The sequence below is a fragment of the Eulemur rufifrons genome, chromosome 3 (assembly GCF_041146395.1).
Source record: "Eulemur rufifrons isolate Redbay chromosome 3, OSU_ERuf_1, whole genome shotgun sequence".
NCBI lineage: Eukaryota > Metazoa > Chordata > Mammalia > Primates > Lemuridae > Eulemur > Eulemur rufifrons.
The window spans coordinates 76,497,356-76,641,534 of record NC_090985.1 but is presented as its reverse complement, the minus strand read 5'-3'; the positions used below and the strand labels follow the sequence as shown (position 1 = coordinate 76,641,534).

General features: G+C 38.7%; 1 protein-coding gene and 1 pseudogene across 1 annotated transcript; one reads left to right on the top strand and one right to left on the bottom strand.

Annotated features, from left to right (window-relative positions):
* The first annotated feature begins 44,889 nt into the window (after nucleotides 1-44,889).
* On the top strand, nucleotides 44,890-97,462 carry STMN2 (stathmin 2). The gene is made up of 5 exons (XM_069466325.1): nucleotides 44,890-44,987; nucleotides 74,140-74,235; nucleotides 77,439-77,611; nucleotides 89,581-89,772; nucleotides 96,107-97,462. The coding sequence occupies exons 1-5, from the start codon at nucleotides 44,969-44,971 to the stop codon at nucleotides 96,164-96,166; spliced, it is 540 nt and encodes a 179-aa protein (XP_069322426.1). The 5' UTR covers nucleotides 44,890-44,968; the 3' UTR covers nucleotides 96,167-97,462.
* A 25,316-nt stretch (nucleotides 97,463-122,778) lies between these two features.
* Nucleotides 122,779-123,504, bottom strand: LOC138381798 (stromal cell-derived factor 2 pseudogene; annotated as a pseudogene).
* Between the last annotated feature and the right edge of the window lie 20,675 nt (nucleotides 123,505-144,179).

Sequence of the window (144,179 nt, the reverse complement as noted above, 5' to 3'; positions counted from 1 at the left end):
TTTCTCTGAAGACTCCTATCATGTGACACTGCTACTAGAATATTTGATTTATTTAATATTTAATCAATATTTGATTTATTTAACATTTTAAAAATATATTTCTGTGATGCATAACTTGAATTATGCTTAGTTGTTTCATTTTTACTATTATTTTGTTAGTTTAAACTAGTTGTGCTTTCTTCCTATTCCCTGTGTGAAAAATCGAAATTAGCATAATTCTTTTTCGTCACTGTAACATTTAACATGTTAGTTTCTAAAATTTTTACTTCTTGCATGTAGCCTTACTCTACTAACCCAAAATGAGGGCTCTCCCCTCTTCTTCCCCTTTCCAGCTTCCTCATCCCCCATTCCAGTATTTTTTTAGCATATACATTTAGTAATACAGCGTCAATTTTGATCAGTCATCTTAAAAAGTACAGTGAAAACTCAACCCTTGTTTTATTCTAATAGCCTATAATTTTTTAAAGAAAGTGCAGCTATCTTCCCTGCCCTGAGGATCTATTAATAAGCCAAAAGATTTTATATACCAGTTAGTGTAAGTATACTAGCTGTCACCTTGTTACAATTATTCTTATTCAACAATAGTTTCTTTATTAAAAATAATTTTAGTAAGTTCTATCTTGGGTCTTCCCATTTGATTTATATGATAGATTTTATGATAGCATCTTTACGAAACCTCAATTTTCAAAATCTCTAGAATGTGATACAGTGTAATAAAATGTCAACTTGAGATATTAATTAGGTGATAAAAGTGCTATAAAACATTCATTTGTAATATGTAAACTGCTAATTCCAGCTTCATGCTCTGTAATTACAGAAAAATATAAGATACATGCTTACCCCTTGAAGGAAAAAAAAAAGGTAGAAGAACAAAGAAATTTGCCATTTTATTATTCCAGCAGCCCAAATATAATGACAATCTTTGAAGTACAAAGCAACACAAAATTATCATTCCTCCTGGGGAACAGATGCTCTGTAAGGCACCAGCAATCCTAGGCAATTACAAAAGATCCCAACAACTCTACATCGGATCTGGATCTCACAAAAAATTGCTATAAATTTTCCAGCTGATAACAAGAATCTATTTAGAACTCAGGAAAATCAGTAAGAAAAAATCGAACAACCCTATGAAAAAGTGGGCAAAGGACATGAATAGAAATTTTTCAAAAGAAGATATAAAAATGGCTAACAAACATATGAAAAAGTGTTCAACATCTCTAATCATCAGGGAAATGCAAATCAAAACCACAATGAGATATCACTTAACTCCAGTGAGAACGGCCTTTATCAAAAAGTCCCAAAACTATACATGTTGGCGTGGGTGTGGAGAGACAGGTACTCTCATACACTGCTGGTGGGACTGTAAACTAGTGCAGCCCCTGTGGAAAGCAATGTGGAGGTACCTTAAACAGATTCAAGTAGACCTACCATTCGATCCAGCAATCCCATTACTGGGCATCTACCCAGAAGAACAAAAGTCATTCTATAAAAAAGACACCTGCACCCGAATGTTTATAGCAGCACAATTCACAATCGCAAAAATGTGGAAACAACCCAAATGCCCATCGATTCATGAATGGATTAGCAAAATGTGGTATATGTATACCATGGAATATTACTCAGCTATTAGAAATGATGGCGATATGGCATCTCTTTGGTTCTCCTGGAGTGAGCTGGAACCCATTCTATTAAGTGAAGTATCCCAAGAATGGAAAAACAAGCACCACATGTACTCACCAGCAAACTGGTTTCCCTGAGAGCACATTTGGGATTCTCACCAATTGGGTATTGGACAGAGGTCGGGGCTGGGTGGAAGGGATGGGTGTATACCTACTTGATGAGTGCGATGCGCACTGCCTGGGGAATGGACATGTTTGAAGTTCTCTCTGGGGGGGATGGGGTGGGGGGAGGGGAGGAGTGCACACCTACATGATGAGAGTGATGTGCACTGTCTAGGAAATGGACACAACTAAAGCTCAGACTCGGGGGGATGGGGAGGCATGGGCAATGTATATAGCCTGATCTTTTGTACCCCCTTGATGAGCTGAATAACAAACAAAAAATAAAATAAAAAAAAATAAAAAAAAAAAATTGCTATAAATTTTCCAGCTGTAACTGTTTTTTTCCCTGCCATCTCTCCTTTGGCATCCCTTTGCTGTTACTTTGTAAATGATTTTTGTTTCTTTGGCCACTGACCTGACCTCTTCTCTTAAATACTCGCATCAGCAGCAGTTTCATTTTAAGAAAGAGACTCCAGAGAGACTGTTACCTGGCTCCAAGAGAAGTGGAAGGATGCAAATTTTATGTCATTCTATTTTTTTTCTTACAATGGATGAAGCTGTCTTGGGGAGAATATTTCCTTTCTCCTTAAGCAAACTTGTAGTTGAACTCCAGTATTTATTTTACTAGCCTGGAAAATCTTCTTTTCCAATTTCATCACTGTCTGTGCTATAGAAATAACGTATATAGTAAACATAAGTAATACTCGAAAAGAAGACCTAGACTCCAAGTTATATTTTTCCATGTTTGGATTTATCTTGAAATGAGTCATTCACCAATGTAATACAGAGTATTTGATAACTTGAGTTCATTGAAAAAATGTCAAGATGTTCTCTTGATATTGACAGCTGGACTGAATCTTTCATTTATTGCTTCTAAAGTAGGTGAATAAAGTTCACTAAACTGAATTCTAATGCTGTTCCTCATTAAAAACCCTCCACTCAAAGGAAAAACTGTACTTCTAAAGAACTGAGGCTCTGTGCTTTTATTTCACTGTCTATGAACGGTCATTAGGACCCCAGTCTATTTTCCACAGGTACCAAAATGAATGGATGATTATAAATTAGGGAGTGGGGAGGTAAGAAGACAGAAACACTAATACGCATGCAAGAACACAAAAATCTGTCCATCTCAAACCAAACTCTGTAAGATCACCTCTTTCAGGATCAGCCTAATTCAAAGTATAACTAGGATTTTTCTATTCTATGGAATCAAATGTCCTACACATTTTTAAGAGGAAACATGCAAAAAATTATCATATACAAAGTCGAAAGACATGAGACTGATGAAAAACAAATACACAATATATGTGATTGAGAAAGCCTTGATATTCCGTACTATATAAAGAGTATCTAGATATCATTCATCAAAAGGTGAACACTTTCAGATTAAAATAGGCAATATATATAAACAGAAAATTAACCCAGAAAGACAAATGATCAAAATAGAAATTTGACCACAATAATAATCAAAGAACTGATCATCAAAATAATATGATATACTTTTCTCACTTGTCAAAGTGGAAAATAACTTTCCAATATGTTTTTCAAAAATAATAGTGTTGGAAAGGGTTTAGAAAGCAAGGCATTTTCATATGTTCTAATGCAGAGTATTCTTGGAAAGCAATTTATATTTATATTCAAAATATATTTAACATGTATTTAACATAGTTTATTGTATATTTATATTGAACTTACAATTATAAATACATGTTTATAAATTTTAAAGGTATATAATATACATATTTGTATGATATGCATATTAATTTATGTATTATATATTTATTTGCAAATGCATACATATTTTAAAGGCCTATATTATAACACGTATTTAAAGAAATGTATTTACATCTTGTATATTAATCTACATATACAGTTTATATATGTATGTATTTCAAAAGCATATGCGTGAAAAGCATTATTTATGCTATATACATTATATAGTATGTATGTATATGAATTTATATATTACATGGTTAATTTTAAAGGCATATTTCTATTCTGCTACCATTTCTTGACAAACTAATCGAAGATATGTTGATTCAAGTTTCTGGAATTCTTTAAAGTGGATGACTTCCATGGCACATAGACAAAATCTTTGGGATTCCTCTCAGAATCTTTTATGCCACATGCACTAGTGGAAAACACAATGAACATCATTCTTCAACAAATCAACAAAACCAGCACTTTTGCCAAGTACTACAGGTGCTCCCTCTATAGGCAGAGTAGATGAAATTTTCTTCCAATTGAATTTTTTCTTAGCAAAGTAACTTTTAATTATTTTGAAGGTGTCAGCTCCACAATTTCCAAAAGAAGCCCCCAAAATGAAGATTCTTTTCTAACATCAGCACATGCATAATTAGAATAAATGTCAGCAATTATGGAATATATGACATCATTTAACAGAAACTAATTCTATTCTCACTCTGCTCCAAGCAAATAGGCTCCACCATTTCCAGGGCAAATGGATTCACCAGAGTGACTCACGACATGAGTCTTACATTCCATGACATTGCAAAAAGCAATTTTATATGATAGATTAAAAAGGCTATATTCTGGGGGGAACCTAAGTCTTGGTAAAATTCCAGACTTCAAATTGATCCTTTTTCAAAAACTATGTTTTATCTGTTTTTGATTGACCAATGTAATGGGCTCATTGGTTCCAAGGGCTTTATGTTTCCATTACACGTCTTTCCATAAAAGAAATACTTAAGCTTTTATGTCTCATCACACTCATGGTAAAAGTAAAACCAATGAATGCAACAGCTAAATTATACTTTCTTTGCTTTGACATTTTAAACTTCATCTTAACACCAATGCAAATACAGATAGGTCTCCATAAGGTAATCTCCAAATTACATTTTTAAAATAATATCAGTGAGGAGCAATTATAGACATTATAACTCTGCAAAGTTGGTGACTGATAGTTCTTGATCATGTACTGAAGCATTCAAAAGCATGTTTGTTTAGAGTAAAACTATAATTTAACACAATATAACCTTAAGTAATTTTAACAAAGAAAATACTCAAAAGTCCAGATGGGGAATGGGAAAATTTTTTTCACCCAGCTTATTGTGTATCTAAACTTATCCTGGGAACCAATAGGAATCCATAAAACCTATAAACTAAAGTCCAAACTCTTCACTACTTTATAATGATCCAATCATCAAACATTTATTTAATACCTACTAAATGCTTTTGCCATATTTTTGGTTACAAAATTGAATAAGACACCACTTTTACCCTTAGAAACTGTATAGTCCAGTAGGAGACACAAGTACCTAAAGTGATCAATTTAATAAAATACGATAAACAGTAAGATAAAGATAAGTAAAGTGATCATTTTTATAAAAGTGATCATTTTAATAAAATATGGTAAACAGTAAGATAAAGATAAGTAAAAATTAGGCTATAGAAGCGCAGAAGAAGCTTCTATAAAGAAGCCCAAAGAGTATTTACCCCTCAGAGAAGACCTTCTGGAGCAGATGATGCTTCAGCCAAGTCTTAGAAATGAAAAGAACTTAGGAGAAAAAAAATGTGAAGAAGGAATTCCAGCTAGAGCAAACATCAAGAATATACAGGCATAGAAATATACAAATATATACAAGAAATAATTAGCACCTCAAATAAAAAGAGTAGAGAGAATGTTACAAATAAGAAATATTTGAAATCTAAAATATTTCAAACCTGACCATTGATTAGATGTGAGATTGAGAGAGAGGAAATAGTCTAAGGTTGCAGTCCCCAACCCCTGGCAGCAGACTGGTGCCAGTCCATGGCCTGTTAGGGACCTGGCCACAGAGCTCCCCCGCAGCCCTCCTATTCGTCCCCCCATCCCCATCCCATCCAGGGAAAAATTTTCTTTCATGAAACTTAGGAACCAGGGAGCTGTACAGCGGGAGGTGAGCAGGGTCGGGGGTTCTAGTTTCATCTGTATTTACAGCCGCTCCCCATCGCTCCCACCACCACCTGAGCTCCTCCTACACCACCCGCCCCACCTGTCTGTGGAAAATTTGTCTTCCATGAAACCAGTCCCCTATGCCAAAAAGTTGGGGACTGCTGGTCTAAGGTGACTTTCCGATTTCTGTCTTATCTAAAGCTAAACCATTAAGTGAGATTAGGATTAATCATATATACTTTTTTATTTTCCCTTCCTTCTCACCCTCAGAAAACTTAATGAGTAGTGAAGAGTATGTTTGCAGACAGAGTGTTCCTACCCTGGAAGACCAAACCCACTACTTTCCATCTATGCAAATGCTACCCTTTTTTCAGGGCTCTGCTTAAGTCCTGACTTCCTCATTGAAGGCTTTCCTATCCATCACCCCCTCCAAGACTTCTTTGACCTTTCCTTACTCTGACCAAGCAAATTACCTGATGTCTAAAAAACACACACTTGGGAGTTGGTAATAAATTATTCTCTCATTATGTTATGCCATTTTCTAGAATAAAAATAGCTTTATCACTGGTTACTTAGATTTTAAAAATAATATCTTTTCATGAATTAAATTCTTCAGGTGTAAATCATAGAACTGAAATAATAAAAATAACCCATAATACCATCATGAGAGGCAATCATTATTTGGAGTTTGATATATGTACTTCCAAACATATCCTAATGGATAATTAATTTTATGTAAATAGAATGAAACACTATATGCTATTTTACAAAACCTTTTTTTCTTTCCATAACATGGCATGTCAATTACTTTATTTTTAATTTTTTTTTTTTTGAGATGTGGGCATGCTATGTTGCCCAGGCTGGTCTTGAACTCCTGGGTTCAAGCACATTGGCCTCCCAAGTAGCTGGGATTACAGACCACCATGGCCAGATAAGTTGGTAATTTTAGGTACAGTCCATTTTATCTAAAAGCTGAAGAGTGTCCCGTTTTATAGATGTACCATAATTTGTTCTTTGCATTTATTTTGCTATTCTTTCTCTAATGTCTAAAGCTTAGGTAATTAACATTTAATATTTATTTTATAATATATGCATTTAAGTCTTTAAATTTCTGTTTAAGCACTGCTTATGCTGCATCACAAATTTTGATATGTTGTGTTTTAATATTATTCATTCAAAATATTTTATAAGATTCATTTGGATTTCTTTTTGATCCATAATTTATTTAGAAGTGTATTGGTTAAATTCCAAACACAAGAAAATTTTCTAAATTATCTTTTTGCTATTAATTTTCAGTTAATTCCACTGAGGTCCAAAAACACATTCTGTACAATTTTAAATTCTTGAAATTTGTTAAAACTTTCTGTATGGCTGAAATGTTAAATTTTGGTAAATATTTTATATGCACTGAGAAGAATGTGTATTCTTCAGTTAATGAATGCAATGTTCAACAAATGTGAATTAGGGCAACTAGGTTTATAACTTATGTTGTTAAAATCTTCCATACTCTGATAGATATTTACCTACTTGTTCTATCAGTTTTTAAGACAGTTGTTTAAAATCTCCTGCAATGATTGTGAATTTGTCTATTTCTCTTTTAAATTCTGCCAATTTTTGTGTTCTATATTTCAAAGTAATGTTTTTATGTGCACACATATTTAGAATAGCGTTAACTTTCTGGTAAGTTAAAACTTTTATCATTATGAAATGTCTCTTATGTCTCTAATAGTCCTTTTTGCATTGCTATCTAATTTGTCTGATAATAATGTAGGCACAGCCACTTTCTTTTACTTAGTGTTTGCGTGGTATATGTTTTTTCATCCTCATACTTTCAATCTTTTTTATAGCCTCATATTTTATTTCTTTTAAACAGTATGTAATAGGGGTTGAGATTTATCTAGTATGTCAACTTTAGTCTTTTGATTACATTAGTTAGTCCACATTTAATATAATATCAATATATTTGACTTTAAATCTACCATGCTCTTGTTCTTTCTATGTTTTCTTCTCTACTTTTCTTCCTTCTTTTAGGTTGATCATATATATTTATAATTATATTATTCTCCTTTATTTTTAGTAATCATCTTAGAAATTACAGCCTGAATCCTTGATGCATCAAAGTCTAATATAAATTAGTACTTTCACCACTTCACAGACTGCAAGACTTTAGAATTCTTTTGTTTATCGGCTGGCATTGGGGAAAAAACAACAACTTTAGAACATTTTAATTCCATCTACCTCCTCCCATATTTTATGTTATGTTATCATGTCTTTTAACTTTTAAACTTTATAATCCATTATTGTTGTTGCTATATGCAGTCAAAATTCTTTTATATTTATACCCACATTTACACTTTTTATTTACTTTTCTGCATCTCTGGTTTTCTATCTGAGATAATTTACTTTTTTTCTGAAGAACATCTTCCTTTAGTGTATATTTGGTTTTCTCCAGCTTGGGTTTAGCTGAAAATGTATTTTTCCATGACTACGGAATTTTAAGTTGAAAGTTGTATTCTTTCAGCAGTTTGAAGATTACATTCCATTATCTTCTGGGTTCCATTGTTTCTGTTAAGAATTCAGTTCTCCTTGTTGCTTCCTTGAACGTAACTGCCTTTAAACTTTTAACTGCAGAGTTAAAATATTTTCTCTTTATTATTGCCTTTGGTTTTTAGTATTTCTATTGTGAAACATCCTTCATCAGTTTTGAAAATTTGTTAGCATTATATCTCTAAATATTGCTTCTGTGCTGTTCTCTTTCTCATTATACCTATGATAGACCATTTAATTATATCCTATAGGTTTATAGAATATATTAACAAGATAGATATATATAGAGATATGCATGATATATATCCGATATATCTTATGTCTTTACTCTTGTGGTTTTTTAAAATATTCATCTTTATTAATTTTATTTTGAATACACTCACAAGGTGTTATCTTTACTAAAAGACAGTTTAACTTTTCTTCTGGGTACTGAGGTACAATAGAGGCATGAGCCATTCAAAGTTATTTTAGTCCAATTAGCAATTAAGCTTGTTGAAGCTGGGCTTTAATCACCCTGAGGAATATCTATTGACTTTCCCCCTCACTCCTAAGGGGTAGCCCTTCCAGTTATCCAAAGACCTAGAGTGTTCACTAGAACACAGTCTTCCTTGTTAGGTACTGAGCTCCAATTTTTGCCCCTTCAACTGCAAAAGAATTAAATTGTACCCTTATCTTATACTATCAACAAAAATCAACTCAAAATGAATTAACAGTTTAAACATAAGATCTGGATCTGTAAAACTCCTAGAAAAAAACATAAAGGAAGACCTTCATGACACTGGTCTAGGCAATGATTTCTTAATATGACAAGCACAGGCAACAAAAGTATAAATAGACAAATGGGACTACATAAAACTTAAAAATTTCTACACAACACAGAAGAGAACAGAGTGAAAGATAATCTAAAGAATGAGAGAATATATTTGCAAACTATATATCTTACAAGAGGAGAATTAATATCCAGAATATATAAACAACTCCTGCAACTAGAAGACAATAAAATAAGCAGTCAAATTTAAAAATGGGCAAAGGACTTGAACAGACATTTATCAAATGAAGATATGCAAATGGCCAACAAGCATATGAAAAGATGCTCAATATCACTAATCAACAAGCAAATGTGAGTCAAAACCATCATGAGATATCACCTCACATCTGCGAGGATGGATGTTAAGATACACAGATTTTCCAGCACCATTTCTTGAAGAGACTACACTTTCTTTATTGTGTATTCTTGGTAACCTTGTCAGAGATCAATTGGCCATATATGAATGGGTTTACTCCTGAACTCTATATTCTGTTCCATTGGTCTATATATTTGGTTTTATGCCTGTATCTTGTTATTTTGATGAATGTAACATTGTAACATATTTTAAATTGGAAAATTTGATTCTTCAAACTTTGTTCTCCTATCCGAAGGTTGCTTTGGCTATTTAGATCTTCATTCTATGAATTTTAAGACTTTTTTTTTTTCTATTTCTGTTTAAAATACCAGTGGGACTTTAATAGGGATTTCATTGAATCTGTATATTGCTTTAGGTAGTATGGACATTTTAACAATGTTAATTCCTCCAATTCGTGAACATGGGATGTCTTCCTATTTCTTTGTGTCTTTTTCAATTTCTTTTATTAATGTTTTATACTTTCCAGTATGCAGGTTTTTCACCTCCTTGGTTTATTTTTAAGTATTTTATTTTTTCTGATGCTATTATAACTAGAGTTGTTTTCTTTATTTCTTTTTCAAAATGGTTATTAGTGTATAGAAATGCAACTGACTTTTTATATTGATTTTGCATCCTGCGACTTTACTGAATTTGTTCATTAATTCTAACAGTTTTTCAGTGGAGTCTTTGGGGCTTTTATATATAAGATCATGGCATCTGCAAACAGAGATAATTTTACTTCATCCTTTCTACTTGGATGCATTTTACTTCTTTTTATTGCCTAATTGCTCTGGCTAGGACTTCTGGTACTATGTTATAGAAGTGGCAGCATCCTTGCCTGATTCTCAATGTTAGAAATAAAAGTTTTTAGTCTTTTACCACTGAGTATGATGTTACCTGTGGGCTTGTCACATATGGCCTCTATTATATCAAGGTACACTGCCTCTATACCTAATTTGTTGAGAGTTTTTACCATGAAAGGATGTTGAATTTTATCAAATGCTTTCCTGTATCTATTGAGGTCATTATGTGATTTCATCCTTCACTCTGTTAATGTAATACTCACAACAACCAATTTGTGTATGCTGACCCATCCTTGAATCCCATGGGTAAATCCTACTTTGTCATAGTTTATAATCTTTTTAATGTGCTGTTGAATTTGATTTGCTAGAATTGTGTTGAGGAAATTTGCATTTATCTTCATTAGGGATATTAGTCTGTAGTTTTCTTTTCTAGTGGCGTTATTGTCTGCCTTTGGAATCAGGGTAATTCTAGCCTCATAAAATGACTTTGGAAGTGTTTCCACTTCTATTTTTTAGAAGAGGTTAAGGGTTGGTGTTAATTCTTCTTTCAATGTTTGGTAGAATTGATCAGTGAAGTTATCTAGTCCTGAGCTTTTCTTTTTGGGAAGCTTTTGATTACTGATTCACTGTCCCTCTTCAATATTGGTCTGTTCAGATTTCCTGTTTCTTCCTAAGTCAGTCTTGGTAGATCTTTTGTTTCTAGAAATGTACCTATCTTTTTTAAGTTATCCAAATTTTTAATATATAATTGTTGACGGTAGTCTTCCATGATCATTTTTATTTCTAAAGCATCAGTCGTAATATCTTCTGTTGCACTTCTGATTTCATTTGAGTCTTCTCTTTCTTTTTCTTACTCTACCTAAGAGTTTGTCAATTTTATCTTTTAAAAAAAACAACTGTTAGTTTTGTTTATTTTTCTACTGTTTTTCTGTTTTCTATTTTGTTTATTTGTGCACCACTTATTATTTCCTTCCTTCTATCAGCTTTGAACTTACTTTGTTCTTCTTTTTCTAGTGTCTTAAAGTGTAAACTTAGGTTTTTTAGTTGAGATCTTTTTTAATTTAGGTATTTGTGGCTATAAACTTCCTTCGTAGTACTGTTTTTGCCACATCCTATAAGTTTTGGTGTGCTGTGTTTTGTTTTCATTTGTCTCAAGATATATTCTAATTTTCCTTTTTATTTCTTCTTTGACCTACTGGTTGTTAAAGAACATGTGGTTTAATTTTCACATATTTGTGCACTTTCAAGTTTTCTTTGTGGTATTGCTTTCTACTGTTATTCCTCTGTGGTTAGAAAAAAATACTTGATATGATTTAAATCTTCTTAAATATGTTAAGACTTATTTTGTGACTTCCATGTGATCTATCCTGGAGAATGTTCTGAGTGTGCTTGAGAAGTATGTGTATTCTGCTGCTGTTGAATGGAAAGTTTTGTATATGTCTATTGGGTTCATTTAGTCTACAGTGTTGTTCCAATCTACCATTTGCTTACTGGTTTTGTGAGTACTTTAACTATTATTGAAAGTGGGATATTAAATTATCCTACGATTAATGTATTACTCTCTATTTCCCCCTTCAGATCTGCAATATTGGCTTTATGTATTTAGTACTTCAGTACTGAGTGCATATGAATGTATAACTGCTGTATCTTCCTAATGAATTGACTCTTTTAAACTTATATAATGACCTTCCTTATCTCTTATGACATTATTTTACTTAAAGTCTGTTTTGCTAGATATAAGTATAGCAACTTCCGTCCTCTTTTGGTTACTTTTTTCAATCTCTTCACTTTCAGCTTATGTGTGTCCTTAAATATAAACTAAGTCTCATAAACGTCGTATAGTTGGATCTTCTTTTTTATCCTTTCAGACACTTTGTCTTTTACTTAGGGAGTTTAATGCATTTACACTTAAAGTGACATTGATGGATAGGGCTTAATATTCCCACTTTGTTGATTGTTTTTATTCATTTTTTATATTTATTATGGGTACATAATAATTGTAAATCTTTATAGGGTATGTTTGATGTTCTGATATAGCTATACAATGTGAATTAATCAAATCAGGGTAATTAGGGTATCTATCACCTTAGGCATTTATCATTTCATTGTGTTAGGAACATTCCAATTCTATTCTTTTAGTTATTGTAAAGTATACCCTAGCTTAATGTTGATTATAGTCACTTTGTTGTGTTGTTAAATATTGTTCATTCTATCCAACTATGTAACTATATTTTTGCAACCCATTAACCATCCCTACCTTATCTCCTTCTCCCTAGTACCCTTCCCAGTCTCTGGCAACTGTCATTCTAACCTCTGTCTCTCTGAGATCAATTGTTTTTGATAGCTCCCACTTATGAGGGAGAACATGTGAGATTTGTGTTTCTGTACTTGACTTATTTCATTTAATGTAATGTTCTCCAGTTCCATCCATGTTGTTGCAAATGGAAGGAGTTCATTCTTTTGTGTGACTATATAATATTCCATTGTGTATATGCACCACAATTTCTTTATCCATTCATGGACTCATAGGTTGATTCTAAATACTGGCTATAGTGAACAGTGCTGCAGTAAACATGGGAGTGCAGGTATCTTTTCAATATACTGAATTTTTCTTCTTTGGATATATACCCAGCAGTGGGATTGCTAGGTCACATGGTAGTTCTATTTTTAGTTTTTTGAGGAGCCCCCATATGCTTCTCCATAGTGGTACTAATTTACATTCTCATGAACAGTGTACAAGGGTTCTCCTTTCTCCACATCCATGAAAGCATTCATTATTGCCTGTCTTTTTGATAAAAGCCATTTTAACTGGGGTGAGATAATATGTCATTGTAGTTTTGATTTGCATTTCTCTGATGACTAATGATGTTGAGTATTTTTTCATATACTTTCTGGCCATTTGTATGTCTTCTTTTGAGAAATGTCTATTCAGATCCTTGGCCCATTTTTTAATTGGATTGTTTGATGTTTTCCTATCAAGTTGTTTGAACTCCTTATATAGGCTAGTTATTAATCCCTTGTCAGATGGGTAGTGTGCAAATATTTTCCCCCATTATATGGGTGGTCTCTTCACTTCATTGATTGTTTCTTTGCCCTGAGGAAGTCTTATAGCTTGATGTGATCCCATTTGTCCAATTTTGCTTTGCTTGCCTGTGCTTTGTGTGTATTATTTATATTCAGTAAAGTCTCAGGATACAAAATCAATGCACACAAATCAGTGGTATTCATATATGCCAATAACAGTCAAGCTGAAAATAAAATCAAAGGCGCAACACCTTTCACAATAGCACCAAAGAAAATTAAATATTTAGGAATATTTTTCATGAAGGAGGTGAGAGACCTATATGGGAAGAACTACAAAACATTCAGAAAAGAAACTGTAGAAGATGTAAACAGATGGAAAAGCCTACCACGCTCATGGATGGCAGAATTAATATTGTCAAAATGCCCATACTACCTAAAGTGATCTACAGAATTAATGCATTCCTTATCAAAATATCATCATTGTTCTTTACAGATCTAGGAAAAAGAATTCTATGCTTCATATGGAACCAGAAAAGACCTCGTATAGCCAAAGCAATCTTAAGCATATATATAGCCTTTCCTTGTGGTTAAATAAATTCCTCACACTAAATATCAATTAGTAGCATAAATATTTTTGATAGTTTTCAATGTAAGAATTAAAAAATACTGGTCTATCATTTTTATTTGCTTTGCTATTTATTTGCTAGATTGAAAATCTTTATATATGTTTATATTCCACTTTTATTTTGTCTACATTGCTTAATCATATGGTTATATTTTTACTGGTTTTTTCTTTTTATTGATAAGACCTTTCTGTTTATTAAAAATATTAAAGTTTTTTCATATATGTTGCAAATATTTTTTTTCTATTTTTTATGTCAATTTTAATGGGTTTTGGTGTGTGTGTCTGTATGTATCTCTATTCAGGGTTTCCTAACATACTCTACAATCCTTTTTTAAAATTCTATATTTTCTTTGAATATTTTATTATTTCATTATTCTAATTTTATATCTTAGATCACATAGGATTTATTTTTGTATAGTGAGCCTGGAGAACCAGTGTCTCTTTTTTAAGAGGTTAGTCAGTACCCCAACATAATTTAATAATATAGAAAAGTCTATTTTTTCCTACTGATTGAAATTCCACCTTTATTCTATACTAAGTCCTTAACATTCCTTAAGTCATCCTGTGAAATACAAAAGAAAACATTTCTAGATCTAACATATAAATTTGCGAACTAGATTGTTCTGTATCTCTTGCTCTTTGTAAGACATGCCTTTGCTCTTTATTTACTCAAAGTCAGTTGTTTACTCAGGAAAATTTACACAATATGTCTAATATTTTATGAAAACTTCAGTTATTTTTCTATAGTTTCATGAGACAATGAGGGATAAGCTGTGCCTTTGGGAGGGTGTGTAGCCAAAAGACCTGAATCAGGAAAAAAGTCCAGGTTGAGAGAAACGTACAGAACAGACTGATAGGAAGCACCTAGAAATCATTACGGACACCCATGTAGAGTGAAATTATGATAACTTGGCCTAGGTGACCTAAGGCAAAGCATAAAAAATTTAAATGAGAAGAAAAATATGAGCGAAAATAGAGTTTAATGAGTAATTTGATATACAAGGAGGTTTTTTTAAAAACAAAAATAAAGAGCCGGGCGTGGTGGCTCACGCCTGTAATCCTGGCACTCTGGGAGGCCGAGGAGGGTGGATCGCCCAAGGTCAGGAGTTCGAGACCAGCCTGAGCAAGAGCGAGACCCCATCTCTACTAAAAATAGAAAGAAATTATATGGACAACTAAAAATATATATAGAAAAAAAAAATTAGCCGGGCATGGTGACGCATGCCTGTAGTCCCAGCTACTCGGGAGGCTGAGGCAGGAGGATAGCTTAAGCCCAGGAGTTTGAGGTTGCTGTGAGCGAGGCTGATGCCACGGCACTCACTATAGCCAGGGCAACAAAGTGACACTCTGTCTCAAAAAAAAAAAAAATAAAATAAAGGAACTCTAAAGAAGACATACAAATGCCAAAAGCACATCAAAATATTTATAGCATTGCTAATCATTAGGGAAATACAACTCAGAACCACAATAAGATACCACCCTACACCCATTAGGATAGCTACTATTAAAAAAAAAAAAAAAAAAAAAAAAACAGAAAATAACAAGTGTTGCTGAGGATGTAGAGAAGTTGGAACACTTGTGCACTGTTAGTGGAAATATAAAATGGTATAGCTACTGTGGACACAGTATGGAAGTTCCTCAAAAACTTAAAACAAGAATTACTACTGTATGATTGAGTAATTCTACTTTTGGACATATTTCCAAAATAATTGAAAGTAGGATCTCAAAGAGATTTATATACACATATGTTCGTGGCAATGTTATTCATAATAGCAAGTAAGTAGAAGAAACCCAGGTATTCATCAACGAATGAACAGATAAACAAAACAGTATTCAGCCTTAAAAAGGAAGGAAACTCTGATGCATGCTACAACATGGATGAACCTTGAGGACGTTATGCTAAATGGAATAAGCCAGGCATGAAAAGAAATATACCATATGAATCTACCTTTATGAGGTAACTGGAGTAGTCAAATATATAGAGACAGAAAGTAGAATGGTGGTTGTCAGGAGCTTGAGGGAGAGAAAGGGGAGTTTTTGTTTAATGAGTACAGAGTTTCAGTTTTACAAGATGAAATGAGTTCTGGAGATAAATGATGGTAATGGTTGCACAACGATATGAATATACTTAATAACACTGAAATATGTACTTAAACATGATGAACATAGTAAATTTTAAGTGTACTTTATCACCATTAAAATTTTTAAAAAAGCAAAGAACTTTGTGTCTATAATTTACTTGGCAAGAGGTAGTGGTGATACACTGTTAATTAAAAACAGAGTTCCATGATAGAAAGGTAGCTATCTTTGGGAAAAGCTGCCGAATCCAGTTAATACACAAGTCTATTTTGTTAGATCAGTTGGTTTGAATGAAAAGGGGGAGGAAAGGCTGGATAGTTGAGGAGAAAGAGATGACAGCTCAGGGAGAATGGGCTACGAAACAAACAAGTGAAAGAAGTAGGGATTACCCAGTACTGGTGAAAGCCCAATTGAAATTAAGGATTATTGCTGTATACTGGAATAAATCACTTCACTGTTCAATTACTTTTCTTAGCAACACCCTGTGACCCAGAAATAAAACCAGAGAAAATAGATGCTAGTGGGAGATCCTGCTCCAAGAATTGTTATCACAGAAAGGCAATGAGGTAAAGAAATCCATGTGCCCAAGTATCTTCCAAATAGGAATTCATTTGCTACTCACCAAAGTTTGCATAGTACACACAGGGCAAGCCTGCATTGGTCAGACCTCCTAGAACTTTCCACATGCCCACAAACTTGTCACCATTTTACAGTTGCAATATGACTGGGTGTGTATGATGACTATTCATTATGATACTTTGTTTAAAATGTTTGTTTTCTTCCTATAGCAGCAAAGTATAACTTCAGTAATATTATGTGCAATAATCTTCACCAGGACTTCAACTTAGTCCTTTGGGAATTTATTACACCTTTGAAATAGTGGGGTTTTTGTTGTTGTTGTTGTTGTTTCCAGAATATTATGGGGGTACAAACGCTTTGGTCACACAAATTGCCTTGTACCTCCCAAGTCAAAGCTACAAGTGTGCCCATCCCCTAGACAGCACACATCACACCCATTAGGTGTGAATGTACCCATCCTCTCTTCCCCCCCTCACCTGCCCAAGCCCCGATGAATGTTACTTCCATATGTGCACATAAGTGTTGATCAATTAATACCAATCTAATGGTGAGTACATGTGGTGTTTGTTTTTCCATTCTTGTGATACTTCACTTAAAAGAATGGGCTCCAGCTCTTTCCAGGATAATACAAGAGGTGCTTTATCACCATTGTTTCTTATAGCTGAGTAGTACTCCATGGTATACATATACCACATTTTATTAATCCACTCATGTATTGATGGGCACTTGGGTTGTTTCCACATCTTTACAATTGTGAATTATGCTGCTCTAAACATTTGAGTGCAGATGTCTTTTTTATAGAATGTCTTTTTTTCCTTCGGGTAAATACCCAGTAGTGGGATTGCTGGATCAAATGGTAGTTCTACTGTTAGGTAGAACACCTTTGAGGTATCTCCATACTACTTTCCATAGAGGTTGTACTAGTTTGCAGTCCCACCAGCAGTGTATGAGTGTTCCTTTCTCTCTGCATCCACACCAACATTTGTTGTTTTGGGACATTTTGAAAAAAGCCATTCTCACTGGAGTTAAGTGATATGTCATCGTCATTTTGATTTGCACTTCCCTGATGATTAGAGACGTTGAGCACTTTTTCATACATTTTTTTGGCCATTAGTCTATGTTCTTTTGAAAAGTTTCTGTTCATGTTCTTTGCCCACTTTTTAATGGGGTTGTTTGATTTTTCTCTTGCTGATTTTCCTGAGTTCTTTATATTTCTAGTTATCAGCCCTTTATTGGATGTATAGCATGCAAATATTTTCTTCCATTCTATAGGTTGTCTATTCACTCTAATGATTGTTTCCTTGGCTGTGCAAACTTCAAGCTATACTACAAGGCTATAAGAACCAAAACAGCATGGTACTGGCATGAGAAAAGAAGCATAGACTAATGGAACAGAACAGAGAACCCAGATATAAAACCATCCACATATTGCCATCTGATTTTTGACAAAACAGACAAAAACATACACTGGGGAAAAGAATCCCTATTCAATAAATGGTGCTGGGAAAAGGCATCGGCAGGGTCTAAGCTCCAAGAGGCTTGGAGACTAGTGATAAGGGTAGGTGGAGGGGTCCCCTCCCTTGCATCTCAGACTGCTGGTGGGCTCCCAAGCTGCTAGAGAGACCTGCTCATACCAGCCCAGAGACTGCTGCCACCAGTGAGCAAAGAGCCTCTTGCAGACAGGGCACCAGGTTCCCAGTTCCCTTGGGGCACCTCCCACCCCACAGACCCAGACCCGAGCCCATCAGCAGGCACTGTATTGCTTCATTCTCCCCTTCCCCTTCCCCTACCTGCAACTGCCAAGAGAAACAATTTAGCCATCACCTAGAGGCATCCACAGGGAATGGGATCTTTCCTTTTGGGGCCCTGCAGCGGACTGAGGGATACTTAGACTGTGAGCTCCCTAAACACCGGCCCTCCCTGGTGCCGCTTGCCTAGAAGAAACTGCAGAATAGGGGAGGGTGGAAAGGAGAGAGGCCTGCTCCAAACTGCCAGACTGCGGTTCTCAGACAGACGCACCTCCATTTTCTGGCCCCTCCCTGGCAGCTTTGCCCAGAGGCAAAGAACAGACTTTTGACCCCTGCTAAATGCATTTGTGGAGCTTGAGGGCAGGCTCACCCAACCCAGCCCCCATGGGCCCCTGCTGAGGTGGAGAATAAGGACACACCTGGAAGTCCCAGGGCTCCACCCACCACCTGAGGCATAAGAGTCCCTCTCCAGAGGAAGAAGAGCTGGTTACAGGACTCAAAAACAACACTGCAGCTTGCTCCTCCAGGCAAGCACCACTTACTAACAGGGGGTCAATTTATTTGCCCTTTTACTGCATTTACTGACTCATCACACAAGGTGTGATCGAAAAGCACCCAGAAGCACCTCCTTCTGGCTCAGAGACTAAACTGGGTGTGTCACTATCTAAATGAAAATCCAAAGGTAAGAAGTAACAGCTGCTCCAGATGGGAAGGAATCAGCGAAAGAACTCTGGAAGTATGAAGAATCAAACTGAATGGACACCCCCAAAGGGGAACACCAGCTCTCTCTAGCCATGGATACCAACCAAATTCAGCACACTGAAATGACAGAAAAAGAATTTCAAACATGGATTGTAAGCAAAGTAAATGATATGCAAGAGAAAATGGATACCCAACACAAAGAGATTCAGATCTTCTGACTCTTGCCCTTCCTGCTGAACCAAGCTCCCCAAAGTAGGCAAGAAGAGAGAAAAATGCCCATTCATGAAGAAGATTGGAACAAGATTTAGCAGATGTAAAGAAATCACAGGAAAGTGTCAGATAAAAATAAGTTAGCAATCTTTGAGATGGAGCTGGGTTTTTAGTGGCAAAATCCAAGATATGAGGGTGATAATGGGCTGCCTTAGGAAGTAGGCCACTGGCAGTGGGTGGAGTGAGGAACTTTGATTCAGCATCTCATGCTTGCTCCTCATGGATATGAAAGTAGCTAATGATTTAGTGGAAGATAAAAAGAAACAAGAACAGTATAATGTAAGCAGTAGCAGACATAATGTCCAAGTAATGGCAGGAAATAATTGAAATGCAAAAAGCATTGAGATGCTGAGCCTTTCTGAGTTCACATGAATCACAAAAAAGACAGAGAGACAGAGAGAGTGGTTATTTAAGGAAGCCACATTTCCATTGAAGGAGTAAAGAAAATTCTGAAGACAAAGGAAAGTTTCTAGTCATGAACTAAAGGTTACATAAAAACCAGGGAAGAGTTAAAGGGCACATATGGGTGCCCATGGGTGGAATTAATGGATTAGCTGAACTGGAATGGGTTTTGAGGTATGGAGGAAGCAGCAGAGGGGGCACAAACCAGAGAAACAGAAGTGGATTACATGAGAGTTTGAGACGTATAAGGGAAGAAAGGAGAATTTTTTGCAGTATTTTAATTCTAAAGTGTGTAGACTATCAGAAGAGTAGAGTTAAGCAGAGACTCCCATAAAATTTCGCAAAAGGTGTTTTCTGACGCTAATGAGCTCTTCGGTCATGTACTTTGTACTTTAGAGCAAGATCAAGCATTTTCCTTGTCTGTTTTGTTCTTAAATATACCTTAAATTAGAAGCAAGGTGTGTGCTTACCAGAAACATGGGATACATCAAACCCTTCTCCATGAATATTTTATAAGCAGAGGAGAATTAAAATATCTGATTAAATTCAGAGCAATAACTGAAACCTGCTCAGAATTAATGTGCCTCATTACTTGAGTGAAGTTTTCGAGAGTAAATACTGCTCATTTCACAGTCAGAGCACTGGCCTGGTGACATGTTTCTAGTCCACTTAAGCAATCCACTTATAATTTAATGTGATATTTTATAGTTGTGACCAAATATTCTAGGATGGAAATTATGTCTGGCCGTTTATATAAACCTTCATTTTGTGCAAATTAATACAATTCATGGCCTGGTATGCCTCAAAGCTTAAATGTTTAAATGATGTTTAATGTAATGTTCCCCAATGAATAAAACTATTTTGGAAAAAAGCAAGATTTTAATGTAGCAGTGTACAATATTAAGAAAATGTTTACTGAAATTTATATTTGCTCGATGCTTACAATAAATGCTTCAAATGATTTTTAGAATATTCTACTCTTGTTCCTCTGTGCTATTTCTTATTCTTAGGATATTTGTCACTTGAATTTTTGAGTTTTAAATAACCATCAGACATTGATTTTTACTATCTGTGGTAGGTTGTTTGCAAAGATGACCTCAGTAATCTCACCCATTCCTATACACACACCCCTTTGCTCTCACTCCATCAAGAGGTAAAGGGTTTTTTCTCTATTCTTTGAATTTAGGTTTAGCCATTTAATTGCCTCTAGCCAACAGAATATTAGCAGCATGAGATGAGCAAAGACGTATCAGGGCTTGCTCTCTTTGACTCCAAATGGAACCTTGGGACCACAATGTGAATGAGCCTAAATTAACCTATTGGACAGACCATTTGGAGTAAAACCAAGTATCTCAGCTTGACAGTCTGCTATCCACCTCACTTGAGGCCATCTTAGACAATCCAGTCCCTGTTAAGTCACAGAAGGGTGCAGCAAAGTGAATGACCTGGGAAAGACCACCGGAAGAACTTCCCAGCTGAGCTCAGCCCAAGTTGCTGACTCATAGAATCATAAGCAAATAAAATTTCTGTTGTTTAAAGTTAATGCATATTTTTATAATTTGTTACACAGCAATAGGTAACTGATGCACCAGTACACCATTATCCTCTGAAATGAATAGCATTCATCCATTTCAAGAGGACTGGTAAAGAGGAGTGATAAACAAAGCAATTCTTTGATTGAGGGAACAAATAGGAAATAAAAGTATATGTTATATTAATTCTCAGTCTCATCCAATCACAATTTATACCACCACAGACCCTCTCTAACAAATCCTGAGTCTTGTAAATTAGCTCAGTGTTCTAAAACTGTAAAAGTAAGTAACTTGCAAACTGTTTCATCCAAGCTATTCAACTGTCCCTTCATAAACCCCTTTTCCTAATGTGTTAATAGTGGAATGCTGGGAAGTAGCCTCAGTGTTGGATTGGCACATTACTACATGCCTAAATTGATCACAAGACAGCTGTCCCACCATCATTTGTATTATACCATGCATGGGAAAGGTTGCCATGGGGGGAGAGGGCAGGATTCAACTACAAAGTAGACTGAGGTTAAGATTGTAGCGTAGTCTTGGGCCACAAGATGACGCAAAAATTAATTGCTATTCAGTATCTGTGCAAATGATTTTTAACCGGGGATAAGCATCATAATTACCAGCAGATTTTTTGCACTACCACTTTTTTCCCCATATACTAGAAATATTGATTCATTCAGTCTGAGATGGGTGCCAGCATCTGTTTTGTTGAACATCATAGGTGATCATCATGCACAGTGCTAAATAAGAATAACCAGTAAAGGAATAGTAGAACATTAACAATGTGATAGGATTTGAGGGTAACAAAAGGATTTTCTGATAACACAAGCCCCACTGGGCTAATACAGGTCCTGAAATTATATTAGTCTCTTATTTGGCTGAAAATATGTGTCCAGAGAAGACATAGTATAAGAGAAAGGCATAGAATCAAAAGACTAGGATTCCTTCCTATTACTTATGTAACCTTGGTAAAGTCATTTAACTTCCCAATTTCTTCCTCTGATAAATTGGGAATGAAATATCTGCTTAGTGGTGTGCATGGGAAAGTATCCCCAAAACTCTAAAATGCCATTTCAAATGAAGAATTATTACCCTTCAGTATGAAAAATACATTAACGTTTCAGAAAAAACATACTTATTTTAATTGCTAGCCTACCACATAATAAAATACTGAGGACACAAAACACAGGTAACTTTGGATTGAGAGGAAGGAAAGCTCTAAAGTGGAATAATATCTAAGACGGAACCAGGTGTTTCATCCCAGTGGGGGACCCCCCTTCCCAAGTGGGATGCAGACAATAAAAGCTAATGGAACAAAATAACGCGGCTGAAAAGGATGCTGGATGCAAGCATTGTCTACTTCTCAATTTAGCCTCAGATCACCTCAACAAATGGTCCCAAATCAAAATGGCTTACAACTCCCAATAGGCTCATTTTATTCTTAGATTATGAGACAGGTTAGGAAGAAAAAGAGCAAAATACGATGTACCTTGGGATAATGCATTTGATTAGTGATATTTGACTTTTGTAGGCTGCCCTTCTCTTATCATTTTCCATTTGAAATTTAGGTTATTTCTATTTCTCATATTTGGAAGCATAGAGCTGTAATAGCAGAGTCAGAGGAGGAATTTTGCACATACAGGAAAAATAAAAGTGAATTGCTCTTCTAATTGCCTTGCAGACTTAGCTTATGTGAATAATTATTCATAACCCTTTTTGATTCGGTAGTATAATAAGTCATTTTTCTTTTGATGGCAATGAAGTAGATTCATTTATTGAGGCTATAACAATCATGGGAACTTGAAAAAAGTGGGGTTCATGCATTAGAGGAAAAGCATTTGAATATTTAAAACACTAAACAGTAGAAGTAAAGTTTTTCTCATTTTAAGCTTTTAAAAAATGTTATGTGAGCGTGAATCCTGTGCATTTGGATTCAAGAGAAAGAATGAAGATGTTGATTTGGTGGAAATTTGACAATTCTTTCATATTTTCTAATATATAAAGCCAAAAATTATATGTGCTCTTACTAAAAGAACTTCATGGCAATGCTAAACATTTTCAAATAAGTAAGAAATTATTTACCAATCCTGTGAAGTTATATTTTCTCTATATATATTTCTTTACCCTATAAACTACTAAAATATGTCTTTTTACCCTTTCTCTCATTTCCTACAATGAACAAAATGGCATATATTCCTTTCTTATGTTATACACTTAAGAACAATGATAAAGAGACACCGGGTAGTATTGACCAGCTATTCTGAGTTGGACAAAGACAGAGGCTTGGAGCTTTCCTCTGGCGAAGTGGTTTTCCTACTTTCTGGGGATGTTCTGCAAATATGCATTGTTCTACTTGCCTTGATTCTCCACTTAGATGTTTGTAAACAACCTTGGAGCATTAAACCAGGCACAATAAACACATAAGTTAACAAATTGATAACAATAGTGTGATAGATATTGTAATAAAAATGTTATAAGATTAAACAATATTATAATACACCATGAGGGCAGTCAAAGACGTGTTTGTGTACTATGTCCAATGACGGAGGTACATATTAGTTTCCTGTTGCTGTGTAACAATTTGCCACAAACTTAGCAGCTTAAAACAATGCCCCTTTATTATCTCACAGTTTCCTTGGGTCATGCATCCAGGCTTGACTTAACTGGGTCCTCGGCTCAGGGTCTTAACCCAGATGTTTGCTGGGCTGTATTCTCATCTGGAGCTTGGGGTGCATTTCCAAGCTCATGCAGGCAGAATTACTTTCTTTCAGCTGTAAAACTGAGGTCCCTTGTCAGCTAGGAGGTGCTCTAAGTTTCTAGGGGCTGCCCACAGTTCTTTGTCACATAACCTTCTCAAAAAGCCATCTCATAATGTGGCAGTTTACTTCTTCAAGGCCATCAGGAGAATCTCTCTTCCCAGTCTGCTAGGACAGAGTTTTATAAAACTTTGAATGTAACCATAGGAGTTACTCCCCCATTATCTCAGCCATATCTTATTGTCTACAAGCAAATCACAAGTTCTGCCTGCCCTTAAGGGGAGAGAATTATACAAGGGCATGACTCATTTTAGGGTCACCTTCATTGTGTCTGCCAAAGATGACACAAAAATTTTATAAAGAGGATGTCTGAGATAGGCTTTTCAGGTTGAGTTTAACTGGACAGCAGAGATGGAGAAGAGATAAAGGAGAGACATTCTGAGCAAAGCAAGAGCATGAGCAACAGAGTAGAAGAAAAGTGCAAGGCACATTCTGAAGTAGCAATTAGTTCATAAAATGGGGTAAAAAGACCTCCATCCTTCCCACTTTGTGTAAATTTTTAGGAATTCCCAAAAAGGAAGCAGAGTTTTGGCCAACCTAAGTGTCCTAGTCCACTTGGGCTGCCATAACAAAATACCATAAGGTGGGTGGCTTATAAACAACAGAAATTTATTTCTCACAATTCTGGAGTCTGGGAACTCCAACACCAAGGTACCAGCAGATTCGGTGTCTGGTGAGGGCCCATTTCCTGGTTCATAGACAGGGCTATTTTTGCTATGTCCTCACATGGCGAAGGGGTGAGGAAGCTCTCTCACATCTCTTCTTATAAGAGTACTACTCCTACTCATAAAAGCTCCACTGTCATGACCTAATAACTTCCCAAAGGCCCACTTCCTAATCCCATAACCCTGGGGATTAGGATTTCAACATATGAATTTTAGGGGGACATAAACATTCAGTCCATTGCCCTAGATGATATCTTTGTGTGAATTAGATAAAGATGTCCCTTCCTCCCCTCACACCATAGGGCATAGCTCTGCGGGTGGTGTGCAGACTAGATTTTATTCCCAGTTCCCTCTCCCACCAGTGCCCTCTCCAGTGAACAAGCCTCACGGTTGCGTGCAGTGGCCTTGGAGGAAGGACTGTGGAAGTATCTGGGAAGCATGGTGCTAGGTCTCTCTTGTATAATCTGCCCCAGCTGCGGCCACAGCCCCCTCTGGAACTGTGATACGGCTCCTTCCAAGGCTCCTGCAGTCACCCTTGTGATGGCCTTGGTCTGACCTGAGCCTGGGCTGACCTGGGGCACATTTCACAACTGGCATATCTAAGCCAGGGACGAGAAAGCAATGGGGAAGCAGAGAATGAACACAAAAAGAAAGAAAGTGAAATGAAAATTAAAGTGTGGAAGATGGTAATAGTGGTACTAGGAAAAAGTACAGAAGTAAAGAGAAGAGATCAAGTTAAAAGACAGTGGAATTTTAACAGAGAAAGGAGTTTTGCATTACAAACATCCAAAATAGAATAAAGAAAGCTAATCTATACATCAACAGAGTGAGAGATTCCTGTGAAGAAGACTTCTAAAGGCCTGGAGAAGAAAACAATAATGAGAACTGTGGAAAAAGTCCTTTATCTGAAGATTATTTTGCATTTTTTATAAAGTTAAGTTTTATCCAGACCTTCATAGCTGTAAACACTATGATTTTATTTCAAAACCAAGTCAGGAATTATAAATTTCAATATTCATTAACTAAAAGTGACTTTAGATCTAACTCTACACATGATATTAAACATTACATACATTTCTAGTTTCCCTGAATAATAAATGATAACTGCTTATTGAGAACCTACCATATTCTAGGCATTGGGCTTTGTAAACATTGCCTCAATTAATTCTTCCAGCCCTGAAAAGTAATTTCATTTATACACATACACACACGCGCGCACACACACCACACACACACACACACACACAACAAGTAAATTGAGATGCCGGAATATGAGATTGAACTCCAGGGGGCTCCATCCCCACTGTGGTTCCAGGGAACCACATCTCCTGGGAGTTGTACAAACTTGTCACATGAAGTGACTTGCCCACATCCACCCATCTAATAAAAAGAGGAAACTCAGGTCCTTTGGCTCCAAAGCCTTCCCACTATTCATAGTGCACCAAAAAGTAAATTTCTATTGCTTCAAAATTCTAGGAAATTGTACATTTCTAATTTGAGCCACAGTTTTATGGAGTTACATAGTTATTAGATATTTATTAGAGCCTTTACTGTGTGGCAAACACAGCATTTGGTGTTCTACATGTTATTTCATTTAATCTTCACAGCTTTCTGATGTAGTTACTCTCATCACCTCCATTTCTCCTACAAGGAAATTGAGGTGATTTAGGTTAATAAACCTGCTCAAGATACTCAGGCAATAATTGGTGGATTCAAGATTGAACCCAGGTGTCCCTGACTCATTGTGCAAAGCTAATCTGGGGAGCTGTGGGGAACAACACACACTGCTCAGGCTGACTTTCCTACAACAGTTAATCTGAAATTATCTTCACATTTATCTCTTTCCTGTTCAAAACTATCATGCTACTTTGCAATGATTTATCATCACTCATCAGATTTTATAGTCACCTCCACACAAATCTGTGGTTGATTAATTAACTAAAATTGGAAGACATTTTGATGATGAAAAGTGCTAAGTATTTCTATGAATAATAATTAGTGTGGTACTTCAACTAAATTATGTATGTCAGTATTGGGAATCAATCAGGAGAGGGAGGGTAAGATTTTGATGACCGGAACCAGATAAGATGGATTACACAGGGCAGCATGGATTACTAGAACAGACATGGGCAGAAAAAACAAAAAAGAAAAGAAAAAGAAAAAAACGTATGGAGCACCTAGTGTGTGCCAGGCACCATGCAGGATCCTGGAGACACGATGCTGAATAAGACAGAAACAGTTCCTGCCCTCATGGATCTTACAGTCTCAATAGCAATATCAGAGGTTCCCCCAGCTCAACGGAGCACGGTGCCCAGGAAGTCTTGCAGTCAGCAAGCAGACCAGTAGAAAGCAAATACATGGCCAGAAAGACCGTGATCCACTCCCTGGGAGGGTAAGACAGGTTTGCGCTTTCAGATGAGAACCAAGACAAAGGCAGATGGGGATGTAACAGGGATTCAGCCACCAAACTAAGGCAGCGACCTGCCCACAAGAAGTAGGCAAGAGCTTGGTACCGGAAATAAACCGGGGCCTGACCATCAGGAAAGTTAAGGTAGGTTTGGTCTTCAGGTCTAGGTTTCTCAAAGCCCCCTGCAGCCTACTAGAAACAGAAATGACCCCAGGGCCAGAAGTATGCATGAACCTATGTTCTTCTGTCCAGAAGCTGTTGCCATGGGAACTACAGAGCTGTGAAGAAGGGCAGCCTGATCAGCCATCCCACTTTCCCAGGCTGTTTTCTCTCTAAAATGGTTCACTGCATCTGCGCAGCTATGTTGAGAGATCATGCCACCAACTTATGTCTCAAATCAGAAGTTATCCAAATGACTGTCTCATGTAGGGCTTTCCCCTGTCCATACCAAAAAGAGATTATTTTTCTAAGCACAAATTAGATCGGTATCTCTCAAGTTCTCTTGCCCAATAATTCCATTTGGGACCAATTGATGTCTTCTTTCCTGGAAGCTGAACATCCAGTCTTTGCTCTAAGTGGTGAACTTGTTTTAAAAAGCAAAGCAATCCAGACAAAGGTGCACACTCAGCTGTGTGTCGCTTTGGATTACAGGGGGCCTCCATGATCCCCTCAGTTCTCTGACTCACCTTCTTACCAGGCAATTCCTTCAAAGGTCCAAAGGTTTCCTTCTATTAATGATTCTATGATTAATCCCCTTTCATACTGCAGAAGGCAATGGCTTTTTTTTTTTTCTTTTAACTTACTCTCATTAGTTTTTCAAGACATAATCAGGGAGTCATTTTCCTTCAGTGATGCTATGCATTTGCCTGTAGGCTATAATCCCCTATGGTGAAAGGCACAAATTACATGTATTTGATCAAACAAATTAGAACGACTGTCTTTTGCAGAGAGATGCAGTATTTTTCCAAAGGATACGATTTTAAAACAGATGTCTCTGGTGTCATTTGCCCCAATTTCTTTAAAGACATTTTTTTCTCAAGAGAGTAATTATAAACTATAAGTTCATTTGCATCTGAGCTTGCACCTATACATTGTCAAAGCTGCCATTTTACAATAAGTATTTGTAAATATTTCCAGTTAAGACATGTATAAAAAGGCCAAGTGACTTCTCTGTGAGCATATGGTAAATACTTAAGAATCAAAATAATCTACACAACTCCTAATGACTCCACCAATAGCTTATAAAGTTCTTTCAGATATTTCACATTATTTTATCCTCAGAACAGAGTAGAGTTATGATGCCTATTTGGCAGTGACAGGCTCATTTTTATGCATATGGACCCTGACTACAGCCCCAAATTTTCTGACCCCAAGTTCAATTTTCCTCCTGCCAGTGTCCCATGCTCAAAAGCTGTCATCTATTTTATTTTTCAATATGCTTCTGTCCTAGAAGGAAGTTGTGTTATGTTCTGAACTTTTAAATATCTTTTTCTTTGGAAGCTTTACTCATAAAAGAAAAGCTGACTTCTAAGTGGCAAATTAGTTATCATTTGTAATGACATGCTTACCAATGAAGACACAATCTATAGTCCTTTGCAATCTTCTTGCTAGGCTGCTGAACATTTTTTCTCTGTGGACCTCCTTATGACCATAAAAAAATTTCAGAGAAATCCAGACTTGTAGACATGGATAAGAATGCAGATTAGAATGAGACGTTACCTACATGAAAAGTGAAATAGAGCATGGCAGTGTGGTAAATTGCTGTCATCCCTAAGGTGGCTGAGAAAGTTAAGGTAATTTGGGGACAAGATCCTGACCCAACAGACCCTGAAAATATTAGGTCTTGTCCAAAAACACTCACATGGTTACTTCTTTCTTAAGTTGGAAATCGGAAAGTTTTCTATCAAAATAGACCCCTAACTAAGGACACCCCAAAGCAGGCTGAAACTACTGTGATTTTTCTCCCTCGCCCACCTAGTCTTCCTGAGGTCCTTCAAGCTGGGGAGAACTCTTAGCCAGGGGCTCCCTGCCACAGAAGATGAGCAAAGGAGCACACAGCTGTTCAGACCCCTCATCCAGAGCTGGCAAAGAATCAGAGCGTGTGTGTGTGTGTGTGTGTGTGTGAGAGAGAGAGAGAGAGAGAGCGAAGGGGGGATGGAAGAATATCATAGGAGAAACAACTGCCCATTTTTTGCTTCCTGTGTTACATCACAAGGGATGGAGGAGGATAACCTGTTAAATGATAATAATGCCTAATATCTACTGGGCACTTACAACATGCCAGGTACTACCATTGTATGAATTTTACTCTGAATTATTCTATTTAATCCTCATGACATCCTTTAAAATAGGTACTATTATCCCCATGGTATACATGAGGAAACTAAGACACAGAGTGGTTAAGAAGGTTGTTAAAAGTCACACAGTTAATAAGTGATGTTGCTGGACTTGAATCAGGGCAGGGTAGCTCCCAAGGCCAGGCTCTTCACCTTTCACTGTCCTGCTTCTCATTGTATTAGTAAACACACACACACACACACACACACACACACTCACACACACACACAAAGACATCCACATGCAATGCGCCTTCTACGTGCCAATTACCGCAATAAGAATTTTTACGTAATATAACGGCATCACCATTACCAGTGAAGTACACTTTCATGATTTCCTCTTTTCTATTTCTATATCTAAATTTCCTAATTTTAGATATAAAAGTCTGAGATGTAATTAAAACACCTATGGGCTAACAGATGAGATAGGTTATATAGTCAAGTAAATAATTAGGCATTTTTAAAGATTTAAAAGTGAAATTTCCCAAAAGAATAAAAACAGATGATAATAGAAATTTCAAAGCTAAGAAACTTTTTTACAACTAAAGCCAATACCTGAATGAGAGAAATTTGAGACACTAGAAGGATGAAGCTATTTTTAACAGGCAGCTTCTAACAGGAGATTAAAGAATAGGGAGATGACACTGCAAATGGCTTTGCCATAAACTACAGAGAAAATAAGTCTATGAATACTGTCATTTTTCATTCTCTAAGGTCTGAATATTTGGGAGAACAAAATTGCTGAATTTCTATTAAAAATTAGGTACAGACAACCTCAGGTGAGGATGAGTGATATAAATGGAAGCCTCAGCTTTGCAATTCTGAGCAGTGATTGCATAATAAAAATCTCATCATCCTCCCCTTTCTGCTGCCCTTCGCCTCCTTACCCCCAGCCTCTGGTAACCACTTGCTTGATGGAACCTTTCTACAATATATATAAATAAATCAAAATAACACATTGTGCTTCATAAATATACACAATTATTATTTGTCATTATAAATAAATAAATAATAAAACAGTCTGGGTGTGGTGGCTCACACATGTAATCCCGGCAATCTGGGAGGCCAAGGAGGGAGGATTGATTGAGGCCAGGAGTTTAGGACCAGCCTGAGCAACATAGCAAGACCCCATCTTTACAAAAAAAATTTTTTTTTTAATTAGCCAGATGTGGTGGCACATGCCTGTAGTCCCAGTTACTTGGGAGGCTGAGGATCGCTTGAGCCTAGAGTTTGAGGTTGCTGTGAGCTATGATTAAACAACTGCACTCCATCCTGGATGACAGAGTGAGACCTTGTCTCTTAAAAAATAATAATAAAGCAGAAATTCCAAAAAACTTCATTATTCTCTCTCTCACACACACACTCAATGCAGTTTGCATTTTTATTCTAATTGCCAATATTCATAAGTTGATCAGTGGTCAAATGCTGTCCCTCTACATCTCCTGCTTTCTTTCTATTCTCTCCTCTATTCACATCAGCATGAAGCCTTGCAGCCATGAAAGTCAGGTAAGTTATCAACGTTAATATGTTTCAGCATAAATATGTCAAAAATTTTCCTTCAAGAGATGCCAATATGTTACACTCACATAAACAAAAAGTAAATATGTAGTGAAAAATATTATCATGTGCAATTTACTGAAGGCCTACTAGGGGCTGGGCATGTTATAAACAATACTTCTAATCCTGCATGTAATATGCATATTTCCACATTCTAACTTGAAGAAACCAAGAATTAAAGAAATTAAAAGACTTGACCATCGTCCCAGAGCTACAGGCTACAAAGCTAGGATTTAAACCCTCTTCTGACTGACCCCAAATACCTTATTTGTTCAGTAGTACCATTCCATCCTGCCAGTACCTAAGATTCAGCAAAGGGGAGCCCACCATCTCTAGGAATTTTTATGACTATGGAAAAAAGTCACATAGAAATGATTAAGTATTCCAAGACAAACCTAGAGCTGGAGAGAGAATAAAGATACAATCACAGGTTACCCAAGATGTATTAATCTACGAGAGAATTTTTTTCCTTTAAACATAGGTCACAAACAAGTTACATTAGGATATTATTTGAAAACACATAGAAACAATGGCTAAAATGGCAGCCCAGACCCTAAGAAGTGTTAAATTGCTGCGAACATCTTTTATGAGGGACCAACCCGTGCCTTCCTGCTATATGAGATGATATATGTAAAGTACTTAGAATAAAGAATGGCTTATAGCAAATGCTATATAAGTGTTTGTTGTTGTTTAATCATTTCTGAAAATTGACTCACTGCAGCCTTCAGCAACGGACTCTTGCAGCCATTACCCTCTCTCCTCCTTGGCCACAGAGGGTTGATCCAGGAGTGGAAACCTGACTCAAACTAGGCCAATGAGATTTTCTCTACCAGGGGTTTATCTGGTGCTTCCACCTTGTCTCTGTTAGCATCAAACTCGGTGGACAATTAGGGGTCTGGGAAGGCCAATTTCTATTACATGCAAGAGTAAGTCAAACTGCTGGGATAGAGGAAAATGAAGGAGCCAGGAGAGAGGTGGGTAGAAAGAATGTGAGAGAGCATGCAAGAGCATAGACACTGCATGGGCAGAGAGTGAGGCTGCAGTAGCTCAGAATTACTTCCCATTTCTGATTCCAGCCCTCTCCGAGGTCTAACTTTACTTCCCTCATTGGATGGTTGCACCTTTCAACATATTTTTATTTTTGCTTAAATCATTTGAGTAAGTTTTGGTAATTGGCAATCAAATGATTGCTGATTAAATCAGAAATATATTTTTAAAGAAAGGGAATACGAAAAAAAAAAAAAAAAAAAACTTGTGAGAAACTCAAAGACCCATGTTCTAATCCATTTACTTCAGAAGAACCCACAAGGGCAACTTTAGATTGAATTTGTTCTTATAATACTCCAGGTAAGAAAGACTCGATTTTGAGGGCCAGTGAGTATACTTCAGTAGTTTGAGATTTAGACCCATGCAATTTCTGAAAGGCTGTCTGGAACATTTTTCTGCAAGCAGTGCTACTATAATGCACAAGAGTGTTATCTTGGTAGACTGGAAGGATTAAAGAACTTCCTTTATTAACAAGCATTCTACTAAGAAATGCATTGGGTATTGGTCAAAAGAGAGAATTCTGTAATACCTGAATGCAAAGACTGAAATGACTGGGTATTGTGGATGTAACAGCAGAGGAATATTAATACAAATTTTAGAGAATTCAGGTCTTGGGGGAAGCATATAAATAAAATATTTTCCATTTCTTCCAAAGATTCTAATATTTTTTAGTGTCGATACCGATAATGCAAAAAGAAATGTGAGTCTACCTCCAAGCACTCCCATGCAAGTATTCTGTTTCTTGGGTTTTATGTGTCTCAAAAGTCATTATTTTCCTGCACAGAGCTCTTCTCAAGAAATATGCATGAATCAAAATTAGACTAAGAGCTATATTTTCCTTAGTTTTATTTTAAATGAAATTTCCTAACTCACAAATCCTATTAGTCAAATATAGATGAATCTCCTGTTTCTTTTGAGTATTGCATCTAATGAATGGCTTGGGATGTGACATTTGAATATACGTGCTTGTGCCATGGCTATAAAATGATGAGACAGTAGAAAGTCCATTATCTACAATAAAAATCAGTCTTTGTTCATTATGCATGCCTGCACACACACACACAAACGCGCACACACACACACACACACACCCCACCCCATCTTGATTTACACACAATGTTTATGTGCTGAAGGCCACCACAGCCAGGCTTCAGGAGAAGTTTTTCTAGATTTCTACCTCACCATCAATGAAGATTTTCCTCCCACCCTTCCTCCCATGCACTAACCTGTTCTATGCTTCCCCTACACCTTTCCAAGGTCCTCTTCCCAGAGCCTCCACTCCCAGCCCCCAAGATTCCCTCTCAGCCCCTCACCCTAATGCAGTGATACTAGGCCTGCTGGACACCTCTTCCCAAATTAAGGGGAATAAACTGGTAGCCTGATGAAGCGTCTCCACTCATACTTTTGTGTATTCAGGAAAGCAGGGAGGAGCAATAAGTTACTGACATTTCAAGTTAGAATTCTGAATACATTCTTTTCAATGGAGGCCATCATATAAGTAACAATTAGATCTTTAATGTGATTAGTATTATTTTTCAGTTTCTTTCACTCATTTATTAATTTATTTATTTAACAAAATATTTTTGATCATCTACTACATTCCGGGCACCACACATGAGTCTGGGGATATGACCATAAACAAACAGATAAAATTATGACTGCTTTATGCATTGGTTTTAGTACATAAGCCTGATGTATAACATTGATCCTATAGGAAATTGTGTATTGAGTTCCTAATAACCAACTTACAGTATGCAACAATCCAATCAACTAGTTGAGGAATTTCTAGATATGTCTATACCTACTGATGTCTCAGTCAAAAACTTAATAGTCCATTTATTCATTCATAGACACATAGCTAAATATACATCCTTAGTATCCACATATGATACCATAGGAATTGGTGTCCAGACTTCAAATCGTTGGTCATGACCTCTCCTCATTTTTCTCTAAGATATCACATCACATTTCTAACATATATTTTAAGGATAAAATAAAATTCCAAACCCAAACACTTTTTTAGGTTTTTATACAAATAATGTATGATTATTAAAGACATGTGCTTTGGAATAAGATGGACCTTCGTTCGAATATTAGTAATTTTGTTACTTTGCACAAGTTATTAAACTCTCCTAGCCCTAAGATTTGGCATCTATAAAATAGGGACAGTAGTATTTATCTCATAGGTTAACAGAATAATTAAACCAAATCAAATATAATCATTGTAAATATGTAATGTATATATTAAGCCACTAGTATAAGGTAAGTATTCAAAAAATTATACTTACTTATATGAAATGGTTATACGTCCTCTATTTGTGGGCCAAACATCAAAAAGCATCCATTGACTTGGAAACCTGTGAGGAACAATGGGTCTCTGTGCCCTCTTCTGATGAAAGTACGGTGGAAGGTGAAAGAAGTCCTATTTTGCAGTTAGGTGGTCAATTTCATTTTTCTTTACATCTTTGATTCTTATGATTTTTATGATGATCCATGATCTGTGTTTAAATATTCCCTTTTGCTAGATTTTAAGGAGGCAAGTACAGTAATTCCATGAATACAAATACAACCCAGACCTGAAAGGTCATGTGAACACTCCAACCAAACTCCAAAAAAGCAACTGAAAGTGATATCTTTTTAAAATTAAATTTCTAAATCCATCTGACCAACCCTAGGGGGCAGATGTGGATCAGAATGATACATGAATTGTCAGATAACCACTCCCCACAAATAATTTTCTTGCAGGACTTGGAAATGACATTGATTGAAAAATGACACGCTATTTCTCACAAAAGGCTGTTAGCTAAGACATCTCTTTAACTGCTTTTTATCACCTCTCTCCCCAGGGTAGCATTTCAATATCCAGTGCTAGGCCGGGATTGAGGTTTCTTCTGAAGGAAAAACACATTTCCCTGGCTGCTCTTCCTGAAAAGTTTCCTGTGGGAAGGCAGGCTCACATGTCTTTGTCCCCAGAACCCGTCCTCCAGTTAGTTTCCTCAACATCTGACGGCCGAGGAAAAGGTCTTCTGATCAGTCAAACACCTAGCAGGAAAAGAATGAAAATTGATCTTTAATTAACCTTCTAGTGGAAAATTAAAACTACTCTTTTCCCAATAATAAAAGTCCTTTTGAACCCTGAGAAAGGGGGCAGGGAAGTCAATTAAAATTAAAACCTCGGGCAGAAAGCAAGTACACCACGTCACGGGGTTGAAAAGTGTTCCATCTAATCTGGTATCGTCAACCCTGGGGGTGACAATTCAAGGGTGGAAACCTCTCCCTCAGTGATTAAACCTTTCAGATACTAAATATAAAAAGAATTCAAAGTTTCTTTGATTTCTCAAAGGACTCTGGCCTATGAAATACAGAGTTTCTTCCTCACCAGAACCAAAAAAAATCCATCAGCCTTGTGCTCTGCCTTTCACACAAGGAATTATTTTCTCTTTTTATTTGTGTATTGTTTTGAATTACTCAGCTTGATTTGCTAGTCTGTTAGGTCTACCTTGAAAATAAGAATTGGGACAAACAACATTAAAATATAAAAGACTACACATAAAATGAATGTGATTGCTTTGCTTTGCCTTTATAGTTTCTTTACATCTTGCTTTTGAAAAATCCACGTCCACATATATATCTTTGCAGATACTGTGCTTAGGTCAATAATAACCATTATATTGAAGAAATCTCATTATGTGTCTGTCTCTCCCATTAAATTATAAGCTGATTACAGTCTATGCCTTGTAGATCTTTGTCGTATAGCATATGATATTATCTTGGAAATTTTATTTCTATTTTTAATTTATTTGCATTTAAAGAAGGCCTAGCATGAAATATTTATAGCCAAATTCAAAGATGAGTTTGAGTTGACATTATTTAAAATGAAAGCAGTTTGTGTCTGTCAAGTATTGAAAATAACATCTAGCTCTGATATTGCTGATACTGCAAATGTTTGTACGAACTTTTGAACTTTAAAAGTATTATTTTTCTATGACAAAGGTGGCATTGTAAATCAGTGAGGAAAAAGCCAGGTGCAGTGGCATGTACCGGTAGTCCCAGCTACTCAGGCAGTTGAGGCAGGAGGAACACTTGAGCCCAGGAGTTCAAAGCCAGCCTGGGCAACATAGCAAGACCCCCATATCAAAAAAAAAAAAAAAAATCAGTACGGAAAGGATGGATGTTTTAAAATGGTATTGGAACAAAGGAAAAATATAAAAGTAGATCTTTATTTCACAGTGACAACAAATAGATCGGAAATCTAAAATATAAAATTCAATTAAAGAAATTATGCAATAGAAAAATAAAATGAATGCAATAGAAAAATAAAAATAAAATTCCCCTGGGTATGGGGAAAATATCCTGAACTCAAAATTGAGGAGCCATAAAAGAAGTAAAGTTTGACAGCACTAATATAAGAAATAAAAAAACTTCTATAGGAAGAAATACCATCAACAAAGACAAAGGACAAATAAGAAAAAATGCACGTAATTTATATCATAGACAAAAGGATAATATTTTTATCCTACAAAGATATCCTAAAAATTGAGACCAAAAAAACATAGAAACTTGAACAAAAGATGTGAACAAACAACAGAAATAGAAATAGAAATGGAACATATGAGAAAATAATCAATTAAACAAATTTAATTAAGATATCGCTTCTCACCCATAAGACCGTCAAAAATTCAAGAATATATTATTTTGTTATGATGGAGCAACCACATAGGAGGTGAGTTTGCAAAAAGGTATGATGGTAATATCTAGTAAAATTACTTATGCATTTTCCTTTTGACTCAGTAAACCCACTTCTAGAAATCTGTCAAAAATGACAAAATTATGAAGTACTTTATGTACAAGGTACATTAAAACTCTGTAATTTCATTGCAAAGTTATTTTTCATACTAAAAATGAGAAACGCCTCGAATGTCCATCAATAGGGACTGGTTAAATAAATTATGGTAAATTAAATATTATATTAAGCCTTAAAAAGGAATATAGGCATAAAAAGAATGAAGAAGATTGCTATATATGGATATAAAATATTCTCCAGGATATATTAATTAGTGAAAGAATAAGTTTGCAAACTAACATATATCATGTTCTATTTCTTACATAAGAAAAAGAATTTGCATTTATTTAGCAAATTAAATTTGGAAAAGAAATTTTTTGTACTAACGAACAACTGATTATTAAAAATGGGTAGTGATGAAAGAAGAGAGGAAAGAGGATAAAAGGTATTGGAATTGAAACAAAAGCCCTAAAGTATAAAACCAAGTGAAAAAGTTAATCTAATTTTATGTCAAATTATAGACATAAACACACACAAAAAAATCATGTCTCTACACAGTATTTTTGACTTTTCATACTCAGTGAAATATAATATATTTTGTGGACAAATAGAGTTTGAAAGGAATCTTAACAGCAGTCTAGTCATTAGCAATAATACTGTTAATTTTATTTTGAAATTATATACACATAGTAGAATCATGCAAATATGTAATTAAATTTAATATTAATAAGTAGTAAAATTTAAATTTAATAATATGAAGTAAAATATAACTTTGCCTAAAATTTAATAATTATATTAAATAATTTTATACTTTAACATTATTAAATAATTTAATATTATAAGTAAAATTCAATTGTATTAAGTATTAAAGTACTCTATGTAAGTGAAGAGCAATACAAGTTTAAATTTTTTTAAAAATTAAGTTAATCATTTTACCAGGCTGGCATTATTCTGATATCAAAGACAGAAAAGGACACTATGAGAAAAGAAAATTACAGGGGGTGGGAGTCAAGATGGTTGACCAAAGACGTTAGCTGCCAGATCATTTCAGGAAGAAGGAAAAGTTTTAGATGAAAAAGAAAAAAAACAAACAATCATAGACTGGGTATAATTCCAAGGGAAAAGTGCCATAATGTACCAGAGATTCCATGGGAAGAAGTTGCAGAGCAGAATGAGAAGAGGCAAGATATTGACAGAGATCAACCTGCGGGAGGCTTGGAGCCCAGCGTAAAGGGTAGGTGGGATGGTTCTTTCTCCCTCTCACAATTCTGGAAGCTGAAAACTCCAAGATAAAGACACTGGTAGATTTGATGTCTGGTGACAGCCTGCTTTTTGGTTCATAGATGGCACTTCTACCTGTGTCCTCACATGTGAAAGTGGAACGGGAGCTTTCTCGGGCTTTTCTTATAAGGGCACTAATCTCATTCATGAGGGAATCCACCTTCATGACCTAATCACCTCCCAAAGGTGCCACCTCCTAGTACTATTACCTTGGGGTTCAAGATTTCAACATATTAATTGGGGGTGGAGGGACATAAATATTCAGTCCATTTCAATACTGCATCAAAAAGACTGAAGCCCTCACAGCTCACTCAGCAGATTTTGACCAAAAATGGGACAAAGGTATTAATTATAACAGAGAAATGGTGCGGACTTAACTAGAACAAAGAGTTCAGCAGAAGTCCAGCAGAGTTCAACAGTAGCCACACCCAGAAACAAAACATACCACTTGCTGTCACCTTCTGTCACAGTATTTCTCAGAAGATTCATAAGTAATGTTGCCTTCCCTGATAATACCAGTCTTCTTTGGGGGAAATGCTCTCCCTGTTAAGTTTTAACTAATACCCATGGACAAAAAATATCTCACTGGTCCTCAGGCTGCTGTGGGTTTTGCTTTTTTATAAACCCTCCCTTGCCTTGGTTCCCCAACTGATCTCCAGCACATGTCAATAAATATCAGCTGTGCTTTTAATTAAACTGACTATATCAGAGTTATTCTTTGAGGAGATGATTTTGAATCTAATCAAGCCTCAAAAGTTGATTTGCATTTGCAGGGAGACAGGAACAAGTTAACTGATTATATTGGAAGCGAATAGTCACATCTAGAATGTAAAAAAGTTCATAGGATAAATGACCTAGTTTCTATACTAAGTCAATGACAGGAATTTGAAAAATGAAGGGAGGACTGCTCCACATTTAAAGAGATTTAAAAAACATAAAAGGGAATAGAATGAGTGGCCCATATTTGGGTCGTAATTTAAACAAAACAGCTGTTTTTTAAAAAAAACATTCTTTAGATAATCATGAAAATGTGATTTATGAACCAGATACTAGATGATACCAATAAAGTATTGTTAAAATTAAGTGTAATAATAGAATTGTATTTGTGTAAGAAAAGGTTCATATTTTTAAAAGAATCTTAAGTATGCAAGAGTGGATTTAAATGATGTCTGAGACTTCCTTTTAAAGAATTCAGCAAAGATGAAAAGAAAAGAAAAAGAAATAGAAGCAATAAAATCTTTGTAAATTTTTAACTTAATTGATACAAGTTCATTATTTGCTCTCTCTTGTCCATTTGAAATAGTTTATGACAAAAAGTTAAATACAGTATTTTTATATTTTGATGTAAATATTTAATATAAAAGATTTAGGGATGTACATATAACCCACAGTAATTAAAAATCTATTAGAATCTTCTTTCCAAAAGAGGACATTTCCTGTACATTCTAAATAAACTCAAATAATGCATCTGCAAATCTATGGGCAATTTCTTTTCTGCCACAATAGGCAGCATTTGCTGTCTAACTGTACGTTGCTTCATTTTTGCTGAACTAACTAAAAATTTAGGTGTAGTTTCTTAGCCTGTGATTCAGGAAGCAATCAAAAAAAGGAAGAGTCATTATATATGTGAAGAGATTTTTTTAAAAAGTGGAATGAGATTCTGTTGTATATAGTTGAGTTCAAGGCTAATGTTACTGTCAAATTGAATTTTTGGTAAAATGGATTTTTAAAAATATGACCTACATCTATTAATTCAATTCCATTTGATAATACAGCAGGATGAGAGTGGAGAAAGTTCAGAGGGTCAGAGAATGAGTTAATAAATGACTAATGGGAAATCTCCCTGGAAGGCAGTATAATAAAATGCTTTTTCTTTTCTTCTTCTGTAAACCCTTCCCCTTCCAGCTTGATTTAGAAAAACAAAGTTCCTAAGCAAACTAATGGTACTGTATGTATACTGCAATGCCCATAGTAGGGCTTCTGTTTAAAAGAATAAAATAAATTATCGCACTCTATTTATTAAAAATAAATAGAAGTGAATCACACTTCTCCTAGATTTCTCTTCCAGGCACTTTAGTGTTGTCTCCACTGTGTTCTCACTCAGTGGTTGTAAACTAAGATGGTAAGTGAAATCCCAAAGGAAAGCAACTTCCCAGCTTCAATGGTGTCCAACTAATGTTCTCCCTGGACTCAAGCTGTAAATCAACTCATGGAGAGAAGGAAAAAGTTACAGTAATTACTGCCAACATAGCAAATAGTTTTTCAACACCACCAATTTAATGTAAAGATTTGGCTTATTAAGTTTATATCAATCCCTTCTTATGATTAGAGCAAGTTCATTTCCAGAAAAGTTCAATTATAAAATCATCAATAGGATTTACTAATTTCAATAAGTAGTTTTGCTTCAGGGGTGAATTATACTAATTACTAATATATATAAGTCCCATTTGGACATGAAGAAAATCATAGGTACAGAAAAGAACATAATAATTAACTAGGCATTTTTCATTTTAAATAACTAATTTAAGAGGAAAACAATAAAACATGTTCATTCTCTGTTTTATAAATAATTCTACCACATTGGCAAATCCCTGAACAATATAGATTTCATTGTTAATAAAGAATACTAGCTCTCCCTCCTTGGAATGACTTTCCTTTTGAATAAACCATACTGAACAGTAGAACTGTTAAAGGACATATGATCCTTTTATTTTATGTTTCATTAATCTTTAAGGATTTAAATATGGCAAAATAATCAAAACGTTAGTCAATTATTTTTTCATGTGTGTATTTTAGATGCATCTCTATATATCTTTGGCTATAACTGCATTATATATTCTAAATTTCTAACTACCTAAAAAAATTCTGTGGCTTTTATATCTCAAACTTCCCTTGTAATCAACTAAGGTCAAATTAAAACGGTTAACTCTAACAATGTTTTCCATATCTCACTAACTTTTAATAATTGTTTTAGGATTTCTCTGAGACACTTGATTATTAATAGCAGAAAATCATATGACTATATTAGATGACATCAGCTAATCCTCCAAAGCCACTGTTCCTCTTCCAGTTTGGAAAGAAATCAACATCTCAGGCCTCCTTGCTGAGACAATACACAATAGGCTATAACCCCATAGTAATTAAAATTTCTGTTAGCAAGTCTTTGATTTCTATAGCTTCAGCTTAGTGCTATTAAAGATAACAAAAATTTACAAGGGCCTTCTGATGTGAGCTCTACTCACTTATGTTCTTTTGGGAATGGGGCAGGATATAAGTAAATAAACACTAGTAAACACCCTAATATCTGCTCCCAACTTGAGCTAAGCCAAGAAGCGTGATTGAAAGCAACGATATGGCTTCACTGGATTCAATCATCTTGAATCATTTTCAACAGTGTATTATTTATTGTTATTATTATTTCACAAGCATTTATTGACTATCTACTATGTGATCGTGAAGCCAACTACCAGAAAAGATATAAAGATATACACTACTAAGTCTCTACCCTTAAAAAGTTTAAATGTATTGGAAGCCATACCCATAGTAATTGTATTTTAAAATTGATTAAATATCCATGGTGATTTAGGCAGTTATACATGATAACCCTTTAATCTATCCAAATCCGTGTAACATAGGTACTATTGTCCTTATTTTACCATACAGATCTAGTATTTACTTCAGGGAAAGTTGATTGTCAACTCCAGACCTCTGAGATCCACTCTACCGCTATAGTTAGATGAGCCAACAAATGCTCTTTTATTATCAGAGCAAGTTTGGGTTATTTTTTCCTATTATTTGCGACTAAAGATACTCTAACTGATATTAATACATAGAGTAAGAGTCACCTCCAAAATTAATAATATTTTCTTAAAATGAGTGTTACATTTGTCTTCATTTTGTATTTTTTAGCCATTAAGGGAAAGCTTGACTAACATTATATAATAATATAAAAGCCTGAAACTTCATTAAATCAATATTTGTTGAATAAATAAATTGGCTACAGAAACAAGTGAATAAACTACTAAATATCAAATAATTTTTATGTTCCTATTTTGTCCTTATTCTCCCAGGCCAATATGCATGATAGCACATTGTAATGTTAAAAGAAAATAAGAAACAATAATTGATAATGACACAGCTCTTTGAATTTATTTAGTTTTTCTAAGCCAGTTGACAATAGCCTGCTACCTCTATATTCTGTAGTAAGTCATATTAACCTACTCCTTTGCTTGTTTGACATTATTTGAAAATCATACATAACTGAAGTTAGGTGTCTAGCACCCAGAAAGGCAGAAATAGAAGAGAGTCACACATCTGACACTTGGCCCTGTATATATTGACCCCTCATACTTCCATCCATCAGTAAATAATATTCATCAGAGAATGAGAGATTAGGACAGTGGCATAATTGTTTTCTTTTGTTTTCCTTATAGTGATCAAAAGTGCAATAGATCTCATTCAACTGCCCATTGTAGTTGTTACAGACATTAATGACATGACTTAGGGCCCTTCTTCTCCAAGGAAACTGAAAAATATGTAGAGATGACACACAGCCTGAGGGGAAAGGGTGTGCTGGGGAGAAGAGGAATACTTTAAAGATATCAGTCACACGGACATGCTGAAGATCCTGCATCTCGTGATTGATAACTGCTCCAGTAAGAGGGAATTAACTAACTCTCACACTTAAAGTGGGAAATCACTGCAGAGAGGGAGAAAATGGTTATTTATTCCCAAACACTGCCAACTTCCATATCGCTCTCTTGCTGTGTCATAGTCACAGACCTGTACAATGACAGGAACAAGCATTTCTAATCTTCCTGTTCAAGAAATAATTTTATTGATCTCCACTTCATCTCTTATTTTCACCATGATTCAGCAGTTCAGAATTGCTTCAATTCCAGTAGCTTCCTATCATTCAGCAAGATGTCCACAGGGTTAAAATGTCTTACAAGTTAATAGGAGGTGAAGAAATTTATTTCAGCACCAAGGAGAGTGCCCTGCTATTTTTCAGATGCTTTTATGTACTGGAAACTATACTATTCCTGAAGATAGAAAGAAATTTTGAAGTGCAGTTTGATAGAAAGCTCCTAAGAACTTATTTGACTAATGAGAAAAATCCCAATCATTTCTATGAACTTAAAAACTTGTCAGAGTTTTATACATGTTCATGATTGCGACGATGTGCTATTCTTTCAATTTTCAAATACACTGGAATTAGCAATTCTTCATCTATCCTTTTAATATCAAAACCATAATGTCTGCATGGATTTAGACTGATTCCATGAAGTCTCAGAACTGTTTCATTAACAGTGATTAAAAGCTCCGTGAGGCCAGGCACGGTGGCTCACACCTGTAATCCTGGCACTTTGGGAGGCTGAGGCAGGAGGATTATTTGAGGCCAGGGGAAACCAGCCTGAGCAAGAGTGGGAGCCCATCCTTACAAAAAAAAAAAGAAAAGGAAAGAAAAATTAGCCAGGCGTGGTGACACGCACCTGTAGTCCTAGCTACTTGGAAGGCCGAGGCAGGAAGGTCGCTTGAGCCCAAGAGTTTGAGGTTGCAGTGAGCTATGATGATACCACTGCACTCTAGCCTAGGTGACAGACCAAGACTCTCTCCCAAAAAAAAAAAAAAAAAAAAACCCTGTGACAGCAAGTCCTAACTTTTCCTCACTGCTGTAGCCTCAGAGCTGTGCACATGGCAAATGTTCAATAAATATTTAAGTCCAGTGAGAGAATGAATTAAAGACTAACATATATTAAGTAGGAAGGAAGGAATTAACGAATATCTTGTTTGCACTTTTTGCAACTAGTTTCAAAGATCCTCACATACCACATTGCTCAGTCTGAAACTTGAAGACATCTTTCCTTGGCCCAGATTAATGGGGTCTCTCTGGATCTCAGAAAAATCATGCTCCAGACCTCGCCCTTCATCTCTTCTAAGTTTTCAATGTAAACGGTTCTCCTTAGAGCCCTGAAAAGGTCACTAAGGCTTCAGTCTGTGTAATCCTACACCTCTGGGGCAGCATGGCATTCATCCCAGTGCCTAAACCAGCCAGCTAATGGGTTCTGCCCTGTTACCAGATGGACAGGACACAGGCACCAGAGGCTAAATTTTCATCCTCTTCCACCAGCTCCCCAGGTGGACGGTAATTACCATTCCTATTCCTGAGCAGCAGGCAGCCCCTTCCTCTGTGCTAGGGAGAAAACACTAGGCCTCCCTCTCCTGAGAGACCTTCAAGAGTTCAGGGACATTTCAGTCCAACTGTGATAGAACATAAAGGATGATAATGCAAGTCTGCTCGCTAAGCTGCCACCATAGCCAGACATGGGGTAGCCCTGGGAGACTAGAATCTACCAAGGCCTGTGCCAAAGGTGAAAGAGAAAACATGAAAAAGTAAAAGCATAGTGTTTGAACACAATTTTCCAACAGCCAGCATATTGCGAGGACTTCTCAGGTCTCTGAGTCCTTTTCCATTGAACTGTGCAATGAAACGTGTGAACAAAGTCAAGCCTACTGGCTCCCAGGTAGGCACAGCCCAGTTCTTAGCTCCTAGGAGGCTTCAGGGCTAAGGCTCCACGCTACTTGGACTGTACTATCAGGCCCCCAAAATCGGGGGGAGCCGCCAGCGAAGGACTCATTTCCATTTCAAACTGCATTCTGGTACTTTGTACTCCAGCACCATTGGCCGATCAATATTTAATGCTTGGAGATTCTGACTCTGTGGGAGTCATGTCAGGGGACCTTGGGAGCCAATCTGCTTGAGCTTCTGAGTGATAATTATTCATGGGCTCCTGCCTCTTGCTCTTTCTCTAGCACGGTCCCACTCTGCAGACTCAGTGCCTTATTCAGTCTTCTCTCTCGCTCTCTCCGCTGCTGTAGCCGGACCCTTCGCCTTCGCCACCGCTCAGCATCTGCACATCCCTACAATGGCTAAAACAGCAATGGGTAAGGCATCGCGCCTCGCTCTCCGTGGGCTCTACCTGGAGCCCACCTCGCACCTTCTCTTTTAGGGCTCTGAAGGCATTCTGAGATATTTTATAAAGAAAAAGACGTTAATGGTAATACAGGACCAGAAAGGACAGAGGCAGCTCTGTGGGAGGTGGGAGGGCAGAAAGGGGGTTTTTGGAAATCTGAAGCAAAGAATTTCTTTTAAAAGATAGAAGCAGGTAAGTTGCCCTCCCATGAGTAGGAAATTTATTTATTTATTTTTTTTTTTTTTTAGTATTTCAAATTAGGGCTCAATCGTGAGGGGAGGGAGCTACCTTAACTGTTTGCCTTAAATGGGGCGAAGGGACATTTTGAAAAGTGCTTTCTAACGACCTTTATTTCTTCTCTAGTTTAAAAAGAAAATGGGGAAGGGGAAGAGAGAGGTTGGGAGAAAGGAAAAAGAAAAATGCAAAGTCAAAGTGGTCCCATCTAGGCTGTTTGGAAAGATGGGTGGGGACGATGCGGGGGTTGGGGGGAAGAATACATTTTATGGTATTGTCTGGTCGGAGAAACCGCTAGTCCTGGGCGCGGTGCGGGGAGGTAGGGCGGGGGGTGGGGGCGAGTAGGACCTCTGCTCCTTTGTTTTAGGGAAAGGGAGGGGAACGGAGAGAGGAAGTCGCGGAGGGCGTGGAGGGCGCGGGTGGGCAGCTGCAGGGGCGGGGAAGCGCGCGATGGGGAGGGGTGGAGGGACAGCGGCGAAGGCGCTGGGGTGGGGTTTCTTTGTGTGCGGACCGGCGGTCCCGGGGGGGAGGCACCTGCAGCGCTGGGCGCACAATGCGGACAGCCCCACCCTGTGCGGAACCGCGCCGCCCCGCCCCCCGCCTGGTGCTGCATCTTCCAGCGATAGGGGGTCGGTGGGGAGCGCAGCATGACACCAGGGGCCCAACCCTGCGGGGACAGCAGCGCCACGCCCCGCGCTCCTGACTCCCGGCCGCAGCTTCCAGGAGAGACCTGTCCACCGACCCCGCCCTGCCCACCCTGGCCTCATTGTTCTGTCTTAGAGAGAGGTGGGAAAAGTGGGTTAACATTTTTCTTTTCAGAACCACATTGCATAGGATGCTTAGACATAGACACGGATACAGGCGTCTTTGAACTCCTGTGATCGTTTTTGGGGAAAAGCTTCTGGAACCTAGTTATGTGTATATATAATAATACAGATAAAGACATGTGATAAAAAGCAAAAGGAGGTCAAGGTTTTAAGTTGAGCCACGTGAAATTCCCGTTTTGTGGGTCAGATAGGGCCAAATATTGACAATTTCACAGACTTAACCTATGTCGGAGAGACAGAGAGATAGTAGAGGCAGAGAGACCGAACAAGATTCTTGATTCAGGGCCTTCATCCCAAGTCGGTCTTGCGCCTCGCCTGCAGTGCTTCAAGGTTCCAGCTCTCGGCGGCCCTGGGGTGGACAGGCAGGGAGGAGCCTGCAATCCAGTGGCGGCTGGGAGCACCCCTCCCCCGGGTCCCGGTGCAGGATGCAGAGGAGGGGAATAGCTGGCGAAAGGGCTCTATCTGGACGGCTCCGCCCTGCCCCACCCTCCCTGCAGAACTGGAAAGACCACGGCCCCGAGACTGGCCCGGAAGGAGGGTTATGGGAGAGGCCATTGAGTGGTCTGCGGTCCTGGAACCTCTGTTCCCAGCCCCGCAGTCCCGAACGGCTCCGGGCCCCCCTCCCTGTGCGCAGACACCCGGCGCCGCTCTCAGTCCCTGCCCCGAGCCCCTCCCCGCCCGCGTGTGGCTCTGCAGAAAAGCTGGCTCGAGCCCCGCCCGGCAGCACAAAGGCGCGGCCCCACCCCGCCCGGCCGCGAGACCGCAGAGGTGACCCCTTCCCTGGGGCAGGGAGGGCTCTCTCTTCTCGCCTACCCACGGCCCGCGGAGCTCGGGACCATTTTTCCCAAGCCCACGGCCCACCCTCTGTTCTCCATGATTCCCCAGAATGGAGACCCTGCGGAGGGGCTCTCTAGCAGGGACCCTCGCCTCCAGCGGGGCGCGGCTTGGCCCCACCCCTCCCAGCGGGGCCCCAGAGCCGCCGGCCGCTGGCCAGATGGGGGCGCACGTGGCGACTGGGCGCGTGGAGCGCAGCCAGCCCTGCAGAGCCCAGCGCCGCGCCCTGCGCTCCCCTCCCTGGCGCTGGGCGCTGGCCCCCGCGGGAGCCGCGGGGAGACGGGTTTCTGCGCAGTGTCCTGAGCTACCCCGGCTTCCCACGATTCGCGTTTCACCCGCAAGTCCAGAAAGCGCCTGAGAATGGGAGGCGGGGGTGGATCTTGCTAGGCGCTCTGCATCCCTACCAAAAGGTTTCTGCTGCGAAAGGGCAGCTACGAACTCATCGTCATCAGTATGATCATTTCAAATCATTATTATTATTTCATGACTCAGTGGCCTTATTTGTTGTCATTTGTTCAAAAGGGACGTGTGTTGCTTTGGTTAAGGATTAACCCTTGTTGCACTCACTTTTTGTTCGTCCTAATCCCTCTTGCCGCCCACCTCTCAAAAATGGAAATTTTGTCTCTGGTTGTTCATTTAAATTACAAAGCAAATATATTTCGCTTCCTGCCGGGATTGTGTATGTGTAGGTGCTTGCTAAGGGGAGTGTTTGTGTGCCAGCGATTGCTGGAAAATTCTCCGCAGAGATTCTGGCTTAAATGAATGAAAATCTACATATATAATAATTGAGATGTTATGATCTTCAGCGTAAAGTTACATCTATAAACATATAAATATAGATTATGCACAAAATTTTAACTTTTTCCCCCAAAACTGTTCTTCCAATTGCTAATTCTTGATACAGTCTGAATTCTACACAGAAACACCGGTCGTGAAATGGTAGCCGCCATCCCAATAAAAGTCCCACCCTAAATATGACAAATGCCAGGATTCTTTCTGGCCATAGTTAAACTGCATTTGCAAATTATGAAAAGAAGCACTACCTCTGCAATATTAAAATAATAGATTTGGGGATCATTCCAATTGCAAAGTATAATCAATTAATCATCAGGGCGTGTGCTTTCTTCTGATTCATTAAACAATTTTGTATACAGCATGATTGTACTAGTTGCATATAATATTCCCCATTATCTCCTCTAATGAAGTGGGCACCTTCTAAATAGATATATAAATAACTAGAAGTGAAAAACTGGGTATTTGTTCAGGATTTCAGGATAAAGCTGAAAGAGAAATAGCAGTTTATCAATTAATCTCATACATTTAGTTCTACCAGGTGAGCTGAGCCTGCAGTAAATGCTGTGTGACCCACTGTAGCATGTTGCAGGTAGCTAGGATGATGGTATCAATTAATAGACCTGGTGATGTTTATTTATGCATGTTAAAATTCTCTTTTTAAAAAAGTATATTTTAAAAGGATAATTAAGATTGGATGACTTGTAATATTAAAATCTAGAACATTGTTTAGTCAAAATCCACAATGGTTTTTCCATGTGACTTACAGATTTGTAGTATTCTGTTCTAAGGGAGAAAGGAGCATTTTTATTGTAAGAGCCGTTGCTTCATTGATATTTTTAGGAAGGTTTTATTTGTTGCATTAAAAAGTTTTAATTATTTTTGGCTTTTAATTTTTTAATTACCAATCAATAAATTGTGGAATAAGCATTTGATCCTTTGGCACAATATGACTTTCACCAAATTGCTCATTCTCAGTGATAAAAATACTACAAAAGTCTACATTTTACTCGGATTCAGACAATGTCCTCTCGGACAGCCATAAAGCTGATTCATACAATAAATTTTCCTTCCTATACTTTAGGATCAAATAGTTACTTAATTCTGTGAATACCTAGTAGCAGCTATCAAGCAGAATTTTTAAGTTAAATCAGTACTAAAAATGAAATGGAAGATGAGTCAATTACATGTTGAATGGAAGATTTTGTCATTGATAAATCCAGACTATCTTTAGGAAAATTCCTGCTTTATCAATCACAATTATTTTCTACTCCAGGTGAGTAAAATCGACTATCAGTAGCTCACTGCTCATGCAAGAGTGGATGAAGCTGGCCCCAGAGCAAAAACCTGGCCCTGGGCGTGGCCACCCCAAGCTGCTGATAGCTAACCCCAGCTCACACAAATTTCATTTTTGGTCGTGGAAAAACACACATTATTCTATTGTCACAAGATCTGTGACTTTATATGAAACATTCAAGATATTACCCAGACAAAAAGAAAATACTGAATTAGCCGGTGACCCAGATGTTTCCAGAACCTCGGCTGGTTCTCTTTCCTGATTCTCACAATTGGAAAACCTTAGAGTCTGCATTAACTTTTTACCCCACTAGAGGGCGATCGTGTTCTCTAAAGAAGTAGATTTTTTTTTTTAAAACCTACTTCCAAATATTAGATTTTTTTTTTCCCCAAATATTAGCTTTTTAATAAAATCCTTTTTTAAATCAGGAACATTCAATTATTTATTCAATAAGTTATGCTCATGCTTTACCCTGGTAGATGAAAAGAGTTTATGCTGTTTTTCAAGGAGATAAAATGAAATGAGTGATCACAATCCGGAAGGCCCTGATTAATTATTCCCTTATGATTTGACTTTCCTATTTCATTGCTATTATAATATCATTTATGTTACTTCGGGAGTTTTGTAGTGGACAAATGGCATAAAAATGTCAGTAGCAACAGTAAGATTATTTAGGAACAGAATGTTTTAATGTTTAAATAAAGGAATAAATTAAACAAAAACATTGTTTACTTATTCATTTATTTGAAATGTGCCCCATGTCTAGGACACACCTGAATGTCAGAGTCCCCACATGCAGAGAACCTGCAGGTCAGTAGGTAAAAGAGGCAGATATAATGTGATACTGAGGAGGTAAACCAAAAACAGGCTGTTATTATTTTTCCCACCTTCTATTTTTCTTTTCCACTTAAAGAAACCTTTTTAAACTAAATCCAATGTGATTTCAAACATTTTATCAGCCTTCAACAATTAATGAGCACCTCCTTGTAATAGTTTCATTAGTTTAGTAGAAAATTGATGTTAATTTTAATGAAGTAAAAAGAAACAGATAAGCATTAACTAATTTTTAGGATCATCAAAAGTGGATTTTTTTTTCCTGTTTGCATTGGTAGGAGAATTCTTTTTCTCTTATATTTTATGTAACTATAATCCATCTGTAAAATATTGAATAGTGCCATGTTACTGTGTTCCGTAGACTTTAATGTGCATATGAATTACCTGTGATTTTCATCAAAATGCAAACTCTGATTCAGTAGATCTCAGTTGAGGCCAGACATTCCGCATTCCTAACAAACTCCCAGATGATGCTAATTCTGACCACCAAACACACCAGTTTTAGAAATATAAAGCTGTGATATACATGGACCCCTCATAATGTGCTCTGATATTGTGTCTTAACATCTTTAAAACAATGGCAATCTTTACAAAATATTTCACTTCCAAACTCATATGCTTAGGGATTTTATTCCTCTGGGAACTATATTTCCTGAACCATCACTCTCTCTTAATTGGATTTTTGAAATTATATTCAAATTGCAGAACTCACCAGAAGACCTTCAAGAGAAATGTGAAAAATGAGAATTTGACTGTGTCTGAGATGTGTGTGTATGTGTGTGTGTGTGTCTAAGAGTAAATGAATGTGGCTTGTGGCCACACTGAGAAGGATGATAAATCAATAATGCTAGCTCATTGTCATTTACAATGTACAGAACAAAAAGTTCAACCTAGAACCTTTTGAATGTGGGATAATATGCAAAAGTTTGTAACCTCATTTACCATACAGCTAATTCACCAAAAATACTCCACATGCTGAAGAAATTAAAACAGAGGATTGTTGTCTCAATATATCCTATACTTATTACTTACCACATTATTTTAACAGAGTATGTCTTCCTGGATACCACATAAGAAAATTGTTAAGAATTTATTGAGTATGGCTGTGTATTTGAAAACAGATTATGCGTGGATTTTTGGTTTACTTAAGCCAATAAACAACCTCGGTTATTCAATTCTAGCTTTCTAAGAAAGTCAACCTAGAGGGAAAAAATGGATCTTCAAGAAATCGCATCAAAGATATCATATTTCAGTTCTCCCATGGTCAGTGGCTGACCATGTGAACATCACCACATTTCTGAATATGTCATCCCACAAAAATGATATTATAAATTAAATGTCTCAAAGTAGAAATACAGTATTTTCCAAATTGGGCACTAAAAACATGATCCCAAATAAAACTGGCCACAGAGTTGGTAGAATATACTGTTACTCAACCTGAAGTTAGATTGAGTCCTAAGATTGGCCATTCCTTTGTTATTGTTATTATGCTGTTTTTAACTATTCAATTGAAAGTCTCTCAGAAGCTGGGAAACTTTTAGTTTCTGCAATATTCCTGGTACATTAGAAGAAAAGGAGGCATACTCAGACAGCATTACCAAAAGTGGTGTGTACTTTAACCGTTTCACACTGGCAGTCTGGTGTGGCTGTGTATGCTGTCGCATTTAGAGATGACAAAAATCTAAACTTGAAGGCCTTTAACCCAAAAGTCTTCCTAACTACCTCCTATTATCAACAATTTCCCTATAATGCTATTTTCTTTCAACAATCATTTCTCTGGAGTAGGCAGACATTTCAGATTCTCTGTAAGAAGTGACTTTTGTTGATGGATTGTAATCTTTTTATAGCACATATAACCTATGAGGCACTGTCCTAAACACTTTACACACTTAACTACATTAATCATCTAAGAATCCTAAGAAGTAGATTCTATTACAGGTGAGGAAACTGAGGCACAGAAAGGTGAAGTGACTTGCCCAAGGTCACACAGTCAGATCCAGAATTTGGGCCCAGGCCATCTGACTACAGAATCTGTTATCTTCAACCAATTCCTGCTATTCTTATATCCACTTCGTGTCAAAGGTGTTCCCACTGTGAAGGTCAAACTTGTGATACCACCATTTTGTTTAACTGGCCTGAGGTGGTCTTGTCCTTTCCGGATACAGACTCAATTTGAGGAAAAAATACCTTCAAAGTGAGGACTAGTTTTAATAGCTAAACTGGGGCTTATTAAAATAATTGCCATGATTTAGGCTTTGGGAGAAAGAGAGCTATAAAACCTCAGGAGTTGTAATATACGAAATACATGGTTTTCTGCGGGCTCAGCACAGCAGCCATGTCTGCTGTGAACACGCTATGATGACCAGTAATCTCATCAGAGTCATCACGGTTGGCACATTTCAAAATGGATCCTTAACTCCTTGCATATACCTTAGATATTCAATTTTAATATTTTGTTTTAGGAAGTAAATTTAGAGCTAAAAGAGAAATACAGTTTAGGCATCCACATTTAATATAACTATTAGATATTACTTCAAGATTCTCTTCATCTTATTACCTCAAAAGCAGGCAGAAAGGAGAGATCTGTGGGAAGCCTCGGAATCCCTTGTGAAACGTTTTTAATTATCTTTTAATAAAGGAACCAGGCCCTGTCATTTGTCAAGGAGACATTTGCAGTAGTAAAACCTGTGTTTATAATAACCATTTTTATTAGTCATGATTAAAGATAACATTTTGTGTACATTTGTTCTCACAAAACACTTTTATGTGAATGTAAAGGTTAATTAATGCATTTCAGCAATCATTTTGCTAGTCATCTGGAAATACAGCTTCTCCAGGAATTGTACTTAAGAGAAGGAGCTACACATTATGCTATAAAACCATAAGAAAAACATTTTAAGTTTTTTCTCACTTGTAATGTTGTTGACCTCCAGAGTAAAATATTTAATACTCCGAAAAATTATAGGTTTCAAGATTTATTTTTATGACAAGAAATAGATAACTACAGATCTCTCATATAGCACATGAAAAATAATGTATTTTTATAGAGCAAGAATGTTGCCTAGGACTGATTTTTTTTTTAACCAAGATTGTAAAGCAATGCCTGCAAGACTACCCATTTGGTTATTGGAGTTTGTGCATTATTCATTAATACAAGTACATAGTATAACAACACATCATCAGTAATATGAATTTGTCCATCTTTTAGTTGTATGTCTTTATATCAGGATAAAGAGACTTGAATGAAGTTTATCTAAACCTAGTCTCACAAATACTTTTACAAGCGAGTGTTTTAAAATGTAAATTAAATCTTTATTGGCCTTCTACTCCCTCTTTTGAAAGATTTTTTCTCCTATGAAATGCAGCCATAAAGTTTGATTTCCATTTAACAAAACTGCTCACAGTAAACCTAATAGTTGTCCAGTTTGGGCTTCCTAGTGAGTAGCAACCCAACTCACATGGGAAAAAAAAAAAACGCAATTTGTATAATATCCTGACTGCTACAAAACTGAAACCAGAAAATCCCACCAAGATGGCACTGTTATCACTTCCAGACTAATTGGGAAGGCATATCGATCATCTCAGGCAGTTGAACAAGGCACTGTGAGGATAGAGTTATGTTCAAACACATAAAAAATTACCCAAGTCAAGTCTAGTCTCGTGATGACAGATTACATAATCCTGCACTCCCGTCACTTTAAAAATTATCATCTTTTCATTCTATTATGATGGACTTTTCCCTTTTACAGTAAAAAAAAATCAAATAAACATAGAAGACTAAAAAGTGCTCAAAAGAAAACTTATATAGTATGATCTATCTATATGGAACCTTGCTTTTAGAAAACATTCACCTGCTTCATCTTTTTAAATACAATCCCTGTGAGGTGGGCATAGTATATGAGTTACCTTATTTAAAGATGAGTAAATTTAAGCTCAAAGAATTTACTCAAGTCAAGTTTATATGTGGTAAGCTAAGCTTCAGAGCCAGGGTCAGAACACAGGACTAATATATATTACATATATGTTATATGTAATATATAAAATATGTTTTATATATAATAAAGTTGCATATATTATTTTTCTATCCTATAATATTTATATAGTGATAAATGAATATTATATATGATGTCTCATACACACACACAAATAAGGTTTAGCACTCATTTGATTGTCGTGTAATCAAATGTACACAGTGAGGAAAGCCACACACTAAGCATATTTGTTTCCGGTCCAATGTAATTAATAATTAACATCACTAACTAAAAACAGATTTGAGCATCCACTCTGTTCTGAAGTCTATGCTAGGTATTATCAAAATATAAGTAAACATGGTCCTCACCCTTGGGGAATTTAGTCTTGAAGAAAACAAGATTCTGTACATGCCAAAAAATTGAATAATAATAATGGTAATTTATAACTATAAATAGAAGGCCTCACCATTTTAACAATTTTATTATACTATTCTACAATTATTACAAGACAGTACATAATAATATACCAATAACATCAGTTAGGAAAAATATTTAAATCCACCAAAAGGCTGCAAAATTTAAATATTTAACTGATCTCTCTGTCAACCGATTCAGCCAGAGAAGTCTCTGGTTAGAATGCTTCTCGCATTTTCCTGAGCATCAACAGAACTTGAGGAACTAGGACCTGCCCCCAGAGGTTCTCATCCTATGGCTCTGAAACGGTCCCATGAGTTTGTATTTCTACAAGCTCCCAGGTGGTGCTAATGCAGCTGGTCCAGGACCGCGTTTGCAGTAAACCTAACAGCAGTGACCAGCGGGGTGCCCAGAGCAGCAGGCCAGGGAGCCTGGCCCCCTGGTGTAAGAGTGATCTGCCCTAACTCTGCCACATGGACTGAAGAGGACGGAGAGCCTGAGCCCCCAGCACCTCTGCCCTTCCCCAGCAGTGCTGCTCATGCTGCATTGAAGGAAGAGCCCAGGAGCGTGATTCCAAAGTCCTGTGTTTTAGTCTTGACTCACAAACTGACCATGGTCAGGTCAACTTTCCTCTCTGCGCCTCTAATACAGCACCTGTAAAATAGCAATAGTTACCTTGTTCATATCAAAGGGTCATTGTCAGAATCAAGAAAACAAATGTGAAAGTGATTAGTACGTCTCAAGTACTGTACAAATGCAAGGGATTGTCAATAGATATAACTGTGGATATTTTATTTATGAAATACCAATGTGTATGCATTTAGAATAAGGAGCACAGTGAGAAACTGAGCCATTTGCTTTTTGAAAAATACTTCCTAAATAATGAAAAGTGAAATAAAATGTTGGTGGAATCCCTCAGACAACAGCATCTGACATTTTGCAGGGCTTATTATTAGAACCCACCTGGCCGGCCTTCTGTAGATAGATATTTAATATTCTTTCTTAAATAGGTCCTTCTTTCTAAAGAAGATTCTTCTTCTTCATAAATGAAGATTGCCTCAGAAGAAGCAATTAACCCACCCAAAGTTTTATTGCAGTCATTCCCCACTCACCTTTTCCCCAATCCAACCTGCTTTAAGGGAAGGGCAGTGAGTGATAGCCCAAGATGGCAGCCACCAAGCTTAGAGAATCTCCAAAAACAGGGAAACTCCAGCAAGTAGACACAGAAAATGTGAGAGGATTGACAAGCAAGAAGTAAGACTCAGTACTCACTTTGCTTCTGGTCCCATGTCTTCCCCTTGCAGGCAACACCTTGACACTCTCTACCCTCTCAGACTGCACAAGCAAGCCCTGCTTGGACAAAGCAGCCCACACCCAAATGTTCGAGCATGTTAAATCTCAGCTTAAAGCTGCCTTCAAAATTAAAACAGAAAGATAGGGCTAGGCACAGTGGTTCATGCCTGTAATGCTAGCACTTTGGGAGGCTGAGGTAGAAGGACCACTTGAGGCCAGGAGTTGGAAACCAGCCTGAGCAAAAGCAAGACCCCATCTCTACAAAAAATAGAAAAATTAGCCAGGCATGGGGCTCATGCCTGCAGTCCCAGCTACTAGGGAGGTTGAGGAAGGAGGATTGCTTGAGCCCAGGAGTTTGAGGTGCTGTGAGCTAGGGTGATGCCACCGCACTCTGGCATGGGTGACAGAATGAGACCTTGTCTCAAGAAAAGGAGAAGAGTAAAGCTTTGTGTAATAGGAAAAATCAACTTGTCACGAAACTCAAAAGAATGCTAAATCCTGTGAAAATTACAAAGTAGTCCTAGAAGTTCCCCCCAAAAATGCTTAGGACAGGCACTGTTCTTGTACTGGGTAAGAAAGGGCTCTAGTGGATTAGACGTGGGTGTGGGTATCAGATGGGCATGGTTTTGAACCCTGCTCCATTATTCACCATCTGAGCATCTTGGAGCAAATTAGTCAACATTTCTATACTCCTATTTCTCAGTTATGAAATGGGAAAATAATACCTAAATCACATAGTCATTATGAGGATTAAGTAAACAATTGAATATTAAGCATTTGGTAATCAAAACTATTAATATTAATCCCCTTCCCTGCCCCCATAGATGAATGATTTAAAAAATAATAAATAATAAATAATAAAAATGTAAACATCTTAATTTTTATACTTTATTAATTTCTACATGTATGACATCTACTGGAACTTACTTGAAATTGAGGAAATGATCACTGCTTCGTAATTCTTTGTGGTAGAGGGAGAGCTGGGATATTTATGACACTACTGCCAATGCAAACTATCTCCGAGACAAATCTATTCTGGATAATGCCAGAATTTAGTAGTTAAGCATTTTGTCTAGGTCAAAGCACAATAAGCACAAAGACAGATAATTAAAGTAAAAGTACATTTCTCCTGCATATATTTCTCATCTCATGTTTCTCTGCCATAATTTATAGCTCATCCTACTTGAAATACATATATACCTTCAATAAAACCTGAGCTTTCTTGCCTACCCAAGAAGGCTCATCAACATAAGTCACATTCAGTAGAAATAAAAACTGACTCCAGAAGCACTAAAATATGAGGTCTCTTGAAGAGCAGGTAAAGAGGGTGAATTATCTCTCTCTCTCTCTCTCTCTCTCACACTCACACACACACACACACAGTCTCTCATTCTTTCTTACCATCTTATCAACCCATCAGTTTCATCCACATCCCTCATCACTTGACTCTTGTACAGTATTTCACCCTCACCCTTTCAGCCTCCTCCCTGTCTGGTACTGTCCTGCTCTCCTACTTCCACTTTCAACATCCTTCCTTCAGCTAAATCTGTTCTTTCAGGAATACCTCCAGTTACTCTTACCTGGATCAGTTTAGCCTTCCTTCTCTCTACTCATTAGTGGATGAGCATGATAAAGACACTAGAGTCAAGCAGTACAAACAGAATAGTCCTTAGATGACTGTGGTGGGGTAAAGGATATGAATACTTAGAATTTAGCATTATGCTAAATGCATGAAAGTAACACTTTTTCAATTAATAGTGTTTTGGGTACCAATCCATAATCTGTTATTGCAATTTCAAAAATCTATAAGGTGTTAGCAGAATAGAGCTAACAAGACCTAATTACTAGAGCCAGAAAAGGTATCTTGAGAAATCAAATTAGCATCCATCTGGCATCAGAGTTTACAAAAGCTTAAGGGAGGATAACTGACTACCCATATAAAAGCATTTTAAACACTTTGTTTTGCCTCCAAAATATCAATTCATATAAATATGTGGCCTATAAACTGGGAATTATATTTATGACATAACTTCAGACATATTAAAAGAAATATGTGCTTATATTTACAAGTATAGTATAGTGCTTTTTCAAATTAGATACTGTTGATGACAGTAATCTACATATAAAAGTGCTCAATATTTTTTCACACTTATAAGCCATAAAATACAGATCATAAATATACTACTTTCTCATAAACATGGAATAATGACTGAGGAGTAGCTTAATATGAAAGCACCGTTACAATTTAAATCCTCCCAAGGTCATAATAGATTGCATGGTGTAGGAGAGTTCAGCTTTGAAAAAAAAAAATAGACGTTTCCCTATAGTTATTACACAAAAACATCTCATGAGGTTCTGAAATGTTGAGCCAAAACACAAAGGTAGAGAGGAAAGAATTGCATCTCTTCTAAACCAAAGACTTGGTTAAAAAAAAAAAGAAAAAGTACAGTCATAGAACAAACAAAAGAAAATGCATTCAGTATTTAGAATGAAAAATGTTTTTTAAGTTCAGGACCAACATTGAAGAAAAACTGAATTAAGCTGCTTTGAAAGAATTGGGTTCTGTTTGTTAAAATTTTTCTGAGAATGAATTTTTTTTTAAAAGCACACAGGTGCAGTCTGTACTGTGTACAAATTGTGGCAAGCTGTATTACAACTTACCCAAGATAAGAAAGACAGAAAAATGTCACTTGGGAGAAAACACTGGACTTTGTGTCCAGCTTGCATAGCTGAAAAGAATAAAAACTGACCCATTTAAGCTCATTGCAAAGGGAAGATGTCACTCCTAATGCATAGCCTTGAAGTTATTCCATTCAGAAAACTATATGTTTTATAACTTTTGATAAACTTTAGAAATGAACTGTAAATACATGGGGTGAGGACAGTCAGCTAAGAAGTCAAAGAAGATTTCTCAGAATTACTTCTGGGAAAGAAATGCCCTCCACAAAACAAATAGTAGCAGGCTTTCCAAGTCAGCCTCAAATCTAGCTTTCCTGGATCTTTCTGTCTTGTGAACTCTCACAAGTTTACTGTCTAATGATGAATTTGACAATTAGCCATATACCATCTTGTAGCAACTTTAGTTGTCATCCCCCTTGTCATTTGTCATTCGCCTACTATGCTTGAGCCAGTCGCAAGCCACATGTCCCCATGCACTTTTTCCTGTTTAATTTTTACGGCAACTCTGAAACAGATTTCATTATCCCCACTCCACAAGAAAAGAAAGCAGAAGCCAAGGGAAGTTAAGTGACTTGCTCTGTTGGTCAGAGCAGAGTTAGGTTTCAAATCTAGTGTTCTCTCCACTATATTCCAGCTTCCTCATCTTGAACTATTAATATTTTTAACTTTTTACACTACATACTTTATCTTACACCCAACTATACCAAGGGCTTCTTTTAAACCAGATATATGTTTCATTTACTTTGTTTTACTTTGGCTTGCAATAATAATTTTGCAGTATTGGCCAACATAGGTATTGGGTACTTACTGTGTCAAGTACTGTGACTGTGCCAAGTACCTTAGGAAGATTATTATCTTCCTCCTTTTTACAGGTGTGAAAGGGAGGGAAGTAGAGTCACATGCAGCCAACAAAAGTGGTAGCAGCAGGATTTGAAACAAATCAGTCTGACTTCAGAGTGGACTTGGTTAACCACTATAGACAGTGTCCCGAGGACATAGTAAGGGCTCAAACTGTGCTTGGTGATGTGATGACAATGACGGAGTAAGTAAGAGAAGCAGGCAGAATTATAAGGAGTGAGGCTTCACAACACTTTATAGCCAAGCCCATTAAAACTTCCAAAGGTCACCCAAAGAATAAAGACCAATTCGGAGATTAATCCTCACTAATGATCTATCAGTACAGCACTTCAGTTTCTCAACACATTACCTAACTCAATCCTTACAATAATATTCTATCCCATTTTGTGGATACATAAACTCTTGTTCAGAAGGATGAGTAAGTTATCTAAGATTGAATAGATCCTAAGCGAGAGCTCAAGTCTTCAGTTCCTAATCACATCCTTACCCTAGGATTGCATCCACCCCTTACCTACTCAGTATTGAAGCCAGAAAAAAGCAGCAGAACATATAAATGAATGTGAAGGAAATAGTCACCTGCCTTCTTTTTCTCCTTGCATAGAAAGAATTGGTTATCTGCTGTTGTAAAGTTGCCTTATGAAGGATGGAGGTAGGAGGGCTTTCCTAAATTTTGCCTGTGAACCAAGCAATTATAGTTGTACCACCAAGTAGAGTCATTTTCAAACTATTGACATAGCTAAATCTATGGGACTGGGGCTAAGGAAGAGAAGAAGGCCGCTTCAAAGCACACAGAAATACTAGTCTGTAGCATAATATATAGTTAGTGAATTTAGCAGAGAGAAGAGTCGATTTCAATATGGCTCCAGCATCTGGGCTCTTTACCCCCACTCTACACTTAGTTTCCATGGGAAAGCCAAGGCTGTTAGAAGATTTAGCATCTAGCATTTGCAGCTGAGGGACAGCCCCGTCCTGCTAAGCAACCAATGGATACATACACGGAACGCTGGCTAAGTGCTGCGCTCACTCCTACAGATGAGCAGAAACAGAGAAAACATTAAAGGAGACACCTTCCCTCACCCTCCAAAAACTTAAATATAGTTGGGGAGAAATGATGAGCAGCAAACCAAACAGTAGAAGAATAAGGGCTAACCTATGTGAAATAGGCCGGAAGAAAGTCACTGTCGTTGAAAAGGAAAAGAAACTCCAAGGCCCTTTTGATAGAAACCATTAAGTTTGATTCACTTCTCTTTATAGGGAGATATATACCCAGCCTTATGTGACCACATGAGTGACAACCACTGGAGACATTTATGAATTGTCACCACATTCTAATCTAAAAATCCTCTGTCCTTCTCTACCTATTATTATTTGGCATAATTTTTAAAGGTATGAGTGATGTTCCAAACCATAAATCCCACTTTTTTAGGAATAATATTTAGGCTGAATAAATCTAGAGGAAATAGGACATAAAGGAGAGCCAATGTTGTTCCTTTATGTATTATGTATTCTTAAGTTGTGACTAATCATGTCAAATTCTAATGCATATTTATTTATGCATATCAAACACTTCTATTTTTGCCTGTGTTTTTTTGTTGTTGGGAATGTTTGTGACCAAGTTGTATGGTATTTGCTGCCACAAATAAAATAAAATGCATAGGTTATTCCAGTCTCACTCAGCCAGTTATACCAACATGGAATCCTTCTCATATCTTAAGAATGAGTATTATGAATTCAAAGGAAATTCCATATGGAATCCAAAAAGGTTATATTTTATGCATCACTCACTCATTCTGCCTAACAACAAAAAAAGAATTTTTGAAGCCAAAGATAGATCTCACACGCAGTATGAGGAAGAGTAGAATTTTCCCTAATAATTTAACAATTTGAAATTCAAGACATGAGTTGTTTCATGAAGCATTTGTCACATTATATATAATATTTTATATCTGTCATATAAATATCTGTTATGAAATACCAAGATTCAGATAGAGAAAATAATTTGCAAAGCAGAAATATAAAGAGTAAGTTTTCCTTTTCTTTAATATGAGATGCCATAAGATAATTTGTTTAAGGAAAGGTAGATAAAGAAATCCCTTACTGCAAAAAACACAAAAGGATGAATCTGTATATAATGGGAAACTTACTCCACTTAAACATAAAATTTGCCAGGTTTGCAGAATCATAGGAGTCCAGTGCTTGGAGAAACCCATTACAGATGAGAAAATGTGTCCAGAGAGGTTAAGTGATTTGCTCAAGGTCTTCAAATAAAATATCTGAAGTTCTGAAAAGATGCTAAAGGTCATTTACTCCAATCATTGTCTGATGCTTGTTTTCTTACCTGTAACGTGAGATTAATCCATATTCCTCTTAGTATCCAAGAGCATGATTTCACCTGAAAGAATCTCAACACATTTCATAATTTTGTCAAGAAAAGGAAAATGCCATTTTTGATGAACCTTTTATAACTTGAGAAATTCTGGAAGTAATAAAGAGTACGCATATATTGGTCAGAAGAAGCAGCAACAAGCACTAGACTTTCGGATGCACCACAAGAACTTTGTCTCCATACCTGAGGCACTGATCCTCATGTGCCTTGGGAGTTTCTTTCCCAAGAGGGACTGAAAAATGTGACCCTCTTTGGAAGTCTGCTTCCAAGGGCTCTGGAAGAGGAGATTATAGACACAGGGGTCTTGGGAAAGGGAAAAAAGTTGCCACAAAGCAAAATAAATTGTTTTTTTAATTACCTAACATCAAAAACATACAAGCAGATTTAGAAACAGGAAAAGAGTCAAATATCAAATAAAAATACTCATTTAAAAAAAAAAAAAACATACCATCACTCCATTCATCACCTCCATCTCCTACTTCTGTTTTTCATTTTGTCCCTGCCACTGCTGCTACCTCACCACTTGCCATACCCAAATTGAGGGGGGTGGTGTTTGGAGAAATAAAGATTCTTAGGTCTGATTTCTTCATCTACTAATGGAGAATATCATTAGATGATTCTACTGCTCCACCTAGGTCTAAGGTGCAATGACTGTTGATTCTAACTGCATAAGACAAAATGCAAACTTATTAATCATCTAAACTTATATATATTGATGAAATTAAAGTAACTTTTGAGAGAGAATGCTCACCAGTTCAAGTCAACCAAGTCTCATAAAAGGGCAAAAAGAAAAATGCAATAACCAAAGAAAACAAAAAAACCTTCACAATGTCTTTCCTCAAGGTAGGAACAAACTCTCCTGATCTTGCTAGAATTCTTGTTTTTATTTTGTAGGTTAAGTGTGTTGTGAAATCTACCTGCAAAAGAATATGGTTACTTTTACTTTTTAAATCTTTCCAGTTTTCTTGTACTATGTAATTGCTTATTTCAAATAAATCAAAACCAATTTTCAATAGCTTTATCTTCTCTGTGGCTGCCTGCTTCATTACAACTAAAGGCAAAGTGATATTTTGGCATGTATTACAACAAAACTACATTTATCATAGCATGAGCATACAAAAATTTTGTGCCACAGAAAATGATCATTTCTTTCTTTTTAAATTTTTTAAAATTTATTTTTCCAGTTTTATTAAGGTATAATTGACAAATAAAAATTATATATTTATCATGTACAATGTGATGTTTTGATTTATGTATATGCTGTAAAATGGTTAAATCAAGCTAATTAACATATCCATCATCTCACATATTTATTTATTTTTGTAGTGAGAACATTTAAGATCTACTCTCTTAGCAATTTTCAAGTATAAATTATCATTAACTATAGTCACCATGTTTTATAGTAGATCTCCTGAACTTATTCATTCTATCTAACTGAGACTTTGTATCCTGACCAACATTTCCCCATTCTCCCGCCCCCACCTCAGCTCCTGGCAACCACCATTCTATTCTCTGCTTCTAGAAATGAGTTCTATTTTTTTTTAGTGAGGTCATGTAGTATTTGTCTTTCTGCACCTGGCTTATTTCATTTAACATAATGTCCTCAAGATTCATCCATGTTGTCACAAATGATGTTATTTCCTTCTTTTTCAAGGCTGGATAGCATTCTGTTGTGTAATTGTATCATATTTTCTTTATCCATTCATCCATTCATAGACACTCAGATTGATTCCATATCTTGGCTCTTGTGAATAATACTGCAGTACGCATGTGAGTACAGATATCTTTTCAATGTGCTGATTTCATTTCCTTTGGATGTATACCCAGAAATGGGATTGCTGTATCATAGGGTAGTTCTATTTTTAGTTTTTTGAGGAACTTCTATATTGCTTTCCATAATGGCTATACTAATGCACATTCCACCAGTAGTGCAGAAGGGTTCCCTTTTCTCCACATTCTTGCTAATTTATCTTGTGTCTTTTTGAGGATAGCCATTCTAACAGGTGTGAGGTGATATCTCATTGTGGTTTTGATTTGCATTTCTCTGATGATCAGTGATGCTGAGCATTTTTTCATATACCTGTTGGACATTTGTATGTCTTCCTCTGAGAGCTGTTTTTTCAGTAGAAAATGACCATTTATTAGAGGAGATTTTATTTCAAAATATCCAGAAGAAACAAGAAAGAAATTTTGGGAAATTTATCCTAGACTAAGTGTTGTCTTGACCCTATTGGTGACATAAACTATGTGGCACAAACTGGAATGCAAAGCCTTCAGACAGATTACTTACTTGCTTTGCATATTGCTTTGGGTTCCTTGCAGAAGGTTTTACTAATTAAAGTTCTAGGATATTATTTGATGAAAACTATTTCAGAAAATGAGCCTTTACACTGCAAAGCTGGAGGAAATAGCATTTGAATTCCAAAACAAAAAAGCGATTTTGTGTCATACCTAGGTTAACGTGAAGGATATCTTTCACACTATTTGGCTGCCTCTAAAATGGACGCTGAAGGTAATTACACTGTGAAAGCAGCAGTAAGATGCTTCACACTCATCTCCCAGGCTCCGTTGCTCTCACATACTGCCAGAGTTACTCAAAAATAAAGTCACTGCATCATTATGTGTAATATCAGATAGTTGTAAATCTTGACAATGTTTATATTTTCTATTTAAAATACATATGTGTATATGTGTGTGTGTTCATTCTATTTTCTTTGACACAAAGTGACATAGGACATATTACTTAAGTAAGACTAGGAAAGTCATGGGACTTGTTCAGGCAGAAAATCTTAACTGATTGTTCACTTTTTGTTCACGGCAGCAGTTACATAAGCATTTAATGCACAGTTTTTGAATGAATGACTAAAATAAAATGCTAACAAATGTGACTTGAAACCCCAACTTTTAGGACACTATTGAGTAAATGCTACATGCTGTACATTTTATAAAGTTTCATTGAAGAAGACCACGATATTCTTTTTAGGTTTATGGGAGCAAGTAAAATTCTGCCTCCTACATGAGGCTTTTGTGAACTTTGCTTGTAATAGTTATCTTCTACTAATTACTTATATGTCATTCATTTCCTAAGAAAACATTTAGGGAGATTGCCATAAATATAGTTCGTACACTACCCACATAAGAATTCTATTTGGTGAAACCTTGGTAAATATTATTTGGCAATACTATCAAATTGAAATATTTATTTTTCCACAGTTAATGTTAATAACTATTATATACAGAATGGATTTTATAAGATATATTCAGAACTAAAACAACTATATGAAGCTCTTCAAATGCATTGAAACTGTACACCAGTCCAAGGAAGTATAGGATTTCATGCCAATGCTTCAAGAAATATGCTTTGAACTTTTAGCAAGTATTCAGATTGATAGAGGAACTAAACCAGATATAAATGATAGGGCTTGTGCCACAAATTGCTGCCTGCTTAATCTGATTCTGTTTTTTCCCAGTGTTAATAAATTAGCATATTCCATTATGAGAAGACAGTCAATCCCTTCCCATGTGATAAATAGGATTCCCTTTGAGTTCATAAAGTCTGTATCCATCCTCAGTATCAAAACCACTGGTTAATTCAAGGGGGAAAGTCACCTGGCCCATGAACTGAGATAAAGTCATCTGAATCTTACATATATAATTTTTTTTATTTTTCACTGTGATGAAAAGTCTTGCACTTTCCATTTCTGAAATTTTCTGCTTTCACTGAGAACATAATAGGCAATCCATCCTTTATGTTGTCTTACATACAAAGTTATAGTCAGACTAAACTCAAAAATCTATGTGAAATAGTATCCCAGGCTTATTTTCTGGAGAAAAGCCACACATAACAACCAAGTGAGCAAAGAAGCCAACATCCTTATCACTGGTGACTAACACATTTGTGATTCTAAACATTGACCCCACAAATGCAATCATCATTCTGCATAGGAAGTGTGGGTTTTGCTGAATTAAAAATGGGTGCAAAATATTTTTCTACCCTCCAGTCAAGAATTAAAAACATAATGGAAGGAGATTTAAATCTCTTGGGTGCCACGTTCAGTCATTTTGGAGAAACAATTCAGAGAATGTCATGGCAGCCTCAAATTGCTGCTCATGAGCTTTCCAGCTCAGAAGAGAAGGGAAGAGCAAAGTCATTCTTACATGAGAACTCTCCTTGGCCAAATACACTGATCCTCTGGCTTGGTCTCCTTTAAGTCCCGACTCATCTAGCTATCACTTTAGGATTATTACTACCACCTGGTAGTATTTAGGGGTATAAGGGGGGAAAAACATTCCTCAATTCTCAGAACTGGACTTGGTGATAAAAATCTTGACACATAAACTGAATAAAATGCTTTCATTATTCCTTTAAACCACAGTGTAGTTTGGTCTCCCTCAAGGACTGTAAGAATGTCTTTCATCAGAGGAAAGAAAAAAAGGATGAGGCCCTGCATGGTGGAGTAGAACTCTCATTAAACACAGCAGGGGATTTAGCCAGAATCAAGAGTAAGGAGATGTCCCAGGTTGGTACAATTTACTGCTTCTATTACACTTTTGATCACAGGGACTGATTCATGTCATCCAATTTCTTTTCCTTGTCACTATTGCTGGTGCCACGAATCCATCGACTTGAAATTTAAGAGCCTCGTATGTTTCTGTATAACCCAGTGATGGGTTGTACTGCTTTGACCTTCTTAAATGTCCCTTTATTTGATTTGGTGTCTATTCCTACAGAAAAATTATAATGCTTTGGTTGGTCAAAATATTAATCTTTCAAAACCTCCAGGGCTTAGAAGACCATAATTTTTGTGGGGAGAGATGGATAGTATGTGGACTGAATCTAATTTTATTCTAAACCAATTAGCATTACGTCATGATAGCAGAAATATCTAAAACATTACCTCATATCAGTGATCTTCTGGGATGTTAAAATAGGTTTTTAAAATCTGAGTTATTTATTTTTCTTTCTAAATGTCACATCTTCAACTACATATTCATCAGGCAAAATATTTTTATGTTCCAAATTTGAGCCAATATAGTATGTAAGAAGTGTTTTAAATAAAATCATTTTACTCTATTTCATCTTTAAAGAAGAAAATCAAAGTGGTGGACCTCCAAAAGTATTTCCAGTTGGGAGGACATATCTGACTTTTTAAAAAATAATCTGACCTTGGGCTATGAGGCCCCAAAGCAAGCAAACTACCAAACACACACACGCGCACACACACACACACACACACACACACACAAAATGTGATCAGAATCGAGTTAAAATGAGCATCAGGTGCTTAATTTATGAAATGGATAAAGAAAGAAGGACCCAAGAGAAGCTACAAGGTAGCCGATTCCTATCTAATGGGAGGAAGAGAGAAGGGAAGATAGAATGAGGGGAGCAGCAGTGTTTAATAATTGTAGGCGCAAGACTCAGGTCTCCTTAGGACCCATCAGCAGAGAACCCTGTCCCTCCCTTTGTCAGCTGTCCTTTTAAATCCTGGCACCAGCTATGAGGACAGCCAGGGAAGGAGGGTCTGTAGCTATTGCCCCTTTTTGCCAGCTACTAAAGACACTGCTGCTTGGAAATGACAGATTTTGTTTCCTAAGGTAAGAGGTGCTTTCTGTCACTGTTCATATAAATTGGTAAGCTTCAAACAAAGAGCTTTTGTCCTTTCTAACTATCAGAAACCATGCAAATCTAATTGCTGTAAAACGAAGGGCAAGAGAACCCTATTCTGCTTTCTATAGCATCTGATGTTATCCTTTATTCTCTCTTCGGAGACCTTTCAAAGGAAGAAAATTAGGTTCAATTTAAATTGAGTATTTAGGATTTGCCAAGAAAACCTCCCTGCTAGACTATTATGATCACAGGGAAAACAAGAGAAAGGAAAAAAGGCAAGGGAATGTGCTAACAGACCCTGGGTGCTCTTCAGCAGCGCTGTCCTAAACCCTAGGCCACGGCCAGCCATCTGGCCCTCCGAGTGACTGTGTCCTTATGCTCATCAAGAACGCCCATGTGTCGGGACACAGACAAGTATCCTATTCAGGGATTGTGACATCTTTTCTCCCAAAGTAGTATGTTAATGACCTTTTCAGAGCATTCTTTACAATCTTTTACATATTAGCAGGAAGTCTAATACGTATCACTATTTTTTTATACTCAGCATCAGCCAAAACTAAAGAGTCAAATAAAATTTTGCCCAGGATGAATAAAACAGGAAAAAAATTTTATGGAACTGTACTGCCAATGCTAAATTAAATAACAACAAAATGATAAATATGAAAATTCATATTGATGACTGTTCCCACACAAGCCAAATGAAGTGGAAAATTGAAAATTTTTAAACCACTTATTTCTAATTGTTTGGGCCTTTCAAAAATAATGAGGTATATTGTCGTGAATAATGTATATTATTTTCTTCTTTTGAAAGGAAATGAGTTTAAGATGTACTGGAAAGTTTGAATAAAGAGTTCAGAGTTTCTGATATACATTTAGGAGAATGGAGGATATATAAGTATCTATTTTATCATTTATCAAGTATTAGTCTTTTCAACCACTCTTTGTTCCCAGGTGTACACACACACACACACACACACACACAAAGAAAACAAAATAGAGAAAATTCTGGTAATTGCCTGCCAAAAGTCATTCTTGAGGTATTAAAATAACTAATGCAATTTTTTTTCTAAATTATGTGGATAATTATTATAATTCTCTATTTACCTGATAGCTGTGATATGAATGTACAAGGATATTTTTAGTCATAGAATAAGAATATATATCCTGAGAGTTTCTTTTGAGAAACAGTTCCTGAGGTTTCTAGCCATCTCTGTATCAATATTTATTACCCAAGCATAATCCTGTCACACTTTTTTTCTATAAAACCCTATACTTATCTATTGCCAGGTAGTCACATCCACATGTGGGAATTGATTAAAGAGCAAATGCCAAAGAAAAATGGGAAAATAAAAAAGTCTTGGACACTTTATTTTTAAAATCCATAATAATACATATTATTTTCTTGGTAGAAACAGTACGTAGGCAGTGAAGATTTTCTATAAAACATCTGAGCAAATTGCTGGGGAAGTGAACAGCGTTAAGAGCAAGGCATGTAGCGTCAGACCTACATTCAAACTACTCCACACTTTATGATCCATGGGGCCTCGGGCAAGTTACTCAACCTCTCTGAGTCTCTTTCTTCATCTTTAAATTGTGACTAATTATAGTACCTTTCTCATAGCATTGTTGAGATGATTAAATGAGAAAATGCAAGCAAATACCTTAGTACATTGTGCTCAACAAATAGCAGCTGTTACCATTATGCATGGTTCATTGTGGCCATTTGGAAGAATGGCAAAAAACAATTAGTGTTCATACATCATTAGGTTAAGTGACTATTGCTATAGAATCATTATACTTCATGTGTTTTGAATTTTAAATGAGTTCACTAGAGAAATGCACTTAATTGCAAACATTAATAGTTAATAGCAAATGCAACTGACTTAAAAAAAAAGATGGAATTACCTATCACCTCCTACATTTTTACAAACATGCATACAATTCTGCTTGGTGTTGAGTGTAGTGAAAAGATTAATATACACTGTATTCCAAAACCAATAAAGAAAATGATTGTCAATTCAAAGTATGAAATATCTGTAGTGAAATCTTATTAGCATGTTTCTCCTAGCCCTTTTCATTGGCTTGGGATGCTTTCATTGTTAATAAAAATATTTATCCAAATTATTTATATTTCATTGCTTCAACCCACACTCAAATTGCTGCAAATCTAGTCCATCGTACAGGCCTCAGTTTTAGTGACACTTTCTCTGGAAAGCTTCCCTTGACTTCCACTTATTCCCAAAGACCTGTCACTCTTCCCTCTGCATTCTTATAGCCACTTGTCCCCAAATTCTTTTTTTTTTTTTTTTTTGAGACAGAGTCTCACTCTGTTGCCCAGGCTAGAGTGCTGTGGCGTCAGCCTAGCTCACAGCAACCTCAAACTCCTGGGCTCAAGGGATCCTTCTGCCTCAGCCACCCAAGTAGCTGGGACTACAGGCATGTGCCACCATGCCCGACTAATTTTTTCTATATATATTTTTAGTTGTCCATATAATTTCTTTCTTTCTTTTTTTTTTTTTTTTAGTAGAGACAGGGTCTCGTTCTTGCTCAGGCTGGTCTCAAACTCCTGAGCTCAAACAATCCACCCGCCTCGGCCTCCCAGAGTGCTGGGATTACAGGCGTGAGCCACCGCGCCCGGCCTGTCCCCAAATTCTGTTATCATTTCCTATCAATTCTTCTTTCATTAAGTCTCTTGCATCTTCCCTTTATTTCCTTTGCACTACCATTTTCCTAAGTCACATCATGTAACCTACTGAACTTTATTCATTTGTGTCTTAAGCGTACCTCCTGATGACATGTCTTTTCTGCATAAAATGGCCAGAAAAAAATCTTTCTAAAAAGAGGCTTTTATGAGGTACCCCCCCCTTCAATGTGTTCAATGGCTCCATATTGCTAGGATGACCATAATGGCCAAACCAAAACACTTTTGACAGTGTAAGGTCCTGTTATTAACGAACATAAACCACAATTGTATAGGCAGACCAGGACCTACAGCTAACCAATCCATCACCACCTCTGTGCTTCTCAAACTCTCACAGAAATATTCCATATTGTGGCCTCAAAACTGAACTCTTCAGCCTAATTTTTGTTTTAAGTTTACATGTTTAAAATTCATGATACTCTGACATTCCAGCACAGAATATGTCCGTGTTTGTTTTAATGTAAGCACCATGTTTTAAATCACAAACCTTTTACATGAGCAAAACTTCAAAACATCTTATCCAAAATCTTGGAGCAAAATTGATGCCCTGTCCCATTCCCCCTGCCCCACTCTCCCCCTCATCCAGAAAGGCAAACTACCAGGACACAATTCCTGAAAGCCCCACTGTAGCGTAGCCTATGAAAGGGCTGTCCCCTGGAGTACAGAGGATGCCATTCACAGAGACCGTGAAGTGAAGGATGCCCCTGGAGGGGACTTAGCTTTCCCGATGTGAACTCACGGCCGTATCCATAAAAGCCTTCCATACAGTCTGTTTAGAACCCCATTCCATGCCAGCAGGAATAAGTATACTTTCTCTTTTCTTGTTTACTTTCCTCAACATTAATCAGCCTTTATGATCCAGGTCTCTTTGCTCTGGTTGCCATATAAAATACAAGACACGCAGTTAAATTTGAATTTCAGAAAAACAACGTGGTTTTTAGTATGCCCCGTGCAATATTTAGATTGAAATTACACTGAGTGTCCTGTATTTTTATTTTCTAAATCTGGCAACTCTGACTGTAAAGCCATTCCCGGCCACCTTCCCCGCCACCCTAAAGCTTTAAGGTTCTTCTGAACTTCTAATACAAATTATCCACGCCACCATTGGACACTTACCCTATTGTACATCTGTTTTTATCTGCTTTTCTATCATATAATCCACCTCCCTGACTTGAAACCTCCTTGAGAACAGGTTGCTCTTATATCTCTTTGTAATTCCATAATGCCTCACAGAAACTCCTGCCCGTAGGTGAAGATCATAAATACTTGTTAATTGAGACACTGATCTGAAATTAATGAACAAGACAGCCAGCAACTATTTACTGAGCAAGCACTTTCTATTCCAGCCAGAACTATGCTGTGAATGATTTCATAGATGAGTAAGATGTAATATTTGTCTTCAAAGAGCTTATAGTTTAAGAAAATTATACGTCAAAACCAGTAGCAAACAACCTTAAACAGTATATAATCAAGATCGTGTAGTTCAGCCCACTGCAGGCAATAAGAGACCAGTGTTGATAGCCCCCTAAGAGAGAGAAGCCCTGGGGAGGTGGGATCTGAATTAGGACCCAAATTTTAGGAAGGATTTAGGTGAGCAAAGAGGACTAGGAAGGGCAATGTGGGGAAAGTTTGGGCAACTGCACCAAGTGGAGAGGAAACCCTTCTTCACGGTAGCGTGTGCCTTTGCTGCAGGAAGCAATCAGGACTGTGATTGGACTGTGGCTGCAGCTGGTTCTAAGGAGCTCCCTGGGATTCAGGTACCTGTACCAATGAGAATCTATGCGATGGCTGTCACTGGGTTGGGTCATATACCATGTAGTCATAGCCTTGATAAAAATAATCATCAAGGTAAGGATGCTATTAAAGGAATCACCCACAGAGGTCAACTGGGTTTTGTCCGCAGACCACCTAGGACAGGAAAGAACAAATGTTTTTATCAGCCCTATTTAGTTTGTGCTGCTATAACAAAGTACCATAGACTGGGTGGCTTATAAACACCAGAAATGCATTTCTCACAGTTCTGAAGTCTGAAAGTTCAAGATCAAGATGCCAGCGTGGTTGGGTTCTAGGGAGTGCTGTCTTCAGGGTTGCAGACTGCCAAAGCCTTTTTACATCTTCACATGGCAGAAAGACATGGAGCCGGCTCTCTAGCCTTTTCTTAAAAGGACACTAATTCCATTGATGAGGGCTCCACTTTCACTGCCTAATTACTCTCTAAAGGCCTCACCTCCAACCACCATCACATTGGAGATTAGATTTCAGCATACAAATTTTGGGGGGAACACAAACATTCAGCCCATAGCAGTAGAATGTTTATTCCTTACACGTAGGGCTCTAAATGTGCTGCTCCCTGACAGTCTTGCACTCCCCTCTCTTCATGGGTTTGTCAAGCATAATTATGGCAGTGGCCTCACTGGAAATTATTGAATTTCATTTCCTGAGGGCAGATGTTGAGGGGTTATCTCTTCAGTAAGAATGTATGTTCTTCTACAACTTTAATGTGTTGCTATTTTATGAGATACAAAATCTTTTATTTTTATGTTTGGATTGACCATTCTTAATAAGGTTGGCATCTAATATGTTTCATGTGCTGCTAATATGTGATTAATTTTATAAAATGTCTTAGACGTCATATTGCATTCTCTTATAAAAAAGATACCAACCTACAAAGGCTTGCTGTTATTGTTTTCAATTAGCTCATGGAATTAAATCTATTAAACCACCAAATGTTTTATCCTCTGGTAGAAATTATGATTCTCACTGAACATCTGTGTAAAGCTCTGCTTGGGCCTTTATACGTGACATTATTTCGTTAACCAAATAAACAAATAATGCAAAGAAATATGGTTAGCCTTCTAAAATTCCAAGAAAATTTCCCAGAATGAGATTAGGAGGATTTTTGTGGTACATGACAAATTGTTGCTTATTTTAAGGACATAAGCAGAACAAGGAGGGAGGATCTTTAAGCAGATTCTCAGGATACATTAGGTTGAACCATATGCAATTGACAATATTTGATCTTTGCACCTGTCTATATGTTGAACCTCATCCTAAAAATAGAGCTACAAGAAGGCCTCGTGGCAGTCTTGAGATAGATTGATTTACTGCATTTTATTCAAAGGCTCCACCTTTGTCACCGGTCACATATGATTTTGGCCTCTGTGGGGCTCGGTTTCCTCATTTGTAAAATTGGGTGGTGGGATAGGTGGACAGCTGACTAAATGATTTCATAGGATCTTCCCAGTATAACATTCTGTGGCTCTAAGGCATCTGAGTATTAAATCTGTTTTCTTCTGGCCAAGAAAAGATGCACTTGTTAATATTGCCCAAACATCTTCTGTGAATTCCTGCTGCCCGACGTGCCCATTCTCCCTTGGGTTACATAATGATCAGAAGACCTTGCCAAGAGGCAAATGTTACCTGTGAAATTCCTTATGTTAGACGATAGCCATCTGTTCATAATTTCTCACAAGTTAGTGCACAATATACCCATCATTTTCCTTCCATTTTCCTTAATTTATTAATTTTACTAATTTTTCAACAACGGTGAGAGGATCCCACCTCCTTATCCCCGTGTGATGGGCTGGAGACACTTGTCCTGGTGACAACTGACACTGATGAGATGCTCGCTGAGTTTACCTGGGCAGAGGCCTCCTAGAGGAGACAGGAGAAAATGAAATGGGGAGGAAGAGTGAAGGAGCAGAGGTCACAGTCTGGCCTCCTGCAGCTGCTTGACAAGGTTGGCACCCAAACTGGGTTTCACAGGAAGTAAAGGAGATCCTTATAAGATCTTACCAGATCTCAGACACAGGTTTTGGGTGTGTGTGGGCAGAGAAAGGGATAAGAAAATGCACTTGGGGATGAATGAAGCAACAGCAGCAACATAGGTCCCTGGAGGATGTATCTGTTTAATAACTATCCTGATGACTTCTCTGACTATCCCCAAATGAATATGTAGTGATATGGGTTGAACCAACAATGGAACCCTCCTGAATCTTACTTATGTACAATAGACCTGCATGCACATTTACTAGAATGAGCCTCTCTCTCTGCTAATTTTGTGTCTTTCTACTTCCTCCATGTCTTTTCTACATCTCCTTCCTGCCTTGCTGGATCTTAATTCCTCCCACTGTCCTTTCTTTCTCTGCCTCCCTTTCTCTCACTTATTATCTAGCCTGCTATAATATGCAATTCATGTCCCCTGCAAGAAGGAATACGCATTTTAGAGATCTGTGGACACCTTGCACTCATTTATATTTTGTGAAAGAAAGCAAAGGGGTATATCTGGCAGTATTCATTCTTTAGGAGGCTATAATTATTATTCAAATTAAAGGAAGCAGTAAAAGGAAATTCAGAAAATAAAAGATACTAATCTTGAATCTTTCATTTCAGCCTACAAGGAAAAAATGAAGGAGCTGTCCATGCTGTCACTGATCTGCTCTTGCTTTTACCCGGAACCTCGCAACATCAACATCTATACTTATGATGGTGAGCCGCCTACGATAGAAATGCCGTTGCTGTCTAGATCATTTGGAAAAGCTTGCCTGTATTTGTTCCTCACTCACAGCTCCTGATATAATTACATCAATATTTCATGGATCTTACTATTGACTTGCAGTGTCTAGCTATTAGGTCTTATTGATTGCTCAAAACAAGTTGAATTTGGTACAAATAACAACATATTAATGTCTCTTAAGAAATGTGGCTGGATTGTTACTAGCAGCCACATTCAGCATATCAACCTCCACAATATGTCTAAGGTTTTTCTTTGCAAGTAATATACTTTGCTAAGCTATCATTAGAATACATCATAATTTCTAAGAAAATGCTTTTTACTTAGGACACTCAAGAGAGAAAATCAATAAATATCACAGATTGCTTTATTGTAGTCTTTATTAAGTTCCCATATTTTGTGTATACATGTCAACATGCCAGTGATAATAATAATAATTGCCTTAATAAATAAAACTGACTTATGACTAAGGCCCAGACAAAGGGAGTTTAAGAAAAGCCTAAAGAATTGGCATGGCCATTATTGAAGTGCAGCCCTTTAGGTTTGATTTATCCTGACTCATTGTGCTTAATTTGGTTTCCTTTCTGGCTCTGCCATTCTCCACATGACTGGCAGCAAGCAGATACTTAGATTTTCTGAGTCTCTTTTAACTCTAGCATCTGCCTCCTGGGGTTATTGTGAGGTTTAAATGGCTTAATGCAAATCAAACACTCAGCATCAAGCCTGGCCACTTATAAGCACTCAGTAATGATAGCTGTCGTTCTCAACAATATTATCCTCACCTAAATCAGTCAACCTAATGAAAATGTTTGATAAACTTATGTGTATACTAGGTATAGTCAAAGCATACTTTGTGAACTCTTCGGCTCCCAATTATTTTTCTTTTCCACCTATGTAAAGAAGTACATTAAAGACAAGGCTAAGGGACCAAGTAGCAATTAACCCCTTCTGTGCCTTTAAAGCCTATTCGAGGACTCAAAGGCATTTTCCTTCCAAAGTTGTTCTATCATGGCACAAGCATCTTAAGTGCTTATTAAGTGTTTCACAAGGAAATGCCCTCCATGTGAAAGGGTTTCAGTTTCCAACCAAAACTTCCCTTACAATGCACGTCCAATGCCTGCTTTGTACAAGTCCATTCAGTCAACAAATAAACTAGTCAGATCTTTGTTAATCTGCTAAATGTAGCTGCGACTAAGGATCCAGCTATGTTTCCTATGAGACTAATATCTAGCTCTGGGTTGTCAGTGAGGACCCAGAGTTCAATCCGGTGTGGTCCGCACCTTCAAGGCTTAGTAGAACAATCTTACAATATACAAATATCAGTAAGTAGAACACGGAGTGGTTAGGACAGATGAGGCAGGGACGGTTTCTGCTGGTTTAGGGGTTGAGAAAAGGGAAAGAAGAAAGTCCGAGTTTATGTATGTACTGAGTCTTTAAGTTGAGTAGACAATTCACCATTGCTCATGAATTGCTTCCTAAAAGAGCTGGTAGAGAATTTCAGATTTCCAAAGTCTTTAACTCGGTCCTGTATTTCTATGTTCGATAATAATATGACTTGTTTGCTGCAGACAAACATTATAACAAGAATTAATCATAATGACTATTATTATTGTTTACATACATAAACACTAAATATTACACCTTGTATTTTGCAGTCAGTATCCTTTATCTTTTAATCTTCACAACAGTCTTATGAGGAAGATGTTCTTTTTACCTCCATCTTTTAAATGAGAAAATGAAAACATAAAAAAGTTAATTAACTTTTCCAGTGTCACACAGCTATTAAGAGGTGCTTATTATTTGGAAGCAATTAAAGGTAGTTCCGATTCCAGAGTCTCTAACCTAAACCATTTAAGATCCCATCGCCTTATCAAATAAGCTATTTTTATGTGCCCGTGTTCTCTTGCAGTCCTTTTCCATAAGCTTACATAATTTAATAGAGTGGTATTTAAAATATAAGTATAATCTTGGATGCCTTCAGGAAAATTTAAAACATTTTTACATTTGTGGGGAAAAAAAAATCCACATCATTTCCAATATACTTACTGAATTAGTTTCATCTGGCTATCTGTCAGCATTTAAGGATCTAAGGTCAACTCCTGGCAGCCTGTGGTTTCACTTACCCACAATCTCTGTGTGCACTAACCAGGCTGCCAAGAGAACACTAATGACAATATGATCTTCACATCAAGAGAAGTAATATTTCTTCTCTGCTCTCCTCTAGTCAGAACTGGCCTGGAGACCTGTCCAGCTTGGTTGCCACGATTTAAAAAGAACATTAATAGATTAGAATGCACTTGGAGGTTAAGGTGCAATGCGGTGGTGAGGAGCTAGAAACGGTGGCCCTTGAGGATGTTTGGCCTGGGGGGAAAAACTTGAAATGGAGCATCATAATTGTTTTCAAATGCTTGAAAAATGGTGATGCACAGCAGAGAGTGGCCTAGCCTTGGGTAGGTTTGGATTTCAAACAGGCACCCGTGGGCTGAAATCAAAGGGACACAGTCTGGGGCTCAAAATAAAGAATGCTCATCTAAAACTAAGGGCTGATCAGTAAGTTCTTTTAAAAAATCATTTTATTTTACTAAGTTGTGAGTTGGGTAATTAAAAATGTCCTAGCAGATATAGCTCCCGTGATTCCTAACTTTAGGAATGATCATATTATAATGGTATGTGTACACATAATAATACTATATGTCTATGTTATCATTAATATAATAATAGATAGAATAGTCTCATTATATGTGAGAACTGGAAAACTCTGTTATTTTTCTCATCTAACCAAAAAGTGCCTCCAGCCATGTGAATTTCCAAAAAATAAATCCGTACTACTTGATTTTCATGCAAAGCTCATATATATTCAAAAGGAAAATAAAGCTTAGTTTAAAATCAACATTCTGGCCATTTTTTCTAAGTATGTCTACCATTATTCCATTCCCTATAGACAGTGTTGAATTTCCCAATGCTGTAAATATTTGTTTTGTTGAAATATACCCATAGTTGTACTAAAGAGAGAGGTAGTATATACTCAACACAACATATAGCAAATTATCATATGCAGCATTTTATTCCTGTCTCCCAGAATAACAATGTTACTTTTAATTGCTGTAATCCAAATTATTAAAATAAACCCATGCTTCAAGTGCTGTGTGCTTAACATTTTCAAATGTTCATTTCCCAGATATGGAAGTGAAGCAAATCAACAAACGTGCCTCTGGCCAGGCTTTTGAGCTGATCTTAAAGCCACCATCTCCCATCTCAGAAGCCCCCCGAACTTTAGCTTCTCCAAAGAAGAAAGACCTGTCCCTGGAGGAGATTCAGAAGAAACTGGAGGCTGCAGAGGAAAGAAGAAAGGTAACTTTCTCCAGAGGTTTTTAAGTTCTTCTCTCTCCCCTCCCCTGCCCTTCTCCTCTGTCTCTCTCTCTCTCTCTCTCTCTCTCTTTCACACACACACACACACACACACACACACACTGAGGACAACGATACCAGAACCTGCACCATCCCAACATGTGCAGATCTTCAATAGACATAGAGCCAGGCTAGTTGGGGTAAAAATTGCCTTAATTATGATGAGATAAATGCTGATTTTAGGCTAGCCAAAACCAGAGCTCTCAGAACTAAAAAGCCTCCAGGCCCTAGCACCCTCCCCGTATCTTGGATCCCCTTATCCTCAAAGCCTCCTTCCTGTGGTCCACCAGGTGTGAATACTGTCAAGAAAGCACAGCCTTGGCTAATTCCAGGGGTGAGGGAGGGAGGAGTGGTGATTCCTCCCTCTCCGGGTCTGCATGATGCCCCCAGTGTCGTGTATGGTTTTCCCTGGAACTATAAATTACCAGATCTTCCCTGCAGGATCTTTCCTGCCCAGATGCTGTTCACCTCCAGGGTAAGGGCCAGGAGTTTACCCCTTTCCTCCCCAGAGCCTCGCTGGCTACCCTTGAAGTTGGTCCTTCCAAGATCAGGACCTTCTTGGAGATCTTTAGGTATGTTCTTCTGTCCATTTCTAAGCCTTGGTGGGATTTTTTTCTCTTTTTGCCTTCAGCCCCTGCTTGTAGTAAAGAGCTTTCCTTTTGTCAAATCTTTAATTTTCCATAATCAGATGGCTAAGAAAAGCCAAGGATATTAAGATTTTAGGACACTCAGAAATCCTATGGGCTCTACAGAGAGAGACAGAAGTTATGCCTGAATATATCTGTTCCAAGAGATATCTGAACACAGAGACGGTCAAAATTGTGGTTATGGTAGCTCATCCAGTCAAGGTACTCTTCATCATCCAAAAATGAAAAATGAAATTCTTTTAGGTAATTCATACTTACATTGTATTTTCCACTTACTTTTTTATGATATATTTTTAGAATCATGTAGTCGCTAAGAATATGCTCCATGAGCAGTCTTTTGATGTGCATGAAAACTATGTATTTTTAATACTTCTTTATTTTATGAAGATGTTGTCTATAAAAAGTCAGCCAAAACACTAAACACTTCTATGCTGGGTAATTACAAAGAGAATGAAAATAGTCATTATTCTAAATACTGAATTCTCCAAGAGAGAATGCAGAAAAAACACAAATGTGTGTATGTGCAGTATTGTGCATATATACACAAACACATATACACACACACATATATATACAAATATACTTTATCAAATAATGAGGCTAAAACATTAAAAGCCCTCAGATTAAAGTTTCTGAACAATAAAATATTAATTTAGTGGTTGAAAAAAATTTTCCTATGATAGGTAATGTACTAATCTCAATTTTCATTTAAGAGTAAGGTTCTCCAAGTGTCTGATGAGTATTTAATATTTATATATATATATAATATTATGTAGTAGTTTACCAATTAATGTTGTTATAGATTTTAAAAGGAGGAACCTAAACTACTAACCCAAGTATATGTACAGGAAGTTACTTCAAAAAAAATTTCATCAGCTTTTTTGTTGTTATTTGTAGCTTTCTTCTCATGGTAAAGCAAAATTAAATTATTCAGAGTGACAATCCATCAAAACTTTGCTGCCAACAGATACAAGCAACCAATTAAAACAGTAGCAAGCATGATATACTTGAGGCAGTTTAAGTTCTCACCGCAAGCAAGGGCAACTTATAGGTAATAAGTATAAGTAGAGGTCATAGGTTGACATATAAAGATGCTATGGCTTGATTAGAATACAAAGTCAGTGACTGAGCTGCAATTAAAACTCAGAAATCAAAATTCAACGTCATGGTTTAGGATGTTGTTGATGTTTCTCAGCAATGTATTTAATTCAAAGGAGATTATTGAAGATAAAAGAACATAGAGATGATCAAAATTAACTGGTGTTCTTCTAAAACTCCTTGAGGTACCTAATTAATGATTCTGATAAAACTCCTGCACACTGACAGCAATAAATTATCAACAGCTATATATTTAAATGATTGAATTAAACTAGAAATTGGCCACATGGCTAAAGCACATTGACAAATGTAATCAGCTAGCATTATGATGCCCAGAAAAAAATATTCTTTGGAAATCTTCAAAAGCAGTCTTGCTTCACCTTTCTGGTATTATTTGTTAAAAATTTTCAGTCAGTGCAAAAATCACCATGTAGATTATATCCTAGTGACCGGGTTTTAATTAAAAGAATATATAACTAATTACCAAAAAGTACCAACTTTAAAAAGATCCTTAACTTATTTTATTCTATTGGGTTGTACTGACTTAATTAGCACTAATTTGAAGAACTGTTAATTCTCTTTAAGAGTCTTCAGCAAGTGCATACATCTCAGTAATTATCTTAGTGAGGACATGCATGTAACCAAAACTCAATTCAACTAGGCAAAACGAAAAGCAGATATATGACTAAAAAGTCTAGGAGTAGCACAGCATCAGGAACAGCTGAATCCAGGTGATCAAGAAGTATTGTCAGAAAACTTTCTTTATCTATCAGCTCTTCTTGCATCTAATTGGTTTGATTAACAAGAAAGTTTAATTTCAAACAGTCAATCCCAAATTATTTCTCATGGCTTAGCAACTACAGCAGAAAGAGAGCTTCTCTTTCCAAATAGTTCTAACAAAAGTGCTAGAACTGAGCGTCAGTGGCTGACCTGGATCACATGCTTAACCCGGAAGCAGTCACTGTGGCCAAGGAAATGTAGATTGATTTGCTGGCCTGAAGCACATGCCCACCACTGACCTGCAGAGGAGGTTAGGTAAGATCCCTGGGGTGAGAAGTGTAGAAGGCTAGTTTCTCAAAAGAAAGTTGAGGTGTTCTCACCAGAGGAAGGGGTCATGGATCTCAGACAAGCAAAACCACAAATGTCCACAATTTTTATCTATAAACATTTAGGGTTACTGTAACAATTTGAATAATTATTTAGCTCAGATACTATTCAATTCAGAATTCTCTTTCATTGCCCTGCTGTGGTTATTTTCACATAAATAGAATGAAAAACATCAGCCTACGCAACTCTATAAAACTGTATTGTCCAAAAGAAATACAGTGTGAGCCATAGATGTATGTTAAAATTTTCTAGAAGGCACATTTAAAAAAAAATGAAAGAAATGTGAAATGAATTTTGATAACATATTTTCACCCAATATATCTAAAACATTATTTAAACATGCAATCAATATAGAAGTATTAATGAGATCTTGCATATTCTTTTATTCATGCTAAGTCTTTGAAATCCAGTGTGTACTTTACACTTAACAACTCCTACTCATATTAGCCAGACTTCAAGTGCTTAATAGCCATACACAGCCAGTGGATACTGAGTCAGATGGCACGGACACAGATGAATAGACCAGAAAACTTCTAGTGAACAGGTGAACAATGGGAAAACTTTAGGCACAAGGTTTTTAAATTCATACCAGATGATAATTTAGATTCAATTTTACTTCTATGTATATATATGTGTGTGTTTATATATACACACACACATATATATATTCTGTAAGAATTACATTAGTATAGAAACAGAAAGTTAAAAAGAAACTCCCATGCTATGATTTTAATCTTTACATTGTCAGAACCAATGCAGGTGAAGTTCAGGATGTACTATAAGTAACAGGATCTTCTAAATCTCACACTGGCTTCCTTGGCTGGCTGCCTACCAACTCAGTTTCCATGCTGATTCCTCACTGTGGGGAGGGGACTTCTCTGAGCCCAGGTTTCATCGCTTATTCTCTCTCGTGGTACTCAGGTTTTCTTTTGTAGCACTTAGCACAATTAATAAGCATATGTTTATTTGTGTATTCATTTATTTAACCATATATCTCCCATTAGATTATAAACTCCATGAAGGCAGGGCTTGTCTTTTGTTTAACAGTGCCTGGAAATAGTACTACAAATATTTTTAAGTGAATAAATGAATAACTTTCATCTTAAAACAAACTTATAGTCAATAAGTTGCCAAATGACATCTGAAATTGCACTAAGTGAACTCTGTAATCCAGTTTCCAAACTGGGGAAAATCACTCAGTCAGCAGATATTTACCAAGCAGTTTCTGTGTTGTGGCACTAGGGATACCATCATCAGCCTTACATTTCAATGGAGGAGAGAGCTAATAAATAAATATGCAGTATATTGGATGACACAAAATGTAGCAGGGCAAAGAGGATTGGGAGTGTGAAGGTAAAGGAATATATATTATTGGATAATCAGAAAAAGCCTCTTAAATAAGAGAACACTTGCAAAGAAGTGTGAAGATACCGAGGGAGTCAGCCATGCAGCTCTTCTCTGGGGGCAGAATATTTGAAGTAATGACAGCAGCAAGTACAAAGGCCCTGAGGTGGCAGTATGCTAGGTGTGTTTGAAAAATAACACGGAACCGGGGTACATAAGCAGAGAGAGCAAGGGGAGAGTGATAGGAATTGAAATCAGAGATAGCATTTAGGATTTTGACTTGAAGTGAAATGGGAGATCATTAAAGAAAATGAAGCCATTTTATTACTTTACGTAAATCATACCATCTTTTCAAAGGAATGTCAATTTTTTAAAAAAGGGATGACTAGAAAAATATATAGTGTTAGATAAATAGAAAAACAGGAAAATGTCCTAGACTAAGAAAATGATTCTAGAACTAAGGATTCACAGAGACAAAAATACAGAAAAGTATATATTCAGGGCAGTAGGTGGACCAGCTGTTTGGGTTAATGGATTTGGGTAGGAAGTTGTAGTTAGGTGAGATTGGGGGGGGGGGGGCCTTGAATGCCAGGTTAGTGTGCAAACTCCATTGAGTTAGCAATGAGCAGTTACCAAAGGCTTTTCAAAAATATTTGTGTCCAACCTAGCCCAGTGGTCAGCAACACTTTCATTGCCCTGGACCCATTTCCTTTCCCTAACAAGATTTTTAAAGATTCTTCCTAGGAGACATAGCACATTTAAATAAGTATTAATTTCATACTTTTTGCCATGATTATAATCAAAGGAATCTGTAACTGGCCATTAATATTTCTGATTATCATAAGATAAGGACTTTTGAACAAAAGTGAAATAATTTTAACTCCAAGTAAATATAAAGATAGACATGGATATAGATGTGAAATATGATTTCTGTTAGGGCTTCTTAAACATTAAAAAACCTTATGAGTTCTTCTCCCCACCTATTACTATCTTTAAGGCCTATTCCTGAGAGTTCAGGGACCCTAACTTGGAACTAGTGACCTAGGCTGTGTTTGGGGGACTTTCTCAATTTATAGCTGGAAGGCTGCCACAGAGGAGTCTCTGTGTGGGCTCAGATTTACTTTGTGTTAAATGTTTTGGCAGTTTCCACAATTCCTCACTCCCATCTGTTGACACTATTGCAGTACTGACCATCTGGTTACTAGGTTGGACAATACTCCCTCAGGCTCCTTTGAACCAGAAATAATTCTCCAGTGATTGGCTAGTAGAAGCTTGTTATAAAAAGAGTAAGCCTTTTTCCTGTTTTTTTCTCCCTTCTTTGATCTGGGAGTCGTGATTAGCTCCAAGAGACTATATTAATCTCATGCGGTCAGCTTGAAGCTCATTTCTTGAAATCATAGTCTCTGTACTGCAACTGACCCACATGGGCGAAATGATATGAACACGTTAGCCAGCCAGCCATCATTTATTCGTTCTTTAACCATTTATTTAGCGAGAAGCAGCAGAGCTAGGCTCACCACACATCCCAGTTGGCTCAGGACAACTCCAGGTAACTCCTTTTGTTTCATTATCATTATTAATGACTTCTTTTTCATTCTCATAAGTATTCCAGTTTGAACAGTCAATTACATGGTCATCTTCAGCAGAGCACAGTGTTTAAAAGCATCCTTAAAAACACAGTAGTTAAGAACATACGGTTAAGAGAATGTCTGTAGTCAAATTCTGGTTCCACCACTTAACAGCTATGTGACCCTAAACAATTCACTAAATGTCTCTCTATCTTCTTTTACCAATTTGTAAAATGAAACTAGTACTAAAACATACGTCATGGAGTTATTGTGAGAATTGGAAGGTTATTCTACCTAAAGACTTATAACTGGCACAAGTGAAAGCACCAGCTATCATTATGTAAAGACATATCCAGTTCCTGACCTCACAGAGATTATGATCTAGCAAACTCATGATTTTATAAAAGAAAAAAGTTTCTCATTAACAGATACTGAAATGTTAGCATACAATACATTTCATAAATATTTTTAAATATTATAAGTATCCTTTATCAAATTGCATAGAATAGACAGTTTGATAGGTAATAGATATGTAAATAGGTTAGCCCGACTAAAAAATGGCTTGAAAAATTATGAACAAATGACAAAAACTGAAAGGTCTTGATGACACTGATAAATCACACTCTAAAAAAACATTAAATTAAAAAACACTGTACTCAGATAAGTCCAGTGAGATTTAATTGGTATTCTGATGTTACTGGCACAATCAACTCCAAAGTCACTGAACCTCTAAAAGGAAGATGTATCACTAATTCTTCATAAAATGTCATAAAAGTGGATCATTAATCACCAAACCTGTTAAACTTACCTTTTTATATTTAGTTGTTTTCATTTATGATATCAATTTATAGCATTTTAAATGTTTTTATTTTTAACTATTATGGGTACCTTTTCTGTTTGTTGGCATCTCACATTGTAGATGGCAATAAAAATGGAGTCCAGGAAAAGAGGGGGTGATTTATATAGCAATGGATTATGCAGTACAGTGCCGGATTATTTGCAGTTTGGCATTCAGGAAGCATTCTGCTCCTAGGAGAATGTGACGCACGGCCACAGAATCCTCCTGTGTGCCATCGCCTCAGTGAGGAAGAGCATCCCCACATTTCTTTTCCTAGGCGCTAACACAGTATACACTTTAGCAGAAAGGCTCATTCCAAAGGTCTTTGGATTTTAATCATTTTAAATTTCTTATTAAGCTTCTGGCTCTTCAACACAAAGTGAATATTGCACTCTTTTGTTTTACATAATTATATTCAGTTGTCATATTTCAACAAGACATCGTTGGTGACTCTAGCTGGGTTAATAATGTTTTTTCATTATTAGCAGTAAAGCCAATAATTACAGACACATCGTCTAACCTGCTAGTGTAAAAGCACGTTGGTACTAGGAGATTTGGGGTCTGATAAGTGGCTCCGGATGGTGAATAATATATCCCCTAAATGATGAAAGGGACAAGAAAATAAAATGGTAGAAATATGTGTACTTCAGAAATAAACAGAAAACTACCACTAGCTAAAAGGTAGTCTTGAGTCTCATATGTGTACATAAAGTAAAATGAGTTTTATATACCAATTAATGCAAATTTATTGTCCATTTCATTTGTGCAGTAATTAAACTCTTATACTCAATAATATAAGAAATGATAATTAAACTCTTTGGAAAATGTTGAAGTGTTCCTAAATGTACAATAACTCCTCTCCCTTGTCTCATTATTTTTCCCTTCACGTACCTCTCATGTAATTATTTCAGTGATATTGAGTTCTGTGTGAGGAAGTTTATGCCTAGAAAAGGTGTTCACCAATAATGTGCCTCAGTTCCTACAATAGCAAGATGGAGAAGGTCCTTAGTCTCCTAGAATGTCACGTGGAACATCTCAGTTCTATATTTTGCCTTGACATTTGCATTATATCAGCTGATCATTATCTTGCCCTAATTTTCCATTTTAGCATTTCAGTGACCTTCTATGTTAGGTACATGCTATTCAGAAATGTTCCTCCAAGGCCAGATACTTTTTCCTTGAACAATTTATTTTTAATAACGTTTAGCAAATCCTCTCTCGTTAGCCTTCCTATCCGTCCACACAATCAAGATCCCTTTCTGCTAATCTGCCCAACCAAGGCATAAAGAAATAACCTATTTGAACATATGGTGAGAACTTTACTTCTACCAAAAATGAAGGAAAATGCTTTCACTTTTGTATATGACGTTTTCATTCTACAGCCTCACATTCGTTTCATGTCATGTTTTAGTGCAGTTTTCTGGACTGTTTATTTGCTCATTGGAATCAGAGCTAGTTATCTTCCTTGACAGTATGACTAGAATGTTAAACTATATTCATGTGAAAATCAATATCTCCCCAGGAATTAAGTTAGAGAAGTTCTAGGCAGCAATATCTGGATGCTATGTTGCAAAAAAGGAAGAATGGTTATAACTTTCTGCATCAATGGAGATACAGAGACCTTAGGAAATGAAGTAGAGGCCTCCATGGCTATTAGCTCCATGGAAGAATTTGTTCAAAAACTGAGAGCTTATTAAGTAGGGACCAAAATAGGAAACCATAAGTATTTTCTCGGGGAGGACAGCTTTCCACCATAATTGACTTCACATCCTGTATTTTTTTCATGGACTTGAGCTTTAAATATTTGAAACACAGGTAATTATTAGATGCTGCAAATGCATTAGTTGAGGCAGCGGTGGATATATCGTTCTCTTCCAGAGTGTAAGAAAAGGCATCACAGAAGTGAGCAGCCCTGAAGTGTGGCCTGGTCCGGTTTGGCAGGTGTTTGTCAGTTAGCAGCAGACTCAGGCAATAACGCTCTCTACTGCCTTCTGTTTCTGTTTCACCCCATTAATTGCGCTAAAGAAATGCACTCGACACCTGTGCTTTGTAGTCTCATTTAGCCCCACTGGCTACGAAAGTACTAACCCCGTTGATTGAGGTGTTGCAAACTGAGCCAAACCCCGCACTCCAGTAAATGCAATAGGCATTACTTATAATGGGAATTCTCTATTACTCATAATGGGAACTGTGGGAGTATTAGTTCATGCAGACCCAATGTGTCCCACCAAGGCAAGAAATTTGAAAAGGTATGTGTTGCTATATTATCCTTTTAATTTCAAAGCCTTCTCGTCTCAAGGCTATTCCCCTGCTGTCTCTTTCCAACTTTGGCTCTTTCACAAAGGAAAATCACGAAGGCAAATATAAACATTAAGTTAAAACACAGCTGAACAAAGTGCCAGAGTAATTTGAGCATCTGAAAATGAAAGATTCGGCAGTTGTGGTGGCTTCTTGATAACCACCCGTGCTAACCCTCTGTTAGCTGATCCAGCGTGCAAAGCAGCAGGCACAAGGCCCCTTGCTGTGAGGTCTGTCTCCAAAGCCCCAAGGTGGCCCCCCACACGCAAAGCAGGGTGTGAACCCAGGTGTTCTGAATACCAGGCTGCAGCTCATTTCACTGTGCCACAGGAGCTCCTACTTAAAACAAATGGCCATGCAAAATCCAGGTGGATCTATCTAGGGCAGAGTTAGAAACGCTGGTCTGTGGGAGGAGGAGCAGGAAGGAACTGCTAACAGGCTGAGCAGAAATGTCACAGAGCCACATGCCTCTAGCACCTGGGGCTGATGGGCACAGGTTGCCCAAGAGTATTACCTAACTGGGTGTTAGGTGAAAAAGCAACTTAAAATCACTGCATTAGAGAATTTTGAAAAGTCTTGTTTTGCTTTATTTTGATTTATTTGGTTTGGTTTTGTTTCCTGGAGCTGCCCCCATGGGTTCAATTACAAGAGGAACTTAGGGCTCCAATTCAATCTTTAGTTCTTGGACACATTGCACCCTTGTTTTGTGATAACCCAGCCTTCTTCCTCTAGAAGGTTCCATAGTCTGCGGATTACATGTATTGAACTTTCTGAAATGCAGGACCAAAGTTGATTCCTCTTATTTCTTTGTGGTGCTCCCTTCACTATAAGATTGCCCTTCAGTACAGCCCCGTCCTGTGGACATGTGTGTGGTGGGGATGAGGGAGTTAGGGAAACACCCACACTGTCATCACCCATGAGGACCCCTGAATCCACTAATGGTCCATAATAAAAGGAGTTTGAACAAATACTTTGCACACAAAGATAGCCAGTTTTACATTTGAGTTTGGCTGTACCAATAGGTTCAGTTGCTATGATCTTCTAGCCACTAGGCCTTGAGTTTTACTTTCAATAATAATGACTACCATGTGTTGAGTACTAACTTACTTGATATTAAACACTGTGTTAAATACCTTGCGAACATTACTTCATTTGATCCTGACAAACAACCGTATGAGATAAGTACTATTCTTATGCATATACCAAAAAATTAATTTCATGAAGACTTTTCATAAGACTTTAGACACATACACACAGACCTTTCTCTTTGTAACAATTCAATAGTCCTGGAAACAGTAAACAAGCAAAATCTATGCAGGATTTCTTACCAACAGTCCCACCTAGAGGCAGGAGGATAAACCAGCTAGAAAATATTTTATTCATATTTCTTCCAGAAAGGCTCCATTTGGTTTTGAACTCAGTTTGTCTTATAATTTTCTCATTATTTTTTGTATTAGTTGTCCTGAAAGCTAAAACAAAGCAAGAATGTTATGGGTGCACTAAAAATGTCCATGAAACCATTATGGTGTTAAAGCAAGAAGCAGGGCTGGTTCCCAGGATTTTCTGTCTAATCCCCAGTGAGCCACAGACCTATTCCTGATCAATGTCAGAATAGACACATCAACAAAGACTCGTAAGGCGGTCTGACTTTACCACTCCTGTAGAATTTTATTTGAAGAGAAGTTTCTTCCCTTTTCAGGCCCCATATTGTTTAAACATCAAGATCTCTCCAGTAAACCCCCACAACCACTATTATCAACTAAAATGTTTTCCTATTAGTGTTTTCAATGGTGATCAATATATTTAACAGGCAAATCAGGAATATTTTTTGAGCTACCCTTGTTTAGATATTCACATTTATAATTACTCCTGTGAAGGCTCACCTCAGAGCACCAGCCAATCCTGAGGAATTACCCAGGAACAATGAGTATGTAATAATTTATTATTAAACCTGGATAAGTTAGTATTGGGTAAGACTTCTCTTAGCTGCATAATTGGGAGAAGAAAATGAATACAGAAAGAAGTAACACACCCAGAGTCACCAAAAGAACTAAGGCTCAAACGCAGCACTGACACCAAAGCCCATGCCAATGTGTTTTGCGAAAAAGTACACTATGGACTGCCGGCATTAGAATCACTAGGGATGCTTCTTCCTGGGCCTCACCAAAGAACCCTGGAATTAGAATCTCTGGAGATAGGTACCCGGCACCTGCATTTTTACCAAGTGCCCCAGTGATTGTTAACATACATTGTGCAGAGCCTCCTGATGCTAGAGAATTACAGTGATCAAAGTGGGGAGCAGGTTCAAAGGGGTTCATCTGGCTCTAGCCTTTCTGCTCTCGTCACTGAGCAACCACAGGGTTCCAGTGATTACCCAGGTGGTCTCGGAATGTTCAAGAGGGGGTCAGAACAAGGACTTTTTGCTGTCTCTGGCCAAGTGGACATTGCACTGTTATCAGGTTCTAAAGAGAATTGGCTTACGGGGCGGGGGGGGGCGGGTGAAGGGGGAGGATGGAATAAAAAGAGAAAATAAGTTTGATGATTTGAATGAGGAAAGTTCAAAAGCTCATTGTAGGGCTCAGTCTACAGTTGAACAAAAAATAATGGGGCAAGAAAAAGATCAGAACTGGCCCCAGCCCTCAACCACTTTTCTCAGGCTTCAGTGGAATGTTGCCATCTAATGATTAATTTCAGCATTTTCTGTTGCATAAACGCTTAGCAATAACTTATTTAAAAAAGAAAAAGGAAAACCTCCTTGATGAGGGTTAAATGCTTTTTTTCTAAGACAGTCTGTTCAAAAACTTCACAGCTGAAAATTCAGCTAACCACATATCCCAACCAACCACATTTTATAGAAAACCCTTGGCCATGCAGATGAATACAGAATCCACAACAGTGCTCAAGGCTAGATGTATATTCATTTGAAAAGCACACTTCCTCAAATCGGTGGACCATTATTCTGTTAGGTTTGCTTTTGGGTAATTATAAGATGGATATGCTTTTCTTCCCCAGTCTCAGGAGGCCCAGGTGCTGAAACAATTGGCAGAGAAGAGGGAACACGAGCGAGAAGTCCTTCAGAAGGCTTTGGAGGAAAACAACAACTTCAGCAAGATGGCGGAGGAAAAGCTGATCCTGAAAATGGAACAAATTAAGGAAAACCGTGAGGCTAATCTAGCTGCTATTATTGAACGTCTGCAGGAAAAGGTAATCACAACCAAGTCCTGAGCAGATGGATACATTCATATGCAACACAGCTGGGTGAACGCCCATAGGCCTGAGCACCAGAGACTTAGTCAAAATTTGCTGCAGGTGTGAGGAGAACTATCCCTCCCCCCCACCATGGGCAGGGTCCCACAGTGTAGCATTAACTTAGTGGGAGGTGCAACATGGCAGAGGAATGGGAATCCACCATTAAAGCTAGAATTTTGTCAAATTTTCCAATGATGAATGGATTCAGGGAGGCTGATTAATGCTTTTTAAATGTATAAGACTTCTATACAAATCTTAAGAACCAATATATTGGAGAAATATTAAATTGGAAATATTAAAGTAAATGTTATATTAATATATATTAATATAAAATGTGAATAACATTTCATTTTTATTTCATATTTACTTAACTAATATATGATATTTGATCTAAATATTAAATTAGGAAAATATATTTGCCAGAAAAGGCCAGGATATTTATGAACACTACTAAGCTCATTCTTCTAATGGGGGAAAATCCACATGGAAGACTAGAGTATAATAACATTATATGAAACTCTAGAAAAGATTAGCCAAGAGGGGACATTCATTTCATCAAGTTCTGGTATCCTGGTGCCTTTCTTCTCGACAACCTGAACATGTATTTGTTCCCATCATTCAAGATGAGCAGTGCTGGGGTTCCTCTGAAAAATCCTCTCTCTTTCTCTTTTGTAGGCTCTCTGCTACCTATCTCCCACCTATCCCCCAAAACACACTTTCTTTTGACAATGTACAGTATAGCTATGAATAGTTTAGTTTTGTCCATTTCTAGAAATTGGATTAAGCGTTGAAAATTAGGATCTCTGAGAAAGATGCCTCAATCCAATGCTATTACACATTAGGCATTAGAAATGCAAAGAGAAACAGAACTCTTCCGGTCTTCAGAGCACTGGGAGTTTAGTCCAATCAGCCTCCTATTTTGTAAGTATTTCTTAGGAAGTTTCATATCTTCTCTGGAGTTGGCCCATCTCATCTAAGGTTCAGACAACCTTATCCTGAAGTTCTGGTGATTCTTTGTTTTTATTCCCAGTCTCTGACTACAAGTATCAGGCTAAAACCAAAGGAAATCAGACATAAAAACTTTTAAAGATATAATTGCACGGATATTTTCATCTGTGCTCTTGAAGAATTTTTGAAAGCACTGCTGGGAAAGGGCATGTGGGCTCTGACACAGTAGCAAGACACTGAGGCTGTCAGAGGTGTGTGGGCAAGTATTGACTTGGGCAGGAGCCAGAATAGCCACTGGATGCCTTAGCCAAAACCTGAAAATTGGATTAAATGTTGATTGATAAGCTGGTGTTTCCATACTCTCAGAATTATGTCATCATGTTTCACCCAAATGAGTCAGGTCAGGATTTTGTGGAGGCAACAGAATTTGGCTCTCTGCTGGTTGCATATGGTAGTACCATAACAAATGCCCTACTAAGATGCAGGAGATTCAGCAGTTCTATTTGCTAAAATTTACTCCCTGACCTTGAACCAGTCAGCCGTCCTCCATTTGCCCTCATATTGCACTGTTCTAGAGAAGTGGAGAAGTTCCTACTTGACCAGTGCTGGTACCATGGACAGCAGAGAGCCACTGTGTGTTTTATCTAGGATCATTGTGACTTGACCTTCATCTCACATGCAAAGCCCTAAAAACATCAAGCAAAGTTGATAGGAATGGGACATACTGATCTTAGTCCAGCATACTTGATAAGGCCTCTAGTATCCAGTGCGAGATTTATTATATCATTGGCAGTCTGCGAACATTTTTGTTTTTGAAATTGCACATACCCAAACACAGAGCATAGCCCTCTTAATAGCAATTGTAAAATAGTTCATGAAATTTGCGTATTATGCAAATTTCCAGAAGTGCTGGCTTATAATAGGCAATTTATTTTTCTCTGTGTGTGTTTTTTTTTCTTCACCTGGCCCACCCATGCTCAGCGCCTGTTTGCACTCTTCCCCAGATTTAGCCCCCTCCTCCCACACATACATACATGCATACCTACACACAACTTTTCCTGGAAATAATAAACCTGTCCAGTGTTTAAAATTCCTGACATCAACCTGCAAAATCTTCAGGGTTAGGACCCAGTATCCGTATTTTTTTAAACTTTCCATATGATTTCAATATACAGCCATTTTTGAGAACTAGTGGTTTGTAGCCTATTCTGATTTAAATCTCAGCTGGCAGTATTCTATCCCATGTCGAATGATGCCAGCCAGATAATTTCTAGGATAACATTTTTCTTGGTATTCCATAGCTAAAGAGATGTTTTTCAAATCTAATAGGATCTTTGGCCAGTGTCAGCAAAGATCTCTTTTATCTCCTCAATAAAATGGAGATACTTCTTAGGGAGTATCAAATTTACTTTCATTTGATATATTTTAAATAGGTTGATTTCATACAAAATTGTTTACATATTGTGCATGTGTGTGTGTGTACTAAACCTACTTTGCTTTTTCCTAAAATAGGACAAGGTAAGTTTTATATTATGATCAATATTTAACCTTTTGTTTTAATGAAATTTCTCATATAAGATTAGAAATTAAAAAGAGGGCCAATTGTAATAGTAATGCTTGAAATGTATGAATCTGCCAATATAACATAAGTGGTTCTGAGATCTGCCACATCAGAAGATGATTACTCCTGAAGTAACACCACTAATGAGTTAATCATTCAGTGAGTATTTGAGTCCCTATTATATGCTTAGGAACATGGAGGGGGATATAATATCAAAAGTTATTTACCAACCATCTCTTTCCCAGTGCAGACAATATAAAATCCAGTTATAATGTAGCACCAACAATTAGAGACTAGGACAACATGTAGTATGGTCCAATACAGACAGTATATACAAAGACACTGAAAAATATCGGTGCACATAAATCCGCATCAAGGTTACCACACTAAGTGCCTACCGTTCTGACAGCCCTCACTGGCCTCTCAATTAGGCAAGAGATGTGGTCCAATTCCGTGCGAGCTTCTGCAGCAATCCGCCTACCACCCAGCCCTCGGCCCCTCTTCTCCTCAGTGAAGAGAATTGAGCATTTGAGCATACTCTCACCAGGACATCCATGATGGTTTCCTCAGTGTCATTGGCCGATAAATTCCCAGAAACCCCACGGAGCCCCAGCCATGTTAGCTCAAAGCCTTTAGCTAAAACTGAAAGCCCAAAGCAAAAGCAGGCCTGGCTGTACTTTAGAATCTCCTGGAGAGCTCTTTAAGAGATCCGGATTTAATTGTCTGGAGTCGGGCCCAGAAATTAGTATTATTTTTAAAGCTCACCAGTAGTCTCCAATATTTATTTAGCCATAGTTGAGAACCACTGAGCTAAAGGCTTCTTAAATATGCTTTCCTATGTCATTATAAACTGTAGTTAAGTATTTTTGATCCTAGTTCCATGAGTGTGCTTTTTTCTTCCAAAGAAGAATGTTATACTCATTTTTTATTTCAATTTCCTGTTTTCGTAGTGCCTCATCTCAACATTCCAGACCATTATATAGAAAAGAATCAAATGTGGAGAAGGGTATAAGAGGAGGGATACCTATGCCACAAAGACCTGCATTAGGCTTATCTATTGATGTCTCTCAGCTTTCTCTGAGTATCTGCCTTAGAAAACTCTGGACTCAAGGTCTTCTGATAATTGCAGACAGTTTACTGATAGGAAAATCAAACTAGGTTGAAAATTACATGCTTCCTGCATGTCTGCCTTTGGTTCTCCCACATTTTGATATAAGGTCCCATTAACATTTCATGAGTAGATATCTGATAATTTAAACATAAAGTGTTCAAATAATAGATTGACAAAAATGCCTGAAAATCAACAATATTTTTTTGGAAACTCAGAGAATTTATTTAAATGTTTCATATTTTCTCAAGCTCACAAATTATATTTGTTCTTTCCAATGGCAAAATTCATTTCTTTATTACTAATTTTCAGTTTAATAAGTGTACTCCAAAGTAGCCTAATAATACTAATTATAATGTTTCCTGTTACGTTATAAATTTGAGTTTATATGAATCTTTACACTTGAGGCTTTGTTTTTTTCTAGCATAGGGATGGTCTGGGCTTTTTCTCAATTTTCGCCAGAGCTCAGCTCTCACTAATTAGTTTCTTTCTGCATGAGAAAAAGATTTTGCTTCATCTTTTTCCTCATAATAGCAGAACAAAAAGAAGAGTCAGCTGCATCCATGCTAATTTCCCCTGTGACATTTCCAAACGGGACTTGATTTCTCTATACATGCTTTTTTCCTCCTCTTCATGGTTTTTGAACATATACAAAGGCTCATTTAAACCAATTAAATAAAATTGGTTTTAATCTCTTTCTCTAGAGTCAACTTCCTGCTTACTCTAATTTTGTATTTTTGAAGGAAGTGTAGGGTGGTCTGTGCCTTTTTCTCCCAGAAACTACACTTGAAAAGACACATTTTTCAGGCCTGTAATATCAGCACTTTGGGTGGCCGAGGTGGGAGGATTGCTTGAGGCCAGGAGTTCAAGATTGGCCTGGTCAAAGTAGCAAGACTCCATCTCTACAATTAAGAATAAAAATTAAAAAATTAGCCAAGTGTGGTGGCTCATGCCTGTAGTTCCAGCTACTCAGGAGGCTGAGGCAGGAGGATCGCTTGAGCCCAGGAGTTTGAGGCTGCAGTAAGCTATCATCGGGCCATTGCACTCCAACCTGGGTGGCAGAATGAGACCCCATCTCAAAAAAAAAAAAAGAGAGAGAGAGAGAGAGAGAGACTTTTCCCATATAACTATGAAATTTTTATTGAGATTGTGATTAAGAGGGTGGGCTGTAGAGCCAGATTCGCTGGGTTTAAATCCTTCCTAGCTTTCCAAGTATTAATTAAGTGAACTTGCGAAAATTATCCTTTCCATGTCTTGGTTTCTTCTTCTATGAAATGGAGATGATAATAGAGCCTCCACCATCGGATTGTTATGAGGATTAAGGGAATTAATACAGGTAAAATCTGTACTGATGCAGGCCTGTTACATATTAAGTGCCTAATAAATGCTCAGTATTATAATATAAAGAATGCTGTAAGCATAGGCTTCTTAAGATTAATAGAGTTTAATGATAAGATGTACTTTCTAGCTGGTCAAAGTCATTGCCTCTGCACTAAAGAAATCTATACAGCCTCAAGAAATTTCTGGAGTTTCAGCGGGGGGAAGGGGGAGGCAATATAAACAATATTCTAAATATAAAAATAAATCATACTACTAATAATTAGCATCTTGAAATTTCAATTTAACAAACATTAATTTACCACCTATGATGTGCAAGACAATGTGATTGTAGTCATCTGATGTAGAACCATGTACTAAAAAATATTGGATCCACCTTTCTTCCATCAGTTCCCACCTCAGGAAGTTCGGTTCCCAACCCAAGGCTAGTGCCTTGGTTTCTCATGTAAATAAACATCCACCAATCCCATGCTGCCTGCAAAGCACTCTGCTAAGCCCTGCAAGTGGAACAAAAATGAGAAAACACAGTCCAGGCCTTCAGTAAGCTGATAGTCAAGTATAGCAGATGAGACAAGAACAGAAGTGCTCATAATACAAGTTAGAATAAAATGACTGCTACATAAAAGGAAAGATTTATGCAGGTGTTCAAATGGAAAATGAGATTACTTCTGTTTGCAGTCTCCTAAAAATCCTTGTGGAGAAAAAGCCACAGGGCTTAAAAGAGTAAGTTTACAATCCTGGCCAGTGAAGATAAAAGATTAGGAATCTCAATTATTGAAAATTGCTTGAAAAGGCAATTCCATTAAACTGAAATGTCAAGTGTGTGTAGGAAAAGACTGGAAAAGTCATTTGGACTCCAGTTAGGAAGGACCTTGACGAAGAGATCCAGAGCTTAGGAAGCAGTACAAAAAGTTTTCTTCCTGGATCCAACACCCCTACAATGTCCATCAGCAATTATAAAATCAGGCACCATTAAAAATGATAAGGAAATCAACAGTGTGATATTTTATTGCTATTCTCTGGATTTATACAGTAGTCCTAATATTCAACATTCCCTTAATCATACGACTTTTTCATCATAGTTTTAAACAAAAACAGGCTAAATGTATTTTTACAGACACTATAAGTCTTGTAAGATCTTCTCTAATGTGACATTTCCTGGGGCCCATGTTTTTCTCTTTTGTGAAATGAGAAAAATTCCTAAAGGCAGATACCAAACTGGGTTATTGCCAGTCACACGCATGGTATGCAAAGGATCAGACAGGCCATCCTAGTTCTCTGTGGACCAGTCAACATGGCTCTGTGACATTTCTTCTCCCTTTGGTGTTTTTTAGGAGAGGCATGCCGCGGAGGTGCGCAGGAACAAGGAACTCCAGGTTGAACTGTCTGGCTGAAGCGATGAGGGTCTGGCACGCCCCACCAATAGTAAATCCCCCTGCCTATATTATAATGGATCATGCGATATCAGGATGGGGAATGTATGACATGGTTTAAAAAGAACTCATTATAAAAAACAAAAAAAAACAGAATCAAAAATTTTAAAAAAAAAATCAATGCGGTCTCTTTGCAGAATGTTTTGCTTGATGTTTAAAAAATACCTTGGATCTTATTTTGTAAATACTTACATTTTTGTTAAAAAATACAAGTATTGCATTATGCAAGTTATTTCATAATCTTACATGTCCTGTAACAGGCTTTTGATGTTGTGTCTTTCCACTCAAATGGATTTGCTAGGTCTGTTCTTTTTGAAGCTCCCCATGTCTAATTCCATTCCAACAGAAACATGAGGTCAGTAGACAGTCTATGGTGCTAGAAACCCACCATTGCCTAATGACCTAGACGGACGGCTGTGTAATCTCTGAGCTTGACTAAGACCATACCTAGATCACACAGGTATTATGACTCCACATGAACCTCCACATTTGTTCGCTCATAATCTACTTACTGCCTAGAAACTACAAAACCAGGCTAAGAAAAAACCACCAATCATAGCATTTACTTCTGCTTCTACTGGATTATGTGCTACAAATGTGCTTTTGGCTGTAAAAAGGGATGGATGAGAAGACAGATCTGAGATCAATCTGGGTAGAAGCAAAAAACTGAACCTTTTACAAGTGCTGAACACACATCCAAATCCACATGGTTCAAGCGGCCATGAAATCGCTCTTCATAAAGTGGGCTTAATTCTCTAGTTTAAGTTCTTTTGATGGAATGAATTAATTAATGTGTCAGGTGGCTTATTTGTGGATGCTATGATTGATGATGTTCATTTTAAGCTCTTACCTATAGTACAAGTACATGATGCTACTGAATATTTTTCCACTTGGAAACTGTGAGCTGGTTGTTGCATTAAAACACACGCACAGACAAAATCGAAACACTGCGGACTTTCACGCAAGCTGGTCTTTCTTCCCCAGTGTGAGGCAATCCTGCCTAGTAAAAAAATAAATAAATAAATTACTCCATCTGTGAAGCTGATGCCAGTTAAGGGGGCGAGGCAGGGCATTTGTGCCAACCGAGAATCACCAGATACCCACCATAAGTACCTAGCGCAGTTTTGAAGTCGTTTCTCCCCAACTCCCAACTCCTGAAGGTTGCTGCCTGCATATTTACTCTTCATTAGTGCTATTTTCCTGTATGTCATTGTGAGCAAGCTGTGATTAATAAAGAATTGGAGTTCTGTGAACTAATAAAGGTTTGGTCTGTTCTCTTGCCCCTTCTCATCTCCAGCCCTGGAGTTCGGCTTTCTTAAAAGGGTGGCCATTGAATGAGACAGTTGCCCAAGCGGAGGTAATAATTAGAGTTTGAAGGAAACCAGTGCCCTGCTGATTGACTTCCCTTCTGGAGCAGTAGGTCGCATCTCTCTTCTCTCGCCTCTGACAGGCCAGCACGGTGGGGGAGATCTTCAATCTGTTCCTCTTAAAAATATACAGGACTGAAAGAGATACTGAAGATTCAGACTGATAATTCTGAGAAAGGGAGCCCCTTTCAAAACAGTGGAAGGTTCCTGGCACCAACTCAAGGTCCCCCATGTGGCCCACAGGACACCTCCCCCAGCCTAGGCCGTCTGTTACAATGTAATTCCCGGCCGTACTGCTGAATTTTGTGCTGCCAATAAAAGTACTGCGCACATGGACACAGCAGGGTCCTGTCAGTGACCCAGATGGTTCTCACAGGACCAAAGGAACCGCATCCAGTTTCAGCAGAAAATCATAAATAACCGAAATCACACAGCTCTATGAATAAGTAAACTGGGCTGTAGTCCTTGGGAGCTCGAGCAAGCCAAGTTTAAGGGTGGAGGCCACCTGGTCTCTGTCTTGAATGTCCTTTAATATTTGTGGGAATGTAACACTGCAACAAATGATACACGTGCTTAATGCGATACACATGAGCTTCTGAATACCCTGAAATAAGCCCTATTTTCACACTGGTTTTATATAACTTAGTTCGGAAAACATTACCTGAATGACTTTCTCTGGGCCAGACCCTGTGAAAAAAGCCCTAGAGACATGAACATGAATGACCACAAGAAGCTCACAGTCTAGTAGCTTATTTTGGCCCAAAAATAGCAAGCAGGATATGTTGGTCAGTCCATGCAGCATACTGAGGGGAAGCAGACAATGTCTATGAAGTTTCCTGAAATATTAAAAATAGTTGGCAAGTCCTTCATACTACTTTGCGGGTCCCTAAACTGAAACTGCTGATGGTTCCAACTGCCTGATACAGAGAAAGGTGCACGATTGTTCCAGGTCACGATGCCCACGTCTCATGACTTCGCTGCCTATTCATAGCTCATCGCAGACACCTCCAGGTCTCAGCAAACTGGCGAGGGGGGTGGTTATTTATGGAGCTTCCCTAGACTAGTAGTCCTCAGATTTTAGTGTGCTTCGGAGTTGTCCGGAAGGCTTATTCAAAACAGAATGGTCAGTCCCACCTCCGGAGTTTTTGATTCCTGAGGTCTGTGTGGAAGCCTAAAAATGTGTAGTTCTAACACATTCCCAGGTGACGCCAGTACTGCGTGTCTGCAGCCCTCCCTTGAGAAGTGCCGCTATAAACAATGAAACAGATCCAGGTGCAGGGGACTCCCGGTGGCTGCCACACCGAGGGCATCTGTTTCCATCAGGGCATCTTCCATGGGAGGCAGGATGTGAAAAGAAACTTATTCACTCTGATTCAAAAAAGTGGAGGTGGGATGCAAACGAATCCAAGAACAAACAAAATGAACAATGACACCTGGCAGAATAATAAAACAATGGAAGGAAAAATATACCTAGGGGCCCGGGTGAGGTCAGGGAACAAATGACTGGTCATCTCTCGCACAACATATTATTTCAGTAGGAACTAAATCATCTGAAGATGCTGCTGACCCTTTAATAGATTAACTAAGGCCTCTGTGCAGGGGGTTGCCATGTCATGAATTACCCACAGTTTGGTAGCCTCGTTCCACTCACAGTTTTGGGGGGATTTTCTTGGATTTTGTTTTTTGTTTTCTTTTGTTTTGCAGTCTTGGTTTCCTCCATACTGTGTTTAAATTGTATCAATTTCTTTCTATGAATTTTCACAAAATCCCACTGATTTGGTGATTCACTCTCACCTCCTATCTCTTCTACACCAAAATGTGTGGAAGAACTGAACGTGGCAAAGGCCTTCTCTCTGGTGAGAGTCCGCCTTCGGGACCATCCGCTTCCACAGCACTTGAGAGGAGAAGACAAAGATAAAAATGTGCTGATCTGATCGGCATATTCTACCCCAGCCATCCTTCTCCTACTGAGGGGGGATGAGAAGGGGGAGACAGGGCTCTGCGGCTTTAGCATCCAAATAATCGATCCCCTCTGTTCCCGGTGCGGACAAGGCACACTTCTTTGACTTCTAATTAGGCCATTTGCCAAAAATGCTAAGGCAAACACAGAGCCCACAGCAAATCTAAGGTCCCCGAGCCCCACCAAATTACCTCTGTCATCTTGGATGCCTCACTGTCCCCCCACCACACATCTCCAGTTGATCATCTAGTAGAGTCCCTTTGACCCCCACATTGTCCCTCAGTCCTGCTTCCAGAACCACTGCCCAGTCTGGGCCTACGAGACACTTGCAACAGCCTCCCAACAAGCCTCCTTCAGGCCAATCCGCAGCCTCCTCTACACACTGATGAGGTGTCTCTGGTACTCTACTGCCCCCTGCCCTCTGTCTGCAGAATGAAGTCTGCACGCCTCTGCGTGACATTGAAGTGTCCCACCGTCTCTCTGTTTTCTCAAGAACACTAGTCTCCTTCCACCCCTAATTATTCAATCTGGCATGCCAATGGCGTGACGCTTCAGGCCCCCATCCACATCTGTACTCTCTGAGTAGAATCATCTTCACTGCACTGTAAGTCAGGAGAGCTAGGTCAGGCTATGATAAAAAAAAAAAAAAAAAAAAAACCTCAGTAAATTAAAACCACAAAGGTTTATTTTCTGCTCCTGTTACATATCCAACAGGAGTCACTGTGGACTCTGTCATTCCTCGCTCTGGGGCCAAAGGTGATGGAGCTGCCTCTATCTGGAACATTGCTGGTCACTGAGGAAGAGGGAAAGTGCAAGGATGACCAATCATGCACTGGCTCTCTTCACGGAAGTAGCACATGTCACAGTTCATTGGCCAAAGCAAGTGATATGATCCCATTTAACTCTTACATGGAAAGAAAAGTGCAATCTTGTCAAAGACTCAGAAGGAGGAAAGCCAGAAATATTTGGTGAGCCACACCAATGACTGCCACGCTGCTGGTCACCAAATATTCAGCTCACTCTCCTTCCTCCATGTAAAGACACTGTTCCCAAGATAAAAAGCCCCCAAGTCTCATTTAATCATAGCACCAATCTCAATGTCTAAAATTTCTGGGTGATACACAGGTTCCCCCCCTCCCCCCCGTCTCACATGCGCATGTTTAGACGTGGGTTCTCTTGACCAGAGACAAATAAATTAAAAAGACAAATTATCATTTCCTACACATTCAGTTACAATGGTGAAATGGGACAGGATAATCCCAATGAACATACTTATTCTAAAGGAAAAGAATGGGAGATACAGCATTCTTGGATCATAGAAATCCTAGTATCCCACTGGCCAGACATTGTGAGGCCCCTCTACTCTGAGGAGGGGACACATTCCTTGAGCCTGTCTCTGCTGTGCTCCTAGAGATGAGCTCCAGTGTTTCCCATGGCTCTTGGCTCTGTCCTCTAAGCAAATCTTCCTGTCCCTTGTCTCATTGGCCACATCCACAGGGACATTGGGGAATTCACCTCCTTGGAATCTGAATCTCCTTGAAAGCAGCTTTTCCAGCCTGCTTGCTGCCACCAAGCCTGGGGACCATTACATCTTGACTGATGACCATATTGGTCCAGATCCTGACAGGAAACAGGTGGCACACTACAAAGTAGTAAACGAAGAGAATTTAACGACAAATCTATTAAAAGGGTGTGAGTGGATTAAGAGCAACCAGCAGAGGATGGGGAAGCACCTATGAAATAGAAACAGGAGAAACCACTTCCACCCCTGGCCTGTGTACTCAGGAGATAACAGCAGCTGTAGAAGACTGTCCCAGCAGGAGCCATGACCTCAGGAGAGGAATTCAGCCTCTAACAAGTGCAGCCTGGCAAGGAGGGATCTGGGAATCAATACTGAAATATCTTTCTTCCCTTACCCTTCAATCTCTAGGCAAGTCTCACATTGGCCAAACCCAACCAGAAGTCAGGACGCAAGGGAGCCCAGTATCCCAGGGAAAGAAGTCAGCCTTTGAGGCTGAGGCAGATGAAGAAAGGTAGAGAGAACCCAGACAGGCAGACAGAGAACACGTTTCCTCCCTCCCGAAGGACACTGCTTCCCCTGCAGGCTTCTCAGAGAGATATGCTAAGATCTTCCTTGCTCTCATCTGCCACTTCCAGTTCATTCTGTTTTTTCTAAAACACCCATTCCTGAAGTTCATGTCTCCGAACTATTCAACCACTTCTCTTTCTTGCTGGTGTTCACTACCAACCTCCAGGTCACATTCTCTCAGTTCTCTATGATTTTTAGTTCCTGGATCACAGTTATTCTCTTTAACTCTGTTTTTATCCTGTTGATTGGCCATCAATATCCATATAGAAGAAGTTTCCACATTCTTCTCTGAGTTCCTTGACCTCTCCTCCTCTCATGACCTTGCTCATCTATTTTTCTGCAGCTGCTCAGTCCTTCAGTCACTCCCTAGATCTTATAATTATCAATGATCACAATTCCTCCATCATCTCCATTCCATGCATCCCACTCTCTGACACCATCTCCTGTCTTTCCAGCTAAATCCCTTGAGTGCCTTGACTCCTACCCTTCAGCTACACTGGGGCTTCCATCCACTGATAGGACTTTTTCACATCCCTCGCCCTCCTTAGTCACTTCCCTCCTTACCCAGCTTAAACTCCAATCATTTAATCATTTAATCTCTGTCATATATTTCTACAACTCCCTCTTTTAATGTGTTGTGCCCAGTTGGTCAAACCCATGATGCTAGCTAAATTAACTCTAATCCGTGCCTGTACCCATGCAGATGAACATAGTTGTAGAAATCACACGTCTATGCTGACTGGTCTCTCTTTAAATTCATGAACATGAACTTCAAATGAGCCCTAATTTTTCCTGGCAATATTTCACTAGTCTTATTCTAGTGAAATATTGCACTATATTTATGCTATATTTCCCTAGTCTTATTCTTATACTCTCTTAAACCTCCTCAAACTTCCAACACCACCTCTCCTATCCTCAGCTAATGAGTCTTCTTCCTATTTCACTGAGAAAATGAAGCAATTAGAAGATAATTTCCATAGACTCCTTCCAGCACATCTCTCCACCTATCACACTTATGCTCTGCCTCCCGACAATCACTACAGATGAGCTGTCTAAAGCTAGTCCTTCCTTTTGTACAATAGATCCCATCTCCTCTCATCATCTCAGATATATTGCTACAGGAATTCCCCTCTCTCCCTCATAGTTCATCATTTTTCTTTCTACAAGTTCAGCATAAAGACATGCCATTATTTCTTCCATCTTGAAAAAATTTTTGATTCCGTTTTTCCAACCAGCTATTGATGTACTTTTCTGTTCCACTTTGCAGCAAAACTCCTAAGCATTGTCTCCACTATCTTTCATTTCTCTCCTCCCCTTCTCTCATAAACCCTCTCCAATAGGCTTTTACCCCAGTTTCACTGATCCTACACTATTCTGTCAGGTACCAATGATCTCCATGGTACTAGATCCAGTAGTAAGTTCTCAGCCCTCATCTTACTCAACCTATTATTTGACATGACTGATGACTCTCTTTTAGATATCTTTCTTCATTCAGCTTTCCCTACCCCACACTTGCCCGACATTCTTCTCACGTCAGTGTTGTTGCTTCTCTGTCTCCTTTGCTGTCTTTTCTCCTATCCAACCTCTAAACATTGGCATGCCTCAGGAATCAGCCCTTCGACTTCTTCTTTTCTTTGTCCACTCTTACTCTTTTGGGGATCTATATCCACCTTACAGTTTGAACATCATCTATGTGCTGGCAGTTCCCAAACTTGTGCCTCTAGATTTGTCACCTGAACTCCAGTCTCATGTGGCCAACTGACTATTCAACATCTCCACTTGTGTATATACAGGCATCCCAATGTAACACATCTAAAACAAAACTCAATATTCCCTTCCAAACCTGTACCCCATTCGCTTGCATTTTTATCCTACTCAGCCAAAATCCTTGTAGTATCTTTGATTCGCCTCTTTCTCTCATATCCCACAGACACACAAGAAAATTCTGTTGCCTCTATTCTCAAATCTATCTATCTAGGTATAGATATAGAGGTAGACCCTATTGCCTTTGTCTAATCCACCATCATCTCTTGTTTGGATTACTGAGATGGCTTCCTAGTTATATGGAAGCAGCATGCCATGCTAGACAATACTAGGACTTTTGAGCCAAAAAGCCAGGTTCAAAACCCACCGTTATCACTTATCAGTCATGTGACAATAAACAAATAGCTTAACTCCTTTTGCCTCTGTTTCCTTAGCTATAAATTGGAGAATAATAGTACCTATCTCATAAAGTTTAGTGAAAATTAAATTTATTAGCAACTTGAAGCACTAAAAACAATGTCTGACCCCTAGTAAGTAGTACATACTACTTATAAAGTACAAATATTTGTTATTTTTATCCAGAAGGAACTGAGGTGCAAGCTTTTATTACATGAACTTTATATTACATTCACCCCAAACAGCTATTTGAAAGATTTTTTTATAGTTATACCTGGACCACTTAGATTCTCTTACAAGTTTTATTAGAGATTCAATTTTCAAATTTTTTTTGAAAAATTTGTCTGCAGTGAAGACCTACATTTATATACATATACCTAAAATCATTTTTGGAATAGTGTGGGATATAAATAAATACATTTCTATTCACAGTTTTTGTAGCCATAAAGCCCAAGCATATCAGTCACATACATTTACTCTGATGAGGGAATACATCACCCAGCACAACAATAAGAATCAGTTATGAATTCAAGCTGTTGTCAACAATCTTCCATATGTAATACACTTGCTTACTCATTAACAATCACTCACTTAGGAGCAATATTTTGCTTACATACCTCTTTCATTATCTACTGGGAGATAAACAATTAATGAGAAAATTATACACTATAAAAAAATAATGGGGAGTAACAGAATGACTCAAGGATTCCCCCAGAGCTTAATATCTTGAGTAACATCTCCCTTGGAAACTGTTAATGTTCACACATTCAATATGAAATTGAGGGTTACAGAAGGAAAAAAACATCATTTCTAGTACCACGCTGTAGACCAAGCATAGTTATATATTACCATAAAAGGGGTGGGAAAAATCCATTAAATATGAGCAGTGTCTACTATTACAGAACATCTATTATGAAATCCAGTGCAAATTTCTTAAACTAGCTTATATTTTCTTGGCTAGGTTTTCAGTTTCGTAAAATGAAGCTAACACCAAATGCAGGAGAAAAGCAAGAAAAAAGTGCTAGAAACAGGGCAGACTTTTGCAAAAAGAGAAAAATTACCACCTCCAATCTGTTCTACACGCTCCAGCCAACGATGAGGAAGGAGTCTAAAACTGAAATCTGATTGTGTCACTTCTCCACTTAAAATATTTTGGGAGCTTCTCATTGCCCTTAAGATAATCTAAATTGCCTAGCATAATTTACAAACTTGTGATCTCACTACTTTTGACTCTTACCAGTTAGAGCCTCATAAACTATGTAGCAGCCTCACTTCCTTTAGTTTCTGGAAAATACTGTGATTTGCTATCCCCAACATTTAACAGAGTGTCTGGTTTATAAAGTTCCTGCTATATCAGGAGCCTAATAAATATCTGTGGAGTCAATGAATGAATGAAAACAAATGGGTAAAACAAAGGGAACATATAAATTTTTTTAATGATTGGATTCATTTCCTCCTTTTAAGGTTACAGCCCACAACCATAACCAATGACAACTTTTTAAAAGTCTGAGTAGTAAAAACAAAACAAAACCAAAACCCAGATTCAAAGGTAAATCTCAAGGGATTAAAAAAATTGCTTTTTCAGTCACTGGGCAGGTCTGCATGTTGTAACACATCAGAGCAGATAGAATAACAACTTTGTAATTTCTGTGCTGTAAATCAAGGATAACAATTTTGAATATACATGGTTTGAAAATTATTTTTTTAATTAAAATTTTAAAAGTAAAGGGGGATTTCCTCTTATTTGAATGACACCATAAATGACTTAAGGGTTAAATTTTTTTTTAAATTGAGAAGTTACCTGTTAGATCAAGATGTAGGGCTGAGTATGCTCATCATTGCCTTTGCTCAAAACTTGTGAAATGGCATTAAAGATATATAGATATATCTTTATATCTATACATATAGATATAGATAGAGATATAGATAGAGAGAGGGTCTCACTATGTTGTCCAGGCTGGACTCAAATTCCTGGGCTCAAGGGGTCCTCCCTCCACAGCCTCCGAAGTAGCTGGGACTACAGGCACATACCATCATGCCTGGCCAGCATTTAAGATACTTAAAAATAAAATAGCTCCATTGCAGTAATGGAAAACAAAAGTTCTATAAAAAGGCCAGAAATTGAGCAACCTTTGAGAGACAGAGAACAGATGGACTCAGATCTGTAGAGAAACCCAGCTGGAGGAAACCATGTATTGCAAAGGTAGACGCAATCTGGGGCAGTTCTAAGCCCTGAGTCAAGAGGAAACAGATGCTAAGGCAATAAGGCATCAGAGTACGTACTTCATTGAGAGGACATATCTTGAGCACCGAGGCCAGTTTGTTCCTTTCCCTGTGAAGTTTAGGTGAGCAGTGGGTAGCTTGTACTCTGGCTACAGCCATGAGTGTACGCCCTAGGGCTGTAGAGGCAGAGCCCTGCCCCAGATAGCTACCAACGCCAAAGAAGAGTAGGGGACCATGCTCCAAATCCTCCTCTCTAGGCAGCATACCCTTCCCCTCTCCATATACACCATGTGAAGTTTATGTTAAATAGAAATAGAATTCAAAGGCTGGCAAACAAAAAAACTCAAAAATAAAGATGAGCAAGCCACTGAGAATCACAAATGTTTGAGAAAAACAAATGCCGGAAAATAGAGGCACTAAAATAAAACAATCAGAAACAAAAACAAATGAGCAGAAAAACTAAGATTGGCTTAATGAAGAAAACAGAGGACTTTAGAATAAGAGTAGGTAATATCCTCAAATAGAGAAGAGAGTATATACTATCATTCAAAGAAAAGCTAAAAAGAAAGAAGGATGAACTGAGGGCTCCAACATTTGTCTAAGAGCTCGTCTACATTACTTTGGTGGAAGGCAGGCAGTTCGTATAGGAAATAAAGAAATAACAGAAGAAAATTTCCTGGTACTACAGAACACCGTGAGTCAGAAATAGAACCAACCAAGTATCAGAGTGAACAAAAAAAGACTATACCCATATAAATGCTGAAATTTAGAAACTTCAAGTTGTTTAAATTTTTAACGTAGGTAAAAATAATTTACCTACAAAAGAATGAAAATCAAATTGCCTCTGAACTCCTTTCTGCAGCTCTGAATGCTAAAAGATAGTGGAGCAATCTCTTTAGTCTTGAGGAAATAGTTTTGAACCTAGGATCCTATATCCAACCAAATGATCAACCAGATGTGAAGGCAAAATAAAGATATTTTTAGACATATAAGAACTCATAAAAGTTATTTCCTAATTTCTGAAAAATTACTCAAGGATATACTCTGTCAATACAAAAAACCTGTAAGATTTATAGCTATTCTAACTATTGTTGATGAACATGCTAGATATTGTCTAATGTCATTGAACGTCATTCCCATTTTCTTTTGTACTCTTCTCAGAGATTAGAAGTCTATGAACTACATTTCCTTGTCTTTTTTGAAACCAGTGGAGTTCGTGATAGATTCTTCCATGACATGTGCCTGCAGCAGATGTGGAAGATGGAAGGGAAGCCGAAGCCTTTTTTTCTCCTCTGTAATTGGCAGTGGATCCACGGCTTTCAGCAAACATCTCTTATAGCAGTTGTTTCCCTGACAATCCCTCACTTCAGGACAACTGTGCCCATAGGCGTTGGCCTTTCCTGCCATCTCCTTGCTCCTGGGTGGTAGCAGCCACTTCCTGACTTTCTGGATCACAGCTAAAGTGGTTGCCCTCTGACTTTCACCCTTTCAGCCCTCCCAGACTTCTAAGAACATAGTTCCTTTAAATCTCTTTCTGATTGACATAACTACTGTGGTTTCTGACTGAATTTTGACTGATAATGGCCTTTTTAAAAGTAACTTGGAACTTTTTAAAAGTGTTTGGAACTTTAAAAAAATGTTATCCAGGGCCGGGCGCGGTGGCTCACGCCTGTAATCCTAGCACTCTGGGAGGCCGAGGCGGGTGGATCGCTCAAGGTCAGGAGTTCGAGACCAGCCTGAGCAAGAGTGAGACCCCGTCTCTACTAAAAATAGAAAGAAATTATATGGACAACTAAAATATATATATACAAAAAATTAGCCGGGCATGGTGGCGCATGCCTGTAATCCCAGCTACTTGGGAGGCTGAGGCAGGAGGATTGCTGGAGCCCAGGAGTTTGAGGTTGCTGTGAGCTAAGCTGACGCCACGGCACTCACTCTAGCCCGGGCAACAGAGTGAGACTCTGTCTCAAAAAAAAAAAAAAAAATGTTATCCAAAAAATACTTTCATAAAAAGAAATTCTTCAAGAGTCAAAATTTAGATAAGAGTCAAAATTTAGATAAGACTTCAAGTCTCATCAGACTCCTCCCACTCTTATCACTAAAGAATTCAATACATTTAAGAACACAAGACAATTCAGTAAAAACAGATCATTCCTTAAGATTTTTACAAAATCCAGAATATTTGTCAATAGTTGTATTGGACTCAAGTTTTCATGTCCTCCAGCAACCGCAATAAAATCTAGAAACGTTTTTGCCATGCAGTGAAATTCTCTCTTAAGTAATATATTTGTTTAAAGACCCATGAATTTCAATTAGTCTCCACAAAGAGAAAAACATGTAAGGAAAACTGCCCCGAAATGGATATTTCTCTATTCATAAATTTAAGGCAAAATCTTACTCCATGAATGAGCCAAAATACAATTCTCACGATAGCACACCAAGAGCAAGGCCTATAAACTTTTAGGTAGGGATCAATTTCTCAAAGAGATACCCAGATTTCGAAGACTTTCCTCACTCATTTCACAGTTGAAACCTTATGAAGTGCAGGTTAAATCTAAGCAAATCAATGATCTGGGTCTTTACACGACACATACAATTAAGGCACTGTAGAATAAGCAGTACGAGAACAAGCTCAGAACAAAAGGACAACTTGATTAATGCAACTGGCCCAGTGCCTGGCACTCAAACACCGAATAAACTTCGCAGAATCTATAAAAATTTCATTGCAACAACTTCAGCTCAATATTTCTCTGGTAATTAGCCCTAAGGTTCACTGATTCATTGAACAAACATTCATTGAAGATCTGTCATGGGAGGGTTGCACGATCTGAGAAAACTACACTTTTATCCTCTATCCTTTGTTCTTTCTTCTACACAAAAACATGTGCCTGTTCTCTTCACTTATCTTCCATGTGTGTCTATCATCCCACGACTGCCATCATTACACTCCTGTTCTTACCGATTCATATTTGCATTCAACAAGTATGTAGCCCTTAGTGTATACCAGGCCCTATGATAAATGAATAAAATCTGACCCTCAGCTTTGAGCTCATGAGGTGGTGATCTGCTAGAAAACAAATCTAAAAAACAAACATGGCTATCTCATGCTCTTACAGTGGCTGCCAGTTGCCTGCTGGGTAGTCTCAAGCATAGCATACAAGAATTTCCAGGACCTGATCTCTCTCCTCCTGGCCAGCCTCTTCTCCTGCCACACCCCCTTGAACTTCACCTCCCAAGATTACTGATCAAAAGTCACAGATTCCATATACTCCATGCTGTTTCTCGGGCTTTTGTGCATGCTGTTCTCTCTGCTCAGCATGTTTTTCCTCCCTCTCCTAACTTGCCTACCTCCACCTGCTTCTCAGACACCCAATGGCTCCTTCAGGAACCTGTCTTGGACACACCTCTTTCCCCCGCCCACTTCCCCATGTTGGATGGCTCTCCTCTCTGCTTCTGTAACCCTCTGTGTTTGCCTCTATCAACAATCATCACATTGCAATTGAAATGATTTAAGTTTTACCCATTCGAGCCACAAACTTTATTGAGGAACTATTAAGTGCCAAACACTTGGCTAGGTGCTAAATACACAATCATGAGTCAAATGCATATGATCCTTGCTTTCATGGATCTCACATGATTATAAGGGAAGATCGACAACAAATAAATTACAAACAACGTGGAGAAATGGCCACGAAAATGATGACAATCATGCTTTGTTAGAGAATAACAGGAAATGTCAACTAAGATAAAGTAGCCCAAAAATTCCTGTCTGAGGTGGTGGTAAGTGCCTGGCACATAGTAGGTTCTCAATAAATGTTTTTTTAAGTGTAGAACTGAACAGGTAAGGAATGATCAAAGTGTACACGGAAGTTATGATGGTGTAAAAGACCATGGTGGGGAGAGGAAGGACAGTAGGACAAGAAGATGTTGAGTGGTGGGTGGAGACAGAGAGAATGAGAGAGACTCATCGGTATTTCCTTTGGGCTGGTTCCCGTTCTGGCGGAAATGTGAGATCACTTTGGACCACAAGGGGGCAATGTCCGATCACAGGTGATGACAACTCTTTTGACCCAGGCAACCGTTTTGTACAGGAGGCATTCCCCGTCGGCTACATCTGTTAAGAAATAGAGGACCTGGCCATAAAATGTTATTTATTCCTGTTACATTACTAATAAATACACAATTCTTGAAGATGACAAATACTGTAATTGGATTAAAATGAATTAAAACGGAAGGAAAAAGGCATTTCATATTCATAGCTCTGCAATTAACCTTATCTGATGGAACAACCCTCCACTTCCTAATCATTTACAATTTTCATCACTCAGCTATAGGTCACAGCAGGTATTAATATTGGGTAAGAAGGAGTTTTCCGGTTTTGATTCAGCATTTATGCTGTTCAAGCACTTCCAACTGGTGCTTCCTTCATTCTGAATAGCCTTGTTTAGCCTCATCATATCTCATTGAGCTAGATGAGAGGCAATCATCATTTTGCTTGGCAGATAAGGAAACACCGAGAACTCTGCCGATTGGGGCAGAACTGAAAATGGCCACCCAGGTTTGACAGGCTGCCCGGGAGTCTCTCAGACTCTCCACCAGCCAGAAGGAACAGGCCCCCGAGCACTGCCATTTCTTGGCAAAAGTCAATGACCAGGTGCTTTCAAGAGTGTGTTATTCGAAACACCTAGAGATGTTATTCCTGTCAGAGCACATCAGGATGTGTTTAAAGAGCTTAGAGCCCGTGCTTGGCCCAAGGAAGGGTGTTCCCAGAGGCCTTGGCAACATCTTCACTAGGAACCATTAATAGGAGAGACCAGATACTGTTCCAGGAAATAAAATGCCATAAAACCTGGAAGGAAATAATCCAGGCTTTGCTACCAGCACTGCATGAGTCACTGTGGGGGTAGCAATGTATAAAATACTGTCCTTACCCTGAAGGAACTTAAATCTAATTGTGAGAGCATGGCATATATGCAGAAAAGTATTTATGCATAAGAATACAAAGCAGAGTCTATTTCCGTGTGGCAGAGTTCCACAGAGATTGTTAATAAATATTTATGGATCACCTACAAAGTGTCGAGCATGAGTGGGATGAAAGAGTATATATATAAAAGGCGCTGTGATTGCCCTTGCAGACTCTACATGGTTTATTCTGTTTATTAATATATTCAAATGAATATTAATGGACCACGACAGCATGTAAAGCATCATGATAGACAAGAGGGATACGAATAACCCATAATCCCTTCCACAAGAAACTCATAGTCTGGGTGGGGACGTGGCAGATCTATAAAGAAATCATTTTTTTTTTCAATACAGTGTGTAGGTCTATGTGTATGTGTGTGTGCGGGTGGGTGTGTGTGTGTGTGTGTGTGTGTGTATAGTAGCATCTGTGCATATTTTTACAACATCAAAGATTGAACTATTTGTTTGTAGATAGATGGGCAGATAGATTATGGTCATTAAGGTAAGCATGAGAACTAGGAGTAACATCACGAAAAGGTGACATTCAAGAAGACTCTTGAAGGTGTTTTCCAAGTAACTGATGAGTGAAAGGTCTTCCAGGTAGAAGGAACTGAGTGTGCAAAGACACAGTGTCAGGAAATGATGCAGAAGTTCAGTAATGGCTGAACCACAGAGTAAAAGAAGTTTTGCGATCATAGGAGATGATAATAGTAAGGGATAGTGACAAGATGGCAAAAGGGAAGGGTTTTCAGCCTTGTATAATAGGAAGCCTTTGAAATATCAAAAGAGGAGACTACGACAACCACATCTGTGTATTAGAAAAATTGTTTTAATTGCTGAAAGGAGAATGATTTGGAACAGAAAATGATTAGAGGCCGAAGAGATAATTAGGAGTCTATTGAGTAGTCAAAACACAAGCTAATGAGAGGGATGGAATAAAGAAGTATTTAGGATATAGAACCAAGACAACATGGTCACCAATTGATATTGGGGATACGAGATGACAAGTGTCAAGGACAGTGTATCTCTATTGGGTGTTCTTCGTTTCTGCTGGATATGATTGGGCACACCCTGGCTGGCATCAATAGCAGAGGAGCCACAGGAAGCGAATGGAGGAGTGGAGGTTAAAGAGCTCAGATTTTAAAATGTTGAGCTCAAGGTGCACGTGAAGCATCTAGTGGGAATGATCCACCGATTGAAAGCTAAGGTAGTATAGAACCCTTTCTGGAAAAGTTTGGATTACTCTAGGCCTAGAAGAATAGGTGGTGTTTACGGAGTTGCCGGGCTGGGTGGGGGACAGTTGGGAATGGAGGACATTCTAGGTAAGAGAATATTCTTATATTCTTAAGGAAGTTAAAGAGGTAGCAACAAGGATAGCATATGAGACCAACATGAACAAAGCAAATTGCAAGAGAAAAGGTGATGTTCCCCAGACAGCATGAATCCAAGGTCATAAAGAAAGCAGACTCTGAAGAAGGATATCTTGGTGGTAAGATGCAATACATGCTTTGGACTGTAGAAAATCTAGATGAGAGTGACAAATGAGAACTTAGTATATTTTTCAGGGCATGAAGGATATAAGAGAATGTCATCTCCCTTAACAAAGTGAAATGCAGAGTCTCCAAAATTTAGTACTCAAAGCAGTTTCCTGCTACAAAGGAGAGGTTATGCAATAGTGATACTTGCTAATTTTACTATCTTTTGGGCACTGTGCTTTGAGTACTTTATGTACTAATTCATTCAGTTTTCCCAGGAACCATATGAAGTGAATATTATCATTGCCGTTTTATGGATAAGGACATTGAGGCACAGAAGTGTCCCATAACTCACCAAAGGTTACATGACTAGCAAGTGGTGCAGCAGCTGTCATCTCCCATCGCTTCCCCACGCTGCCTCCCAAGCTGCTCTGACTTGATACCTTCCCTCTGCCTCATCTGTCTCATCTTTGCTGCCACCACCATGCTGATTCCAGGAGTGGTTCCCCCCTGTGACCTTAATGTTGCTGACATGAGCCAAAATGTGTGAAAGTCTTTACTAAACGGTAAAGGACAATAAAGTAGAAACAGGAAAAATACTAAGAAAATGAATTTGACTAATAAAACATAAGTTTTTCCATGATCTCCTCCGAACACCACCCTCACTCCAAGGGCTATCATCCCTGCATACCCCTTGCCTGAGACCCTCACCTTCCAGCCTGCTCCATGTAGTAAAACCATCTTTAAAGCATGCAATATGGGAGCAACTGCCTGGATACCTAACTTAAAGAAGATCCTTGTTAGTGGAACTTTTTTCTCACTTCTGTGGACTCACCTGAGAATTCACTAGTTCCCCAGGTGATTAGCATCACACATGACTTCATTCTGCCCGTGAGATTCCTTGGCTGGGATCCCCACGCCCACAACCCTAACCCTGAACTGTGTTTTCACTCTTGCCAGCACCAGAGCATTTCCTAACACACTGCACCAAACATTGTGTACGTATGGGAGGAGTCACACACCTGTACAAATGGGAGTATTTCCTCACAAGGTGCCAGGTGTTAGACCAGGAGGCATTGGGCACAGAGAAGAAAGGACTGGGCTTGCCCAAACTTGGGTAAGGTGGATAAGAACTGAAGGTAGACACCTAAAGCTTCGATCCCAGGCGACAGAAAACTAATTGTACTGAGAAAGTCAGAGAAGTTGTTGGGAAGAACTGTTTGGGGAATTAAAACAAAGACTTTGCTCTTACCCAAGTTGTCTGTGAGGTGAGGGAGAAAGATCCAAGTGCAGATGCCCAGCGGGGAACTGGACACCTGGGACTAGAGGTTTTTTCACACTAGAAATACAGACAAGGGCATCATCAGCATAAAGGTGAGTCACGACAAAGAATTGATAAGCGTTCCAAATTTTGAGAGAGGAAAGAAAAACACCAAGAGGGCAGAACTCATAGCTACTGGGTAAAATAAAGGACAGGAAGAGGTAACAAGGAGATAAATGGGAAAGGGACAGCACAGAGAAGAAGGCAGAAACAGGGATATACAGCACCACAGGCGACCAAGAAAAGAAGGTTTCTGAAAAGAGAGTGAATGACTTAAAATTTTTCATGTGGCAAAGGATGCCATAAATTAAAGTAGAAGACAAACAATAGACCAGGAGAAAACATCTTGTCTTAGTGTGTTTGGGCTGTTGTAACAAAATATCTTAGACTGGGTAATTTATAAACAACAGAAACTTATTGCTCACCATTCTGGAGGCTGGGAAGTCCAAGATCAAGGCACCAGCAGCTTTAGTATCTGGTGAGAGCCTATTCCTCATAGATGGCGCCTTGTATATATCCTCACATGGTGGGAGGGATAAACAAACTCCCTAGGGCCTCTTTTACAAAAGCATTAATCCCATTTATAAGAGCATAGACCTCATGGCCCAATCACATTCTAAAAGTCCCACCTTTTATTAATACCATTCACTGAGGATTAGGTTTCAACATATGAATTTTGCGGGGACACCAACATTCAGACCATAGCACACCTGAGCTACATATGGTAGATGAGATAATATGAAGATGAAAAAATTCTTCCATAGAAAAAGGACAAAAAATAAAAAAGGCGAAAAATATGAACAGGAATTCACAGGACTGGAACTGGAAATAGCCAGGTTACATCTGAAAAAAATACTCATAACCTTCGCTAATCAAAGAAATGCAAATTAAAACCAATCAGAGATATTGACAGCACCCATGGTGGCCAGGGTGTGGGGAGTCAGGACTTTTCATAGGTTGCAGGAAGAGCATATTGCTGCAATCTTTTTGACAACCATCCAGTGGCATCTAATAAATTCTAAAATGCACATACTCTTTGACCCAATGACTCCCCCCTCAACTTTGAAAATCTGTTACATAGAAATAAAAGCACCAATATGTTTAAAGATACTTGTATTTGAATGTTTATTGCAGGATTTTTTGGTAGTGGAGGGAAAAACTTGAAAAAATTGAAGCCAGATAAGAAAATAATGGAACAAATTATGGCAGAGCCATACTGTGAAATATTGTGTATCCATTCAAAAGAATATATGTTTTAATCTGAAATGATGTGCTATATTTTTAAAGCAAAATGCAAGTTGGAAAGTAATATTAAATATTTATAATATGATCCCCTTCCCGTACAAAGTAGGGGGAGGACCCCATACCTGTGCATGCAGAGTTAGACGTGTTTGCGTAGGCGCTGAGGAAAGAGTGGCAGCACACACACATCAAATCAATGACTGTGATTACTGCTGCACGATGGGATCGGAGGGGCGGGGAAATTAACTTTTTCTTTATACATTTCTGGATATAGTTTAATCTGTCACTATGGACAAATATTTTGTGATCTTTTTTGGTAAAATCCAAATAAATAACTGTAATCAAGAAGACACGAAAAGTATCAGAAGCCACGTTCTTTTAGAAGAATGAACATGAAGACAAAGCCACTGGCCGTGGCCATGGGGAGAAGAAAGCTGTTTGGGAGGCTCCTTAGGAGAGGGCAGTCAGTGGGTGCTGCAGACAGAGGGGGGTGCTGGTCTCAAGAAATGCCAAAGGGAATGAGTAGTAGATAGATTCTGACGGTGAGTTAACACTTCAATGGGGATTGAATATATTCATAAAGTTTTCCATTTTACAAAAATAAACACACACAATAATTCTTTTCATTTAAAAACCTTTCTGGTGCCTTATCCCATTTAGCCTTCACAGGAATGCTGCCCTGTCGTCACTACTGCATTTCCGTTTCACATATCAGGACAGGAAAATGACTGTCCCAAGACCACACAGCTGTTAAGAGGCCACACTAGCCTGGCAATCAGCTCTCCTCAATCAAGCCCCTATATTTTGTTTGGCAAAAGCCCCAAAGTGGAAAAGTTCTTCCTGGACTCCAAGGGAAGCAGGCTGGAGGAAGGAGAGCTCGCTCTCATCGCTGGGTAAAGAGTCGATTAGAGGAACCCAATTGGAATCAAAATTAGCTTCACCGTAGCGAAGCGGAGGCAGGCGGTAACTGAGAAGGCAGCCGTGGGAGGCTTCTATTCCTGTCTGCCACAGGCTCCCTGTGACCTCAGGAAAGCAACTTCACCTCTGTGTCTCAGTTTCCCTCTCTCTGAATGGGATACGCTGCCTTCCTGCAAAACAGTAAGTGTGCTGAAATCAGCCGGCCTTTGTCCACAATAGCTTTGAACTTGCTACAAAGAGTTACACAGGTTGCCTGACCCCACTGGCTTAGAAGTGAGCCCTTGAGAACATGTTCGGGAAGGTGATTTATGGCGCAGCTACCCCAGCCTCATTCGCCTCACGGTGAGAATGAGCCTGCTAAGGGTGTCTAAGAGACCAAATATAAATTGAAACCACACCGGCTGAAAGCTGCTGGGCTGTCAAAAAAAAACCTGATATCTTTAGTAGTCACTATTTGTGTAAAAGAATATGACAAGCCAAGGCCAAGGCCAAGTCCAAAGGGGAGGACCTGTGTGTGTGTGTGTGTGTGTGTGCATGCAAAGTGCAATCATGCCGATAGGTACCAGTTTCATTTGAGAAACTTAGTTTACCTTTCATTGCTTCAGGAAAACAAATAGTGACAGTCTCCAATAGCTTCTTTGTGGTTACTGACGAGCTAAGAACGAGTAAACAGTCACCTATACCTTAGGTATTGAGAGGTGAGGGTTTTGTGTGCACTTTCTATTCACCTGGCAGAATGGTAAGTTCTGGGAGCAGGAAAGACCTGTCTTCCGATGGTCTGTTTGGTGTCCACTCTTCTTCCTGCCCTGCTCCCTCCTCACGTGGCGTGTCTGACGCAGGGCTTTGCACACAAGGGCTCACTCAGTGCTGATGTGCGATGCTAGGTGTTCACAGCTGAAAGAGCTCCTGAGCCATCTACAGAGAAAAGCCAACAAGCAACAGCCATTGCATTCTAACACATGGGATTATAACTAAAGTATTACGCAAGACAGTAGCACACATTTCGATGGTTATATTAATAGGCCAAGCACAGTAAGTGTCCTTTCGTCTCTTTTTAAAAATTTTAGCAGAATAAGCAGATTAGCTAACACTCTATGCCCCTGTACTTCCATACACACTCGAAAGCAATCCAGAGCTGTTTATACACCTAAAAAATCAAACCTCTTACTACTTATTGGTTCAAGCCATGTACTAGAGTTTAATCATTTTGCTACATAGTACCTAGTATGTGGGACCTAAAGTTTTGGGGGTTTTGTTAGGTCATTTGTTTTGTTTTGTTTGCTTTTTTAAGACATAGTTCCTTCCTTTCAGGAGGTCACAATAGAGTAAGGGAGACAAGAGAGTTCAGACTAATATCTTCCACGTCCACTGTCAAAGTTGAGTGAGCATCCACTCCATGTGAGGTACTAGGCTGGGCACCACAGGACGTGAAAATGCATTAGGCAAAGCCTCTTCATTCAAGGACAGAACTCATGGTGCCCATGAGTGATTAAATTTAAATATTTGGTACACTACATATTTCCAAGGTATAAGATGTGGAAGCCAGGGCAGCGGATGGCATAATTACAAAATGAGTAAAAGTAAAAGGCAATTTTTCTAATGCCTAGATCCATAATCTTTGATAGGCATCATAAAAGAGCAATGTGGTATAAACAGAGCACACAGGACATCATAAAGTGTAACAGACAATTTGTGCAGATCTTTTACTTTTCAATGAAGAAACAACTTTCCTTGGGTCCTTTATATTAGGAAATAGTTTAAGAGAGTCAAAAAAAAAAAAAAAAAGAAGGGAGGGAGAGAAGGAGGGGAAGAGGGAAGGGAACAAGGAAAAAGAAGAAACAAAAAAAACAAGCAAAAAGAAATCTTTCTGTTGTTTTGAAAACTGGATAGATTCTTTGAAAAAAAATTCTATTGATTTTCAGAAGAAATGAAGTCACTGGGTCATCCCTTTGTTTATTTTGGAGCTATAATGGTTTCCTTCCTTGAGTCACAAGCTGCTTCCTCACATTAAAGCAGCCCCCCAGGCTCCAAACCCGTTATTTATTCCTCTCTGTCCCTGAATTTTTGCCATAGAAGTTGCTTCTCGTCCCTCACCATTGCCTCTGCGCCCGTGTGATGGAATCAGTTTGAACTTGGAAATCTGGCTAAATTCAGAGGCTGTGTGGGACATTAATCTAGTTTGAAATTTACCTACTTCATGGCTAAAAATTGGATGAGAAACGAGGTTCCTGGTTGAATGAGTTGAGGACTTCCCCAGCACTAGAGACAAAACAGGCTGAGGGAAACAGGGAACTTCTCTAGCATGTGGCTAGGGGCAGAATGAGCCCTGATATTTAGACTTTGAAGAACCATCACTGGCCCTAAAGAACAATCTGGAAGTGAGCACGGCAGGCTCTTCAAAGAAGCTTCTGTTAATAAAGGCTGCTTGCAGGGCCAGGTCCCGCCCCGGCTGCAGGCACGCAACCGGCACTTAGTTCTGCTCCCAGCGCCCTGACAGTTCACCCATCCATCAGTCCAGGTTAGGCAGGCTTGGTGTTCCTACAATGAAAATGCCTGTGTTACACTGACCCTGAAGGGAAAGCAGAGGCAAGAGAAGCAATGAAAAGGCGGGAGGACTCTGGCACAGGACTGAGCTTACTGAGCAAAACCCTGCAGATATCAAGAAGATATGATTTCATTCGAATGTCCAAGCCACTAACGAGTCCTGCTGAAATATACAGGAATTCTGGAGGAAAAAGCTCCAGGAAGCACTTTTATTGCCCAAATTGAATCCCTCAGCCATTCCAACTCCTCTTGCATTCTTGCCCTCAGAGCATTAAGGTTTGCAAATTGGCATCTGAAGCACAGAAACTCATCAAAGCCTTGACAAATAGCCAAAGGCCATGGTTAGTCTCTGGTGACAGTATGCTAGTGGTCTCAGAGCCCAGAGTCCTAAAAGTCAATGAATGTTTTTGGTTTCTTTGGAGATATTGATCTTGAATGATCAGGGGTCCTAAAGACAGAGGGGAAGAGATTCCGATGAGTGTTTGGAGGCTGGAAAATTGTTCCCGAAATAATTCGAGCACCCAGTTGTTTTCTCACTGGGTTCCTTGTTTCATGTGACTTGGCAGGAGGCACAGTTGCAGCTCTAAGCTCTGACTGCCAGTCCCAATGTGTCACTTAATTCCTGTTAGCATCAAATCTATCCCTTTCAGTCATTTAGGAATCTCATAAAACTGTTCAATCACTCTCATTTTGTAGAAATTTAAGTTCAAATACCTATAAGAAGCTGGAGCCAATACCACATTCAGTTAATTTTTTTGTATCTCCACAAGTGAATACCATGAGTTCTAATCATGACAGGGAAACACAATCTTTCTTTGGCCAGTTAATTTAGCAGATGCCAGGACACTGAAAAGAAAATCGCCAAGAGTGAAGCAGAGTTTAACTTCTTACCCCATGTTCTACTTCCTTGACATTGCATGATTCCTCTGCTTCTCATCCCATACGCCCTGCTTTCTTCCACCATTGAAATTGCTCTTTGGCGTCTCCGCCACAATCCAATACCCTATGGGCAGCACTGAATTAGATATTCCCAAAGGACTTGCAGACATTGGCCCAGAGTCGCCCAGAGCCTCCCTGGGAAAGGCAACTGGGCTTCAAGCACCACCCCTACCCTGCTTTTGATCCTGCCTCAAACCCTACGACACAAACCCTGTAAGTCTTGCCCTCATCCTTGTAATCATCACAGGAATTCCCAGACTGTTGGGCAGAAGTACCCCAGCACAGAGCTGGGTATGGATGGTGGCTTTGTTCACAACACATTCTGAGTTCGCCATGACGTTTCCAGGATGGTTGGGCACATGGGTCCAAGGTGATGAGAGAGCTGCTGGTAATGAGTGGATATATAACAGACTCTTTCTGCTACTTGCTCTCTCTGCTTTGTCACCATTGCCAAGACAAAGTTCGGGCCAACTCTCCTGCAGCATTCTGGCCCTTCCCAGGAAGTCGTAGGCCACAAAGATCCCAAAGATGGCAATCATGCCTCTGTCTGACACGCTCCCTGCCCCCGTTGCTGTCCACAGCACTGTAATCTAATTCTCTCTAAGGAAGAAATCATAGAAGGGAAGGAGAGAAAGAAGAGATGGAAACATCTTTTAAAAAAATATCCAGACTTTGAGATATCCTAATCCAAAGATTTATAACCTCTAAGGGTTAGAAAGAGCATAAAGATGTTTCCTCAAAACACACCACCCTTGTACTTACGTCACCTCTACCGTTTTCCTGCCGAGGAGTCCGTATCCCGCGTGTGATTGCTACTGAAGAAGAGCTCAACACCCTCGGAGACTGGCCACCCCATCCGTGCTAATATAGTCCAGCCTCTCAAAAGGGGACAACCTTGACGACCAATCTCAGCTGTTCCTCTACCATTAAAATGCGGTCGTCAGCATGCAGCCTGAGTTCCTTTGCTGAAGTACATCTCTTCTCCTTGTATTTCTATTGCAAATACAAGTGACTCTTGGTTTGATCTTAAATAATTGCAGTGGATCCTAGAGTCAAAAATACTGACCTCTTTCTTGGTTCTTCTCAACTGAGCTATGCATGATTCTTTCCTTGTATTTCTCAAAATAAATCAATCCCTCGTTCCTTAAAGTATTAGTAGCTACCTCATGGACTTGTGAGAGCAAAATTAAGCATAAACATAAAGTGCATAGAGTGGTGTCTAGTACACAGAAAGACCTCTACCAGTACTGGCTGTTATTAACTATTATTATTCATGTGCATTTCTCTTTTTATTCTACTCATATGAGCCTCTCTGGAGAATAGGGATAAATGAGTTTAAAACTGGACCTGGTGTTCTAAATGCAGTGGCTCCTAAAAGATTCTTAGAGAAGGACTGGCCCTCCTCTTCCATGAGGCATTCCATCCAAAATAGCTGTGCCCTTTCCCACTGGGAGATCACATTGCACACATGGGTCTCATTACCTTCCCATTAGCACCATGACTATTTTGACATTTCTGTTCTTGTCATTGCTCCTAGATGCTTAATATGCACTTTGAAGTATTTTCCTTAGAAACAAACAAAAACCTTCTTCACACAGGATTTTTATTGGTTCAAGTCCCTCACTAGTATTTGCTACTCCTTCAATTTACCATTACCTACATGTTGCAATGTACTGATTATATTTCTGTTCTCAGGTTTAAAAGGTGCTAATTGGGGTAAACACACATGAAGGTGTATGTAAAAATATTTCATTAAAACACAGCTGGGCAGTTAATTGATTGCCCACTGAGTGCAGAGCAGTTTTTAGAAAACATGACTGAGACTCAACAAATATTGATTGATTCCTACTATCTGCAAGTTACTATGGCATGTTTCTTATGTGGAAAAACATAATTTTATGGAAAAAGTGGTCCTTAATTGAAACATAAATCTGTATTAAATGGGGAAGATGCATAAGAACAGATATTTACTATAAAGAATCACCTGAGGTATTTCTCCATCCGTCACCAGCAATGGCTAATAACAGGCATTCCCCATGCTGAGCTCACAGCAGATATCAGTAACAGAGCACAGTTCAGCCAAGACAAAGCCCTGGGATCCCCCTCACCGCACCTCCTTAGGTAACCTATTTCAATCTATCAGAGCTCTTCTAGTCATGCATTTGGTCAACAAATATTCATTGAGCACTTACTGTGTGCCGGGCATTGTAGCATGTGCTGGGCTACAGTAGCAAACAACACAGAATACAGTCCCTGCCCTCCTGGAGGGTTAATGTGATGAGGATGGCATTTATTTTTTTTTTTCCTATCCCAAATTATTTACTAGTTTTCAGAATTCAGGCAGTTACCCAACTTTTTTGTTTTGCATTGGTAAAACTTTAATATCTACCCTATATTTCTGTGAAGATTAAATGATGTATAATATGGTGCCTAGTATTTAGCAGTGAATACATGTTGGTCTCTCTTTCTACCCCTACCCTTTTTCTCATCTGCAGTAACAGACCCAAAGAAAAATATTTCATTGGCTATTTATTATTCTGTATTCTTTGAGAGTCTTAGACATAATTAGTCAAAAAATCTAATAAATATGAGGTGGCTGGGGAGAAGTGAAAGTAGAGAGAGAAAAAGTTTGGATGCAAATAAAGCCCTTAAAAAATACCTGGCACAGTAGCTCACACCTGTAATCCTAGCACTTTGAGAGGCCCAGGTGGGAATATCACTTGAGGCCAGGAGTTCAAGACCAGCCTGAGCAACAGAGCAATACCCTGTCTCTACAAAAAATGTAAAAATTACCAAGGGATGGTGGTGTGCACCTGTAGTCCCAGCTACTCGGGAGGCCGAGGAAGGAGACTCACTTGAGCCCAAGAATTTGAGGTTGTAGTGAGCTATGATGATGCCACTGCACTCTAGCCCAGGCAACAGAGTGAGTCCCTGTCTCAAAAAAAAAAAGAAAGAAAGTTGGGGGGGGGGGGTCATGTTGAAGGTTCCCAGCATCTCAAAAGTTATCTTAGGACTTGAGGATTAAGCAAATCATGAAATAGCACATCTAATAAATAATAACACAGTGACTGATAGTAAAATTCTTTTTTTAAAAAATCATACTGGAGAAAGCATAGGGGGAAAGTCACACACAGTAACAATCCACAATGCCAAGCCCTTGAGGAGTACAAGTTTCCCAGCTAAGAGGGATGTCCCCCTCAGTCTGTTTCATCAGTGTGAATAAAAAGCATCTGTTCCTTCTCCAGCATGTCCTCAGAAAGAACTGACCCAAGTCTGGGAGAGTTACCAATTAAAGTGTGAGGGGCTGAAGCTTCCAAACACAACCACTGTTTTCTGTCATGCATCTACATCTTAGTGGTGACACGGCCACTGCCCAGGGAACTTGCAGCAGGGTTCCCAGGGTGAAGCAGCAGATGATGTCTATAAACACTGTGTGGTGACAGTGGCTCAGAGTCTCTAAATTCATAGCTCTGCATGGTGGGCTTCTGCCTTCAGCAACTCACTGGGCTTCATGACGATGCCTTCCATGGCTTTCCAGTAGTTTTTCTGGCTTGGCTGGGCCATACCATGCACCTCTTTTTGTCCACTGATGGGTCAGCCATATTGTTCTCCTGTGCCAGACAGCAGTACCTCAGTGGAAGAATGTTTGAACCGCACCTCACCATCTCTCACCCAGTAGGGCCCATTACAGAGCACTGTCCAGTCATCCAGATAATCACCTTCACCTTCCTCACCAAAAGCACTCACTTCCTGGTTTCCAGAAAGAGGTGAAGTGAAGTGGTGACTATGGAGGTTTTGCCCAGTGTTGACATGTGTCAGACGGATGGGCTGGCCACACTTGATGGGGGTTCCCCTCCCACACACTGTGGCGGGCTTCCCCCGTATCCTCCAGTAACTGTTGCTGTCATCCACAGAGGTTACACCTGTCACTGACGGCTGACCACTACCTGACCCATGGCGCACGTCGTGTGAGTGCAGTCGGACGTTGTGGCGCGTATTGAGAAGCTTCACCACAGAGCCGCAAGTAACCACAGCCAGATTGGACACTCCCACAGCGCCCCACAAACCCCCCACAGCAGCGCGGTACAACAGCCATTCTAGCTGGATCGCGGAGCCCCCAAGCCCCCAAGGATGGCATTTAATACAAAAGCTTTTTCTATCCCTGACTTAGACCATTCATGTGCCAGCATATCTTGTCTCTCGGAAGACTAAAGACAAGAGCGGGAAAACAGACACAACTACCCTTGCTGTCCATTGATGCGAGGGCCCCGGGACTTGAACTTCTGGGTCAGCAGACTGGAACAGAAGGATATTCCAGATTACATGCTGGAAAGAAGGCGTATTAGTAAAGATCTCCTTGGCTTCAAGTTAATAGAAAATCCAATATAAACTCATTTTAAAAGGTAAAGAAGTTTATTGCCTCACTGCATCAGAGACTGAGTTGTCCCCCAATATCCCGTTATCACCTCACCTGAGCATTTGGCCACTTGCAATAAAAATTACTTTTCCCAGCCTCCCTCGCACTAAGTTTTAGCCAACAAGCTATAAGCTGAAGGGTATTTGGCAGCTTCTAAGAATCTTCCTCAAGAGACAGATGACACATACACTTCACCACCTTCTTCCTTATGCCTTCACCCTCCCAGTTCCCTGGAAACAGGTGCCATTGTCTTGGACCTTGAGGACAAGGGCCATGCCATATCCTAGGGATGGTGGAGTGATGATCTGGAATAATTCCAGTCCCCTGAGGACTTCACAGAATGGAGCCACCACGCCAGCCCTGACCTGGGTTCCTACAGACTTTTACATGAGAAAGAATTAAGCATCCATTTTCCTTAACTCATTGTTACTTTAGATCTGCATGACCCACGACGAAGCTTGACCTTAATGATATATTCACATGTTGGGAGGTCCTGCGGTAGAGTGGGCAGCCTGAATGCTGTGATCCAATGGCTCTGGCTCCCTTCCTCTGTGACACTCCTGTTCTCTGCTCTCCTCCATAAGCAAGACTCACCTCAAGCTGGTAGTAATACGGGTGTCGTGGCTCTAGACCTCATATCTGCATGGGACAAGGAAAAGGGGAAAAGTAGCTTCCAGAAGCTTTCCTAAAAGAGAGAAAATGAACTTAGTAAAAAGTCCCCAACAAATCTCTCCTCTTGTGTTTGGATCTGAATCGAATCCTGAAGCAACCGTTGGCAAATACACAGAATTACCCTTGGCCCAAGCAGAACCACCCACAGAACTGCTTCCTCTGAGCCTGGCACGCAAGCTGGTGAAAGAGGGCAGGATGGCCAAGCAAAACTGAAATTGTGTTGGGCAGGAGGAAAAGTCATAATCTGGCTACTTATCAGCATAACAAACCACAGAAAACTCAGTTGCCTAAAAACAGCAACAAACGTATTTGGCTTATAAGTCTGCACTTTGGTCATGGACAACCATCCCTGTTCCACATGGCATCGGCTGGTAAAGGGGGCTACTCGAAGATCAGTGGGGGCTTCAGTCCTCTCCCTCTGTCTCTACATGGTCTCTCTACATGGTGGCTTCAGAGTCTCCAGACTTCTGACATTGCAGCCCAGGGTTTGGGAGGCACATGTCCCAACATAGGGTCAGGGGAGTGCTGTGGTGCCTTTCCTAACTTAGCTTCACTTCTGCTATGTATACTCATAGAAACAGTCACAAAGGCCCACCCAGGTTCAAGGGAAGGGAGCATAAATCCCATATCTTGATGGCTGAGTGGTTCTAGAAGAACATGTGACACTGGAATTACTGTTGCAAAATTTTTTAGAAAATGAACTCTGCTACAAGGAGAATGGGAGCTTGATATGCCACCAATAATATCCAACATCAGGAGATAAGTCCTATACACAAACATCCACCTGCTTGCTGTACATAGTGACCGGTCCTTTAAGACATAAGGTGCAACCACAGAAAAAGTGAGAAGTGTGTGAGGTAATGCTTATGTTAATTAGCTCTATTTAACCATTCCATAATGCATACATATTTCAGAACATCACGTGCATTACAAATATATACAGTTTTTATTTGTCAATTGAAAATAATAATACAATTAAAAAGACATAGAGTGGAAAGTGCTACAGCAGTTCAAAAATGCAACAATTATATTGCTGATGGTCGGGGCATGGGAAAAAGACAGCATTTGTAGTGGGCCATGAAGAATGGGAAAGGTGCGTACATGGGGAAATACAGGTAAGGGGATTCCAGTGAATAACCAAGTAAGTAAATCTGGAGACACAAGAAAGTGCATGGAAAAGGGAATTCCAGAGTAAGAGATCAGGTGAGCAAATCCAGAGGAGCAGGTACCTAAGTCAGTTCAACCAATCACTATCATTTTCTACTTATTAAAGATTTATAATAAAGTTTTCCTAGGGTTTCCCTTTGAAAACTGTTGCAAAATAAAATGAATAAGTAAATTGAATAACAGGGAAGCAGGCGAGCAGACAGACAGAGGGACAGACAGATGAGAGAAAGAGAGAGACAAGTGAGGCACATCCATGGCAGGTGGCCTCTGTTGGAAGCTGCCAGCTTACACGATTGACCCAAATGGCTGACTACACTGACTTCATGGCACTCGCGCTGACTACCTGCCTTAATCTAATTTATGATGCTAAAACAAAATTCCCGAGCCTGGGTATATAAAGGACAGAGTTTAATTCCCACAGTTCTGGAGGCCAGGAAGTCCAAGATCAAGGTGCCGGCATCTGGTGAGGGCCTTCTTGCTATGTCCTCACATGGCAGAAGGCAGAAGAGGCAAGAGAGAGCGATCCCACTCCTGCAAGCCCATTTTATATTGGCATTAATCCATTTATGAGCATTCCACCCTCATGATGTAAACACCTCCCAAAAGGCCCCACCTCCACACTGTTGAGTTGGAGATCAAGTTTCCAGCACACAAACTCTGGGGGACTCATTTAGACCATAGCACTTCCTATAAATGAATGGATTGATTTCAAACTACCGGGGGTTCTCAGCCTATTTTGCATTGAAAATAATCATATTTCGTGGCAACCCATATAAGGAGGATTGAGGTCCAGAAGTGACCTGCTCCTACCCAGGGGACACTGGCCACCCCAAGAGCTGAGATCAATATCCCACCACACCTGTAAACTGGTTTAGATTACAGTGGGTGCCAGCCTCCGTTGGACACTGAAATCCCCTGGAGAACTTTTACAGAATTACTTATGCAGAGGTCTCACCTGATACAGGACTTTCTGAATATTTGTTTCCCAGTTTTTGAATACATCCCTCTACAACCTGATCATCAAGAACTCTCCAACATTGACTCTTAGAGAATGAAGTCTTGAAGGCTTAATATCTCAGAGTGCACCTTCCCAGTTGGAGTTTCTATCTTGTAATAGTATTTAATCATTCTCTACTGGGAAATGGAAAAAACTCTGTGAGGGCAGAGAAAAAGCTGGCTCTCATGTCTGTGTTATGCTAAACTTCCAACTATATAGAGGTATCTGGTTGATTTTTTTTTTTAATTTCCAATCCAGATGTGTGATTTTATTTAGACTCCTAGGGCAAAACTCTTTGCTTCTGGCATTCCTAATAGGAAGAGACATCTTTGTTATTAGACACTGAGGAATTTGAGCATAAATAACTCAGGCTGAGAGTGCTCTTTCTGCCTCAAATCTATTTACCTCCAAATCAGTCTCTGCCTGTGACAAAACAGCCAAAATCACAGATGTCAAGGGAATATTGACATATGATTGTCACTGAGTCTACAGTGGACGTTCCAGCAGAGGAGTCGGAGATAACTTGGGCTGATGGGAACTCTCCTATCATAGATTAAACTCTTTAATTCATCAGTACAATCATATCAAGAGTTAAGAAATGCTTTCTAGAGCTTTAAGGTGACACTGTCATACAACCAAGGATATGTCAACCTCACTGAAATGCACATTATGTGTAATAACTGCTTTTAATTCTAGAACGAGAATGGGAAATACTGTACCTTTGAAAAGAGATTGGTTTCAGAATAACATTACAGTTACCTTACGTAGCACTTAATGAGTGCTGAAGGATCATGTGAATGGAATTTATATATTCATGGAATTCCACTTTGTGAGATTTGGGCCTTCCCCTCAAACCCTAGTTTGGGATTATTTTCCTTCTCTACCTGAAGTGATTATAGAATAGATTTTTGTAGGAATTTTAAAAACTTTATCTAAAACATTTTGGAGACATTTTAAAGCCCTATACACAGAAGTATGTGAAAACACAAAATGCTACAAGTCTCAGCAGTTTTAGTGCCACCAAAAGTTGATTAACTTGTCTCATGATAAATCTTTTTGAAAAGTTTGTACATAGGTAGCAAAGAGTTACTTTCTAAGGTACATCAAGGGCCGTAACTAATTGCGGCATCCATTGAGAAGCTTATAAAATGAGGAGGAATTAGGATTTTTTGTGTTTTGCACATTCTCATTTGTATTCAGTTTCCTACTCTGGGTTTTTTCTTTTTTTTTTTTTTTTGAGACAGAGTCTCACTCTGTTGCCCAGGCTAGAGTGCTGTGGCATCAGCCTAGCTCACAGCAACCTCAAACTCCTGGGCTCAAGGGATACTGCTGCCTCAGCCTCCCGAGTAGCTGGGACTACAGGCATGCACCACCATGGCCAGCTAATTTTTTCTATGTATATATTTTTTAGCTGTCCAGATAATTTCTTTCTATTTTTAGTAGAGACAGGGTCTCGCTCTTGCTCAGGCTGGTCTCGAACTCCTGACCTCGAGCGATCCTCCCACCTCGGCCTCCCAGAGTGCTAGGATTACAGGCATGAGCCACCACGCCTGGCCTGTGGGTTTTTTCTTTACAAATGCCCCCATAATTACCACTCTGAAGTCTGCTGACTGTATCTCTTGATCATACTTAAAATATTCTGCACATTATGGAAAAAAGGTAAGTTTCCTAAATGTATTCTTTGCTAACTGTAGATATTTATTACTCTGTCAGTTATCTATTTTGTAACTACCTGTGATCTGTCATGTATTGTAATTCACATTTCTCACTAATTGTGTTAATAGGGAGGGAGACAGCTAGATTAGAAGCTTAATTTGTACTGTTTCAGCCAATTTGTGAATGTAAAAACTACACTGTTGCCTTGACATAATCCACCCTACCATAATGTGGAACAAAGATCTGTTTTGAAATCCCCCCTAGGAGATAGAGTTGAGCTAAACTTCTGATTTTTCTTTTATCTCTTAACCATGACCCTGCCCCATGGCATCGATCTAAGAAGGGTGTTGTGGTGAGGTGTACAAAGGGAACTTCAGTTTTTCCACGAGTTCTTACCGGCTACGCTTCACTTACATGTGTACTGTATTTGTTTACAGTCTGTAGGTGGATATGTAATTTAAAAGCTTGGTTTAATAAACATTTAAATGTCCTACTTCCCAGAAAAGCAATGCTTTCTGGGGTCAGATCAGCCACCAATCAATCGTGCATTCTCCATGTCTGCTTCAGGGATGTCCAAATCAGGACTGCGTGGATCAGAGAGAAAGTCTCAGAGCTGGAGACTCAGATTTGAGACTTAGGGAAACAAGGCAGGGAAGCCATGAGGCAAGAAGCATGAAGTACATTCAGAAAGCAGAGGTCACTGTAATCCTTAAGTCTGGCCCGATCTAGTTCCTAAAAGGACGTTGACAATTCTTGACTTCCCTGGGCCGAGCATGGCATGCATCAGGCGTTTCCTACAACAGGCTGTCAGTTCTGTGACCCGGTGGCGACCGGCACTGGTGCGCTGTGCAGAACCAGGCGCCGGCATCACCCAGCAGGTGATCATCTCTTGCAAACGCTGATTCTGACCATCTGACCCCATAATTCCGCCTTCCTCATCATGAGGAGACTCCTGTGTCTTGCAGGCAGGCCTGCTGCCTCCACCTAGGGATTGCCCATGTCTAGAAAGCGCTGCCCCTCCTGGCGATTGTTCCCCAAGGTTCGCCCTTCTGCCTGTGCCCCCAAAGCAGGTATTCTTCCATCCCTCCCCTGAGCTCCGGTTCTTTCATCTAGGGCTTTTCCCTCCATTGTTGTGCTTGTCTTCCCAGTTCTCCTTTGTTTCACGTACTGGTTCTGCCTGGGTCACATGAGCCACGAAAGCTTGGGCACTTTTCACTGTCCGCAGAGCCTCCACCCCAGGCGGGAACTCCCCGCAAGCCCACTCGTCCCTGGCAGGAGACAGTGAACCCTGTGGCGGCAGCCAGACACTCAGACACGGGGGTTAGCAGGAAGGGGCTCCCAGTGCAGAACCGGCACACGGTGACCCAGAGGGAAATGGAGCCGTGCAGGTAAACAGGTCTAAAATGAAGAGCTCCCTCAGTGGGAAAAATGAACTAACCACGGAATCACAAAGCCCACTTCATCATTCAAACCCACTGTGAGCACTTGACTGTGGTCACAGCTGCTGACCCCACCAGGCCTCCCGCTCCTCAGCATTGCTGCGGAAGCGTCCGGTAGGACCTCATGCCACGGCCAGATTACAGGTAAAGTCTGAGAGTGCTGGTGACGTACCCACAACTAATGGTGCATGACTGTCTATTGTTTTATATAAAACAAGGGGAACAAAACAGCAAATTCAAACAGCAATCTAGTTTGGCTTCGATATTAAGCTAAAGGGCAACACACCACGGAGCAAAGTGTATGGTCTTTTGAGTCTGAAGATGGGGAATCAGATTCTGGCCATAAAGCATGAACTTGTCACTGAACCACCCTGAGTCTCTGTTCTGTGCTCTATGAATAGAACGATTCAAATAATGTCCAATCAGGAAGTCAATGGTGAGTCAGATAATAGCAAAAACAACTTGGGCTTCTGAGTCAGGTAGCTTTGCTTTCAAAAGCTGCAACTTACACTAAGTCCAGACCGGCAATCCTTCTCTCACTGACACAATTTCCCCCAAAATTAGCCTTGACCTCTCTGATGCCCCATGCCTGGATCTCTTAACATGTCCTCCGAAGTGCTGGCCAACCAGCCTGCAGGCAAGTGAGAGGCAGAGTGGTGAGTGAGGGACTCCCACAGACAGGTGGCCTCACAGGTCTCCACCTGCCAAACAGCCCCATCTCATCTCTTGCAGGAGCAGAAGACAACTTCAGAGCAAGTGCCAATGTGTCAGCCAGAATCCACAAGCGCAGACAGCACATTGCTTCTCTTCACTGGGTTCCAGGGAGCCCTGCCATGCGCGACTCAGAGCCTCCCCACTCCACCAGGAGCTTCCAGTTTCCTCGGATGAATCTCAGCCAGCTGTTGCTGTTGGCAGGTGAATAGCAACAGGTGCCTCTCCTTTTTGACACCTGAAATACAAAAGGAATCGTGTCATTTTGGGTGGTGCTGTGGGTTACTGGCCGCTGACGGAGTTAGCCGCTTTGGGGGGACTCGGTAGTGAGGCTCAGGTGGAAGGGGGGCTTCTGCAGTCTGTCACTCGGGCTGTAAGCTGTTGGTAATGCACTTGCAGTCAGGTTCCCTGCTTCAGATCCGGGCCTAGTCATTTTCTAGCTATATCTTGGGCAAATCGTTGAAACTCCAGACTTCTTATATGTAAGATGTGGTTTTATCATCATTAAATTTTGCCACTAACTCAGAATTATCGACACAGTAATTGGAGCAATTTGGTTCCAATAAGAAGCCAGTCTGAGGGCCAGCACGCCACAGTGCGGAGCATATGGGCTTCTGAACCATACGACAAGGACAAGCTCTCAGGCACGCTGAGCCTCAGTTTCCTCCTCCGTCAAATGGGCGACGGTGAGTTAGTGTATGTCAGGCAGGCGTGGGGTCACAGCCAGCACTCGCACTTAGCAGTGTGCTCCTTACTGGGTTCCAGGGAGCCCTGTGCGACTCAGATCCGCCTACTCCACCAGGAGGTTCCAGTTTTCCCAGATGAATCTCAGCCAGCTGCTCCTGTTGGCAGTGAGACTAAATGTGGCCTTAGGCAAGTCACTCAGCCTCACTGAGCCTTAGTTTCCTTCACTGTTCAGAGAGACTAATGTTATCTATTTTTGTATGTAATTGTGATTTTTAACGGAATAATGGATGCATATAAAGAATCTTCTAGAGAGATACCTGGCATATAGGAGGCACTTAATAAATGGTAACTATTATTATTGTCATTATATGTAAATATGCCTTGTAATTATGTGAAAGGCTACACACATATCAGTTATTAATTTCTCTTTTTCCCCACAATGCCTAAGGATGCAAACACAGTAATGCACCTGAAGTTATTACCTGAGGAAAGTAGGTAAATTAGCTTGTGATCAGAACACAATAATTCAAATAAGCATATTTGGATAGTCAAGAGCTTGAGAAAAGAATCTTACTTCTTGGGCTATATCCCGGCTGTGTGACCTTGGACAAGTCACTTAACCTCTCTGTGCTTCAGTTCTGTTATCTTTAAAATGGGATGATAATTGCAGCTATCTCATATGGCTATTATGAGAATTAAATAACTTTAATAAATTGAAACATGAGAAGTCCTTAGTGTCCAACTCATAGTAAATGCTGAGTTGACTGCTTTATTTTTGTGTGCCAATGGCTACGCCAGCCCAGTTCTTCACACATCTTCACAGGTCACTTCACCAGCCTGATTTTTCTCCTGAAGAGCTCACAAACTAGTAAGAAAATAAACACAACACAACCAGCTTTTGGGCCACCCCAAATGGTGCACCGTGCAAATTTGAAAAAGCTGCCCCTTTCTCAGGAGACTTTACTGCCATCTCAGGAGACTTTATTCTGCCATTTTCAGAATAAATATACAATAGTTATTCATGCAGGTGATGCCCCGCCAGGCTTGTGCAGTACACAGCTTTAACAGCCGTACACGGGGAACGTGTATAACTGTGCATAAAGCATGTGTGCATGTGGTAAGCTCACATTTTATTAGTAACAGGATGAAGAACCAAGGGAAAGAGGAAGCGCTGGGAACGAATGAGGGAGACTTTGTGGAGAAAGTCACATTTAAATTGGGCCTTGAGGGATTCGTAGAAATTTTTCAGGTGGAATTGAGGGGTAGAAGGTGAGAGTTAAAAGAGAAATCCCGGCAGAGGGAACGAAGTAAGCTAAGTTCAGAAGCATAAGCACGTCTGCGGAGGAGAGAGGAGTCTAGCATGCGCACAGAGGAGGACGGTAGGTGGGGCTGGTGAGGGAGGGTGGGAAAGCACTAAGGAATTTGCATTTGGGGAATTATCTCTCAAAACATAGGTGCCTCTGACCACCTGCCACAGGATCACCCAAAGGTGTGTTAAAAGGCAGATTTCTTGAGCCTCACTCCAGACCTCCTGGAGAGAAGGCCTGGTAATATACATTTTTAATAAGCATCTCAGACAACTCTTGTGTTCAGTGAAGTCTGAGAACCGCTATTGCAGGGAGCAGAGAGCCATCCCAAGTTCTAAAATGGAGGAAGACCACACAATAAGTTAGTTTAACCTGGTGCTTTCCTCCCAGTGGATGGAAGGGAAGATTTACATGACAGGAGGTGGCTCAAGTGAAATCAGTGAGTCCTTCTTAACATCGTGGGAACAATGTATGAACACCAGGACCCCGGGGGTTTAGAAGACACTGACCAACTGGAGAAGGTAGGAAAGAGAAATGAAAGTAGAAACAATATACCTGTTCATCAAAGCCAAAAGGCCTAAGTCAACCATTGTGTGTACATCAGAGCAAGGAAAATGCACAGCAATTAAAAAGAACGAAATGAATATATACACACATACACACACAAACATATATATATATATATATATATATATCTCCAGGAAATATTGTTGATTGAAAAAAACAAATGGCCAAATAAAACACATGTATAATCTTCCTGTTTGTAAAATAAACACACATACGTGCACACAAAGCGATGTTCCATACCCCATACAGGTGCACATACATGTATATAAATACACAGGAGATGTTCTGAGAAGGGTCCTCAAGGCACTGATAATAACAGTGACCTCTGAGAATGGGTTAGGTCTGGGAAGAATGGTCAAAGCAGCCTTAGACTCATCATGTCTTTCCATTTTTATAGGCGAATGTATTCAGGCATTACTGTATAATTAAAAATTAACTTTGAGACAAGATCACAGATTAAAACGGAGCTGGCTCTCAAAACAGACTTAGCCCTCTTCCCAATTTTGCTCCCAAAGGGCATTGACCAAACACTCACATGTGTCTCCACTTAACCAAGTCGGAGGTGGAGACCAGACAGGACTAAACCAAGGCCTTCTGCCACCAATAAACCAGAGCCCAGCCAAAGCTACTAATCTGAATAAATACACAACATAGAGGATTCTGAAGTGTACCATCCCATTCTACACAGGATTTTCCTTGTAACCAGCATGAAACAGTCTACATTTACTGAGGTTCGATTGTTGCCGAGCAACCGAGCAGGAAGGATTTTCACTGCAGCAGAAGCTTTACGGCTTCCGAGAAAGGAGTGCATGACCACTCCACCGAGATAATAAAGAGCGAAAAGCCCAAGTGTGCATTTTTTTCCCTCATATGTTTTAAGTTCTCTCTCTAGTATCATGGAACTGGAAAGATATTCTGCTAGGAATAGTTCCTGGAGAAGCAGGTCTTCCACTGGGATTTGCACCAAGGGATATAGAAGCGTAAATAGTGAGGTAACACTTAATTTTCTCTGTGCAGCCATTGTTAATTCATGCAATGCCCTTTCCAAATGCCTGTAGTCAACCCAAGAAAACCTGTTGAAGTCACACACAAGAAACTGCCTAGAAGCCAAACTTTGTTGTTAAATTGAATTAAGTGTTTTATGTGTCGCATTTTAAAAAATAAACTGCATGACACATTTACCAGACCAGGAACTGCAGAAACGCTTAAGGTTTTGCCCTCTCCCATTTGAAACGGATGCATGTTTTGATTCTGAAGCAGTGTGTTTTCCATTTCCAGAGATCACAGAATGAATAATTTAAGATGAATATGGGTTATTACAAAATGGGTCAAGTAATGATCTCTGGCCAGTAATAACCCAAGGCAGAGTGGTAATGCCCAATGAGCCCCCAGAGGGGACACGTTACTTGGCAAATTCTGTTATCTGTAGTGACTCAGCATGTCATTCATTGCTCTTAGAATCGTCAGCATTGCTCCGTTTCCTCCTTTTACTCCTCTGCACATCACTTACAGCAAAACTGAACAAAATAAACCCTTAAACAAGAAGACATCCTGTGTTTTCCATTTTAGGTTCTCTTAGTCCATACTTAATATGAGTTTTCAAAATAAATATCAAGCTTCCAAATACTTATGAAATACAAAACAACGCATACAAACACATTTTACCAGATGGTACATTAGTGATCAGAAAAGGCAACAAGGGAATTTAAATATCCGGGGTTGGGGTTGAGATGCAGAACAGTTAAGTTCTTTTAAAGCAAGATCCACTAAGCTGATGAGACTATGGACTTGCACTTAGTGAACGATTTGAACCAAGAGTTAATTTATATATGAAGACGTTCCAGGTCAATTGGGGCCACTGGATACAAAGATGGTTTACAAACAGAGCTCCCAAGAGGGAAGGTGAATTTCTCCATTCAAGGGTCCCTGGAAGTTGTGATCTTCCTTTCAAAAGGCACTTCCTTAGTAAGTAAGCTATAAAGAGGGAGTATGGCTAGAGAGAAGGGAAATATGGAGATATCCTCTACTCTAACTTCTGATTGTGTTCTATGAGAATATGTCGATAAACATTTATTGATTTAGGCAATAACTATTATAGCACATCTATTTTGTAAGTGCTGAAGATGCAAGTGTGTATTAAACACAACTCCTATCTTTGAGGATTTTATGATCTAGCAAGAGAAAAAGAGACAACTAAACAATGGAATGCTGTGATAGAAGTAGGCAGAGTTTGCTGTAAGAGCTCAGAGGAGAGAGTCCTAAAACCATCTTGGGGCCCTAGGAAGACATCTCAGAGGAAATGCCATCTAAGCAGACAACTGAGGAACAATGTATCAGTTAGGAATGCTTTCAGCTGCAAGTAACAGAAAATCTACCTTACAGCAACTTTAACACATGTAAGAAGTCTGGAGATAAGTAGCTGCTACATTTGGGGAGGGGATGACAGTGTGTCGCAAGCTATCTTGTGCCCCTGTTGACCTTTCTCTCATCTTTGTTGCCATATGATGGGGAAAGTCTACCCCAGCTCCAGGCATCACATCAAGAAGGAATAAGGAACACCTGAGCCAGCTACACCTGCCCCATTCATCAGGTTAAAAAAGATCTTTCCCAGAAGCACCCCCAATAAATTTATTGATATAATCCATAGGTTCCATGACCATCCTTAGCAACTAAGGAAATTGGGGGGTATGAACATGACATAATTCAACCTCTAGAATGGGAGAAAGCAAGGGGAGGGGGTGATTTTAAGCAATCATCAACAATGTCTGCCAGATAAGTAGGTCTTAGGAAAAAAGTGTAGGTATTCCAGGCTAAAAGAGAAACGTGTACAAAGGTCTGAAAATTACAGATAGTATAACACAATAAATAAATGGAAAATAAATGTATTGCAGGGTGGTTAAAGGTAAGGCGCAAGTAGAGACTGCAATGTGGAATGGGGCCAGAGAGACAATATTCTGGGCTTTATCTTGAGTACAATGGAGAGACACTTAAGAGTTTTAAATCAGGAAAATCCATACTTAGGTGTTTGGTTTTTTTAAGTGTATTACTTAGAAAGTATTCATCCAAAAATTGAAACTGGGTTAAACAATAAAATATATGTATTGGTTCGTATAAAAATCCAGAGAAAGAATAGACTTAGGCACAGTTCCATCTGAGTTCAAACTCAGTTTCTCTGTGATTCTCTTGGTTCTATAATACCGTGTGTTGTCCATTGTCTTCCTCTCAGGCTGGCTTCCCTCAAGGATTCATAGAGCCGTCAGGAGCATCCATGGCTATTTGCAAGCTCACTCAAATGTGGGAGAAAGGGGTGACTAGCTCTTCCCATAGCCAAAGGTTTGGGTTTTGCTTATCACATCTACCTAATACCATCACAGCAACACTTATTAGTGTTTGACTGAGTAACTGGGTACTATGGCCTGGTCAAGTTGACACATAAAACTGAGCATCGCATCCGCAACAGGAAAGAGCAACTAACACACCTTTCTCTAAAACCAAGTTTCTTTTTCTGTCCCTCACTTTGGAAAAGGCTAGAAAAGCCAAGTTATTCACCATAAGCAACCTGAAAGGCTTTTCCCTTAATGAACCAGCTCGTTGTGTGAGTACAGTGTGAGGCCGAGGAAGAAAGAAAAGGATTGGATGTAGCCTTTCCAGGGGAAGATTTAATGCAGAATCAGAACAAGACAGAGGCTATCAGATTAGAGAACGTCTGCTTACAGGTAGAGATATTCTGTTTCCACACATCAGGTTAGTGAAGATCTGTTCAAATATTAACATTCATTCTACAGGTAGGAATGTAAAATAGTAAACTTTTTACAAAAACCAACTTGATGGTATATATTGAAAACTTTTGGAATGGTTCATACCATTTAACCTGTCAAATATTCCTAGGTCTCTGTTTTAAAGAAATAATCAGAGATTCAAAAAAAAAAAAAAAAGATGTGAGCAAGGATGTTTATCTCCAGATTATTTATACTACCAAAATATGTAAGTATTCTAAATATTCAAAAATTATGGTCTGCTGAAAGACTAAATACTGTGCAACCATTAGAAATTACATTTTCAAGTAACATTTTACAAAATCAGAAAATATTCACCACATAGTCAGTGAAAATGAGGATACAAAACTTCAAGTGAAATGTGATTCAAATTTTGCAAATAAAATGAACAGAAATAAAATATTTTAAAACCCTTATGAGAACTCAGGATTGTATATTTACAGGCAATTTTAATTTTCTTCATTTCTGCCTCTATTTTTCATATTTTTAGTAATGAGCAAAATAATAGCTAGTGTTTATGAAGCTGTATGTTTTTATATTATCTTGGTTCATTCTCACAGCAATCCTAATAGTGGTGACTATTATATTTTAATAATACTCATTGTACACATAAGAGAAATTGGTAACATCCCATATCACACAGCTAATGTGTGGCTGGACCAGAATTTGAACTTAGGTCTGTCTGACTGTGGAGTGCAAACTTCCTAATATTTTTATGATCAGAGAAATTAAGGAGTGTTTTGATGACTGATATATGAACGGTTTAGCATTGTTTGGGCTATTTGTGAATGGGTAGGGCAAAGTGAATATATATATATATATATATACACATTTTTTTTTTTTACTTTACATCAAACAGGCTGGGTCAGAACAAATGATAGTAATTACCTAGACACCAAACCAAAAACAAGGCTGGATAAAAATGTTTCAGCTAGGATTTATAATGATTGTGGATACGCTGGGTCAGTCCTAAAGCCTCAGGGAAAGCCAAGAGACATTTAATAGACTTGAAGATTTTGTGGTGCAAACCTAAAAGTCAGGAGGCTCATGAGATTTTCTGGTAGAAAAGATGTGAGTAGAAATAGCCTCACTGGGGTCAGGGGTAGTGACATAAGAAAAAACTTTTAACATGGAGTATCAGAAACACAGGCACTGGATTTAAGTCCTAGCTCCCTGGGACTCTCTTACCAGCTAAGTTTCCATAGGAAAACCAGTTATTTTCTCTGTCCATCAGTTTTTCCATTTGCAGAAAGGAAATAGTCACATCTTCTCTTAACTGTTTGGGCTGCTATAACAAAATACCATAGATTGGGTGACTTATAAAAACAGAAATGTATTTCTCACAGTTCTGGAGGCTGGGAAGTCCAAGATCAAGGCATCAATAGATTTGGTATCTGGTGAGGTCTCATTTCCTGATTTACAGACAGCACCTTCTTGCTGAATCCTCACTTCGAAGGAACAAGCAAGCTCCCCCGGTCTCTTTTATAAGGGCACTAATTGTATTCACAAGGGCTCTGCCTTCGTGACCGAATTGGCTCCCAAAAGTCACCACCTCCCAATATCATCATTTTTGGAGTTAGGATTTCAACACACGAATTTGGCAGGGCACACAAACATTCAGACCATAGCACACTCCATAGGGGTTTTTTTTTAAGGTTTGAATGAGATAATCTTTGTAATACATTTAGCATTGTGCCTGACACATAGGATATCAACTAATTTTAGCTATCATAATTATTCCCCTTAATGTTCTAGTTGTCAGTCAGAAAATGTATCACCAGTCAACTTTTGGTTACATTATTTTATCTTTCTTTTAAGGGACTAATAAACAGTGGTGTGAGAATCAGAACTCTGTAATTTGTAATGTTTGAAGATTTCTGTGGTATAAATATTACTACAGTGGCTGATTTCAAGCTACCAAAGATTTAACAACTGACTCTCAAAATTCCCGATTATTTAATAAATCAGTTCTCATAAGATGATACAAGCCTGCTCAAGATACCTCTGGAAATACCATCTTACTTCCTCCGCCCAGGTTTTCCCCTACCAAACATTCATGACCAATACCTGCTACATAATTTGCTGGCCATGATTAAAATAAAATATGAGCCCCTTGTTGAAAAATTACTAAGAACTTTAAGGTGGTGACTATGACCATTAAACCAAATCAAGGCCCACCCTGAGCACAAGAACTATGCAATTACACAGCTTGCACACCCATGAAGGTGACCTTGTTCATGACCTTTCTAATGCTCTAACTCAGCTGACTTCAAACCACTAAGTCTTTTAAGTACTATAGGCTATGGATAGTTCTAAGGGACTCAACTTCCATATCTCAACTTCCACTTTTGGAAAATTAATTTGCCAGAAAAGGCCCCTATGGTAGTAGAAGTCATCCTTTCCCAACGTTCACAATCATTTTTCTGCTCATTTCAAAACAAAGGCTCACCTCTTACCCATCCAGAATCTTACCATAGTATGTAACCCAAATGTGTTAAAATAAAGGAATAATTAGGCAAAGTGCCATAAATATACACCCAGAGTCAACTCTTAAAAGTCATAGTTCTAAAGAATATTTGCTTTTTTGTTTTATAAAATTTTTATATTTACCAAATTTTTGCATTGTTTTAACTGGAATAATATCTAAAATGATAATCCAATATAAAAGATCTTTTTTAACAGTCTCTTTTGTTCATAGGAACAACATACACATATGTTGCAAAGAAACATAATAGGATGATTAGCAGAAAACTTTCAAGTATAAAAGTGTATGTTATTAAGATAAAATCCTAAGAGAAAGGAAAAAAGATACCAGTTCTAGGAGGGAAAGGAATGATGTAAAGTTTTTGACTGTTATAGAAGCTGTTCATTCATCTTTTTAAATAGGTCATGATTTCGTTGGATTTTATTCCATTGGATTCATTAAAATGAGTGATGTATCAGTTTCAGTTTTAACTGTCAGTATTTATAAAATACTAGTAACTATTTAGAATTATGATAAAAAATATTAGATGGTTATTTTTTAAACGCTCAAAATTCAGTTAGTAGGTATGCGAGCAAAACATTGAAGACTGATGCTCAAATTGAAAAACTATAACGCAAGAGATGTAAAGGGAATTTGCCGCAATATAGAGCAGCCGATAAACAGCGCATCCATCAACTACATATGAGCAACACGAATCAGAGTGATCTTTATTCAGCACAAGGTCACGTTTAACAAAGTTTCAAGAGATGAAGAAGGACACAAAGGCACCAGGACCTTCCAGTGAATGGTAGTCTCAGCCACTGCAGAATTTCCAGGTATCCATCAGCTTACACACTTCTTCCCATATTTCTCCATGAAAGATTGTCCTCATTCAAGGTTTCCAAGACTTTAGTTTTTAACCTATCGTCTTCATAAATTTTTCTCTGTGTGCTGTCGTCAGGATGATTATTTACTTAATATTGTCTCAAATGTCAACTCATTTTTAAAATTTTAGATTTACACGAAGGAATTGTATCCCTAAAATAACATGTTTGATGTGTTGATTATACTTTTTCTAATAATACTAAAATAATAAAACTTTTAAAGTAAAAATGTTCCTCACTATGCTAATTGAACTCCTTCTGTGCACCTACTGCTGACCCTATCAGGCAGCACTATTCTGATGGAACCTGCTGGTGGGCTGAGCCTTTGATCTTCCAAAACCTGGTGGACATAAACATTTTACTACTTAGGAAGGAATTAGGCTATCTCTCCAACCTGAAGTATTTAAGTCTGTCTCCAGGCTCAGAGAATGTGTCTAGTTAAAGAAAATTCCCCACAGTGACCAAGATTCATTTTTTTCTCTCTCAACAAAGAAATGAAACTATATGGTTCATAAGCTTCACATAATGCATTTCATTTGCCATCATGCTTGGGCAAATGATCTGTTATAAAACTATTGGGCCTTTTATACCCAAAGCCAGTTGAACTTCAATGACACCAGAATAAAGAATGAAAAAAGCTCCTAAACATTTCTTATATACTTGGGTTTGACTCAATCAATTTAAAAAAGAAATTGCATATAGCCAAAAATTTGGCCATGGCTTTGGGCTATCACAATTGAAAAAAAAAAGGAAAGAAAAACAGACAGATAAAGAAAGTAATAAATAAATAGGAAATGGCCAGCCTGAGCAAGAGTGAGACCCATCTCTACTAAAAACTGAAAAAATTAGCCTGTAGACCCAGCTACTCAGGAGGCTGAGGCAGGAGGATCGCTTGAGCCCAGGAGTTTGAGGTTGCTGTGAGCTAGGCTGACACCACAGCACTCTAGCCTGGACAACAGAGCAAGACTCTGTCTCAAATAAATAAATAAATAGGAAATGGGAGATATGCTAAATTTTATGACTCTGTAGAAAACTTATTAGCAATTATTTGGCCTATAGTTAATTCTTTACCTAGGTCTTTCCTTCCCATTTACTACTGCACCTTCCAAATATCTTGTCAAAAGAATTTGGGAATGGTTTACTAAATAAATAAATGTGTGTGTAGATAAATAGAGATTGATAGATCAATAAGACACACATAAGTAAATAAATCTTGCAAATGGGGAAATAAGGGTGGTGAAAATAAAAGAAAGCCGGAATTTAATTCAATACATTTAATACATCTCATTAGCTGCCCTCCACTTGTTGTTAAATAGAAATAGGCTGTGACTTTGGTTTCAGCAGCCCAGCAGCCAATGCAGGAGAGGAAACCCCAACCAGGGAATATATATCAGTTCCATAGAGCGCACTGCCACAGACGGGTCCCCAACTGTCTGCGACCTGGCCACAGAGCTCTGTTCCCTGCCCACGCTCCATGGAGAAATTGTCTTCCATGAAACTTAGGAATGGGGAGAGGGCCACAGCAGGAGGTAAGCGGCAGGGCAGAGGGCTAAGGCTTCACCTGTGTTTACAGCTGCTCCCCGTTGCTCACATCACCCCCTGAGCTCTGCCCCCCACTGCGCCTCTCATCCCCCCCACACCCACCATGGAAAAATTGTCTTCCATGAAACTGGTCCCTAGCAACAAAAAGGTTGGGGACTGCTGCCATAGAGGACCTTGGATTCAGAAAAGCCTCTATCTGAATGCCAGCTCTCACCAGCTGTGTGGCCTTGAGTGCAAGTCATTGAACCTTCTAAGTCTCAGTTTCCTCTTCTATAAAATGGTTATGGTGATACCTCGATACCTCGCTCACAGAGCTGTGAACTACACAGGTTGAGTCTCCAGCAGAACACCTGGCATTTAGCAAATGTTCACTATGAGTAATCAGTTAAACAGCTCACACTATCCATAGAATAAAAACTAAAACCAGTTGCTCAGGACCAGCTAGGAAATAGCTAACCTCCCAATACCAGCAGAACTTCAGTGAAACTCAAGCAAAGAAAGGGTAAAGATCCTGCACACTGTCTTTAGCAATACTTGAGATCTGAATCAATTACTGTAAAAAATGAAATAATTTACACATGGCCAGAAGTTTGGCGATGGTTTCAGGCTTCGACATAGAGCATTTGGGTTTGCTTATGTGTGTGTGTGTCTCTGTGTGTGTGTTTGTGTGTGTGTGTGCATACACATGGATGGGTTATGCTAGTGTTTTAATTTAGTAGTCCCTTGACTAAAAGTAATTCATCTCTTCACAGAGTTTCACAGGTGGCTTCAATATTGACCTTCCTTTTTCCATACTCTTTAAAAATAGTCTGGGCTTCTGACTCTGCATTCCTCTCCCCACCTTCCCATGCATAGATGGAGACTTTGAGCTTTCTCTGGAGGGGAAGGCAGGTGGGTCCATTGGACAAGATTAGCATAATTTTAATGGATCCACCAGGACAAGTGCTGGACTCACTAACTAGATGGCAGATTTCCCCACGTAATCTCCCAGGGGGATTTTAGACCATGCACACCCGGCCCACTTTGGCTCAGCCACGTCCTTGAGCTCCAGATCTACCAGGACTCCAGTCAGCGGACTCATGTGTCTCATTCTACCTCTGACACCCTCATTCACAGCCATGATGACTTTTCCACACCTCATCCGGGGGTGTGTCAGCACACAGAGCCAAAGTATTTGAAATCTTTTGACCTCATTAAAATAGATGTGCCCCTGGGGTCTGCTAACTCTGCTTCCCACACCCCATTGTCCCCCAAGCCTCACACACAGCTAGATCACATTCATAAGGACATGCCTAGCTGTCCCTAATGGTCTGGAAACAATAAGGTCATGCTGAATTCCCACTTGTGCCTGGTTTTCCCTGCAGTGGAGGGATAGCCCCTGCCGCCTCCCACACGAGCATCCCTCGACGCTGACTAGAGGCCAAGTCACACTTTCCCACGGGGGCCCAACCTGCCATATTTCTCAGAAAACTCTATTAATTTTATGCAAAACTGTTTTGAAATGCTCCAAAAACGAAACTTCTAAAAGTATGATCAGAAAAGTAGAAGTAGCAAACAATGGAATGTCCTATACTCAGTAACTTAGTACTCCCTGAGAAAAAGATGCATTTTTTTCCCCAAAATGTATGGCGGTGTAGAAATCCCTGGGGCACAGAAGACAGCAGCATAAAAAGAATACATTTGCATTATCAGAGGAGTTAGAAAACAGTGCGTGAAACCCATGTAGCCAAACTTTTGAGAAAGAAGCACTTCACATCCGTCAACAACGAGATTTGAATGCCTGCCAAGCATGCTCGTGATTAGACAGGGAAAACCGCACCAGGCTTAAGATCTTGAGTTTTGGAACCAAGTTGATTTGGGGATCATTTTCTGTGTTCTTACTGTGGGTTATTAACCTGGCTGTCCCAGCTACTAGCTGCAAAACTTGGGGTACAGAACTTAATAACTTAAACCCCAGTCTCGTCATCCTCTGTAAAACGGGACTAATTATATCTCTTCCGCAGGGCTGCTGTGAGTTTAAATAATTTACTTATTAGTGTGTGCAGACCACACATTAGGGCAACAACTATTTACAAGTGCCTATTATGGTATAGATGCTTGTATAAGAAATAGTTACTGCTTTCTAAGAGCATAGTCTAAAAAAAAAAAAAGAAAAGGTTTTTTTTAGACTATGCTCTTAGAGAGCAGTAACTATTTCTTATACAACCATCTATAATATAATGCAATACCTGCCCTAACTGAAATTGGACAGAGCTACTCTGGGAACATGGAACAAGTGACATTTTTGTGGTGGAGCCGGGATGCAAATGCTGGCTGTCTGATCCCAGGGCATCCCTTTTTCAGCACCACGTCCCACAGGAGAGGTCCTTGAGCACGGAAGGTCCTGATGATCAGTCTGGCTCTCAGCCTTGCATTCAACGCAGGAAGATTCCAAACACACTCAGCCACTTTCTGGGACCCCATTGGACCCACTGTAACCAATCAG

Excerpts from the sequence above, each read along its gene's own strand:
- STMN2 (XM_069466325.1), top strand. Across the intron at positions 74,236-77,438 it reads CAACATCTATACTTATGATG|ATATGGAAGTGAAGCAAATC; the intron begins GTGAGCCGCCTA and ends TTCATTTCCCAG. Across the intron at positions 77,612-89,580 it reads CTGCAGAGGAAAGAAGAAAG|TCTCAGGAGGCCCAGGTGCT; the intron begins GTAACTTTCTCC and ends TTTCTTCCCCAG.